Raw genomic sequence first — 131,958 nt, forward strand, 5'->3', positions numbered from 1 at the left:
TCCTGAGTGTATTCTGTGGTTCCCCAGATGCTATCCACACAAAATCATGCATTCCAACATGACACAAAAGTAGATACTGTTTATGGCGACACGGGGTTGTGACGAGATGGGAGGGGTGAGGAAGGGGAGTGAGGTGAGTGTACAGTGTATGCTTGTAAGAAAGTTCACAAAGAATGCTGAAGTAGCAGGAGTGTGCTGGAATGGAGCAGACCCGGTCCTTGAGGTAAATCCACCATAAACACAGAAAGCAACTGAATTACACATCTGGCACTTTCTGAAATGAATCTTTTTAAGATAAACATCAAATCATAAATAGAAAATATTATGCAATTATAAAATAACAATTTATACAAAACTACAGTTATCCCAACGTGGTCTCCCTTTGTGTGTAAGTACATTACAACCCCTTTAGGTTTTCAAATGGATTCCTCCAGAAAATTCAAGTTACTATATTTTCTTTGGAAAGGGGGGAAATGAAATCCCAACACCCCCTTTGATCCCAGAACTCTCAAGGCAGGAGGAGGTGGATCTGCTCAAGGCCACCCTGGTCTGCGGCAAATTCTAGGCCAGTGAGGCCTACGCAGTGAGATCCTGCCTACAGACAACCACCAGCCCAGTTTGTGTTGTATTTAATCATTCACATAAATGGACACCATAATGAGTATGAAAAGGGTTAACACACAGTCTCCGTGTGGAACAAGAATCCTGGAGAGTCTGAAACATTTGAGAGAAAAATTCCACATGCAAGACAGACATCCAAAATGGCTCAACATAATTTATTTTTTTATGTTAAAATGTACAGAGTTCTTTTGAAAGTACTTGCTAGAAAGGGGGAAAAGATATTACATACAAGGAGAGGAGGAGAGGCTACCTGGCCAGGAGCGCATGACATGGAGAAGTACAAAGGCGTCTAGACACCCCTCCCCTCAGCTTACAAGTCACCAGGAACAAAGTACAAAGAGGTTACAAAACAGGAAAAGCAAATATAAACAGACAGGAATAGACTTAGTTTGTACATGCGGCTTTTAGAGGCATCTGGAGCTCTATTCGCACACTCTAGAGATCTCTTTAAAGAGAATTTTTATCTTTCTTAAAATAGTTTTTAATATTCTACAACAAAGATAAAAAATCTTAAAGATGGAATGAAATGAAAAAGCTCTTATTTTAAAAGGCATCAAAGTCACTAACAAGTGAGTTTTAAATTTCTTTTTTTAGAAGATTACCCAAGTTATCTTGCTAAAAATACATTTTTTTTAAAACAGAAGTGAAAAAATGACAGGTACCAATATTACCGTGTTGGATAATTTTCTTTTATAATATAGAAAAGAATGTATTTTTTTTCTACAATAGTTCTACAGTCACAAAGAGGCCTGCGGAAAGGGAGCTGCCTGACTGAATTTAAAAACATAACGAAACAAAGAAACCCAAACGCAACTGCAAACCAACAGAAAGTGAATTCACGGCCCTCATTTCAACAGCTTCTCCTTCTGCCTTGACCCACCCTCCACCCACATAGACCTCCCTTCCCTCCCTCCCATCCCTGCCCATCCCATCCAGGAAGCAATGACATAGCTGAAGATGTGGGAGAGGGCAGCCGGTGCATTCTACAGAGATGACGGGGAACCGGAACAGTATATACAGAGAAACTGGGTGCTACGCAGCCTTGCACATGCTCAGAGTTGACAGCGGTACAGTGTGAAGTTCTGCTTTTCTATCTAACACACTTAATTGAGAAAGCCAATTAAGGTCTATAAAAAAGCCCAACAAACCTGTGCATTTGAAAAAATGTAATGCCTAATTAGTACTTTAAAAATGTATCTATATAAAATGTACAAATAGAGGAGAGGCTCTGTGCTTACAGGTGTCTTTTAAGCACTGTGGCCTCCTTTTGGATATTTGACTGCACATACCGAGTGGTATAATAGTTTCCATCTTCTAATGATGGAAGATATAATATATATATAATTATAATTATATATATAGTTTTTTTTTCTTTTTACCTATCCCTGGAGCAAGTAGGAAGAGAACGGGCAAACTAGTGAGACAACATGTGAGCCTCCTGAAGCCCTACTGCCAGCTGTGCCCTACTATGCTGGTGGTGGTCTCTCCTTGCTCATCCTCACAGGAGAGGGGCTAGTGCACACTGGTTCTTGGGGATGAATTCAGGATCTCAAGACAACATGACAACGAGAGGTATGCGTCATTTATGCAGCTACGGAAGTCACACCATCGTCTCCCTTGGGACTCCTTCTGCACCAGGTGTTCTAAGTCGCTGGTACTACAGTCATTCATGGAAACTATGGGTAAGATACGACAGGCAAATCACAGGGGCTCGCTCTGAGGTTACCAGCACCAATGGTGCAAGCACAAGACCCTTAGTCCACATTTCCAAGTACATACTAAAGAGGTGAGTGGAGTGTGCATGTTATGGCTGATTCACCAGGTGGTAAAAACCAAGAGGTTCATTTCCCCTTTCTGATTGTTAGCTGACCATCTGTGTCCTCCAAAGGCTGGAGGAGGATTGCAAACAGCTTTCCTCTGAGATTCTGCTGTTAAGTGAGACTTACAGTATTTTTGTGTCTCTGAGTGCTGAGTGGAATATTAAAAAAAAAAAAACCAACAAAATTATATTACACTTGATTAAGAAAAAACAATTTTAATGAAGTCTACCTAGAAACACTCTTGGGGAAAGGTTTCCAGAGGGTGTGTGTGTGTGTGTGTGTGTGTGTGTGTGTGTGTGTGTGTGTGTGTGTGTGTGTGTGTGTAGGGAGGAGGGGAGGGAATTTTACAAGGAGAAGCTTTGCCTGCTTCACTTTATTAATAATAATAATAACAACATTAAGTTTAAGGAGCTTGGGTTGTTCTCCATGTTCCCATCCCAGTTCCCCTAAGTGCCTCCTGCTGGAATGAAGTGGGAAATGAAGGGTGGGTTTGGAGGAAAGGGTCTGGTTGACTCTTGAGATGTATATATAACATTTAAAAATGACAAAACTGGGAGCTGCAGACAGTGAGGGGAAACATACATAAAATAAAAATAAATTCACGTTTACATCAATTCTGTCCATGTGGTATATAAAGAAAGTAAGGCTCCTTTTAATTATGAAAAGATTTTGTGCATGTTTCCCCTACCCAAATCCATCTTTAGATGAGTTCTACTGTAAAATGTTCAAGATTGTGAAGAAAACAAAAACCGAAAACAAAGTCGAACCCCCAAAAAGAGATCAGGTTTTCTAAAAACAAAACAAAAACAGTAATAATAATAATAAACCAAAGAAAAACTGCTCTAACTCTACAGTAATATTTTAACTGGAAAAAAGGTCCATTTGTTTCTCTGGTTTGTCAGTATAAAAAGTTCCTTTATTTATATATATTTAAGCTTTTAACTGCAAGTTCACCTCGCTCATCTTCTCATGTAAGGTCCATTAAGTGACTGCTTGGGGACGCCGGCAGCATTCATGTAGCTGTGATGGGAGGGGCCAGTGTACATCATGTTTCCATGAGGGTTTGGCTGCATAGGCTGCTGGGTATAGGCCTGGCTCCCCATCATTCCCATCTGCATCTGCATAGGATACTGTGCTGTCTGGTTCATGTAGGCAGGGTTACTATGGTAACTGCTGTTCATCATGGGCTGTGTCATTCGATAGCTGTTCATGGCATTCAAGGTGTTCATATTCATGGAATTGACATTATAGGCTGGAGTGGGCATTAAGTTAACCCCCATGTTCATGCCACGCTGAACGGCCAGTGCACGAGGGCCAGCCTGCATGGCAACTGCTGGGGGGCTGCGGCCATAGAGCTGCTGTTGGTGTGCAGTTGCAGAGGGTAAAGGTGCAGACTTGGAACGGATAGAAATGTGCCCCTTGACTGGCATCTGCCCCTGCAACCTCTGCGTGTGAGGGATCCCAATGTTGGTGGCAGACATGTTGCACTGCAGCAGAGGTGACGTGAGGTTCATAGTAGTAGGTGCCAAGTTTGGGGGTGGCGTCATGGTGGCTTGTGCTTGAGGGGTCCCGGCTAAGGGATGAGATGGAGCTAGCTGAGCCAGTCCCGTATTAGACAGAGAAACACTGGTTGCATAGGAAGTCACGGCCGGAGAATGACTGTAAGGCATGGCATGAGGGTCCATAATGGTGTTAGTCAGCTGCTGCAACTTGGCGAGACTGAAGGTGGCTGACGGTTGAGAGTAGCTGCCAGCACCAAAATCCCCTGGAATCCTCTCGTAGATGCTGATGTTCCCAGTGCTCCCGGACTCTGGTATCTCCATTATCATTGGCGCGGCAGTGAAGCTGTTGTTCATGCTACACTGCGACAGAGGGGGCTGCTGCTGGGGTGGAGGTGGGGGCTGGGGCTGCTGCTGCGGTGGAGGAGGCTGCTGCTGCTGCTGCGGCTGTGGTGGGGGAGGCTGTGGGGCTGTCTGCTGCTGCTGCTGCTGCGGCTGCGGCTGCTGTGGTGGCGGCGGGGGTGGTGGTGGTGGTGGCGGCTGCTGGTTACTGGGAGGCCTTTCCACCACACAGGTCTGAGGCGACTTGATGTTGCAGTTGGTAGCTGGTTGGACGCTGTTTTGCTGCAGCATGCTACAGCTGTTGCCCATGTTTGCCATTTGCTGAGTAACAACACAACTGTTCTGGGTGAGGCTGCTTGAAGATGACAGGCCACCGTAGGAGCAGCTGCTCTGAGAGGAGTTATTCCCACAAATGCTGCTGCCCATGGTAGAGTCATAGCTGCTTGGGTTCTCATAGTTCTCTGTGGTGCTCTCGATGCTGCCCAGATCACTGAAGCCACTGTCTACCACCTGCTGAGAGTGGTCTGATACGGAAGGCACATCCATCATGGGGCTGGTCTCCATGTTCTGCATAGAGGGTGCGGACAGGGATCCTTGCTCTGGGCTGATCTGTGTGTAGCCACTCTCCAGGGCAGGCATGCTGGGGCTGCTGACGGAGCGGACTGACTGGCTAGGATGAGACGGAATGGAGGATATTGGGCTATTATGCTCTGAGGCATGGCAGTCTTCAACCATTGACATCTGAGGGTCCTCGTCAGTGTGGGTGTAACTCTGCAGAGTCTGGCAAGCTGCAAGAGTTTCTTCACAGTCCTGGTAGGCTCCTTCGTGCTCACTGCTTTCTTCTTGAGTCAAAGACTGCACTGCCTGTACAGTTTCCAGATCCAGTTCACTGTGTGGGATCTCTTCCTCCTCTTTTAGCTCAATTAATTCTTCCTTAGTGTTTGAGTCCTCCTCATGGTCCTCCTCAGAGCCTGGCATGGTCTCGGATCCCACAGAAGCCTCATGGGAAGGCTGTTCCTCTTCAGAATCCGGTTCAGTTTCATCCTTATCCTTCGCGTTCTCCCTACTGTCCTGCATGCTTGCATCTAAAAAAGACTCCTGGGTGCCGGGCTCCTCCGTGCCGTCTTCTCTAGCCGGCTGCCCCTCTGGCTCTTTTGTCTTCAGTGAGTCCAGGCGGCCGTCGTCCTCATCGTCGGCATCATGGTCTTCATTCTGGTTTGCCTCTGCAGTCGCCTCGTCCTCGTCCTCTTGCTCCTGTTCTTCCAGCTCTTGAGGCTCTTCCTCTGATTGCCTCGGATCGTCCAACGGCTTCTCCTCTTCCTCTTCTGCCTCGGGCTCTTTCGGGTCTGCATCAGGGCTGTTGCTGCTGTCCAATGGGGACATGGCTCTAATGTCACTGCTGGCTGCATCCTCCTCCTCCTCAGCCTCTTCGTCTGCTTCTGTATGCATTTCCTCCTTCCTTTCTTCCACCAGGCCCTCCTTCACCTCAACAAGCTCTTCACTCTCTTGAGTTCTGGGTTTACGTCCTGGTTTAATGGGGACTATGGGCTCAACTATGCATTCCTGTGTAGAAACAGCTATGATTTCCTGATTCAATTTAAATCCTGGTTTCCGCCCAGGCCTTTTCTTCCAGTGGATAGGTTTTCGGCTCTTGCCTTTGGGCCATCCCTTTTTCTTTTTCATAGGTGTAGAGGTATCTGGCTCAAGTGAAGCACTGTTCACATCACATTTTCTCAAGAGAGATACTGGCTTTAGGACAGGAGTGTCTGTACAGAAAAGAGATAGTAAGATAGGTTACAAGACCTAGTATTTCTTTGAAACCAACATGTACAGTAGAAGAATCTAAGAAATAAAACTAATTCATTAACGTTAAGTGACACAATGGACAGAAGAGCAATGAAATAATCCTGGGCAACCTGATCCTACCACCTCCTAGTTAAAGGTGGCTGAGACCAGCTCTAGGAAGATGCAAATAGTGAGTAGCAGGTGTGTCGGTTCTACGTTACATCAGCTGCTTCTGTCTGCTTTTCTATTACCTCTTTGGTTTGTTTTAGTATCCACAAAATCATTACTTGAAGTGGGATCATAAGGCAATTCCTGTAGACCACAATTGAGCCATCCCTGTGAATAACGATTAGTCACTGTGTTTATATGGGAACGACTGCAAAGCATCTAGTGTTAAACACGCACTGACATGTAGTCCCAAACAAATGAGAAAAGGTCAGCGGGCCAGTCATGTTTAGAAGAAATAAATTCAACAGTGGCATTACTTTTTCTAAATTGTGGCAAAACATAAAATTTAATCATTTTAAAGTAGAGTTCAGTGGCATTAAATATATTCTCAATTACTATTAATTTTAAAAGGCTATGAACATTAAGGAAGGGAGAATTAAGTGGTTTATCTGGTATGAGTAAAAACTGCCATGGTCATAGGAGTTCACAGGTGGGATACCACTGAATCACCTACAGTGAGTCTGAATTTCCTACACATGCAGCAATCATCATCTGTTATAATAAAGCAAGGACTTTAATGATCGCTACATTAAACACACAACATACAGTAAGACTGACAGCAAGGAAACTGCACAAGGTATGGTGTGAATTAGCACCTAAGAGACTACAGCAAGTGAGTCACAAACTTGAGTCCAGCATGTGTTTCACACTGTAACTGTGTCATGCACACTTACAATTCTTTAGTCTTCCACTGCCATGTGCATATTCACACTCGTGTACATGCACATACATATATATTCTCTCTCACACAAGTATACATACACATAAATTCACACATACTCACATGCACACACATGTACACATACACATGCACGGACACACACAGGCACATACACACGTTTTTGGTTGGGGATTTAGCTCAGTGGTAGAGTGCTTGCCTAGCAAGCACAAGGCCCTGGGTTCGGTCCCCAGCTCCGAAAAAAAAGAAAAAAGAAAAAAAAAAAAAAGATTTCATTTTTTGATTCTAGGGCCTGAACTCAGGGCCCATCACCATCAAGCTCCATGTGCTGTGAGAAAACTCCAAGTTCTATCTACTAGGTTTGAAGCCAAGACTTTAAGGTAATAAAATAGAAAGCTCTAGTAACAAGGCAAAGAGAAAACAAAATTAAACGTACAAAGCAACACTGAGCAACAAGATTTCTTCAACATCGCCTGTGAACATGCAGGGCTGGCTGAGGCACTCAGGGCGAACACAATGGAGTGTGGACAACACAGCTTCACCAAACCTATCTTCTCCTATCTCGGCTCACATGAGCCTCAGTCTCCTGCCGCACATCTGAATGTGATGTAAAGAGAGGTTTACTTTAAAAGTCAATGACTGGACGTTAGCCATGCCATCTACCTCAGCTTACTTTGTCATCAGTGCCACTTACTAGAAATGTACAACTGGTTACTGGGTTGTGTACACCTATAACCCCAGAACCAAACCGGCTGAGGCAGGCCAGACCTCTGTAAAGTGAGCCTTAAGTAACAAAACAAGACAAGCACAATCATCAGAAGGGACCGATTACTGACTGAGTGGGCTACGTCAGCGGCATGATTGAGAAAGGCCCTGCACGGAGCCCAGAGGTTCCCACAGGCGTTCAGATGGCCACTGCTCATGACTCAGTGAGCAGAGCTGGCTGACACCAGAGAGAACACAATCTAGAAATCAGTCATTCCAACATCCTTCAACTGAGGACTCAGATGAAAACTTAGAGGTAAAAAGGAAAAATTTCTAATAATTAAGATTTCCTGAAAAAGCATGAACAGATCAGGATAAAGATTTAAATGCAAAAACAAATATGGCTCTATTCCATGCAATCTGCAGAGGTTGCCAACCCTCGCCCGTCCCGTCTTAGTCGTGTTCATTTCCAACCCTTTGTGGAAGGGTTTGTAGCTACTGTATTTTCAAAGGCAGACAGAAACCACTACAACAAACAGCCCTGCGAACATACCATCTGCATCGTCTGACTCCTCCTCTTCCTCCTCCTCATCTTTAGACGTCGTCCTCTTGGAGGAAGCCTGACACCTAAGGATGTCCTGTGAGGACAGGCAATGAAAGTACCCTCTGGGGAAGAGCTCATTTTCATCCTCCTCCTCCTCCTCCTCCTCATCAATCTCGAATGTAGGTTCCAGTCTTGGCATTGGTCTCTCAGAGTCAGAGTCTTCAAAAGGCTCATCTAACACCTCAGTGGTCTCAGAGATCGTTTCTGTGACGACACTGCTATTGTGGTGTTTCCGCTTGCGGACTCTCCTTCTTCGGTGAAGAATTGGTTTCTATTTAGTAAAGAAAGCAAATATTTTATTTATAGTAATTAATTTTTACTTTCCTGCTATGACATAAACTTTAAAACTTTGCAGAATTGGCATATTTAAAATGGAGATGCAATCTGCCAAAAGAAATCTTGGTAAAGACAGAGATTAAGAACACAGAGCTGTAGGTCAGTAAGATGGCTCCACGGGTAAAGCTTGCTGTGCACGCTGGGTTACCTGACAACCCCCACGTAGACGTGAGGGAACTAAATCCTTAGGACTGCCCTCTGACCTCTACACACCTACCAAGCACAAGCCCACCAACACCTGCACACGCACACGCGCTCCTACACACACATGGGAAGGAAAGGGACAACACAGCCTCACAGATGTCCGTGCTCAGTCCAGCTTTATGATAGGAAAAGCAGATGCTGTTACTCATCTTCTCAGTTCAGCTACACTGTACACTTTAAAGAGCCACCTGCCTCAATGTTGTTCAACAGCAAAAGGAACAGAAACATTCCATCTTATCCATCACCATGCACTGAGATCAATAAATCCGCACGCCATTTGGGGAAACAGTTACAGCAGAGAACAGCAGTGCAGAGCTCAGATGCAATCACTTGACACAGAAGAACAGCAGCAGCAGCGCTGTCGGAACTTGGCGCACTCAGCACACGAGGCCGACCTGATAGCTTACACAACCCAGTGACGTCACCCAGTCACAGAGGCATCAGCCCAGCAACGAATGACGGAATCACATCCTTGTACAGAGGCTACACAGGTCAGTCCTTATGCAAGGTCATACATCTGGGCACAGCTATAAAATAACCCCAAGTCTCTTTTAAGTAAATTTCAAGAATGTCTAAGAACTTTGCAGACAACTTCACTAGCTGTTAACAATATTTTGTGTGTGGGGTTTTTTTTTTTTTTTTTTTGGAGCTGGGGACCGAACCCAGGGCCTTGCGCTTGCTAGGCAAGCACTCTACCGCTGAGCTAAATCCCCAACCCCCACAAATTTTCTTATTTATTTATAATTACTTTTTAAAATTTAAATATGTGTTTTATGTATATGGGTACTTTGCCTGTACATCTGCAAGCCAGAAAGTGGAATCAGACAGTTGTGAGCTGCCGTGTGGATGCTGGGGATGGTTTTCAGGACCTTCGGAAAAGCAGTGAGTACCCTTAACCACTGAGCCATCTCTCTAGCACCCAATACTCCTGTTTTATACACAAGAAAATAGCATATTTGTTTTACCACATAAATTGGAAAAATAAACCCTAGAATGGCAAAGTACATTCTGTATCATCATGTAATCAACAGGAGAGTTAATCAGTTTAGTTTTTCTCTACTTCAAAATCTACTGAGAATTTTCAAGTTAGATTAGAAATAGCACTGCTCCTTAGAGAAGGGCTGATTCTGCAGCAGAGGCAAGGAACAGCCAAGAGAAATGCGTAAGATCTTGTAGTACTAGAAAGCAGGGAAACAAAAGAAACTCCCCATTACAATGACACTGTGAATATAAGCAGGGGCAACACTAAGAAACCTCCAATTGGGCAGTGCTGGGCCGGAAGAGCTAAGCCACAAGTTTAAAACAGTGTTACACACTCAAGCACCAGGTCCCTACTGCGGGAGAAGGCAGAAGGAACACATCTGATCTATGCAGATGCTCTGCCCCTAGTGAGTAGCCACACATATCTTTAAGTATGATTTGCATGCAGTGCCTTCCTCTTCTACAATATGGAAAGGGAAACAAACAAACAGTGGCAGAGAAACCTAAGAGCGTCAAGGCCAACAACACAGTAGAGTATTTAACTGATTCACACGTACTATATAATACCACCCACTAGATGATGTGATAAGTGCTTCCCTGCCTTTGTCCTACTCTCAAATACATTACCTCATTCTAGCTAATGAGGGATACAAACTACTTGACCTCACAACCTTCAAGGTCAGACCAAAGACAATCAAAGTCTGCAGAAGAGAACAACTAACTGTAACGTGGAGAGCTGGATGGGATCCTGAGCAGACAAACGCCATTGAGGGAAACTAGAATCTGAATAAAGTATGGTCTCTACTAAGTAATGTTTATGTTGAGCTGTGTGACATGTGTGCCTAATACAGGCAATGAGTCTGGAGCTTACGGGAACTTTCTGTGTTGTCTTTAGCATAATGGTGTAAATCTAAAAACATTCTTAAAGGCTTCCTTCGAACGTCCCTGCACTTTTTAACAGCCCTGCTACAGAAAGGAATGACCTCATGACTCTGGGTAAGAAAGCTGCCTCTCATGGCTGGAGTGTGGCAGCCCGCATTCTGACTGGCCCGGACAATGCAGACCACAGCTTGGGACATGTCTGGCAAAGCGTGGTCAGTGCCACCATCCAGGAGCTTCCCTTCCTGAGGCTGTGGTTACCTGCTCTCATGCGTCTACAGTTTCAGGTTTGTTTATAAGACAGCACATAGCCATGGTGTTCTGCTGCAGACCTGCAGGACAGAACAAACCCACATAACAAGTTAGCTATGGGAAGACAGGACACAAAGATGCGTCACCTTTCTCTTCAGCGTGGGCTTTGTGAGCACTGGCGGTGAGTTTGACCGAGGACTTTCTGGCTCCTCCTCTTCCTCACTACTTTCGCTGAAGCCCCTAAAGACAGCCCTGTCACCATCGGTGTAGCAGCACGGAAGTCTGTCATTCCCTTCTGGCAATCGGCACTTCAGGGTCTCAGGGCTTTTCTTCAGCTGTCCTCGCCACAAATCAGCGCTCTCACTGAACCTGCCCTTGGGGATGTCTGGGTTTCCGTCTGCTTGTGCCTGAGGGGCTGCTGGCTGCTCTCCCACCTCAGTGTAGCGCTCTCGGGAGGCTGCTGACTTCTCCTCGCATTCTCCATATTGCTCCTGAGACGTGGATAACGTCTCACCCACAAGCATCTTAGAATCTTTATCACCAAAACGTTCCTGTGTCTTTCTGTTCTTCCTCCCACAGCGGCCCCTCCGAGGTGGCTGGCTATTTGCAGGAAGACTATCCCGGACAAGGGCCTGTTTGCTCAGACGTGAAGAGCTGGCTAGTTCCTTGACTTCTGGCTTCTTTTCACTTTCTATTAAAGAGGAAGAATCCTGATCTTTGTTCTCCCGAGACACAGACTTTCCCACCTAATTAAGGAAAACCAAGCAAACAAAAACAACACTGATTTTTCAGCCTGTTTGGTTAAGATAAGAAAACAGAACTTTAGAAAGAAAATTAAGTATTTAGTAGTTATCATGACTACTTTCTCCTTTTTGGCCACTTAAAAATATATTTATATGTGATATTAGTTTAATTCTCACAACAATACAATGAAATATTATGATGCTATTCTGTAAATGAGGTAACCAGAGCCCCAAATCCAGAACTGACTCTATCTTGTGCTCATAACCACTATGAAATGTAGCCTTTGATATCAAAGTAAGTGTCTGTGGTTTTATGGATGGCAGATGAGATTATAAATTGAAAAACAAGGAAGAACAGACTATAACAGTTCTCAACCTTCCTAATGCTGCAACCCTTAATACAGTTCCTCATGTTGTGGTGACCCCAACCATAAATTGTTTTGATTGCTACTTCATAATTGTGACTGCTACCGTTACGAACCATAATGTAAACATCTGTGTTTTCTGATGGCCTTAGAAGACCCCTCTGAAAGGGTCGTGACTACAGGTTGAAAACCGCTGGGCCATAGGAACATATGCCAGAAGAAGTAGGCATTCAAGAAATATGGGAAATTTTAAAATGTTTTTGAATATTTAAATTAAAATATAATAAAGTAGATGATTTTCCCCCTCTCAACTATCAGAGGAGGACATAAAGAATGAAAGTAGCACTTTAAAAAATGTCAAAGGAGAGCTCAAATAAGTTATGCATCACCTGAAGAAAAATAGTGGAAATCATGATACACTGTGGGACAGCCATCACTAACGACACTTTGAAGGCATCTAACTATGCATTCAGTAAGATTTCCAGTGTTCCAGTGCAAAGAGATGCATGTTATAGTAGCTCTTTAATGCTCTATATTAAGGAAAATGCACTTTAACATTCATTTTAACAGCTGTCATATAGAAACTCAATTCAGACTTTTTAATTACTATATACTTAACATGTAGCTCTTGCTGGTAAATATTAATTGCAATTAATACACTATCAGAAATCTAATAGTTTTCTAATGGTCGAAACCTTAAAGTACAAATGTAAATAAAAGCAACATTCCTGGAATTTCTATCATTAAAATAAACTCTGAAATTCTAGTGTGAATATGTATGTCTACATGTCTGTATATGTACAAGTCTGTACAAGTACACACACATACATGTGTGCATGTGCAAAAGGAGAGAAGACAACTGTGGGTATCCATCCTTCCTAAGGAACGCCATCTTCCTTTTTATGTAAATAAGTGGATGTGTGTGCACCACATGCTTGCAATGTCTGAAGAGTCCAGAAGAGGGTGCTGGAGCCCTTAGACTGAAGTACAGATAGCTGTGTGCTGTTATGAGTACCATGGGAATTGAACCTGGGTCCTCTACGAAAGCAGCAAGTGTTCTAGATCACTGAGACATCTCTCCTGCCCCTCTAACTTATTCTGACAGACAGGGTCTCTCTGTAATTTGAGACTCCCCGAGGCTGGCCAGTTAGCTTCAGGGTTTCCCTCATCTCCACATACCCAGCACTGGAATTACAAGTGTGGGACACTGTGTCCAGCTTCCTAAAATGAGCTCCAAGGATAAAACAAGGTATTCTAGTTTAAATATTTTCAACAACTAAGCCTGTATCTCCCTGTCCTCTAGTAAAGATATTTTGTTGGCAAGAGATCATAATATATTTACAAATATTCATAAAAGCCATAAAGACTAGCATACCCTTTCCCTGGTCTCTAACTCTCTTTCTTGGTCTTGGGGCTCTTCTTTCTCTCCGTCGTCAGCCTCCTCATCCTCCTCCTCTGAGACGACAGAGTTGGAGACTATGACTGGAGTCCAGCGTAAGCATTCTGGATCTACATCGACAGGTCGAAGATTCAGCTGGAGCTTCGCCATGTGATCCTGGATAAGTTTTTCCCGGCGGATAATCACAAATCTACAACCAGAGAAAAGTTTATAGCAATCAACGATGTACAAACAGGGAGACACAACCCAAAGAACTTGAAGAGGAGAGCTTCAAAAGTAGCTGATGAGAAAGACGGGCCAGGCAACTGTCCACACACGAGCTGGTTGACAAAGGTGAGTAGGCCACAGCCCACCATGAGGAGGCTGGCTGTCCTGTCCCTCACTGCCTCACACCCCAGCAATGCGCTCGCTCTCTCATCCCTGCTCACCTGAGCTCCTTTCCTAGTCTTTATTTACTCAGCTCCATTGTTTTCTTCCTTGTGACCTTTCCTGACCATTCTAAGCAAAAGTAGATTCTGTCCTTCCTTTTAACATGAATTTTACTTAGTGTCATACAGGGTTAGCTAAGTGAAATGAACATGGTTCACTTAATGACAATGGTTTCAGAGCTGTTACTTCACATTAGAAGGGAGGAAGCTTCGTGGAAAGTAAACTAGAAGATAAACAATTCGGTGGCTTAGGTGCAGACTTCATAATGTAGACAAACAAAGCCTGCGTGTGACAATCTGGCTGCACAGATCCTGCTTGAGAGCTCACCGCATGTATCTGGAGACTGACACCTAACTTCACCGTCACCTTTCCTGTGACCCCTCAGCCACCTTGTCCACACGATCACATGTGCACAGCACACAGAGGGTGTGACACTCACTGGTCACTTCGGAAGTCCAGCATCCGTAGGTGGTGGAGTGTGGAAGTAATGTCTTGAGGGCAGACTCCAGTCAGCTTGCTCAGCTTCTTAATGCTGATCTGTTTGTCATTCTGGTGATAAAGGCACTCCAAGATTACACTTTTCCAATAAGCCATGTAGGAAAGACGACCTAGATCTGATAGTGGTTTCTCAGGAGAGCCTGCTTGGCCTTCACGCTTTGATAACAAATAACCTAGGGAAACCCAAGTTACAAATGTATCAGAGATTTTAATAATAATAATATTTCTTTACACAACCAGTCAAAGTACTATCATCAATATTCCTTTCAAAGACAAATTCCTTCAAAGATGGAGACTGAACTTGTAAAACTACTTCGAAATAATTCATAGGGAAGATTATGCTTATTTATTGAATATTAAGCTAATAATGTCTTGTCTATAGTCAATATGTCACCTTGTTAAAATATTCAGGCTTCCAAAAACAAAATAAAGGTTTCAATCAACAAGCTGTATTAGTAAGATTAAAGTAATATATTTTTTTTTAATTTCCAGAGGGGACTGAGAAAAAAAAATCCTTTTATTTTTACCACTAGAGGGCGATGCCTATCTGTTACCCAAGTGTGCCTTGGCCATGTAGAATCCTACTAGGATTATGGACTGTGGCTCCTGCCGCCTCCAGCCTTGCTATGAGGGTTTGCGCTTAGTCTTTCTATAACCTTTTAGGCCATGTTTGGTGGATATCTCTGGGTCACCTGCTCTTTCTTTTTTTGAAGGCAAACAGAAAAAGGAAGTGGAGGAGGGAGGATAAGTAACAGAGAAGATTGTGGCTCCTCCTGGGAGGGGCTGGAGCTTACTTCTCGCTGCCCCCTATCTTGGGAAGCGAGAGTGTGCCATGAGGACCATGCTATGGTATTCTCCTCTAGTTTAGTGCAAAGTTTCAAGAACTGGAAATAAAGAGAAGGGACAAAAGTTTTTGAGAAAAATCATAGAAAATACAAACAGTAGAAAAGAAATAGCTTTTATCATTCAGGAATATTTAAAATCAGTCTAAGAATACTAATCTGGAAAAATACACTATACTAGAAAAGGTTAAGATACAGTTACCATACATGCCTCAAAAATATTAACACTAATATAATATTTCCTTAACTTTGTTCACTTTTGTGAGGTAAGGTCTTTCTTCTGCAGCTAGGTGTAGCCCCTGGGGGATCCGATCCGCCTAGGTGTTGTGATTAGAGGTCTGTAATACCTATGACCAGCCCCATATACACAAGTCACTCAACATGGTCAGAAGCAAGTTAAAGAAACGCAAATGGCTCAGATGAGAATTAAGTTTCTCGGGACTAGAATCAAAACTCTTATATTTGGCCAGACATAGTAGCACATGCCTTTAACTCCAGTATTAAGGAGCCAGAGGCAGGCATTTCTTTGTGAGTTCCAAGCCGCCTGGGATTCATAGTAGAAATAAAAAAAAAAAATAAATAAATAAAAGAAAGAAAGAAAGAAAGAAAGAAAGAAAGAAAGAAAGAAAGAAAGAAAGAAAGAAAGCATCTCTAGTGTGATCCATTATTTCTGCATGGGTCTTTTCAATGTTTCTTCAGACTATCACTGTGATGGTTTGTATATGCTAGGCCCAAGAAGTGGCACTTTTAGAGGGTGTGGTCCTGTCAGAGTAGGTGTGTCACTGTGGGTGTGGGCTTTGATAACAAACTAGAGAAACCCAAGTTACAAATGTATCAGAATCTTAATAATAACAACAATATTTTTTTACACAACCAATCAAAGTACTATCATCAATATTCCTTTCAAAGACAAAATCCTTCAAAGATGGAGACCCTAGCCAGTATCTGCTAGCAGCATTCAGATGAAGATGTAGAACTCTCAGTTCCTCCTAAGCCATGCCTGCCTGGATGCTGCTACCTAACTCGATGATAATGGACTGAACCTCCAGCCCCAATTAAATGTTTTTATAAGAGTTGCCTTGGTTATGATGTCTCTTCACAGCAGTAAAACCAAAACTAAGACAATCACTGTGGAATAGGATGCATGTTTCAGCATTTCCCTTCTAGAACTGTTAGCATTCACTTTCTAACTCGGATGAAGTCATTTCCTGTAATATCTATTTCCTAGGACATTGTAAAGCTGTGTTATATTTTTTTAAAATTAGGTAGAACTCAGATAATGGGACAATGCAAACAGGGTGTTCTTCTCTATGGACACCACTAAGTAGCTACCCAGCATTCCCAATGTGCGAGTACTCAGTGTCACTGCACATAACTAAGTAAGTTCTACTGGAAATCAGCAGTGCACATTAAAGACACTATCATAATGTGTGTGTGTGTGTGTGTGTGTACATGTGCGTGTGTGTGCGCATGCACGTGTGCACACACGCACATAGCATGCATGTGGAGGTCAGAAGACAACTTATAGAGGGGGTGGTTCTCTTCTCCCACCATGTGAGCTACAGGGATCAAGCTCAAGTCATCTGGCTTGGTAGCAAGTTCCTTGGCCCACTGAAACATCCTGCTGCCCCCATCAAACTATATTTGATATTAGTTATTAAAAGATATTTTGTGCTAAATCAAAAGAAAAAGGACCATGGCTATAAGTGTAAGAAGCTTACACAACAGTATGAAGATTTGGAGAGAGAGCTCAGTGGGTAAAGATGTTTGCTGCCAAGCTGATGACCTGAGTTCACTGTGCAGTATGCAGTTCCACATGCATACTGTGGGACATAATAAATTTAAAAGGGGGATGGGCAGGATACAAAGAAATACAAGAAATCTACAAATCTTTAAATATACACATCTAAAAATTCCACCCGAGGATATAATGAGAAAATATGTTAATCCAATCCTTACTGAAATCGATGAGAAACCTGCCGTAGCCCTTACGTTGGTATTGGGGAAGAATCATTATACAGGAGACATTGTATTTCTGTTGGCAGTGCTTTTCCTAGTGGAGAACACAGAAGCCAAGTTTTAGAACAACAGACTGGTTAAGCCAAATAGCAGTGCTAGTCATTAATAAACAAACACTATCAGCCAAAAGCAGTCATGGTCCTTTGGGAAGAGCAATGCACATAAAGAGAAGGCCACTTGGGAAGGCAGGACAATGCTCATCACTACCACAGATGCACAGCAACCACCCCAGGAGGATAATAACACAAACACAACAATTCCGTCTAACTACCTCTGCTAAAAACCAAGGGCTGCTGCCCAAGGTCAGCAAAGGAGCCTGAGCTCTCGGTGGTTGGCAGCCCTGTGCCGGTACAGCATTCTAGCCAGCTCCTGCACTGCTCCAGAGCAAGGGACCATGGATCTTTATTACCTGACTCTACACAAAATATCCCAAATGTGGGCACAAAAACATCTTCATAAAGTAGCTGATACGTTTTCAATCCTATTTAACTAGGAAAGTCATCTAAAGACCTCTTCCAAAGCTTAAGTCTTCCCAGCAATCTGTTTTGTAAACTTAAAAACTTTTACCACGGACTTGCTCTAAGTACCACTTTCATACATTCTGTCTGGAAACTACACTTCTGTGCCTAAAACTCCAGTTAGAGAGGGTTTCTGTTGATAAAGAACTCGGGAGGCAACGGCAGTGTTTATCTCACAAGCTCTCCCTGCGATCATCACGGGACTAGAGGTTGTTCTAAAGCTTTTCCTCTTGGGTATTACCACAGTTCTTCCTCCTAGGAGGATAGTCTGCTGAATGTTACTAGGCATCTTCTAACGGTTGCTAAGTGTCTGAATGTTGCTTCTATTTCCTTTCTGAAAAGGCCAAAAGGTATCTACAAGGGTTTACATGTTGTATCCCCTCCTGAGAACTAGTAGACTGTCCCAGACTTCTACAAGAATTCAAGCAACTTTAAACTGACACACTTACTTTAGAAAAGTAGCCAACAAGGTGGCAGCCCTTGACATCATTCTGTGTTAAAACATAGAAGAGAAATGGCTCCACGTCATAATAGAGTGTTTTGTGGTCAAGAAACAACTTTGCCAAGAGACACAGATTTTGACAATAAATGGTACTCACATTCCCATCAACCTGAAGGAAGAAAACAAACAAGACCAAACGGTGGTCAGGAAAATGTTCTTTGGTTCTAGAGTCACACATCAACTATACACATCACTAGGTACGTTAATCTAGCCTGGAGACTACCCTTTGAGATGACAGTCTGATGTGCTTGCTGTTCTAAGGTGACGGAATGCATTGTATAAGACTCTAAGCTTCATCGGGCCTGAACAGATAGAGGCAGGTGAGAACCTAGATCTGAAATGGCTATTTTGGTTTCCTAAAAGAACTAATTTCCAGGATACTGCAGTTGACAAGCTTCGTTGTAAAAAGTATTTCATTTAACAAAAGATCTAAGTGTAAGCTCTTCTGAAATTTACTTACTAGGTAAAATATGTTAAGACTGATATCCCAGAAGCAGCCTGCATACCATGATTAGGCACAGCCACAGGCAGAATTACAGAGTGTTAATGAGTGCCACTCAGGAGTGCAGGGCAGTGTCTTAGGTAAGCACCTGGCAAGGGAGACTCAAGGTGGCCAAGATCAGGAGCACTGTCATCTGTCCATCCTGACATCCCTTCGTCTTAGGCTGAAGTTTGCTCTTTTGTGAAAAGGCTTTTGGGTCTCCATAAGAGTTATCCCAAGACACAGCCACACAAAACTGCACTCCTAGATGATCCACCTCAATACGGCTTCTTATAGAACACATATCTACTAACACATGGAAAGGTCAAGGAGCACTGTGCTGCTGGGCACTCTTAACCAAAACTAGATATAATTCACCTGACACGTCCGACTCCCAAGTGAAGTGTTCCCTTCCATTGATGAATTAAACTGTCATCCAGGAAAGGAGACTGAGGAGACCCAGATCATCTGAAATCCTATCACTACATTAAATAACAGGACCCAACATACATGTACTCAATGTGGATCAAGAAGTTAAAGACAACTGTTAATGAGAACACGGAATCACACTCATGTAACACATGTCATCACTGTATCATCCTATTGTGACTCAGTAAACACACGTCTGTAATGTACTCTATGAATAATACAAACACTTTATCACTGTGGTTTTGGTTTTGGTTTCCCCTGAGATTGTAACTCAGGTTGGCCTGGAACTCACTGTGTAGCCCAGGCTGGCCTCAACTTCATGGCAATCTTCCTGCCTTGGCCTTCTGAGATTATCGGGCACAAGCCAATATCCCTGGTTTACAAATCCTTTCTAAAGGCTGTATCTCCCAGATTCTAAGATCTATTTTTATCACATCCTTGTATGATGTAAAAACTGACTGGCATTTTGTCAAGTGGGATCTTAAAATGTTTAATTAGCAGTATCTTTCCCTTGTGATATAAAACAGTTAGATACATTAGGACTGACGTTTTGAGTCAATGAAATCCGAGTATTTACTGTAAGCTCAGGCTTCTGGGCTCGGTCCCATCTGGACTGCCCTAACTCTGCTTCTCATAGCCATGAGTTCTCTGACTTGGTAGTGAGTGAACAACAGATGTAGCACAGAGAGCACTGGGTTTGAAATGGTCAGGAAGACAGGCACTGGACAGCTACCTTACCTCAAAGACAGAAATATTATTCTTTCGGTAAATCTCATTGGCGGGAGGATGGAACCAACCACATTTCTTCATGTGCTGCTGGAGAATAGTTCTACTTTTCATATATTTTAGACAGAACTCACAAAGATACAATTTAGGCAGCCTGCAAATGATAATTAAAATAGGGCTTTATATTTCAATCTTCAAATTCTCACGACTCTTAACTTTTCTGTGTCTTATTCCCACCCAGGTTAAAGAATAGGAAGAACAAGGGCTGGGAAGATAGTTCAGTGGTTAGAGGCAGCTGCTGCTAAGCTTGACCACTTGAGCTTGACTCCCCAGACAGACATGGTAAATGGGGAGAAATGACTCCCACAAGTTGTCCTCTGACTTCTATGTGTGCCACCCCTAAATTAAAAATAATTAACTTTAAAAAAGTGGTACGAGTGTAGCATTTTTTTCCTACGGAAGTAGGCAGGGGACAAACTCTAGGTAGCACCCACCAACTGAACAGCAGCAGCAGGACATTAGTGAGAAGCCAAGCTACTGGCTCAGTGGTTTTCAACAGACCTGAAAAATCTCACAGTATCACCCCCTGGAGAATCTCCTATAACAGAATAAAGCTATAGATTCATAATTTCTTCCTTATTTCCTCATCCATGTCTTGATTTCAGGAAATAGCTCTTGAATACTTACCAGGTGTCAGACTCTGTGGCAGAGACCTATACATGTTATGTAATGCTAGGCAAAATGGACATGAAGTGTACATTGGAAAGTCATACTTTGTGATTGCTTTTAAGTGTGAAATTGTAACACTGAGTATGTTTGGGGAAGTTAGGCTATCCTGTATATCACCCTTTATGTTAAGCTATACTGTATACCACATCCTTTATGTTAGGCTATACTGTATACCACATCCTTTATGTTAGGCTATACTGTATACCACATCCTTTATGCCCTAAAGTTCTGTTTCCATCCTTCCCTGGTTTAAACAACAACAAAAACAAATAACACTGCATGAAGAAACCCTGTTAGTCAAAAGTTTATTGTGGGTAGGGCATGGTGGTGTTTGTTTAATCCAAGCGCTACAGAGATATAGTAGGCAGATCTCTATGAGTTCAAGGCCAGCAAGGGCTAAAATACAAAATTATCATGCTGGGCTAGTGAGACAGCTGTACAGTCTGGATGACTTGAGACAATCTTGGTGCTGTGGAGAATGATACTGGATAGTTAGCTCAGTGGTAAGCACCTACAAGTAACAAGTCACCCTGGGTTAGGTTCCTATCTTTAAAAATAAAAATAAAAGTACAAAAGCTAGGTGTGGTGGCGCACACCTTTACATCTAGCACTTGGGAGGCAGAGGCAGATAGATCTCTGAGTTCCAGGCCAGCCAAGTTTACATAGCAAGACCCTGTTTCATCAAACAAACCCACCAAAAACAAAGACTTAAAAAAAAAATTGCAAAAAGGACAGAAAACCAAACCAAAACAAAGAACGAATTAAAAAATCGGGATGTAGTAGTTTGTTTGCAATCAGTCATCCCAGTATTCCTATGGCAAGACAGAAGAACTGCCCAGAAACTTCTGGGTCAGCTAACCTGAAATACAGAGCCAGCAGCAGAACAAGGTAGAAGACAAGATCAAAAAGTTGTTTCTTGGTCTCCACACTTGTGCCATAGAGCACAAAGGTATACAAGGGTACATGGGCACACACGCTCACATGCACAGACACGCATGCACACACACTCTCCGAACCCTCTTAAATTTATCTAAAGAGGCCGAGCAGGAACGTCACAACTTAGCAACTTTGTTTGTAAAGTAAAAGGTGAAAAGAAAGGCCAGAGACATATCTGTCCTATCAGGTATCTCGTAAATGAAGCATAAGCCAAGTTACAGATGCTACTGTAGTGTGTAATATGGCTGTTCGCTCCAGACAGGAAGTGAGCCCGCATCCTACTTCAGGCGCCTACAAGCTAAACTATCCTTAACATACTTGATGGACAGGTCTGCAAATGGAGGTAGAAAATCTCAGCGTTAGTCCAGAGACACTTAGTCAGCTGTAAAGCGCCACGGGTGACAGCTACTCATGCTATAGTTTACAGTAGTAATTTTTACTTTCCTTTCTTCCGTTTTACCTCATCACTGAACAGCTAAGGCATTAAAAACTGTTTGGTTTCTTCTTCAATAACTGACATCATGAACATCTGGTTCTAGCAGTACTCTCAGTCTGTTCCAAACCAAGACAGGAAGAGAATTAAAGGAAAGAATTTCTTGAGCTACTTTATTACATGGGAATCAGCCTCACTGAGAGCTGGAAATGACCTCACAGCAAAGAGGGTGCTCTGAAGCTAATCTCTGAGTGCTCTGAGTGGGGGCCGCCCATGATGTTGATTTCTTTACTGGCCCCATCCATGTTCTATAGTATAGCTTCCCTGGTGTTGCTTTACTTTGGTTCATCTGTTTGTGTGAACCAGGGAAAGATTACTTAATACACTGGGCATAGATAAATACTTAGGTTTTATGCAGCACACCTTAAAGCCAATCCTATGACCCCCGCTAAACCTTTTCTTTCAGGATTGTACAAAGTTTTTGTATGCTATGAGACTTGGAATTTGTTTTAAAGGTGTTTAGCAAGAAATTAATCTAGAAGCAATCTAGTAAAAACACAGTAAGAAGAGACCACCAACTTTATTAAGAATGGAGGTTTATTATGTGAAGAAGATATGATTTCTAGACAGGGCTGGGAAGTGAGAGTGCTTGTCATGCAAGACCAGGATGGAAGCTCAGGTCCAGAACCTACAGAGCTATCTGGTGGGACCAGTAGTCCACCTGTTACTTCAGCTAGCAACAGGGGATCCATGAGCAAGATGGCTGGTGAAGCTAGCTGGGTAAGTGAGCTGTGTTTGACTGAGAAGTCCTGTCTCAAAAGGGTGAGGTGAATTCATCATACAGTAGATTCCCTACATCAACCTTGGGTCTCTACATACATGTGCACCCATGCACACACAAAGGCACATATACCACAAACACTTATTTTTTAAAAGCCTAAGATCTCTAGGCGTTTTACTCAAATTAAAAAGAACTCAGAAGTAAATCCACAGAACTCAATTGAGTAGATATATTTAGTTTTTAAAAATGTAACTGCAAGAATAAAAACTAGTACAGAAAACAGCACCCATTAAACTGCTGGAGACTATTAAACTGGATAATTCTAATGGAGAACCAAAGAAATTACAATGAGTAAGGAATGTATCAGAAATGTCTGAAATTTGCCCTAGGAAGGTAACTGACTATACAGTTCCTTCACTGTCTCTTTCTAACTTTTATTTTATTTTCGGGAGTATTTTCTGCTGGTAATATTTACTTCTTCATTGAACCAGTGCCCTCGCAAACAGTTCTAGCAACAATTTTATCAGAATACATGGCAAAAAATTCATGCATACTTTCAGTGTCTTCTAAGACAAAAGCCCCTAACTACATTCTCATCTGACCTTTTGCAAGTACAAAAGCTGGCTCTCTCCAGCCACTCCTCCCTTTTGTAGAAGAGTCATGGTGCATGTGGTTTCAATTTATCTGCACTACAATCACTGGACAGCTGACAGATTAATACGTATGATAAGAACTTGCTTTAAAGTGGTGGTAACAGGAACCAAAGAGATGGCTTATTAGCAGGTAAAATAATCTTGAGTTTAATGGCTAGGGCCCACATGGGGGAAGGAGAAAACTGATTCCCATGGTTTGTCCACTGACTCCTACAGATGTGGCGTGGCATACATATGCACATACAAATATTAATAAAAAACTTAAAAATAGTAACATTTATTTCTTTCTGACCATACAAGATCATAGCTATTCAAAACTCCAAAGTAATAAATTACCAAGTATCAGGGAACTGTAAAATTGCTGAATTTCCTGCCTTCCTTTTACATGCACACGTAACACACACAAATACACACAGACACACACACACACAAATGGATCATACCTGAATATAATTTAATCATTTCTTAATAAATTCAACCGAAGTATTTTTACTCATGATACTCCCTTAAAGATAATACCACAGAGCATTAGTCAGTCAATATAATATGGTCTATAGTTTTGCCAAGGTTTTTTTTTTGGTTTTGTTTTTTGTTTTTTTTTTTTTTTCCGGAGCTGGGGACTGAACCCAGGGCCTTTTCTGAGCTAAATCCCCAACCCCTGGTCTATAGTTTTAAAATTGCTTTGGATGAGTATCAGACAAGGACACCTAAAGATAGCTAGAGAAGCAGCTATTAAAGCACACTGCTCACATGGGCACTTGAAAGCTTCTTCCTGCAAAGATGAGCTAGATGAAACCTTCTACTCTACAGTCTGACAGGATCCAAACATACCTTGAGTATTCTTGAGGATATGGAGAGGAATACCAGGTGTGGATTTCATACTTCCCAAACTCAATGACGGAGGGACAGCGGACTTGTGGATCAGGGGGCCCAGTTACTCCGACTTTCTATATAGTCAAGAAAAACATTACACACGTTAGCTAACTAAAAAATACTGACCTAACAACAAAAGTAACAAAACATTAATTAATAACATTAATGCCCCGAATCTAAATGTTGTTCTTGTGGACCCGTAAGAGAGCAATGAGAAGTGCAAGCTAACCAATCTTCAAGTAAGCCGTACATTTAAACAGCTGCCTCACACAGTGCGAGCAAACCTCTTAGCCTATAGAGTTGTTATTACTGAGTTCTCTGTTTATAGACTGGACATTTCCCTCAAATAAGCTTACTCCTTTAATGACTTTTATGAAATAGACTGTTGAGTTAAAGAGCAGGGGTTGAATGCTCCTGCTGGCTAGCAATAACACAGATGCCCTGTACTGACCATATAAGCACCACAGGAAACAAAGGTTTTCTGACTTGGCAGTAACATAAAAGGAAGAGGACAAAGCAAGTACCAAAACGTCTTCTTCAATTTGTACCACGTGTGATTTTAGTCATTAGGAGCTGTGCAGTTTGATGGAACAAAATCACACTGTTTTTTTTACACAGGCCAATCTTTTCCTATTTATAAATGATCTTGATGTTCCTCTTACTCCCGTAATAATCTGAAGAGCACTATCAAGAAAAAATGGTGTCTGTAGCCTTGATGACTCGTTTTCTACCCTAGAGCTTCAAATCCAGGCTGCTCCTAAAAGTCGGGCTTAACACACTTAATTCAAAGGCCATCTCATTTACTCTGCATACAACCAAGCAACAAATTCATATATACATGTATGTGTTCATCACAGACATTTCATAAATACCAACTCACCTAAAAAAGATGACAGAACCACAATTTAGGCCGCCCAGATAGAAGTATTAATAATTCTTCATTTAAAAAAAATCAAAATTATCTTTCAACATTATGTTTTTAAAACCACTGAGAGATTAAAAGTCCCTTCTTTCGAGTCCATACATACACATACAACAAAACTAAAAAGATAAAGACTCATATTCTAAGGTTTGTTGAAACTCATTAATAAGAAATTAACCTCTCAGCACCTCTGATTGGCAATTCCCTCCTTCCCTTTCCTAATCATTCCCTTTCCTCAAAGGCCAAGGGGCTCATCTCAGATTTCACACTGGAATACAGCCAAGTGAGACCAAGCTCTTCCTGAGACACCTTAAAACAAAAGACGACTATTTCTGGATAAAACTCGCTGTATCACCAGCGAGTTCCAGGATTCCTCCGACCATTAAAAACAGTACAGAAACACACTGAAAATGATTAAAATGCAATTTTGTAAAAAGATTTAAAGGCTGATCTTTAAACTGCATTCTAGGTTGTAAGTACTCTAATCTATAAAGTAAGATCCTTTCATCTGCCTTTGCACCTCACAACAACAGTCGTCGTTTAGGAAAATAGATTAACCAAATACCAGAACTCAAAGCTACCTTCCTGAAGTCTGGATTAAATAGGAAGTAAAAAGCTAAAACGTGCACCTGTTGTGATGCAGCCTGCCATGGGAGAGTCCTCCCATTGGCCCCCCAGTGCTCCTCCAGTCGGATGCCCGATGAGAATGTGGAGACCCAGTTCCAGTATAACTGCTTACACATCCCCACAGGTAAGAGGCAGACAGACAGACCCTCTGCCCACACACCTTTACCTGCTGGCTGTGCAATGCTCTGGCACATGCGCGCATGCACACATACTCCACCCCCTCCTCACCTCAATTCCCCTGTGTAGCCTTCAGAGGAAGGATCTTCCACTCACAGGTTAAGTCAACAACTCTACATGAGGAAGCAAGCAACTACACATGCGCTCGCTCACTCGCTCGCTCACTCGCTCACGTACCTTGCCCTATCCATTACTGAATTACACAAAGTCATCTGATGCTCTGCCCACGTCCTGTGTGCTGGCATTACAGGTGTATACCACCACCATCTGATCTTGTGTGGGACCACCCTAGGGCTGTGTGCTGTCTAGGCAAGCAATGGGGGTAGACATCCAGTCTGAGGAAAACCAACCTCAATCAGAGTAAAATCTTGTAATTTCATTTGAGGGCTTCCCCAAACGGATTAATGATAAAAAACAAACCCAATCCCAACTTCTGGCCTGTTTCTCCAGTTTCACTATTCATCCCCTAGTCAGCAGTTCCTCAGTTTTATTCTCTCTGACCCTGACGTTTCCCAGGCCAGTCCGTGTCACTCTTCTTCAGTCTTGCTGACTCTTCTCACACTTGTAGAGCACTGCTTTGAAAACATCTTCCTTTTCTACTAGCTTCTGAACACAGCCATGCAATACAGCCCAGGAAGCCCTATTATAATCTCCCATTGCATTCTTCCTTCCTCTCTAGGACCGATTTGTATTCTGTGTTCTGTGTGAAGAGACTGAAAGCTCCGCGTCTGTATCTTTATCTGCTCAATACAAAGCCAGGCTCATACATTGTAAAGAAAATGATCTCCTGGAGAAAGATCTTTAAAGCAGAATTTCTGTCGTTTCCACTTCACATGTTAATGACTTAAACATACAATATCTAGCTGTTTGTGTCCTCCATGCAAGACAGACGCTTACTAAACTGCTGTGGGGTGTCCTTCTCTTGGGTCTCCACCGTCTTCAGAATCCCTCCTTAGGTTTGCTTACTGTGCTATGTGCTGCATAAACCAAACAGTGAAGAGCTGGGGGTAGCTCAGCCTTGATTACCAACCTGACGGGATCTGCAATCATCAGACACATGCCTACTGCACATTTCCAGACCAGTTTAACTGAAGAGGAAGACCCCCAAACTCAGACTGCACAAAACCTCCTGACAGGTGGTCGTAACATAAAGAAGCCAGAGGGAAAGCCGTGCTTGCCTTTGTTTCTTCCTACACTGAGGCTTGTCGAGGTGACGGTGCTGCGGTCCTCCCGACAGCAGCCTCTTCACGTTTCCAATGCAGGCTGCCTGTGAGGCAGCAGAAATCTTCTAGAGCTTTAATACTAGACCCACGGACACGGCTCATCCATCCAATCCCTACTGTGTAAGCTAATATACTAAATCCCTTTGTGGTGCACGCACACACACGCACCATAGACTACTGGACTGTTCTCTTGTGGAGCTTCACCTCATACCCTGGAGACCACACACACTACTGGCCGTATTACTAGGGTATGTTGTCTTGGAGCTCAGCAGTCCCTTTAACTCTCTAGTCATCTTTTCCTTCACATGCCTACTACACTTATTCTCATCCCAGCAGAAACTTTATCCAGTAAATAAAGCCTTGACTGCAGGCTAACCCCTCCATTTATAGCAGTAAATAAAGACAAACTGTCACTCCTAAGGCACTTAAATCCTAGACATGAATAAATTCAAACTGGATGCTAGTGCAAGTCTTTTATCCCAACACTTAGAAGACTGAGGCAGGCTTTGAAATCAAGACTAAGCTGGTCTACACAGTAAGCTCTGGGCTAGCCAAGGCTACATGGTAAGACCCTGTCTACATACATACATACATACATACAACTTGAGAGATGAGGAGCAGCATGGAGGAGAGACAGCAGAGAGGGGGTGGTGAGTGACAGAGTGGGCGGCTAACAGTGTTTTACCCGTGGTTTGAGTTGGGAGGGCCCCTCTGGAAAGCTGTGATCTAGAGAAAGTAAACAGTGAGTTAACTAGGCACGCGTGGACATGAGAACACAAGCGCTACGCTAAGACTGTATTTGGTGTTGCCTGAGGAAAGAAGGTGTCTGGGGCTGGGGAAGCCTAGGCAAGGGTGGAAGGACAGCAGCCAGAGAGGGAAGTGTGCACCACAGCACCTACATCTTGAGGGTATGGATACAGATGTGGTTTGTTAAAAATTCTACGTAGGGCTAAGAGACACTGGAGGTATTCCGAGCAGAAAAGTGGCACAATCCAACTTAGGTTACAAAATAAGTTACTCTGTGTAAAGAACAAGGCTAGAGACGGAGGCAAGGCTGCAAGGGAAGAGTGAAGGCCAGAGGCAGTCTGCAAACTATGGTAATACCCGAAAACCAAATGATGGTAGCTCTGAAGCAGGAAGCAGCAGTCACATCCTGGGTACATTCTGAATGTGCTAATGGCTCCAATGTATAGGTAATAATGTAAAGGAGCCAAAAACGCCACCTGTTTGTGCATGCAAATGTGTAGCCGCACTGTTACCGTGTGGCTCTTCATGTCTCCCAAAGCCAGCTTATGGCACTACTGGGAAACGAGAGAACCCTTAACGTGTGTGGCTCTGAAGAAGGGAGTTGGGTCACTGGGCACACCTTTGGAGGGATTACCAGGAGCCATGTTCCTGCCATTCGCTCATTACCATGATGTACTATCTTTTAACCTAAAGAGTTTTTACTCACACAACAAAAGATCATGAACAACTGGAGAGTTAGCTCGGCAGCAGAGGATCTGGGCTAGATTTGCAGCACCTACACGGCAGCTCACAATGATCTGTAACTCAGTCCCAGGAAATGCAAATGGTACACAGGTTTACATGCAGGCAAAGTACTCATACACATAACAAACAATAATAGTAAAATAACCAACTTTACTTAATGCAGGAAGAAAATATAGTATGCTTCCTTAATATTGGTAACCAAAGCAATGTTGTTCTTGGCAAAACCTCAGCAGCTGCAGTCTGAAAGGAATCCCAGAACGAGGCGAGCTGCGCACATCCTGCACGCACAGCTATTTCTTGTTCTACCCAGCAGCACTCAGGGCCGCTTGCTCTACGTTACAGGCCCTTGACTGTTTAGCCTGAATATACAATTTTACCTGCAGTGCTTGTTCTTGGATATCACGAAATAATTCCATATCTCTTTCCGTCATGATTTCTTGGCTCCCAAAAAGCCGCTCCTCACTTTCCTGTTTGCTTTCCCAGCCGTCCTGATTGTCTACACAGAAAGAAAGGACTCGCGTGTTATTTGTACTGTCTTCAATTTAATAAAGATTTCAGTATGGAGACTTTAACATGACTTATGTTCTACCCAAGAAAAGGACAGCATTAAAGTGACTCTCAGAAACATTACTCAAGTATTAACAATCTGTCCTTCTAGTAAAAAAAGACCCAAATTGTCTTAAATTTTCCTAAAAATGACATAACCAAACTTAAATTCATTAAAAGATTAATTTCAACAGACAAAACAAGGGTCTAAAGAGCAGAAATGTTATTTTGAAAGTGTGACTATTGACACTTTTAGCATGAATTTAATGCATCAACAATCACCACACAGACTTCAAAAGAGCTACGTTAACTGATACCAGGAAATACTAACTCCCTTCACATTCTGGGTGCCCTGTTAAAGCACAAACTCCACAAACCTGAGGACCACAGATGATAATCCTCTGGGTAAGTATGAAAAATTATGATAATCATCCACTAAATGATGGCTCTTCCTCAACTGGGCAAAATAATTAGTGAAGGGAGTATGGGGATTATGCAGATCATTATCCTTTGCTTTGAAGATGACACTCTGGTGACCTCCTCTTTGAGTATGGCTGAAAAGACCAATCAGTGACAGTTCTTTTCAAATTGACTGCATATACTGGCTCTGTGATTCATTTAGTACAAGAAGAAAAAGAAGACAAAAACTCAAGGATGACAACATTCTCAAACTGAAAAGACAGTACAATCTAACGTAACCGAGTAGTTTTAATGCCCCTAGTGCACAGCACAGATGGATACAGGCACAGACCGAGATTGCATTCCGTGACACTGTACAAGATGATGCACAAATTGGTTCTTAGTATTTACAATGCATAAATAAAATCATAGAGCCTACTGAAGTAAGATCCACCAATGACTGACGCTTCATGCTCGTTCTCTACATATTTTTTACATATTTGCTAAAACAACTTCTAGCTCTAAGCTTCCAGGAGATTCTTTTAATAATCCATTTCCAATGGATTCCATTCCAATGAAAATTCTAGAAGTCCTTCTGCACGTCTAACATAAATGGACTGTGCATCATTCTGGATGACCATGCTCCAACTGAAGTTCATCCAGAGTCTAGCATGGGAAGTCTTGATTCGAGCAGTAACTGACCAGCACTCTGATGAGAGTCAAGTCAGTCAGTTACAGAACAGAGGGTCAGAGAGGGATGAGGACTCCTCCCCTGGACCAACCAACCATTCACATATGCAGGAATGAAGAAGCAAATAACACAATCACTTGTTCATGGGACATTTGAGAAGAAAAACCAAAATTAAATTCTCTTGCAGTAGGTAAGACCTTAAAACTTAAAAACAAAACAAAACTTTATGGGGGGGGGCTGCGGTTGGGATATATTATGTGAGAGAAGAGTAATTTAAAAAATGTTAGAAATCTATATTCATAACTTCATGGTTTTAAACAACAAATTCAACTCTCATGAAATAAAAATAAATAAATAAAATAAGACAACAACAACAACAATGACAACAACCCTTTCTTGTAGTAAGACCCCGGACCTTTGGTCCCCGTGATCCAGTTTCTTCTTATTTTCCAAATTTTTCTCAGAGCTCTTTCAACTTCATGACCTGACGATTTTGTCTTAACTCAAGCCTCACAACAGAGACTGTTTAAGGCGTAAGTGTGTGACCTGAGTTATCTACCATGCTACTGAGCCCTTTCCACAGGTCGTTCCTCTTCTGAGAGGTTGGAAATCAGTCTAAACAGCCTGTCAGGCTGGAGCTCTATAGGAAGCCCCTTCTCTCACTGTTTAATATGTGAAAACTTACAAATACACTTCCAGGATCTAAAGTAGAAAATCAGACACATCATCCTGCATATATTTTAGTCTTTCCTGTATACCTCAGTGAACAGCAGTTTAACCATGCCTGCTCTTTCTAATTTCCTTGCAGAAATAAAGCAAAACCCACAGTGCTTCAAGTGTCACAATTTTGCAACTTTACCCCAGCTCTACTTCCTGACACAGTACCACATGAGTATGTACCTTTAATAAATTCTCTACACCATTTTTGTTTTGACACAGAGTCTCGCTACGTATTCCAGGCTGGTCTTGAACATGTGGTCCTCCTGCCTCAGACTCTCCAGTGCTACGATTACAGGTCTGTGCCATCAGGCTTGTCCATAATTTTTACAATGAAATGTAAACTATTCTAAATGACTATTGTTAATGCAAATAATAATACACTTTGGAATGTTTGTTTCTAAGCTTGGTTCAATCTTTTACCTGTGGGCCAATGTGAAGTACTTGATTTTCTGTTGCCCTTTTTCCTGATTCTGAGCTCAGAGTAGTCTACCGCCTCCCCTCGGGCTTTCCGCCCGTCAGGAGAAGGGGTGAAGAATTTGGTAAGGCCATCAATGAGCCCTTTGGTTTTCTTGTTGAACTTCAAGGGGGCACTGCTATCTCTGCAGAAGTCCAAGCCATCTATCCGCTCTAAATAGCCTTCTTCTGAGGATGACGCAGACTGGCTGGAGACAGTGATTTTACGTTTCCGACCCCTTCCAGGACCAGTTCGAACTTTGCTAAAGGGACCTTTTGATCTAAAGAATCAAACAGGAGAAAAAATATAACTATTAAAAAGAAATCATCATAAGCTTTGTGTTTAATATAAAATATAAACTTAGAAAATAATCTACAGCTTTATTTTTTAAATATACTTATATTAGACTTCTAGCACTCAGAAAGCAGAGACAGGTGGATTTCTGAGGTGAGTTCAGGCAAGCCTGGTCTACACAGCAGATTCCAGGCCAGCCAGAACTGCACACTGAGACCTGGATAAAAGAACAGAACAAAAGAGAGGAGGGAGGAAGGGAGGGAGGGAGGGAGGGAGGGAAATTATCAACTAATATTATCTTAGAACCATCTAATTCCGGGAAGCCTAGTGGGAAGAAACCTAAAGCAGAATTTCAAACACATGTTCACACCATTTGTTACAAATATACATATAGGACAAAATATCTCTCTGGCACATGAATTAGATCAGTGAACACGTAGCTTTCAGAATTATAAAGCCCTCTAATTCTGTGATCACTGTACCAAAGAGCTACACTTTCAACTCTTAAAACAAAGATAGGTTTACTTTCTGATACCAGAAATCAAAAGATCATTTTTAAAAGGCAAATTAGAGCTTCTTATGAGATGAAAAACACAGATTAGAATGTTGGTTCTAAAAATGTCAGGTTGCTAATGCTCATATATTTCTGTTATATCACCTTCACGATAGTATTAAGTGTAGGAAAGATACATAAATAATTTGATACTAAAAGAGGTTCACAGATTTAAAACATTTTATATGAACAAAAATGGACTACTATAAAGGTTTTCCTAATAGACAGAAAGCTACTGAAGCAATAGCCACCACCTCCAGCAATAGCCTTGTTTCGCAGTCTACAACGTGTGACTTTGATGACTGATGAAAACATGAAACTGAGACTTGTCACCTCAGTAAGACCTTACCCAGTCATCTGCTCGTGTCTACTATAAACAACCAAGGCTGCTGCTTCACACGAGCAGAGACTTAAGCATCAGAGTTGGGTGCCAGACTTAGGTTTTAACCCCAGCTCAGCACTTAATGTGTAACTGTATGCAAATTAATTTCTCTATGTCTTAACTTCCACTTTTGAAAAATAAAGCAACTTCATCAACACCCCACTAGGTTGCAGGGAGACCTGAACGACTCAACACAAAAGGCACTTAGCGCAGGGCCTGCAGGGCACTTCATTAAGAGCTGGCGAAATCAGCATGTCCTACAGAAGTGCCAGTTACAACACTGGGCTCCTCTGTCTTAAAAGAAACAAGCGACTCCTCCACTATAGAGAAGACCCTATCCTTTTCTCCCCTCACCTTGCCATAAGTACAACTTACACCGTGCTTTGTTTCTTTAACCTGTTTTTTGGACGTCCTATTGGATTAGCATAGCGCCGTTTTATCTGTGCTGCCTTCTTTTGTAGCAGTTTCCGTCCTTTTTTCCTGGGTCGGCATATCTGACATATCCACATGCCTGTAAAAGAATAAAATTCTATACAAAAGTGTAGCTCAAATATACTCAAAGGTCTCACAGATCCCAACCCCTCGAGGTTAGTTTAAGAACTATGTGAAAAACCTAATGAACTGCTCTTGGGGCAGGAAGAAAGCCACTGAAAACACAGACACATACCTATGGACAGCTCAAAGAAATTCACACACACCTCAAGGCAAATGGACAGGAACCACTGATTCTCCATCAAAAATATCTGCTGTAGCCAGGTGTGGGGGCACACACCTTTATTCTAGCAGAGGTAGGTAGAGCTCTGTGAGTTCTGGGACAGCAAGAGCTACACAATAGAGACACTGTGTATCAAAATGGGAGGGGGGGTGTGAGTCTATTCTAGTAGGTCCCAGATATTAGCATCTAATTATTAGGCTATAATAAAAGGCCTTTTTTTCCTAGAATAAGGTTGCTTCCAGGACAAGGAAGGGGGAACACATTAGTTTTGAAGATCATATAATGTCACAATGCCAGAAGTCACTCATGGAGGGATGTCAATTTCAAGGTATTCTAGTAGACAAACAACTAAAGCAATAACCACCACCCACAGGACAAAACAGTCACCTGCTGCTACTGATTTAAAAAGTTTAATAACTAAATGTTAAGAAAGTGACAGCAGTCATTTATTTATGTCAGGATTATACTTAGTCACTTTAGGAAGAATGGTGAACTAGACCATCACCACTGGGCAGCTATCACATAAGAGCTGCACAGGCAAGAAAGATTGACAGTTGCTTGTTAGTAGGCAAAGGGGAAAACCAGTCAGGTTTCTTTACAATGCAATGAAATCATCAAAGTAACATTACTAGTAATGAGGCATTCAGTACTATCTATCTGTTGTGATACAACGAGCAGCACACAACTCCACCTGCTCAGAGTGGAAGGTTCCTGTGAAGTAACAGACTAGTGCTCTCCACAGGCTGAGGACAATGGCTGCATAATGATGCTGAGTGCGAGACCCTAAATGGCTCCTGAGTACTCTAATGAGGCCTACAGATTGGGTCAGTCAGACGCACACTGGCTTCCTAAGTTCTAAGTGTCTTACGGCTTCTGTGAAATGATAACAATAGGGGCTGATAAGGAGGCTATGAACCACTGTTGTCCCAGCTTTCTGTAAGTAAAATGAAGTCTTCCTGCCTTACTATTATAACTTTTATAGAAGTTAAATGTACAGGAGAAACTCATTTGGAAACTTTGTCTTGAAAGATTCTCAAGACGGCCTCATGTGTCAACTTCAAATAGATCAAAGGAGAGAAAAAGAGGGTTACCCGTATTATTTAGGGTGTTTCAAGAGGTGGTAACAGGATGTCTGTCATAAGGGTAACAAAAGGAAGACATATAGGCAGCTGTAAACTATGGCTGCGTCCCTTCTACTCTAAGCAAACATTACCAAACACCCTACAGGTGTTACACTACAGGTGTCACACTAGAGCTCTTATCCCACAGGCGTGTTACTGAGGGACCATACAATCAAAAGCAAGAGTTGAAACAGCATCTATGGAGACGGAACATGGATAAACAGGTGTTCCAACTAAACTGAAACACTCTCGGCCACCACAACCCACGGGAGTTATTCCTCTCAATGTTTTTTCTTTCCAAATGTGAAATGGGGTCATGAAAAGTCAGGTAGACTGGTCTGGAATTCACGTTGTTCAAGGAAGCCTTTAATTTAGGATCACCATCTCTCAGAATCCCCGGAAGTGGGAATTAAAGGTCCATGCCACTAGACATGGCTTGACATTTTCTCTTATACAAAGTATAACGAGATAACAGTGCTCCATGGAGCACCCCAGTGACACCTTTCAAGGACCGGGTGTCCACAGAACCCGACAGCACTAAGCTGGCACCTACCTTAGGATTTGCAAACTTATTTGGTCACAAATTATTTGTTTAATTTCTTTTAAGTTTTGAATACATCAGGTTTGAGTCTAGGATCCTGAAAAGTACTAAGTAGTGCTACAACCAAAATAACCTAATACAGTTTTATCTCCTCCTTTAAAAGAGATTTCATGATACATGTCTAGCTAGAGACAAGCAAACATTCCAGCATAAACCATTTCATCCTTCACAGACACTGCAAGTTGACAACATATCCAAACATGTTAACTAGCCTTAACAAAAAGTACAGCCTACCTTTAAGATGTCAGCTGGCTTTCTATGAGAAATCAATTTCTATGAGAACCAATTACTTTTCATCTTAACAGAAGATAAAATGCGGCTCCACTAGCACCCTTTCTCAGTTTGAGTTCAGAAGGAACGTCTCACCTTTTGGCATCCGTGTGAGGGGTGGGTCACAACACTCCATGTGAAAACCTCGGTCACATGAATCACAAAAGAGCATGTTATCCTTTAAAAAAAGAAGAAGAAAGAAAGGAAGGAGAAGGAAAAGATATTTCTGCTTAACTTTAGGAGACAGAAAAATTTTTGGACTTATCAGACCCGGGAAACTTCAAAGACAATAAAGTATTAAACTTTAACTTAGTAGGCGTTCTAAATTAGCAGAAATCTTTGGTGAAGAACTACAGGTTCAATATTTTCTAGTACAATAATAGGCAGGTAAGAGCTAACCCTGGTCTGTTGTAATAAAAATGGAAAAGGATAACTCGTAATTAACAAAAAATTCATAAGTCAATGTCTCTGTACTGCCAAGTGAATTGGGAACTTTCTTGAGAATAGTTTCTTATCTGCAAATATATGATCAAGTTGCTTTATAAATTACCCAGTCTACGTCCCAGTGAACAATAATCCAATTACTGATGTCTGCCTGGAAAAGACTACTGAGTGGCACAGCCGTGGGAGAAGCCAAGACACTCACTGCGTTTTTGCCTTGATCTCGACAGGAGCTGCACGTTTTGCACTCGATGCACTGCCACCGCAGGGCCCTCACTCTCACTGTGAGTTCTGGGGAGAACTTTAAGCAGGATGGGTGACCTAGTAAGAGTCAAAAAATACTCCGTGATGAAAATCAAAAATTATTGTTAATTATACTAAATAAACGGTATAAAAAAGTAATTAAGCTAACTCTATCAGATAAAGCAAGATACTCCCGGAAGCTTGCCACACAGTGTGCCACCAAGACTTGGCACTCTTTCCTAAAACCAAGTTAACATATCTGCCCACACTATAAGTATAAAAATCATGTCCAAGCTTGTACTGAGCTGCACCGAAGTACTGTCTGTACACGTGCTGGTGTTTCTATGAACACAAACATGCCCCAGCCACAGATAAGCCGAGCACACAAAACCTATTTACACATATTTTGTATTTAATACCCTAGAATACACAACTACAAATGCTCTAAAGGATTGTAATTCACATTTATGCCCACTCTTGTGTCTTGTTCAAAAATATTAAAAATTGTTTGTCAGTGTAGACACGTATGTCACAGTGGGCAAGTAGCAGTTAGAGGACAATTTAGAGTTGATTCCCCTCCACCTCTGCAAGGATCTGAGGAGTCCCCAGGCTCCCATCTTTACCTGCTGAGCCGTCTTGCCAATCCAAATCATATTATTATAATATTTATTTATTCGCTGTGTGAGCACACACATGCACGCACAGAAGTTAAGGACACTTTGCAGGAGCTGGTCCTCCCCTTCTGCCATTGGAGTCTTAAGCATCATACGTGGCTTGCCTGGTTTGGTAATTGTCCCCCTACTCACTGACCCCTTTCACTGGTTGTGATCTCATTTTTTAATACGAACAGTTTAGTTTCATAATTTTAAAACATAGACTAAAAACACCAAAATGTAGGTAATTACATGCTCATGGTTTAGCAGTGTTTCTGCTGGGATCCGAATTTACAATAGCTGGAGGGACGGGGTGGAGGGAAGGGAGACTCCTCCCCCACAAGTTAGTATCACTTGGATTCTCCAGTTCTCAGACTCAATTAAGTCTTGTTCTTAAGATAACTCCTTTAGTTATCTTTCTTCTTTTGTGAGAGGAGAGCTAGTTCAATCTTGTCCCCCACTTTGGTTTTAAAGGTAGTTTTTAAAGGTGTCTTTTATGAGATAGGAAGTTCATCATCAAAACATGCACACTGAAGACAAGCAGGAGAGAAAGTGACCCCCAAACATCATCTTATAGCTAGTTTCATGTTCTATCCTCCCAAAACTAGCTGAAAGTCACCGCCGTAGATGATGCCGTCTGTTTGTTTTCATTATTTAATAACTCTAGTAACCTCCATATTCTTATTCTTCTGACTGATTCTGTGCTACTGATGTGATGAAAGAAAGATTACCTCCATGACCATTTCCCTATTGTTAATACCCACTGGTCAGTTTTTTCAACTTGAAACAATCCTAGATGTATCTTAGCAGAGATTCCTAACTGGGAAACTGCCTCTATCAGACTGGTTAGCAGGGATCCCTAACTGGGAAACTGCCTCTATCAGACTGGTTAGCAGGGATCCCTAACTGGGAAACTGCCTCTATCAGACTGGTTAGCAGGGATCCCTAACTGGGAAACTGCCTCTATCAGACTGGTTAGCAGGGATCCCTAACTGGGAAACTGCCTCTATCAGACTGGTTAGCAGGGATCCCTAACTGGGAAACTGCCTCTATCAGACTGGTTAGCAGGGATCCCTAACTGGGAAACTGCCTCTATCAGACTGGTTAGCAGTGATCCCTAACTGGGAAACTGCCTCTATCAGACTGGTTAGCAGGGATTCCTAACTGGGAAACTGCCTCTATCAGACTGGTTAGCAGAGATTCCTAACTGGGAAACTGCCTCTATCAGACTGGTTAGCAGGGATTCCTAACTGGGAAACTGCCTCTATCAGACTGGTTAGCAGGGATCCCTAACTGGGAAACTGCCTCTATCAGACTGGTTAGCAGGGATCCCTAACTGGGAAACTGCCTCTATCAGACTGGTTAGTAGGGATTCCTAGCTGGGAAACTGCCTCTATCAGACTGGTTAGGGATCCCTAACTGGGAAACTGCCTCTATCAGACTGGTTAGCAGGGATTCCTAACTGGGAAACTGCCTCTATCAGACTGGTTAGCAGGGATCCCTAACTGGGAAACTGCCTCTATCAGACTGGTTAGCAGGGATTCCTAACTGGGAAACTGCCTCTATCAGACTGGTTAGTAGGCAAGTATGAACTACACTGTCTGGATTAATGACTGATGTGAGCGATGCCACCGCTGGGCAGTTGGTTTCTAGGTGCCAGAAGAAAGCAGGCTGAGCAAGCCATAAGCAGTGCTCCTCCACGGCCTCTGCCTGAGCTCCTGCCCTGACTTCCCTTCTGATGGACTGTGATGTGAGTATAAGCTGAGTAAGATGAACCCTTCCCTCCCCAGCTTGTTTGTGCATAACACTTCATCCCAGCAAGAGAAACCCTAAGGAAGACATCCTGGTTATAGTGTTTTCTTATTTTAAATGAGCATCAGAGGAAAAAAAACACCTCCTGAAAGTAAGACTGGTAAAGTAGACATTTTCAGTCTGACTGGTTGAAATGTACAGGCAAACTCTTCTAAAAGCCCTGGCGTCTCTCACATCCAGAGCCACTAAGAAAGTGCACACACTCCCTTGTATTTCACTCATAGCGTGCATTTTCCGTCTCCCTACTGTTTAGCGTGCTTTCCTGTTGTTCTACAGCGGTGCTCTTTTTAGTCGTTCTTGCATAAGCTGCCTGTCCACAGACTTTTATGCTTAGAAGTGTAAAACTATTTCTTTTTACTCACAAGGAGTTTGGACCTTTCCCATATTTAATGTAATTATTTTCCGCAAACTATTCTTGCTCTTTTTATTTTAGGTTATACATGTGTTAAAATAGTTTAGAGAAAGTTAATTTACATATCTGCGGTGTCCATGATGTCTTCCCCTGCCCTCCAGGATAGTCAGTCTCCAAGCTCCCTTCCCCTATGTAGATTTGTTCTCATACTGAGTACGGTTGATCTGTGTAACCAATACAATGTTGACAATATGACTTCTAATTCAAGACTCTTGTTTTTTATATACTTAGATATATGCTTAGAGAACTGATAAGCATATGGTGTGGAAAGCCACACAGCCTTATCCACATGACAAAACCCTGAGGTTTCTTGTCACCAGGCATCAACTTTAATCTGCCAGTCAGGTGAAGAACCATCATGGAAGCCTTGGGTGTCTGAAGCACCAATTAAAATCTTAAGTATGTCCCCACAAGATATCGAGTCAAACTGCCCAGATAAGCTACTTCTGAATTCCCAAAGCACAGAAACAGTGTAAAACTGAAATGTCTGTCATCAATATAAGCTGCACGGTCTTAGATTAATTTATTTCTGTAGCAATAGACAAGCTGTTATTTTTAGAAACTTTTAAATTAAAATCCTAGCAAATTAAAAAAAAAAATACATCCTCAAACTGACCAAACCCAAAGTCTATACATCTCAATTAACATTTCTATACAGTTATAATAGGAACGTCAAACTGGATTTTACACTTTTACTATCAAATATTCTTATGTATTTATCTACTACCAAAAGTGAAAAAATCTTGACACTAAGTACTAGAAAAACAATTAACTTTATGCTCTCTTTCCTAATTCATAAAATTAATTTTTGAGAAGAGCTCCATTATAAAGCAGTGAGGGTCTCACTGCACTGTACAGCATGCTGCCATACTTATCTAGTCACTAGGAAACCTACCCAGAACTCGTTTTTGCATATTATATTGTACTACATGTGCTCTCTTAGCACTCGAGATGTATTCCCATCTCCTTCTAAGGCTTCCATGAACACAAAGGCATGAGCTGGGAATGTAGCTCACTTGGTTAGTAAGGTACCTGCCTGATATAGGTAAAGCCCTGGGTCCCACTGGCAGAGTGAGGAGCAGGGACTGCAAAGCTAAAAGTTCACTTAGACACCTTTCCACCTACACTCTAGAGTGAGATGCACTGGGCATGCTCTGGGATCTATGAGGCAGAAATGAGATGACAAAGGTCATCTTCCCCCTGCCTAGCACTGTTTCCTAACATGAGCGAAGTCATGAAGACGGCCGCGGCCTGCTGTGCACTAGGTAGTGAAGATGGTTGTGTTAGCATCTCAGGACCCAGAACCTGTAAGCTCCATGAAGTCCTCCCATCTCCAACTCCCTACTCTGTAACAGTGGAGAAAGGGAGGGCAGCCCCACAGTTTGGCTGTCACTTCTGCAGGAGCCTTCGGCTCCAAAGCCTAACTTACCAGCCCTTCCAGCTATCTCACAAATACTAATTCCAACATCACATTTGCCCTCTGTTTTCTGGCCCAAGTCCTGAATGTTACTCTTAAAAAGCACTAAAAATGAAGGCAATCATTAAAGATATCGATGTGCATGAGGGAAGCTGTCTCCCTTGGCTACAGTTCCTGAGGAACCATCCACCTTTTTCTGAGTCACGGTCTCACTGGCCTGGAGCCCCGGGGATCTCCCTGCCCCCACCCAGCAGTGCTAAGATTACAGATGCACATTAGCACCCTGGACTTCCTATGCTGTTCCAGAGGTTGAATCAGGTCTTTGAGTTTGCACATCAAAACTTTACTGACTAAGCTCTCTTACCAGCCTGAATTGTGTTTATTGAAAGATAAAATAAACTTTAAACGGACTGCTATGACTTAAATAAGTACTCAATAATGAACTTTAACCAACTAAGCAAAAGAAAAGAGTTGACAGACATTTACAGGACACTTGAAACACAACCAACAGTACATCCCAGCTACTCGAGCCCTCTGCAGGGTGAAGGCTCTGCAGGGTGAAGGCTCTGCAGGGTGAAGGCTCTGCAGGGTGAAGGCTCTGCAGGGTGAAGGCTCTGCAGGGTGAAGGCTCTGCAGGGTGAAGGCTCTGCAGTGTGAAGGCTCTGCAGGGTGAAGGCTCTGCAGGGTGAAGGCTCTGCAGTGTGAAGGCTCGACTCTGCTACTGAAAGCCGGACTGGGTTAGCACATGCTCGTGCTATCATGAATACCGCCTTATTTAAGCAGCCTTCTCCTTGGCTGGCAGATGTATAGGAGGAAAACAGGAAGCCACTTACCACTATTGCCACAGTCTGCACAGGAGATGAGGTCCTCAGGCTTCTTTTCCCGGTTTTGTTCTTTTGTACCAAGACAGAAACTACAGATGGGGATTGGTTCAGCAACCGGCTGCAGAGAAAACAAAATTGATTCCACTACTAGTACTTTTTTTAGTATGAGCATAAAATTAAAGTTAGCTTTACATTCTAGTCTAAATTTATATAACTATGAAACAATTATATCATTCTTTGTAAAATTCCTACTTAGTAAGTTTCCATAAAGCTTGCTTTTGCCCAAGTGTAAGCACAAAAAAAAAAAATGTATCTGGGATCTTACCATATCTGGGATGCATGTGCTCTGGGAAACATATGCACAAGCATAATGTAGGACGGAGCACTAAGCACACTAAGAAACAGACGATAAACTATTATTCTATGCAGTCCTGGCACTAAGAAAGAAACTCTCGTGGTGATCTGGAGGAGGACAAGATCAGCACTCCTTACACTCCTGTTATGGGCACTTAGTACACTTAGTCAGCTGGTCAAAGGACAAGGGCATATGAAGCAAATACAAGTGTCTAAGCTTCTCTCCAAAGTGCTTTCCCCCAGCCCCTACTCGTGATGGAGGGAAAGGCAACCCAGGGAGTATTGAGAGAAGGGCTCTATGAACAGGCTGCTACAGCCAGAGTTTAAGTGCATGGATTTTGTGTAAGGGAAAGAAAAACAAAACAAAACAGAAAAGGGGTGGATCATTCGTGAAAGCTGAAGAAATTGGTCTTTTAATGTCAACAGTATGTATATATTACTTTCCACTTGGAAGTTTTTTAAAGATTTTTTAGTGTATATGATTGTTTTACCTACATGTATGTGCATACGTACATGACCAGAAGAAGCTGTCGGGTCCTCTAGAACTGAAGTTACAAATGGCTGTGAGCCATGTGGTCCCTAAGCACTGAACCTGAGTCCTCTGCAAGAGCAGGATGCTTTCAACTAGGCCATCTCTCCAGTCTGAGATTTTCCATTGTTATTTATCAATTTTTTTTATCCTTAAAAGGGATAAAAGAAATGTATGGTTGAAGAGAATGAGCCTTTCGTTCAGTCGCTGTGTATGAGTTTGTGTGCGGAGTCAGGTGTGTGCCACTGCATGCCTGTAGGTGACAGAAAAGCATGAGGTATTTTTGGTCCTTGCCTTTTAACCTGCTCAGACAGGGTCTCGTCTGCTCCTGCACTCACCAGGCTACTTAGTCCACGAACTTATGGGTATTCTGTCTCCATTTCCTATCTCACTGTAGAAGCCTTTATGCAGGTGCTGAGAATGTGACTTACGTATTTATGCTTGCCTGGCAAGCATTTTACCTCTAAGCCACTTCCCAAACCTTTATTCTTCAGGCAAAAGAAAAGAATCAGTAAGAAGTACGGAGCCAGGTGGAGCTGGGCGTGTGGCTCAGTTAGTAGTTCCTCCCCTCTGACATCGTATCTTCATCCCTCAACTGTATCCCTTCTATCCACTCCATGTCACTGGATACCTTCTGCTGTCATCTGCTTGTTCGTGTCATTACAGCCATTCTCAGCCTATCCTCTCTCCTAAATCCCGAACACTAATATCCAGATGGCCACAAGTACTTCAGGAAATACAAGGCTACCACATTTCTAATCAATATTTATTCATTGATTTAAATTTAAATGTTAACTTTCCAATCAAAACATACTAGAAAAATACAGTGCACTAATTTTACTGGGAGGAAAAATACACTGTACATGTGCTTGAGTCAATGCCCATAGACCCGCCGTCCACGTCACAAGAACATTATACCCCAGCAGTCATTTCTAACGCACTTGTTTCCTTTCTTCCCAACAATAGCCATCCTGGCACAGTGCATAACAGCAACTGGAAAGATAAAACTGCACCTAAAGACCTCAACACAGTACTTGTCAGCGACACTGGAAAAACTACAGTCAGACACGAACACTGTTGTGAAAGGAACAGAAAGCGGAACGAAGCTGCTAAAAAATACCACATGGTTCCAATACATGCTAAGTACTTCAGGTATGAAACATAAACCTATTTAAATGTGGAAGAGTGAACAAAAACAGTCAAACACTCAGGAAGCAAGCAAGAACAGTAGCAAGTAGGAGCGCACTGTGGGGCAGGGCCTGGAGCTGCCCCCACTGTGCTTGGTAACTCTAAAGACACTTCACTTCAAGCCACCACAGCTCCTAGTACACAACAGCCAACAGTAATGAACAACGCCAACACAGAACAATTTCATACCAAAGGCTTAGAGAAAAGGGTGACTTTTAAAGCATGGATAAAGACTGGTTTTAGCCAGAATAGAACAGCGACACCCCCCACCCCCGGAGGAAGAGCAAAAATAGGGAAAAGTTGAGGACGCCATTTCTTATCACTTTATTTCTGGAAAATGAGAAATAGGATCACCTGCTAAAAGTGGGCCAAGGGTTGGCTAGATAAAATGTTCTACAACATAAGAAAGCAGTAAGTGATAGAAATGGTGCAGAAGTAAGACGGCTAGAGCCAAGAAGCACATAACAAAAACACTACCTATCAAACTGGAGAATGGAGTAGTTAACTTTACAACTACAAGAACCAGAGTTTGGCTCTGAGTACCCATATAAGTAATCTTCCAATGAATAAAATGTTTTAAAATTTAAGCAAATGTATTTTAAAATGATCTGCCTCACCTAGAATCCAGAGTGTAAAGTTTCAAGTGAAAATAAAAATGGTGCTGCGGTTCAAATCATACCTAACTCCCTGAAAAGTGTCTGGTGTGCCCTGTGTGTTCCTGGTAGTGGCACTGCTGTTAATAATCCTTTTAACAACTAGCACTGGGCTTTGTTCATCCCAAGCCATCTTTACAGAGGTCATCCAAATCTGCAGCCAAACTGGCTGCCTTGTTACTTGCTACATGAAAACCAATGACGTATACGTATGACTAGACCTACACTGGGTTCTTGAGAGGGAGGGAGGAACACATGAAACATGAGAACAGGAGACTAGAGAGAGGAAAGAGATCAGTAAGAGGAAGGCGTGGAATGGGGAGAAGGGTGAGGGAAGGGAGGAAGGAAGAATGTAATATGGGGCTAAAACTGGCTCAGTGGGTAAAAGCACTGGCTGCTCTGGACATGGTTCAATTCCCAGCCCTCATGCAGCAGCTCAAAACTGACTGTAACTCCAGTCCCAGAGATCTGATGCTTTCTACTGGCTTCTGTGGAGATCAGGGATGAATATGGTGTGCAGACATACATGGAATAAAACTGCATACACTTACAAAAGAAAAATGTGTTTCAAACTAATTACTTTGTATATTAACTTAAAATGTTTTTATTTTGAAAAAAATTAAAACCACATAAAATAAAATTTGATATGAGAAATGGGGGAGGTGCATGTGGATGTACAAAAGAACACAAACAAAAGAAAATAAGCAGTGTAATATACTCACGTATTGTTTCAGACCAAATAAAATATTTTAAAGAGGACAAGCAGAAGAAAGGTTTTCACCTTTCCAAGGAAGACTGTATAAGCAAGACTTTGGCTCTCTTTTATCAAGAGACTACTGAACACCACTAGTAATCCATAACGGCAACTTCTGAAGGTCTGTGGAGAACCAGACAATATGCTGTACTATCCATGTTCATAGACCTGTCCAAGTCTAATCCTTGTACCGACTGCTCCCGTGATCTAAATGAACGTAAACGGATTCCTACCATTATATTTACACCCCATCAGACACAGCAACCAGAGTGGAGCCTACAAGTTCAGGTGAAGCATGTGGTTTAGCTGCTTCGAACCATCTAGCACAAGGCTCCACTTCAGATTAAAATGCCATTTTAGAAATTATTGGAAATTCTGTCCTAAATCCAAGGCAAAATTCATACAACTTTTTATGAAATTTGTCAGCAACTTAAATTTAAATTTTTAAACATTTAAAGATAGTAAGTTGAAAAACCAACTACTCTAACACAGCACTACCCAAAGAAGGACCGTTCCTGTGTGAACAGCAGGGCAGCTGTAATAACCCAAAGCAGCACTGATGTCACGCTCACACGTGAAGCATCCTAGGTCACTGTTTTCTATAACCAAACCACTGTGTTTCTACAGCAGTAGAAACTTTTCAACTGTGGGATAAAACAGTACGGTTCATGCTACACAACGGCCCGGATCTGGGCTGAGGCCTCTGGGTAGCGTCCACTGGTACTGTACTGGAGTGGTAGCTCCCAGGCAGCACATGATGCCAGTGTTGCAGCTTCAGAGCCAAGGATGCAGTGGAAATGTACAATGCGATACAGGTGAGCATGCCACAAACACCTCGCTCACTGCACATCTGATCTTGTCTGTTGCACATTAAAAACTTTTTACTGTTTTTTCCTTCCTCCCTGTAAACCCTACTTTCAGTTGTATGACATTATGGGGCTGTAAACCAAGTTTAAGCCATGCTGAGACACCCTCAATGGTCACCAGATGGCAGTATTGAACAACTGTGAACTTTTAAAACCATCTTTGAAAAACACTCATAGTAAAAAGTTAGCCCAGTGACTTCAGCTATTTAAAATTTATATCATGAAATAACTTCTAGATACAAACTTTATTTTATCTTACATAAGGAACATTTTGAGATCTCCAAATCCATCACTTGTAAAGCCTAATGAAAATTAAGATAAAAATATCTGAATGAATACACAGCAAGATCTAGTTTCAAAACAAAAAAGTATATTCAAGAAGTGCCTAATTCATATAAACAAAGACCAATCACTCTGAACATGAGACAAGAGATGAGTGCATAGTTCTCCCAGGCGTGAATACAAAGTGTCTGTAAGACGTGCAAAAAAGAAAAAGAAAGAAAGAAAAGGAAAAAAAGAAAAAGAGAAAGGGAGGGGGGAAGAAAGAAAGAGAAAGAGAGAGAGAGAGAGAGAGAGAGAGAGAGAGAGAGAGAGAGAAGCTTAACTGATGCTACAACTCATCTCTCAATCAAACGGCGTATCGTAGGTACCTAAGGCAATTCAAAAAATCAGAAAGTCCTGAGCTTATGGACAGAGTGGTAGGATATAGGTTAATAGGTAAGGTCTAAGATGACAGACGATTCTAGGAATGGACAAGGGTGATATGGTTCACAACACTCTGACTGTACTAATGCTACTGTAGTGTACATAAAAATGACTAAACCTGGGGTTGGGGATTTAGCTCAGTGGTAGAGCGCTTGCCTAGGAAGCGCAAGGCCCTGGGTTCGGTCCCCAGCTCCAAAAAAAAAAAAAAAAAAAAAAAGACTAAACCTGGACATTTTTTTCTATGTAAATTTTAGCACAATAACAAAATAACCCCAGCTGTTTTACCTGTCGGTCTCACAAAGCAGATGATCTGAGCATTCTATGAACTGCGCTTACCTTGACCCCTCCATTGTTACCTGCTTCTATGAAACTCTCTCCCTGCGCTATCTAGTATGTGGACTACTGACTGAATTTAGAAAAGCAACTCAAGTGTTCCACAGAAATCAAAATTATTTAAATCAACTATTAACAATTAATTTTTAGTGAAATTAAAATTTCACTATTTCATACTTACTATGCTCACATTTTTAAAAAGTGAGGTTTTTTTTATCCAGTTTCATAAAAATAACTCACCTTAACAACTTTATTGCAAGACAAACTTAAAAATTAAAAATTGTGGGGTTGGGGATTTGGCTCAGTGGTAGAGCGCTTGCCTAGGAAGCGCAAGGTCCTGGGTTCAATCCCCAGCCCCAGAAAAAAAAATTAAAAAAAAAAATTTAAAAAAAAAAAAAAAATTGTGCACTGGGTACTGCTCATTTCATAGTAAAATCCACTTCTGACACTGCTTTTCTTACCCAGAGGACTCTGTGTGAACCACCATAAACCGCTCTCAAGTCTGCCCCTACAGCGACAACTTAGATCCTACCTCACTGAATCTTCCAGTGGTTTTTCAGGACACTGCTTGTCTGACCCTTCCTTCTCCAATAAACAAGTAAATATAACTCCAAATTAATTTTCCTACAGATGGTTGTAATTTAGCAGGTGCGATGCATGGATGAAAAGGCCTATTGCTAAAGCATTCTGTTCCATGTAAGTACTTAAAGGATAAAGGCTGGGTGGTCTCAGTATAGACGGCTGGGAAACTGGATTGTTCTCAGGCCTGATATCATGAGGGAAATGAAGTGATGTTTAAGAATTCGTACTAGAGGGCTAGAGCCATGGCGTGGTGGTTAGGAGAGCTGCTGCTGCTCTTCCAGAGGATCTGTGTTTGGTTCCCAGCACCCACACAAGCAGCTCAAACTCCTATGGCTCCAGCTCTAAGAGATCCAACACCCTCTCCTGGCCTCCATGGCCATCCACATACACACTGCGTGCAAACACACATGTACACATGTATAAAATAAAAATAAGTCTTTCTTAAAAAATGGGTCCAACACTAGGATACCAAGAATTGCTACATTCTGAAAGTGTCAAGGCCACTGCTTGGCAAGGGCTCTACTGCACCAACAATCTGAGAAGACAACAGGAAGCAGCTGTGCAGATAAAGACAAAGTACACAGGAAATAATCAGAAAGCAATTAAATACTATTCGTCCTATCAGTTACATAATCAAAGTCCAAAAGTAGATGAACTTTGGGGAGACTCTGCACCATTCACTGTTTCCAGCACTATGAGGAAAATGGACTGGCTCCTAGCCTTCACTTTAGAAAATGCACACCTATTTGAAAGGGTTACACTTTGTTGAGAAACTGAGCACTGGAAAACATGTTCTCCTGCGGCCAGGCTAGTCTCCAATCTCAGTCTGACCACTCAGTCCCCTTCCCTTACTAAACTGCCTCTCATAATTCAGCTCCTTTCAAATCCCTCTGACAGTTTATGGTTACACTTTTAATTCTTCCAATCACTCTAATGCCTTGTAAAATAGGCATTTCTTGAAATTAAAATACAGTGTTAGAGAACCATGTTTATTTCCAAACAGGATAATCAGTTACTTACTCAAAGCCTCTCCACCTAGATTCTATAATTTGGCAAACTGTGATCAGGGGTAACTAAATTGAACTATTTTTATCACTTATTTATTCAATAGTACCTACAATTAGGTACAATAGTAAAATTAATGGCAAAAGAAAGTTAATAATTAGGCTAATAAGGATCACTTTCAGTTTCCACTTCTACTATATATATGTGGATTAGGGTAGAATTAGGTAAGAAAGCAATCATTTAACGAGTAAACTAAACAATTTTCTATTTCTTTTTTTTCACTCATTTTTTCACTTTGTATCTCAATCATAGCCCTCTCCTCCCTTTTCTCTTCCCAGTCCCCCAACTTTCTATGTCTTAATTAGATGACATGAAAAAATAGAAATGTTGCTAAATTTAATTTCCTTAAAGTTTTATTATTTACTTACTATACATGTGCACGTGTGCCATCTTTTGCATGTGGAGGTCAGAGAGCAGCCTTTGAGAGTTGCTTCTGTCTCTCCTTGGGGCTGAACTCAGGCTACCAGGCTTGGCAGCAAGCTCCTTTAGCTGCTGAGCCATCTTGCTGGTTTGCAGAACTTACTTAATGCTAAGAAGCTGTAGAGTCTTATCTTCTTCCCACATGTTTGAGGATTATCTGCGAGCTGTTTAATGTCAGTGATACCAACAGGACTGTTCCACATGACTCCCTTGCTCTCCCTTTGTGATCACTCCTACTTTAGTTTCTTTTGTTTGTCTAACTCTTGATGTTTAAAAAATACCACATGCAATGTCTTACATGTACTGACACCCTTGTGTCTTTACGTCCTATAATTTTTTCGATTCTCATTTTTGCTGACATTTCTTAATTCTGGGCAAGTATTTGCTCTTATTTTAACTTTCCAACGGTGATTAAAGTTTCTATGTACTATCATATGTCTACGTATGGTATTTACTTACATACATGTATTGAAGTTTTCTAAGAGTTAGTATGAACACACCACATTGGATATTACCTACAAGAACAAACATCCTTGAATATAAGAAAAAGCATCTGTGCTAAGATACACATACAAGCACATAGATCCCTAATGGCTTAGGGGGAGCAAAATGCTCAACCAGACCATCCTGTTCATTGCCGTTTTTAAAAAACTATAACTCTATTTACTGAACCCAGAAGGATTGAGATATAAAATAACTCTTGAGCAAACCAGTGAGGAGCACCATCTTGCATGATTTACAAAGAGTAATTATTATCATGCCACAGGCCTGACTTCCTATGAACCAAAAAGTATACACATGTCTAAAATCTGAGGTACATACTGCCAAGCAGAATTTCTGAGAGGCTGCACTCACTCACCGTCAACAACAATGGAATCAGGTGTGAGTTCTGTCGCAGTTCCTGCTCACCCTCTCCATTCTCCTTTATCACACTGGGATCACACTCGGTATGTGCTCTTTCTCCTCTGCCAGACACCCTTCTATTAGTCACCATACACGCAGGAACACACACTCCTTCCTGTCTGTCTGTCTGTCTTAGGCTCTGACAAGTGTCATCCTACTCTTGGACCCTTTCTAGAACCACCATGTGTGGTCTCGGCTTCCCTCAGGACTAGAGTGATCATGTTTACAAATGCTGCCATCCACGGCAATACAGTCTCATACGGCAATAGTTCTCAACCTGGGGGTCACACCCTTTTGGGGGTCAAATGACCCTATCACCAGGGTCACCTAAAGCCATCAGAAAACACAGATATTTATATTACAACTCCTAACAGTAGTAAAATTAGTTATGAAGCAGTAATGAGATAATTTTATGGTGGGGGTCCCCACAACACGAGGACCTGCATTAAAGGGTTACAGCATTAGGACGGGTGAGAGCTGCTGTCATAAACAGTCTGAGTCCCAGCTTTGTGGGGTCCTTTGTCCAAGCCTTTGGAAGCAACCAGGCAGTGTGTTGTCTGTGCAGAGCTGAGACAGCCCTGTGTAGCTGCCTCTGCAACCATTGAAAAACTCAAACCTCTCATTCGGTTTCCTCAGCCAAAGAGATAATAAGTGCTTGAGTAAGTAAGCACTGTGTTATGAAGTGGTGATCTGATCTGCTACTGCTCTCTCCAATGAAATGTCCAGTGTGACAGGTGCTTCCCTGGCTAGGTCTGGACTGGCACAGTGCAGTATCTTAATGACTTGACATACATGATAGATTTTACCGTCGACTTAACTGGATGCAGGATCACCACAGAAAACACACCTCTGGGTGTGCCCTGAAGGTGCAGACGGAAAGGCTCCCCTGGGCACGGAGAGACCCATGAAGGAATACACGCGTGAATGTGGGCAGCCCCGTTGCTGTCGTCCAGGGTCTGAACTGAATCCAGAGGAGAAGGCTAGCAGAGCACCAGCACTCGCTGCCCTGTGCGTCCTGGCTGTGGCTGCTGTGCCATCAGCTGCCTCGGGCTCCTGCTGTTCATGCACTGCCTTCCACGCTGCACTGTGAGTCCAGATAACCCTGTCCTTCAAGCTGCTCTGTCAGGTATTTGGATACAGCACACAGAGGTAACTACAGCAGTGTATTTGCAGGTCGCAGGAGTGAACTAAATGGTGCCTTCTCTTTAAAATGCATGTGCTGAAGTCCTCACTCCCAGTCTCTCTGTATTTGGAAACAGGATCTTTAAGAAGCAGTTAATGTTAAGTGGAGTCAGAGGCTAGAACCCTGAGCCATCGGGACTGATACCTTTTTAAGAGGAAGAAGCACTACGAGGATCTAGGCATAGAAAACTGACGAGAGAAGACACAGCAACAAGATAGCCATCTGCAAGGCCAGAAGCCTCACCAAAAACTATCTTCATCGTCCTCTCTTTTGAACTTCTAACCTGCAGAACCATGGGAAAACAAAATGTCCTCTGTTTGAGCCACCTAATCCGTGGTACTTGGCAATGGCAGTGTTAGTCAACTAATAAAAATTAGTGAGTCACGTCACATCTTCAGAATGACCTCCACACACCATTTAGCCATTGTTTTGCAAGGATATTGAGTTGGGTGCTAAGAAACAAAACTATGGCAGAGTCAACTCCCTGTCGCTAGGCATACACTGCAGCTGATAGAAGAGGACGCACACTCATGTGGAGCAACGGCCCGAGACACAGAAGGAACAATCACTATTACACACAAGGGCGTCCCAACAGACCTACTCAAAATAAGACTGCCCCAACCTGACAGAAACACAAAGGACTAGGACCTGGGGGAAGGAGAGAACCTCACGTTATTTTCTAAAGAACTATGAAACTTTATTTATTACTTTCTGTGAGTGACTACTTGTCACACATGTATGCATGTGACTCTGTGTGTGTAAGCGTAATTGCCCATGGAGGATCCAGGAGGCACTGGATCTCCTCCAACTAGTTACAGAAGGCTGTGGGCTGCCATGGCAACGCTGAGAACAAGGCCCAGGTCCTCTGCGAGAGCAGGAAATGATCTTAACCACTGAGTCATCTCCCGCTCCATTAACTAGGAAGCTTTAATATGCTGTTTTTAAAAGCGACTTAAGCATTTAGCCCTGTCATTAAACTTCAGGAAAAAGTAACATTGGGCTTTTGCTTTCTTGAAAAAAGAAAAAAACAAAATAAACCCAAACACTTTTGGTTTTGCTTCTTCTTTAAAATCACTAGCAGCCTATGTTTTGCAGACTCAATCTTGAAAATAAGAATCATAAACTACAAGATCTCCCGCTATCTTCTGCCTTAACGCAGAGACAATAAACAATGAAGCAGCTTCTGTTCTAGAAAAGGCTGTGCACAATGCAGCCCTGCAGTGAAAATTCCATACTTCAGGACTAGGGTATGGCAGAGGACTCAAAACTCAGCACTTCCAGAAATAAAACAAAAATGGGCAGCGCGTCCACATAGGCAGCACGTCTACATATAAATAGATTGCACCGCAGCCCTCGGCTCCCTTCTCGGAGCACAGCACATCTGACATTTATCCATGGCCACAGCTCTATCCCAGGCTGCCCCTTTCTGCTGTCAGTAATATTCCCTACATCGACAGACCACAGTTCATTTAGCTATGACCAAGCCCAGGAACATCAGAGCTGTTTCCAATTTTGATTCTGATGAATACAGACATTTAAAATATTTACATTTAAAAAATCAGTACTTTCCTATCTTTAAAATTCTTTGAGAATTTTCTTCTTTAAAAAAAAAAGGGGATATTTTCGAGGTACCAATCTACTAATCTGAGGTAGTTATAAGCATAATCTCTGCCAACACTTCATCTAATCAGGATTCTTTCTGACTTACGTATGTCCCTCTTCAGTGCTCTGCCTGCACCACAACGCAAAGGTGTAAGGGATTAACAAGTTAATGCCTGATGGCAGTGGCTTCCAAAGAAAAGCCAGTGTGGTAAAGACGGAGTGTACAGTAGTGTGGTACTTAATAAGGGAAGCCTGACCAATGCAGGCTGCACACCTCAGAGGTCAGGGACGCGAGCTGGAGCAGCCCGCTTGGTCTCACACTGCCAATTTTTTTGCCAAATGTTAAATTCCTTCTGCTGTTTTTCTAACTAGAACATTTATGGATGTAAAGTCACCAGATCTAGACGCCGAAAGGAGAGACAAGAACAGAAAAGCTGTCTTACAGGAACCCCTCTGGGCATGCTGGTACTACACAAGGATGTCTAGAAAGATAATGTCCTGACTCCAATTCTGCAAGTGTATGTGTACACAGATGCACTGCTCCCCCGAAGGCAAAAGTGAAGGAAAGGGAACTGTCACTGGGAAAAGGAAAATTCTGTAATTAAAGTCTTGACTCCCAAATAGAGACCCAATACTAAAACTGCTCTCAGCTCCAGGAGAAAAGGGTAAGGAGACTGGCCTTATAGAGAAACTTGTTCTTCAAAAGTCCGACCTGCTCTGCCCTTCCATCTAAGGCATGGGCCACTACAGAAATAAATCACAAATGTTTCTGAGTAGAAGAGTATCGTATCAAATAACAATTATAAAAATACCAAGTGCATGCCTACCACTTTTTAAAGGACTGTGGTGAACAAGAAATGAATTTTAATAAATCGTTCAGATATTTAATAATACAGTCTTGTCTCTACCTAGGAAAGACTGCTGTTACAGCTCTCTGCTGTGTATCTGTAGCCTATGTACAAACCTGGGAGTGCACATAACAGCTATATTGAAGGCAAAACTGTAACAAGGCTATAAGATTAAAAGCTCAGAATTTGGAGCTCATTAAGTTTTATTAGTTTCTATAAATGAGCACTCTAAGGCCATATGTATCAGCTAGCACCAAATGTAATACATGAAAAAATACAAACCTGCAGCATTTCTTTAAGCTAAGAAACCAGGTAATTTACTTTTGAGAAAGGGTCTCATGATCTCAGCCTGGTCCACGGTCACCATATAGCCCTTGGACTTCTGAGCCTCTGGCCTTCATCTCCTGAGTACTGGGATTGTAAGAGTGAGGGTGCCATCAAACTAGTTTGCGTGATGACTGTGATGGGTATCACACCAAAGTTTTGGGCCTTCCCCACAAACATTCTACCAACTCATTTATTACCTCACACCTTTTTTGGGCTCGTCAGTTTAGTCTAGTCTACTCACTGTGGGATCATAATGCCATCATGTCTAAAACTACCAAATAATCTGGGGCAGTAGAGAGGCTCACTGGTTAAGAGCATGTACTGCTCTTCTAGAGGACATCAACTGGGTACCCAGAGGCAACTCACACCTGCCTGTAACTCCAGCTCCAAGGGATCTAACACCCCCTTCTGGCTTCTGTGGATGCTACACTCACATACACAGCCGCATACACATACACATGGTTAACAAAAGCAATCATTTTTTAATGGACGTGTTTTACCTGCTTGCATGTCTGTGCACCACTTTCATGTCTCGTGGCTACAAAGATTGGTAGAAGACGGCTCTGGATTCCCTGGAGCTGAAGTTATGGATAACTGAGAACTGTAATCTGGGAGCAAGGAATCAAACCCAGGTCTCCCGTGGAACAGCCTGTGCTGTTAACTGTTGAGCCATTTCTCCAGATTCCAAAAATAGAAATTTGTAAAAACATCACACAAATACCCTTAAAAATAGACTATGAAAACCAAATAGAAGATAGTGTTGGAATCAGGAATTATTTGTAAGTAACCTTTATTTATTTTTACACTGGCATAGTTCATATGCTCATAGTGGGTAGCCTCAAACCACAGTAATTTAGGTTGTCTCTCAGTATAATCCATCAATAGTTGAGAGGTAGATAGACTGACAGAAGGCAAGTTCTCTAGTTCTAATTCTCCAACTATAGAGATGCCAGGGCTGTTCATCTGCAAAATAGTAATATTTGAAATGATAATTTTAAACGTCTCTGAGTATTGTGAATATGCACTTAGGCTCCCTACTCTCAAAAGAATCCATAAATCCAGTTAAAGGTGGCCGTGATGGGTACAAAGCAGTCACCACAACGGGCAGTAGTGAGAGCCAGCTGCCAGTCTAGAGCGGGCACCTCCCAGGCATGGGACTAAGCTTGGCGGCTCTAAACAGCACTGTCAATCGCTAGCATTTAGAAATGGAAATGTGCAGCTGAGCCAGCTTACTTAAAACAACAAACATTTTGCCACATCAAGTAGGTTCATTACAACTTCTACTGTTAGCTTCATAATGTCAATCAATTTAAATTCCATAAAGTCAGTCTCTCATTATCCTTGTCTCATTACAAGGAACAATATATCTGGAATTAAATCTTTACATAAAATATGCATTTGCAAATTCTATTCTGCATAGCTCTAAATACCTCAGCCTAATACGACGAGTAAAAGACAAGGTGAGAGTAAAAACACACAAACTTGATGCACAGACCCCAATCATAAAGATCCCATCAGAATAACCTGAAGCTGACACTTTCAACTCCTAAACTCCTGAAGCCTAGGGGCTGGGTAACAGCTATGGCGCTCACAGTGCAAATAAGTATGAATAGAGTTTGGATCTCTAGAACCACTGTAAATACAGTGTTGTCATGGAGGTTGGCCTATAATTACAGCAAAAACAGTAAAGCAGTCTGGCTAGCCAGACGAGCAATATTCCCAAGTTCTGGACTCAACTGCAATAAGCAGCCTCAATGGATAAAGTGGACAGTGATCTAGGAAGATTGCTGATGTCAACCTCCAGCCTTCAAAGGAACACACATGCATACATGAACACACATCACACACTCATAAGCCCAATAAACATTCTGTCTTCTCATAATAGTCTATCACTGTCCAGAGTGTTCTAAGAACTTCTTAGGGTAATGAGAATGCTTTGTACCTGTGCTGTCCAACAAGGAGCACTAGCTACATGAGTTAGTGGCTATGGCCATTAATTTGTTTTTAATTAACTTAAAATTAAGTGGCTATCCATGGCTAATGACAACTATATTGACACAAGTCTACATAAATGGAAGACATCTTAAAACTGTAATCTTAAAGTTGAATAACACAATATAAAAGAGGAACAACAGTGTCTATTGATTTTTAATGGAAACCACAGCACACAAACCCTGAATGCACGGCACAATGTCCAAGGTGAGCTTCTAAACCAAGTGTGCTGTAGCACATGCCGTCATTCGGTCATTTCAAAGACACTGTTTGGGTTTTCTGTGTATAAATGTTTGCTTTTACGTATGAATGCAGCACATGTACAACTGGTGCCTGAAGAGCTCAGAAATACACATTTGATCCCTGGAAATGGAGTCATGGATGACTGTGAGCCACCATGTGGGCCCTGGGACCCAAATCCTGACCCTCTGCAAAACCAACAAGAGATCTTTGCTACTGCGTGATCTCTCGGGATTCTTTAATACGCAGCTGTCTGGTTTTAGTTATCAGTTACTAAAAATACATTTAGGAGAGCATTGTAAATATATACCCACAAAACTGAGAAAAATCAAGTCTAACTACAATAGGTGTCTTTCCTTGCATATACATTAACATAAGAATAATCAGATCTATTGATTTAAATGAAATAAAAGTGGGAATCATACAGCAATTCAAAGTGAGATGTGGAGTGGTCATTAGTTTCCATAAAAATAAAATTATTAACAAATATTTTTAATGTTTTTATTTTAGAACATCTCAGAGTAAGTGTATTTTGGATAAACAACTAAATACATAACTGTTACAGAGCATCAGCAAGAAAAGCCCTTAACAACAGTGTCTCGTGAACAAAGTAACTTATGGGCAAAGAAGAAAACCTAAGGTGACCCATACATAATGGGCTTGTATGATTTTTTACATCCTACTTACAAGTTTTGGTGTTTTCTATTTTGCTACAAATATTAGCGCATTCTTTGTCAAAGCAAAAGTTCTGAATTCACTTCATTCCTCAACTGCTTAAACTCAGATCCCACGTATGTAGTCTCTTTAGATGTCTAACAGCAGCAGCAACAAAACAACTCTGGAGTGACAGCCTCGTCTTTACAGACCCTTTTATAATTGTCACAGTTATTAATCTCAACTATATTATTCTTATTAATAATTCCAAAATTGGAACCTAAAACGCAAGCCAAAATTCCACAGTGTGTACCTGCTTATGATTTTCAATTTCTAAAAATCCTGAAGTCTATTAAGTGAAAATAAATTTCAAGATCCAAGTTCGCTTTACACAAGACTTAAATACAATCCTGAAACACTATTGTTTTCCACCCTTGATGGTAACTGGAAGAAGAACGTAAGCTTATCTGGGAAAATCCTTCAACACCAGAGCAAAAGCAATAAACAGATGAAAAGAGCAGCCGGGCAGTGGTGGTGATGCCTTTAATGCCAGCACTGAGTTCGAGACCAGCAAAGCTACACAGAGAAACCCTGTCTGGGGGCAGGAGGGTCATAAAACCGCTTAGCCTAAGTAATCAATGGATGAACATTATGTGAAAGGACAGTCCTAGTTTCCTATGAGAAAACAAAACACAGCAAAGTATGTACCTAAGAGTAGGCAATTAATTACTAACTCTGGTAACACCCACAAATCTTGGCTTATTCTGATGGGGTTAAAAAAAGCCCAAGACTTTGCCTGTCATTCTCTTACATATGCCTTTTATCAGAAATTATTTTGTTCAAACAAATATTGTGCCATGATTTATAACAGAATTAATCACTTTTATTAAAGGGGAAAAAAAACTAGAAATCACCACATACAGCTACCTTCATTCGAGCTCACTCGGAAGCCTACTGCAGTGACTCCTGTCTCTGTCTACACACTAAACTGTGTCAGAAGGGAGCTCATATCAGCTTGGGCCATTTTATTCTTGCACCTACTATATGTCCCATACTATTTGAGGACTACGGAACCAGACGTAAACAAGATACTGTCCATAACTCATGCAGTTTATACCCTAGCAAGAAAAAGACAGCAGTAGGAACAGTCATGCCGACTTGTGATAACCAGGTCAGTGAAACAAGCAAGGCAGAGACGTAAGGGGGTGAGGAAAGGCTAGCGCAGAGAACACAGCATGTGTAAGGACAGCAGGAAAGGTAACGTGTGTATAAAACAGTCAGCAGGGCAATGGCCTGGATACGGGAGAAAATGGCTACTTCATACAGGAACGCAGAAAGGAACCACAGTCAGAGCCCCTGACTTTGACAACAGGGCTATTTACTGACAAAGAACACTATGGGGAAACCTTGTTTTACTCGCCTTACACACCTTAAAAATGTACTGGGAAGCAGGCTCTCCCATGTCTCAGTGTGCGCAGAGGGCAGATCACAACTTGCATGAGTTGAGTCTTTCCTTCCACCATGTGTGTTTCAGGCCATGAAGCTTGGTGGAGAGTGTCTTTACCCACTGAGCCCTCTCAGCAGCCCATAATCACATTAATTTTAAGTAAAAAAAAACTCAAACAGGCCAGAATAAGGACTCTAGGGAATGCACATGTGACTCAATACTCAGCCAAAAACAGCTGCTGTACAAGTTTCCTGAGCTAGATTTGTATATAAAACACATTTTGCTCCACTCTAGGGTCATTAAGGCAGAAGGACACTTCCAATCCTGATCCTTATCATTTGGTGATGTCTGAGACAGGAAAGCAGTCAAGCATCCCAAGTGAGAGAATCGAGGCCAGGTTCCTGGGATTCAGTTACCCACAATCAGTTTTAGCCACAAAATACTACATGGAATTATTAATCCCTGTGTACCTAACTTGATGTGAACAATAATAAAAATATTAGTATATACAGCGTTACCCAACATTTAAGGCATTCCCTGGGAGTTTTGAAAGGAGATTATAGGGCATTCTGGAAGTTAATTCTCAGCTTAGTTGTCCCTGAGGCCAACTCTAGCCATACTACTCCTTCTGCGTTGGTCCTCTGCATCACAAACACTCTTCCCACTCAAGGCCTTTGTCACTGCAGCCTCAGAACTATCCAACACAGTTCATTAAATAAAGCTGACTCATTTCTCTTTCTGAGCAAATCTATCAGGAGTCAGAAAAGAACATCTCATTTTAGAAACTAAAAAAACAAACAAATTTTTAGCAATGAAACATGAAGCATCAAGAATTACAAAAATATAAACATTTTGCTAATTCCCTAGAGCCTAAAGGCTATTTGTGGGAGAATAAAGGTTTGAAAGAAAAATTAAAGACAAATAAATTAAAAAAGAAAAAATAACCCATTTTAAAAAACAAGCAAAAAATATGGACACTTTATCAAACGATTTAAATGAACACATGAAAAGCTGCTCTACACAACAACCATTAGAGAAATAAAAAACTTAAACGATAGTTAAAGATACATAATCCAAGTTAAATTCCTAGAGTTCATGTAAACATGTTAGGAGGAGAGAACCAACTCCCAAAAGGCCCTTGCACACACTCACACACACACACGCATGCACGCACGTGCGCGCGCACACACACACTTAAAAAGGAATGATGATGAAATACTTCTCTATACATTTTAGAATGGCTTTTTAAAAAGCCACTGCTGCCCTTAAAAAAAGCTGCGTTTGCGCTTGAGATCTAGTTCCAGAGGTTTTAGGACTTCAGTGTCTGCCTTCACATGGTCCTGTATCTTAAAGGTGAGATGAAACCCAAGCCTAAACACAGCGTTCATTTACATGTCATGCAAGTCTGCAATGAGCATTCCAGGACTTCAGTCAAGGTGCCAGTTGAAACGCACTCCCTTACAGACCTTTTCAGTTTTCTCATAGCTAGTGGCACTCCTTGGTTTGTGGCCAGTCTCGGTCTAATCCCTCTGAGTCTTTGTGTGTGTGTGGGAGGGGGTCAGGGGATGGAGATGTATATGTGGAGAGACAGACAGAGACAGGACACACAGAGATTCTTCCACTTCCCTAAGAACAGCCAAGATGACATTTAAAGCCTACCTGAACAATCCAGGACCTGTCTATGCATGTCTACAGCAGTCTTGTTTGCAGCTGCCAAGCACTGAAATGACCCTTTGATGGGACAGTAATAGTACATTCTTATGATGGATGACTATAGCTCAGGAATAAAAAGGAGTAATCAACTGATAGAAATAGTACTAATATATTAAATAGATTGTGTTACAGGAAAGAAACAAGATTCCAAAGGTTATACATGATGTTATTTACATCACAATCTACAAAACTTAAAGCTCTGGGAAGCATAACAACTCCAAGATGGTTTGCCAGAGCTGGGGTAAAGAGGTTTATGCAACAGCAGAACAACAACACGAGAGAAGTTTCTGGAACAGACAGAACTTTTCTGTACCTTGATTGTGGTGGTAGTGACCCAACCCTGTGCATATATTCAAAAAAGTATGTTATTTTACATAAGTGTATTAATAACTGAGCAGACAAATGAACAGGTCCTAACAAAGGAGTTCTGCGTTTCCCAGTTTTAAAGAGAGCTCGCACACAGAAAGCTGCCTCTCTTTAACAAACACACTAGATGTGTGCATCCTTGCTTTCATCTCACCAAGCTTATTACAATTTTCGTGGTTTTAACGTAAAATCGTCCATGATATCAATTTAATAACCCTATTTTATCTAACAGAGGGAGACGGGAGGAAAGGTGTTTGGGTAGTATAATGATTATTCTCAAACTTTTCCTTTTGTTGTTTTGGGGGTTTTTTGAGTCCTGCTATTCAGTCCTAGAAACTGCTTTATAGACGATGCTGGCCTTAGACTCACAGACTAAGAGAACGTGAATTAGCACCAAGCCACACATGATGACATTCTGAGCAATGTGCACTAAATAAAAATTTTAAAACTACAATGGCTTGTAATTAACACTGCATAAATCCATAAATAAGTCATTCCCTTCTCTCCCTTTTTGATTCTCTTCTATCACACTGCTCAAACTCAGTGACAAAGCAAGCACAGAATGAAATGACCAACAATATATCTTTTGCCTCATTCAGAAATGTACCCTCAATCTGAAGCCCAATTTTGTTCAAAAGTCTGTAAAGTTCACAACTGGTTAAAAAAAAGATTCTACTATAAAATACTCTACATGCCCCCCAAAGTAAAAAACTACAGTGTGAAGTCAATCAAAAAATATGCATAAAACAAGGGCTGGAGCTCATCTGGTTAAGTACTTATACTACAAGTATGAGAGCCAAAGTTCACTGCCCAGAACGCACTTCAAGACAGCCAGGCATGGTGTCAGTACATCTGCAATCTCAGTGTTGCAGAAGCACAGCGAGCAGATGCCTGGGGCTAGGGACCAGCTAGTCCAGCCTACTTGGCAACTTTCAGCCAGTGAAAACCCTGTCTCAAAAAGAAACTACGGATGGCCCTTGAAGACCTACACCAGAACTTATCCTCTGCCCTCTACACACACCCACACATTTTTGTGCACCTACACAGATACCGACAAACATGCACAAAATAAACACAAATTAGATCAATCAATCAATACCCAAAATCTACACATAAAAGTCCTTAAGAAGGTGGTGTATTAGGGCTGCAGAAAACCCATGTTCAATTCCCATTACGGACATTACCACCACATATAACAACCCCAATTCCATGAGATCCAACACCATTTTCTGACCTCTGAGGGCATACATGTATACATTCAGGCAAAATATTCAAACACATAAAATAGTAAATACATTAAAAAAAGAAGTTAATGTATCTTTCTAGGTCTTAATAAAATCTATAAAATCTATAACACAAGTGAACGGATAATATACCCAGCCCTGAGATTAATTATGAGGACCACAATAACAAAGTGTCCTTGCACCATGGAAGCAATCAGAAGTGTGTGTAGACAGCAGGGTTTCTCCCGGGGAGTGTTAGAAGTTTACATTTTGCAAATCACAAGATTTGATCACCCAGGCATAAAAATTACAATACATACAAAAATAAAAATACAATCTCACTAAAATAGATAAGTCAGTGAGGATTAAGGATGTCCTCAGTATATTCCCAGCCCTCACCTCCAAAGATACCAAACTCTAAAGGATGCTCAGAAAGTCTCCTATAACATGGCACAGTAGTCACATAACCTTTGTGCATCCTCCTAGACATCTCTTAAATCATCTCTGAATGACTTGGAACACCTAATACAATACAAATGCTATGTAAATACCTACACTGTATTGCTAAAGGAATGACAAGAATGAAGTCTGCACACTTAGTATGGACTCAGCAGTCTCCTTTTAATCCGCAGCTGACTAAATCTGCAGATGTAAACCTGGTAAGACAGAAGGCTGACAACCGACTGCAGTGGCTGTTTCCATCTGTATTGAAGTGGAGTGTCAGGGGGAGCGACAGTGACAGAGAGAGGCAGAGAATGTAACAGAGCAGATGTAATTACAGTGCACCTGTAATAGCTAAAAGGGGCTGGACTTAAGTGCTCTACACGAAGGATAAACTATTTCAGGACTCCCTTAGAACAAAGGTCTTTTTTGATTGCTCAATCCCCAGCACACACAATGGTCCTATGTGTGGGTTTTGTCACCATAGCTCACTGATGAAAGGAACCTATCTTGAAAGATAATTATGCAACCCGTGAAGGAAAAACTGAAGGCCTGACCCAACCAGGGAAATAAGAAAAGGGCAGGGGAGGCTTGACTAAACCCGATAAATGACTTGGTGTTTTTTGCTCATCGGCACTCAATGTCACCTTCCCTGCACTAAAGCAGCAGAGACTGCTGGGGCTCAGGATATACCACCCAAAAATATGACTGTAGGAGACCAGAATGTGCTACCCCAAAATAGACTTCTTTGGCATATTTTGAGTTTGTTATTTTGAGAAACTGCAGACGCTGGAGTGGCTCTGAAAAGCCATCCTTTTATGAAAAGGCATTCACATCTCTGAAAGAAACACACATTGTAGAGTACAAGCAGCAAGAAGGCCTCCCTGAGACGATGGCTGTGGAGACTTCTCAGCGGCAGAGCAGGAGCCTGAGCTCACCAGATAGCCTGGTCTCGCTTTCCTCTCCATCTACTAGTGACCCTGGCCCCTATCCCTTCTTCAGGGCAGGAGGGTAACTGTTTTGTTCTGCTTTGGTTTTGTGAGTGTGTTGTGTATCTATGTATTCATGTAGATGTGGGCGCATATATGCATGTGGAGACCAAAAGCCACTACTGAGCATCTGCCTTTATTGCTTTCCACATGAACATGCATGCAGACAGGCAGACAGGCAGACAGGCAGACACTTATTTGGTCTCAGAGATGGTCTTTCATTGAAGGGGAATTCAGCAAGGCAGGCTAGCAGTGAGCTCCACGGGTTGGTTCTCCTGCCTCTACCTCCCCACAGCCAATGCTGAGGACGTGTGTGAGGCCTGGTTTTTAAAGCATGGCTCTGTGCTTGTGCAGCAATCAATGGATTGTTAACATCGTTTTACTTGAACCCGGCAGTGACAGTGTGGAAACATTTCCTCAACATCTTAAAAGTTGTATACATGAATTAATAACACCTATGATTTCATAAATGGTTTAAGAGACAGGTGTAACAAATGCAGAAAGTGTGAACAGTCAAGATTTTTTTCAAAGTTTGTTAATTTCACGCACTATTAGTCTTTCTACAGAAGTAGTGTGGTGTAGCTGGAAAAGCACTAAGCTTAAAAAGTATAAATGAGTGAGAGGAAAATTCTTTATAATCTGAAATACTTAAAAACAGGACATTACCATTTACATGAAGTGTATGGGAAAGATGCTACTTTCCCTTTCCTCCTGCTCTAGCTCTGTTCTGCTTAGCTGGTGGCACCACAAACAGCTATTTGTAAAGTCTTCTTTCAAAGGTAAGAAATGAGAATCCACTGTGGGGGCATACAACTTGAATTCCAGTACTTGGATACAGAGGCAAAAGATCAGAGTTCGAGGTCACCTTAACTACACAGTTTGAGGTTGGATCTTAAACAAAACAGACGTAGAAATTTCAAAGTTATATTTTAACCTAAAAAAATGACAAAGCCAAATAAATTATGTAACAAAAAGGGAAGTCGCTCCTGAAAAATTACATAGAAAAAGTTCCCAACACCCAGAGCACAACTTTAACAGCAAATGACAGCAGGGACTCCCAGCACATTGACCAGTACACTGTCATGTGTTTCCCTTTTACCCACATACTTCTTCCCCGACGACCACAAAGCCACTACATAAAGCATTTCTTCTGCATTGCATAAAATGGATCATCTCATCTGTCTTGTCTGTGCTACCCTAAAACTAAGGTGTTTTTCCTAGTTTTATTACATAGATTTAAACTACACCATACTTTGACAACTATGCACACTGAAGTGGTTGACTGTGTATGCATGGTGTGTCTGTAAGAATATAAAATGTGACAGGCAAATGAGCCTGTTCTCCATTTCTTGGCTTACTTTATATCCAGTGTAACAACAGTACCTTAAATGCTGCTTTTCTCAGAAAAGCTCAGAGTTAACAGATGCCAGTACTAACCACAGTCCTTCTAACGTGTGTCAGATCTTCAGGCCTGTCTACTCTATGTAACTAGGATTTTGATGTTTGGCTTACATCTTACTTCCACAGCACTACTGCATAAACTGCTTTTTCTATCTCTGGGTATTCAATTCCTTCTGTTGTTTTTTAGAACGAACACACACACACACACACACACACACACACACACACACACACACACACACACACACACACACACTCGCTCGTACATACACACGACTGCTATATTTTATGTACTGCCTGGCCTTGTGACTTAATGTAATATACTACAACTATATCCACATTGTAGCAAATGGCATGAATTTTGGGGTTTTTTGGGGGGGTGTTTTTGGTTTGTTTTTTTTTTGTTTTTTTTTTTGCACTTTAAGGAATAATAATAAAATGCAAGTATATTTCAGTTTATCCACTGATCTATCAAAGACACATACATTATTCCCCTATTTGGTTATCGAGTCATACTTTAATGACTATGTGGGTACCGGTACCTTCAGAAGCTGCCAGTTTCATTTACTTTGGTTATATACCCAGAAAAAGATTGATACTTAAACATTTAATTTCTGGAGGTGTCTCCATATTGTTTTACATAGTGGCTGTCCTAATTCACCTATCTATCAACAATACACTACAATAGTCCTTGTCTACCTTTGAAATGGCTATTTTATTTGACCGTTGCAGACGTGTATGTACTTTTACTTGTTTTCACACACTGACCAACCCTCTCTGCCTTGTGCTGTCTCTCTTGCAGTACATCTGCCATGATGATGACAGCAACAGAAAAAGGAGTGGAGTCACCAGGGTCCCAGTTGTGGTGGGAATGTTTGCTGGCTTTGGTTTAAACGGTATGTTTTCTCCTGCTTTACAGGTGCTTATTTAAAATCTTGGTCTATTCTCAACAATGAGAACAAAGTGTTCACCTTTGCCTCATGACTGTCTGCCTCTGTTGAATCACTTTTCCAATAAGTCTAAACCTTTTTTTTCCCTTGCTTTTTTAAAATAAGTAACTGTGTTCTGTTTAGTTTGGAAGTTACCCTAACCTTGGGTCAAATAAAGCATAGTATTGCACATAAAGCTTCTTTAAGAGTTCAAAGCATGGGGCTGGAGAGACGGCACAGCAGTAAAATGCACTGATCTTCCTTCCAGAGGACTCAGGTTCTGTTCCCAGCACCCACATGCTGGCTGGCAACTCTCCGTAAGTTCTGGCTTCTGTGGGAACCATTTACACACAAGTAAAACGTTCATTCATACACATAGAATTAAACTAAAAGTTTAAAAATAAAGCACGCTGAGCCTAATGTGGTGCATGTTTTTAATTCCACCACTTGGGAGGCACGTAAAGGCAAAGCTCTGTGAGTTCAAGGTCAGCCAGGGCTACACAGTGACACTATCTCAAAATAAAATCAATCAATAAAAAGCATAGGAAACAGTTGGGGAGGGCAGTGAGACCTAGGAGGCCGGCAAGATGGTTCAGCTGTTTACGAGCACTTAATTCTCTCGCCAAGGTTCTGGGTTCTGTCCCAGCTCCCACCTGGTATACACCTGGGTACAATGGCATAACTCTCATACAGTAACTCATGTGGCAGGGTCACACGTTCTCTATGCTATGGGACAGAAAATGTTTAAGCAGAGAGGTAACTTGAATTTTCAACAGTGGTGACACTAGCAATCATACATAGCTCACCCTGTTACTATTCTGAGGGTTTTATACTCTGTAGAGTAACTCTGTGTACTATTTCAATGCAATTACAGCTAAATAAAATTAACACTTGCACTCCTCAGCCAATCAGTTGTTTTTTTTAAGAACTCATTGGCTCACTGTGGTCATGGCTACTAGGGAAGACCACAGCTCCACTGCTCCAGTTTCCATCAACACAACCCACCTAGCTTCACTGTAACACACACAGTCAATCTCCACTCTCTAGGAAAAACTGAGGGACAAAAGTACTAAGCAAATTACCTAAGATCTTAAAACGAGCAGGACCAGATGGTCTGGGATTTAAACCTAGGTTCTTAATCCCTTCAAATAGTCACTCTGGACAAGTGTACTGACTGGAAAGAGAGGATGATATTGGAGGCAAGAAAACCAATGAGGAAACGAAGTCAGGCATAAGAGAAGTGCTGAGGAACAGCAGGGTGGAGATGCGGTAACTTCAATAACATCAGCAGAATGGCGATGAGGCAAATTAACAGACATATTCAAGGGTACAAGGAGAGTGGGAACAGCTTAGAACTAAATCTAAGACAACAAATGAAGTGTGAAAACTAAAAGGGAAGTCCCCACTTTAAGCATTAGTCAATAGGAATGGCTCTTACTAGAGTAACAACTTAGGAGAGCAAGTTCAAAAAAAGTAACAAGTCCCATGTGGATCATTACCTGTGAGAAATAATTCAGATAAAAGTTGTCCAATGCGTGAGACAAGTCCAGAACCCAGAAGAGAGAAAATTTATCATCAGTACAAAGAGAGGTCTAGAGATAACTCAGCAAGTAAAAATAATAAAATAGAACCATAGGGAGAACAAGAAGTAAGATAAATGCACAAGAGACAATGCCAGAAACTGAAACATCACTACCAGACAGACGAAAGGGAAGAAAGATGCTTGCGAAGATTTATTCCAGAGGGGAGGAGAAAAGAACAGATACCAAGTACAAAAGGCCGCTGGGAGGTCAAGAAAAGAAGCCTGAAAACTGCTAACAAACAATTCAAAGCCAGGAGCGGTAGCACACAGCTGTAATCCTAGTACTCAGGAGACAGAATCAAGATCTAAAGTTCAAAGCTAGCCTAAGCTACATGACAAGACCCCATATCCGAAACAGTTAAAAAAAATTATGGGCTGGAGAGATGGCTCAGCGGTTAAGAGCATTGACTACTCTTCCAGAGGTCCTGAGTTCAATTCCCAGCAACCACACGGTGGCTCACAACCATCTATAATGGGATCTGATGCCCTCTTCTAGTGTGTGAAGACAGCTACAGTGTACTTATATATAACTGATAAATCTTTATAAACAAACTTTAAAAATACTGTAGGGGCAAAGCCAAACCGCAGCAGATCTGGAATGAAGACTGGTTCTGCTGTTGCTGTTTTGTTTTAAAAAAAAAAATTAAAAAAAAAATTTTAAAAAAAGCTTAAAGATGAAGAAAGTAATGAGAAGGGGCTGGAACAAATGGCTTAGCAGTTACACAACTGGCACTCTTCCAAAAGACTATAGCGTTTGATTCCAAGCACCAACATGGTGACTCACAATGGTCTGTAACTCTGGTTCCAGAGAATGAGCTTATGTGAATGGATAGATTCCGTGCCATCTACGAAAGGGAATCTGGAAGTATGTGTCAGAATAAGAAAGTCAAAGAGAATGACGGAAATACTGAATTATTATAGTGCAAACTGATCACACAGAGACAAAGCTCAGCAGAAGGCAAAGCTGAGACTGCCATCCGCCATTCTGTGAGCAGAATCCTGTCACATGGTTAAATGATCTCTACAATAAACATCAGTCCTGAACAAGAGCAGAAAAGAAAAATGTCTGATTAACTGTTGAAACTAAGGATTTTCAAACAGGATGCAAAAGTGCGGGGAGTAATGGAGGACAGTGCATAAACCCTGCTGCGGTCTGAGAAGAGCATTTAAAGCCAGCGAGATGAGGGCTGGGGTAAAGGTGCCTACAGCCAAGCATGACGACTCAGGACTTACACGGTACAAGGAGAGAGCCATGCTGATTCCCACAAGCTGGACTTTGCCTTTCACCCACACAATTTTTAAAGTTACATTTGGTTAGTATTAGACTAGCACCCCATAATCAGAATCATGAAAGTGATTTAAATAGCAAGTATGGTAGGAGGAAGGAGAAAGGCGACAATTAGGGAAATGATAGTCAAGGAATAAAAAAAAAAAGAACTGAGATTTCCAGAAATACAGTCTTATGTCTAAAGCATTTTCACAAGAGAGTGAAAAGTATGTTGTCTCACTTAACTAAATTTCAACTGTTACATTAAACTTACTTTTCTTATCCTCTGCATCCCTAAGTAGTAGCCATCCCAGAGACCCTGGCTCCAAGCACCAGGACAGTGGAACTTAACTTCCACCGCACCACAGACAGAGACTGACACACCCCGTCGAAACCTGGGCTCTCCCACCCTGCTCGGGTCTAATTTCTTTTCCTGATTATTTTTTAAAGCTCCTCAGGTATTTCTAAAGACAACTAATGTCATGACCTACTGCTTTAGAAAGAACAGGGACTTTGAAGGGCATGGTGGTACATGCCTTTGATCCCAGCACTTGTGAGGCCACCCTGATCTACATAGTGAGATCCAGGACAGCCAGGGCTACATAGAGAGACCCTGTCTCCAAAAAACCCCCCCCCCCCCCAAAAAAAAAAAAAAAAAGAAAGGAAAGAAAGGAAAGGAAAGGAAAGAACAGAGCTTTTCATCTAGGTAATTCTCTGTTTTAAGAGGCTTGGACTGAAGGACTATTGCAAGTTCTAAGCCAACCTGAGCCACAGTGAGATCTTGTCTCAAGAAAATAAGAAAAAAATATTCATAAACAAGGTAAGAAAAATGTTAAAAGAAAATATAGAGGTTGGGGATTTAGCTCAGTGGTAGAGTGCTTGCCCAGCAAGCGCAAGGCCCTGGGTTCGGTCCCCAGCTCCGAAAAAAAAAAAAAGAAAAAAAAATATAAACACTATTAATCAGATATTTAAAGATTCCCTAAATAATAAGACTTTGAAATACCAATATACATCATCACAGCATCTATAAAGTTCTGTAAGTTATTGTAAGTTATAGAAAATTCAGGAGTTAAGTGCTTCACTGTAGCCGAAGATTAAAACACAGAACCTGTCTACTAAATTAAAAGAATTGCAAACCCACAGTTCTCTGGGTCAATTCATGATTTACTGGAAAAAAGTTTAGCCATATAGGTCTGATAATACCTCTTTGTATCAATACAGAATCTAGCCTCTATATAAAATGTAAAGTCACAGGAATGAGTTATCTTCTTTTACATACAGCTAACCTTACACAAACACTTTTTTCCACTCCTCAATTTGTTATCTGCTGCCTTCCCTGTATAGGTTTACTGGTATACTATGAATTCCTCAAGCCTCTCCTGGATATTTAACACTAAATATACAGTGAGTGCTAAATGAGACAATTTTTTTTTTGAGACAGACTCTTGCTATATAACCCAAGCTAGCCTGGGTCTCAAGATTCTCTGCATGTGCACCTCCACACACCCCCACAGACACACAGACACAGACACACAGACACACACACACACACACACACAGACACACACACACAAATACATCTACAGAAAAAGCTAATTCCTAAATGCCTTTGCAACTAATCTACTGCTGACTTGTTAACAGTCACACAAAACAGTAAAATCAATGAAGAAAACATGTGATGTAAAATCACACCACATATATAAATACTGATTATTTTAAAAATTGAGACTAAACAGTTCCAATTTAATAACATGACAAAAATCTACTATTTTGGGCAGTTCTGGGGATCAAAACCAGGACTTTGTATATGCTAGGCGAGTGTTCTGCCAATGAGTTAAACCTAGTCCACAGAGGCCAGAGGAGTCAGATCCCACTGTGTGGGTGCTGGGACTTGAACCCATACTCTTCAGAGGGACAATAAATGCCTATGTCACCTATGTTACCATACCTCTTTTTTTTTTTTTTTTTTTTTTTTGCAGATCTTTTCATAACTAGAACTTTTGGTGAGGGTCTCTGGGGATTTTTTTTTTGGGGAGACAATAGCTCTATTAAGCAGGACAATTATTGGGGTTGGGGATTTAGCTCAGAGGTAGAGCGCTTGCCTAGGGAAGCGCCAAGGCCCTGGGTTCGGTCCCCAGCTCCGAAAAAAAGAACCAAAAAAAAAAAAAAAAAAGCAGGACAATTATTCACTGCATTCTTAATAAAGTATTTCAACAATAGCATAATTAATTACCAATTACAAAGTATTCTTACTAACATCATATTCTAATTAGATAAAATATGAAACAGTTTTACATTAGGGGCTATTTGCAAACAGCAAAAACTTCATCACTCTGCCTTCTCAGTAACCTCAACGCAGCCCATCTGAATGATTGACTGATCGATTGATCTGTGTTTTAACATAGCCTATCTTAGTATTTCTACCATAAAAATCTAAGCTGTGAGCTGGAGACATGGCTCAGTAATATAGAATACTTACTGTCCTTCTAAAGAGTCTGGGTTCAATTCCAGCACCCACATAGGGCTGCTCACAACAGAATCTGACCCCTCTGGCCTCTGTGGACATCTGTACACATATGTGCACATATATGTATACACACACACACACAAATTTTAAAAAAAGAAATACATCATGAAAAGAATTTAAGTTGTCAAAGCTTCATTCACTCTATGAACTTAGAATACAAACTCCAGTAGAATTAGATAATTTGTGCTGTCCTAATTAACTACTGTATGGAGAAACAACTGCAAGAAGCAGGAGATTTACCACCACATCTTTCTGGTCTAGGTTACTTTCATAGCTGAATAATAAATTCAAGCTTAATTAAAACTCTCTTTTTTCCATCAAAATGTTTCAGTAAATTATAATTCTGCTCAAAAAAAAAAAACCTTCAAAAAACTTCTAATGATTTGGACAATTATCACAAAAATTAGTTACACCAAGGCTAGAAAATGACTCAGTGGTTAAGAGCACTGGCTGCTCTTCCAGATTTCCAGAGGCCACACTACAACTAACAACCATGTGTAACTCCCGTTCCAGGAGATCTGACACCGTCCTCTAGCCTGTGGGAACTGCATTCAAAAAGCACACAAACACATGCAGGCAAAACATCCATACCACATAAAATAAAAATAAATACATCTTTTTAAAAACTGAGTAGTGGTGTGGAACATGAACTATACATAATACCCAACAGCTGACCAGGCCAACAGTACATGAGCAATGCAGGAGAGACAGCCCTTTCACTTCCGGTTCTGTGTGTGCCTACAGCAGGTGCTCAATACCTGTCTGAATTAAGTGGCAACTAAAAGTAGAATTACTTCTGGCCTCACCTTTCTTTCTCAGTCATGACAAATACCCTCTGGAGAGGTGCACATCTTTGTGTTTAGAATACAGAGATCATAACGGCAAGCCAAACCATTCTTCACAGAAACTAAGTTGTTCCAAAGAGAGGAAAGAAAGTGGTTGAGATACAGTGAAAGGGGGGAGGTACACGAACTGTTCAGAGGAGCAGTCATTTCTCACCTTTTGAGTTCACTGTATTGTAATTCTGAAAGTGGGCTCTTCAAATCTTTGGGGAAAGTCATTCAGAAAATAAACTATTGAAAATAGTGTATGAACTGAAAATCATTTAAAAATATAGAATGAACCTCATCAATTCTAATTTCATTGATATTATAGAAGCAGCTGAGAACAAATCAAAATTCAAAGTAAACTCTACTGATCAGTGCACATGGAATTCACTCAAAAGAAATACAATCATCCTAAATGCACACTTCCAAATCTAGTGATTTCAGTTAGTAACACAATATATTAGAGCTACAGAGTAATGGGCAGGTATTTCTAATCAAAGAAAACCAGTAAGTTTCTACTGAATAAAATGTCCTTAATGCAAGGCCTTAGGAAAGGTCTTCAGCTCAGCTGCAAACATTGTACAGTGATCCTCAGAGCTCTTTTCCAAAGTCCAGAATTCTAGAATTAGAATTTGTCCTGGACTGTATTGTTAACTGGCTGCTTTGTAAAGACTATGTATAACCAATACTTTATTTAAAGCTGATATTTTTAAAATTAAAATACACTATACATAGTTCAGTAACAACTCATGCTTATAGCTCCTGTATGAGACTCCTGCATTCAATTCCAGGCATGTAGACAGACAAATACATACACAAACACACATATTTCAAACAAGGGGAATTATTATAAATGAAGTGCCTAAGCATTGTACCAAGATACAACACACAAGACACCAACATACAAGAACTGATTCCCAGCAATACCACTAATTCATCCCTCTGGATCATCTGATGGTAGTTATAATAATCTCATCATATTTTACTTAGCTTCATGTGATCAAAAGAAAGAAGAAAACAGATTCTACAGATAGGTGTTCTTATGACATCACACTGCAAAACAGGGCTTTGTTGACTTGTCCACTTCAACATTTTCACATATGCTCTTCAAAATGCCCCGTGATAGAGAACATTTTATGAACAGGACTCTGCACCAAGTCATGATGACAGGTTATCAATAGAAAGGCAAGAGATCCCTTAACATTTTACACAGAGTTAGAATCTGAAATATCTATCTCAGATTCCAAACTTTCTTGATTCTTCGATATTTGCATAGACAGCAGCAGCTGAATATCCCTCGTCTAAATCCCATTTGGAGCCATTATGCTTAGAAGAGCAAGCAGAATTGGAGGAGTTTGGAGTGTCAAGATTAGAGACACTCATTAGACAATGGTGGCTCACGCCTTTAGTCCCAGCACTCAGGAGGCAGAAGCAGGTGTATCTATCTCTACGTTCAAGGCCAGCCTGGTCTACAGAGTGAGTTCCAGTTACAGTCAGGGTTATACAGAGAAATCCTGTCTCAAAAACAAAACAAAACAAAACAAAAAAGATTACAAACCTCAATGCATAAAAGTATGCTTCCAGCTCAAGGTTCACAGGGCAAACTGAACCCTAAAACAGATATATAAATATCCCACCAATGAAGGTAGGAATACAGCTCAATTTGTAGAGTGTGTGCCTAACATACATGAAACTCCTACAATGCACATGTCAAGTGCCATTGGTGGCACATGCCTGTAATTGAAGCACTTGGAAGGTGGAGGCAGGAACGCAAGAAGTTCAAGGTGAGCCTCAGCTACAGGACAGACTCACAGGCAGGCTGGTATCTAGAGATCTTGTCTCTAACACTAGAGAAATGACAATAACAGTGTAGGGGATGGAGAAGGCTTGGTGGTTAAAAGCTGCTCTGTCAGAAGAATGGAATGGTCCCAGTACACACGTCAGGCTGCTCACACGGGCCTGTAACTCCCACTCCAGAGAATCCAATGCCCTCTCCTGGCCTTCTCAGGTACATGCGCTATAAATGCACTATACTGGACCCTTGGCAAATGGATAAGATCATATTGAGGGAGGTAATCCAGACCTAGAAAGACAAATGTCACATCATAATTCTCTATATTTGTGGTTCCTACTTCCAAGTTTTCAGAGTAAAACCTGGAGTAAATGTGGAAACCAGGAAATTGTAAGAGACCATGGGGCAGGAAGAGCATCAGAGGGAAGAACAGCAAGGTACAGTAAGTGATCAGATGGAGGGGAGGACTGTCAGTGAGACGCTACCTACGGAGGGAGAGGGAAGTAAACAAAAAAAGGAACAAGGGGATAAAATAATAGTCATAAGCATATTATTATCTACCTAGCTAAGATTACATAAGAATACCTAAGTATGTACATACATATGCATATATAATTTAAATGAAATCGTCCCATATGGGCTGACAATACTTCCATGACCTTTAAGACAAAAACTCTAACATCTTACGTGAGAAGCCCGGATTTCAGTTGTTGATCCAGGCTGTCCAACACTCCCAAAACAGATAGCTCTTTCCCGATGTCCTGGGTTGCCTCCGAGAGCTGGAAGTGCGTCCTATTGTTTAAAAAACCATGATTTTCAGACACTGCACCCAGAAGATCTGAGCTGGATCAGAAGGAACCTTCTAAGGAAGGGAAGCAACTAAACGTTCTACCCCAGCTATACACCTATGTTCCTCAATGATGGCCAGCATGCTATGATAACCCTAAGGGTGCAGTAGCAAGATGCACACCTTGGCAGTAACCAAGCCCTCTAGGTAGACGTAAGACCAACAAGCGAGAAATAATTCCTAGTACTGGAAACCTAGCCAACACCTAAGGCTAGTGAAGTCGTGGATCTTGGAGGAGAAACACAGCCACCACTTTATTGCACCAGCATAACCTCGAATGATAGGCTAAATATTTCTCCTCATACCCATAGTAAGGGCAGTTCTAACTCCTCATCAAACAAACATTTGCAGCAGAAACTATTATGGAAAACAACTGGATCAAAATTCAGAGTTGTACAGGCCAGTCCCAAGCAGCACATGTGCATCATGCACCTGCACCTAGGGCTCAGGGCTTACTGCAGAAGGGCCAGAGCACAGGCTTGGAGAGCCAAGGGAACAGGAAGTTTTCTGTGAACCTGTCAGAGAGACTACACCCATGCGGTCTTATCAACATGTTTTCCTAAACAAGACCTGGACTATGAAAATACCAATGGACATACTAACATAGTAGAGGAGTCTGAGGGGTCTCAATCCTAAACAAAGAACTGCAGACAGCTAAAGAGGACTGGAGAAGGAGAATAGTCCCCCTGACCGGTTCTCCAAGACCATGACCGAGCAGGCTGCATTTATGTATTAAGAATATATATGTGTGTTTATATATGTTTATATATATATGCATGTTTATATGTATATGCACATATATATATGTAATAACTAAAGAAAAAGAGGGCATAAATTTGACAGACTAAGGGAGGTGCATGGGAGAGGTTTAAAGGAGAAAATGGAAGGGAGAAATTTGGGTAATTATAATTTTTAAAAATTATTATAGAAAATTAAATATTTCACCAGTGAAGTATTCCAGGCATAGTGGTACATGCCTCTAATGCCAGTATTGAGAGATGATGAGGCAGGAGGATTTCTTCAAGGCTGAGCCCAATCTGGGCTACCTAAAAAAGCAAGGTTTCAACACTCCTTCCAAGAAGACAAAAAGTACTGTTACTTTCTAATTGTTAAACAAAAACTGTAGTTTGATGGGATGATCATAAATAGAAAGAAAGATGGCAAGATGGCTCAGCTGTTCTTGCTGCTCTCCCACAGGACACAGGTTCAGTTCCCCATACCTATCTCACAGCCCAAGACCATCGACTATTCTAGCTCTGAAGGGTCAGACACCCTCTTCTGGGCTCTGTGGTCTTGGTGCCCCCCCACCTCATGAGGGTAAAACACAGGGGCTCTTTCCTTTTGGAAGCAAGGAGGAGGTGAATGCACAAGATGGGAGGGCAGAGCACTAGCAGGACACAGTGATCTGATAGGGAAATGAGGAGGAGTGTGCTCTTCAGGGATGAGGGGGAAAGGGAACACAGGAGGGAGAGCAAGGTGGGTAAAATAACTGTAAGGATATATGTGGAAGTCACAAGGAATCATACTATTAACTACACATAACCAAATAAAACCTTAGGATGCACATAACTCTGTGTATAAATATACACACTTTAATGAACTTTTCTATGGGGACTGATGGTACACCCTCTAACCACCTATCAGACCACCTAATAAAACCTCAATACCACACAAGAGAACCTCTTTTGTGTTGTTGGTCAGGCTGTACAAGAGACTCCCAAAACATAGTCCACTGCTGTTTCCCTTCGTTGCTTCCCAGAGGAAGAAGGTAAGGACCTGTTGCTGAAGATAGCATGTACTTCAGAAACAGAACCCAAAGGATCCTGAGCTGGCACTGACCTGAATGTCCCTTCCCTGAGGACTAGAAGGTACCATGCAAGCTTCCAGAGTGGGGAGGCAACTAACAGTCTCACCTCTCCATGATTCCTAGGAACCACATCAAGGACCAACACGGCATAGCCTTCAGGGTGCAGCAGTGGCGCACACACCTTAATGGTAGCCAACAGCTCTCTAATCGGCCTCGATACCTCCTGACTGCTCCAGTACCATGTCTGGTACTAGAGACCTAACTACTCAGTGCTAGTGAAGTCATGGTTACCAAAGAAGAGACTCTAACTGCTAAGTTACTAAATCCCTAACAACAATCTATTAGCATTTGTCACTATACCACAGGGAAGTACGATCTTCACTCTTCATTAAGGAGACTTCTCTTTGCAACAACCAGAGACCACAACATAAAACCATAGCCAATCACAATGCAGAGTTGTGGAGTCTAGTCCCAAGGAATCCATCTACAAAAGTAAACACAGATAAATGCAATGAGCATGCCCCACTAGACAGAAAAAGTCCTCAGGCCTCCAGCCCACCAAAGGACGACAGGAAACTGAAGAAAGGTAGGAACTGGAGAAGGCCTTCCTCAGGGAAGAGCATGACCGATGATCAGTGTCTAGTACCAAATGGTCAGCCCTGAATAGGCTATCTTTAGGGATATCTATATATATATGCATTATGTACCTATGTAGTGACGTATGTATGCATGCTTACAGTAACAACTGGTGAAAGAACTAAGTCATGAATCTGAAGGAGATTAGGGAGGGATCTATGGGAGGGTTTGGAGGGACAAAATAGCAAAAAAATTAAGTAAATAACAAAAATCTCTTCCCAGAAGTACCTTCCCTCCATGATATATACACTAGGTATACAATAAATTAACAGCTCACTGTCCAAATAATAATTCAGAGTACTTTGTACTGATATAAGACATTCTACTGTCATAAAAGAAGTCATACACACAATGTTCCGTCCCCAAGGATTCTCCTTTAAGGCCAAAATGTACAGCTGATATTCCTTCAAGTGCATACAATGACAACTATGGCACACAACAGAGTAAGGAACATCTATGTACAAAACACTCCAGATCTTTTTATAAAACAGGATACTATATCCTAGCCCATAGAACTACCGCTGTTGTCACAAATAATACTATTTAGGATTTCATTATGTACGAAGCCACACCAGGTATGGTGGCACACACCTATAATTCCAGCACTCCTCGGAGGCAGAGACAAGAAGATGATAGTAGGTTTGAGGCCAGCCTGGACTTTTTTATAGGAAGACCCTCTCTCTCAAAAAAATAAAAAATAAAAAACAAAAAACAAAAACAAACAAAAATACATATCAAAATATAACACATGATAGGAATTTATACAAAACACAGAAATAAGAATGACTGATTCACTAGCCCTACTATCAATCATAAGAATCTGTCTCGGGGGCTGGAGAGATGGCTCAGGGGTTAAAAGCACCGACTGCTCTTCCAGAAGACCTGAGTTCAATTCCCTGCAACCACATAGTGGCTCACAACCATGTGTAATGGGATCTGATGCCCTCCCTCTTCTGGTTTGTCTGAAGACAATGACAGTGTATGCATATACATAAAATAAATAAATTTTAAAAAAATCTGTCTCATTCCTGTCTAATGATAGCCTGAAACAAAATGGGAAAAAAGGAAAAGTTCCTCCGAGTAAGTCACTTCTTTCAAGTCAATTCTCCAGCATCTCTAAGTTTATCAAGATGCAACAGTAAGGTATTAGAAGAACCTTCAGTCAAAAGTTTTCAAGCTAAGCTAAATATGTTCTTGTCCTTGTCTACACTCTATGCTCTGAATGTAAGACTTCAAAGACTGTAAAGTACTAGAACAACTAAAATGTACTAAGTGTTCACAGCTCGAGCCCACGAAAGGCCCCCAAGCCTTGACCTTGTATGTAACTCCCGAGGACTGTGAATGTGAACACTGGTGCTAGCATTCCTTACCTTATCTTTCTCGTGTGGAAGCAGTGACACAGGAGGTAAACACGAGAGCGACTCGCAGCCCTCTTTCCCTTCAGCATTGGCTGCCTTCGTGTTGAGCCGGTAGAGAGGTCCATCTTTAAGGAGTCGGCCATGACCAACGGCACGCTTGATCGCCAACCGCAGCTGCTGGTGAAATCCAGAGGCAGCAGTGCCTCCACAGGCAGCAGACACATCCTTCTGGCTTTTCAAAAAGCGTTCAATACTTTTCAAAGTTGAGCCACCAGACTCTGCCAAGCCCTCAAATGCCCGCTTGAGTAATTTATTCCAATCCACACTTTGTTTATTATCCAACTTTCCATGGTTTCGAGGTTTAGGAAGTGCTATTCGCCCAGGATTATCAGGATCTTTATAGGAGTTGAGACCTTTGTTTGAGACTTTTAGGATCGTGCCATCTTTAACACTCAGCTCCAACTGTTCCAGGACAGTTTTCCGATCTAAGCCATGGGAGGACGACACTGCATTGCATATCCTTTCTTCTGAAGGTCGCTGTTTCTGCTTCTTGACTTTTTTGATGGCCTCCAAAATCCACTCCGTGTACAGCGGGTTAGCGAGTTTTACCATGGTGAAGGATTCTGTCTATCCATAGAGTCGTTATCCCTTATCCTGATGCTGAGTAAGTCTTACACCATGGAAAACATGATTCTCGGAGGATGGGAACCAGTTAACCATAGCATACAAGATTTCTGGCCTGAGTCTTCCCTCCGTTCACAAAACAGAATTACAACCGACTTTTACCTCAGAAATCAAACGGCTGCTTTTTCTGATGTATCTTCAAATGCCTCACTAGCACCACACCTTGGTGTCTACTCCATACACACTCTTGGGTTCCATACATCTCATTCCCAGCTTCAAGCAGAAAATGAGTATCTTAAGCCTGAAAAGAAATTAAAATAACGTCAGTTTTCTATCAAAGCCTGCTCTGAAAATAAGTTATCAACTGAAACATACAGTATTATCAATATTCTAAAATAATTGACTAGAAACCACTGGACAGAGGGAAAAGCTGAGGAGTTAAAGTAAAGTGAGGAAATAAAACTGTCTGTGACGGCCTTGGCTATAACTAACCGGGGAGTGCTAGTTTGTTCTCCGCAATCTGTGCTCACCAGTCTATGGGTTCAACGTGTCCTCCACATTTTTCCCCAAGAAACTATTCATCACTTCAACAAGTATCTGGATTAGTAGAAAGAATCCTGCAATGAAAGCAAAAGTGAATCATCTTTCAAAATTCCAGTGGACAGAAAACAGTCATTGCGCTCTGTGGAAACCCACTCACAACAATCTGAGCAGTTCCTGTACTGAAGGAAAGAACGTGCCTCACAGATTGCACTGAGGATAGTAATGCAAACGAAAAGAGCTTCAGTGGAAGTGCTTAAGGAATTTTAAAATAATCCTGGTTCATTCAAACTTTCACAAATACCCATACACTGAAAACAATAACAACTGTCAAAGTACTTATAAACAATGAACGGATAAGAAATAAGTAAGGTCTACAATCATTTGGACCAAATGCAGAAACATATGAAATGTACAATAAAGAAAACAAGTATTGCCTGGGATCTGATAAAAATGTAAATTTGAGATTGCTATCTCAGAGTGAACATTAGTAGGTAAAACAAAAACAAATAGTCTATTACTTCCAACTTTTCCCTCCAAAACGAGGTGTAACTTTGAACTTCTCGTGTTCTGGAGAGCATGTACGTATAAACACAGCTAAAAGGGGAGGGGCATTCCTCCTGCGAGTATTCCTAATAGTGTATAGGCAAAAGAAAAACTGACACATGTGGGAAGAAGTAGAACTATAACTCTAATAAGAAAACAAGAGGGGCCACAAAACATTAGCACCTGGGGCCAAAATGTATTTCAAAATTAGCTAACTAAAGGACCCCGGGGGGGGGGTCCTTCATTTTAGTGGAGGACAAGTATCAGAATTATTACTCGAGGGAAGTTTTTCATATACACATTAACTTTAAAGTACCGAGAACTGAGACCTAAGAAGCAGGGAACACCTTATGTGGCTGAGCTTCCAGGTGAGAGAATGAATGACAGTCCCTCATTGTTTTTCCGGCCGGAAGTTTCCCCAATCTCCAAGTCTGCAGAAACCAACGACGCTCTGAGGATCTGAACCCTAACTCTCAGAAAGTACACTAGCGGCTAGAAAGACCAACCGGCTCGGAAAGCCCTTCCCGCTCTGTCTCCCAACCCCAAACACATCTTCGCGCCCTCCATTTAAAGCCCAAGGAACTTTAAAAACTTGAAGCGGCAGAGCAGAGTCCCGCAGTTTGCCAACGGACCGCTTCGCCGTCCCCATTCTATGGAAACACAGCCCGAAGAGTAAGTTAACAATGAAATCACGTGGAGTTAGGAGCATCGTAAGCTCTATCCCCAGCTCCTCCAAGCTCTTAGCTCCAAGGGTTCGCCTCAGAAGAGCAGCGAGAGGACACCGGCTGTGACGGAGCCTGACAGGTCGGGCAGGTCCGGCCCAAAGTCTAGGAGCTCTTGACAGGCAAGCCCGCCGCCACCCGTCCCGGCTCCGGGGCTGACAGTCGGACAGACACAACACCACACGTGCTGCCTGCTCCACACCACAGCACTCACCAGGCTGTCACCCCGCACCGCTCAACCCCGCTCGGATCTCCGCGCACTCCACACAGCCCGGAGTGCGCGCCCGGCGCCGGGAGCGGCGGGCGGACGGCGGGCGCGCCCCCGAGGGAGAGCGGGCGAGCCCGCACAGCAGCCCCAGGCTCCGCGGCCTGGCTGCTCAGCGCCCGGGAGCCCCAGCTCCCAGAGTGGGCCGCCGGCAGAGCGAGGGCGGCGGCGGGCTGTGGGCGCGAGCCGGGAGGGCGGCACGGGCCGGGCCGCGGAGTCGGACGCGAGGGGCAGCCGCGGCGCCCAGCCCGAGGCCTGGCGCAGAGCAGCGGGAGGCGGCGCAGGCCGCGGCGGGGCCTGCAGCAGCCCGCCGACCCCGCGAGGCGCCGAAGCAGACTCCGGGGCGGCCTAGCCTCGGGCTCGGCAGCTGGGCATGACCGGGGGCTGCCCCTCGGCCTCTTACCTGGGGGGAAGACAGCCGGGATCCCGGGGGCCCGGGCCGGACCGCGGAGATGCCCCAAACTGACACGGCCGCCATCTTGGAGACAGTGAGCTCCGACTGGGGGGAGGGGAGGCCAGGCGGCGGAACAGCCACGGGGGGAGGGGAGCGTCGCGAGGGAACGGCTGCCTGGGGAGGGAGCGGGAACAGCCTGCGCGGGCGGGAGGGAGGGGAGGAGCAGGGGAGCACAGAAGGGGGGCAGCCGGTAGCTGGAAGAGCAGGCTCGTCGCCGGGAAGGGCCAGAGGGCGGGGCGACGGGGGTGTGGGGGGGGAGCCGCTGGGCGGGTCACGTGGGGTGGGTACAAAAGGCCGAAGCCCGGGTGGAAGCGGGAGTTGGCCGGGCTGGAGGCCAACAGCTGGGGGCGTCGCTCCTCCTTTCTCACGCGCTGAGATCTGGCGGATGGCGAGGCCACAAGCGGAAGGTGCACCCGGATTACACAGCCCGGGAAACTTGGGGCGGGCGCTTGGGTGGGGCGGCTTCAGCGCGACGCCGAAACCCGTAGCTAGTCAGCTGGGAGCGGAGCGCCGGGTGCGTGGCGTCGGTCCCCATTCCCAGGCGCTTGTTATCATCGCCCGGGCGTGCACCCGTGTCTGCCTCCGTGGTGCGGGGTCCCCACCGGTGCCTCCGGGAGCTCTGTGGCTGGGCGGGGGAACGCGGGTGGCACCCGTGGCTGGGCGGGGAAAAGCGGGTGACAGGAGTTCCTTCTTTTTGCCTTCGCCTTTCTGCTCACTCTGCACTCAAACCGCTCATCCCTGTGGTTCAAAGAATAGAGTCTAGCTAGAAAGGGGAGAGGGCATGAAGTTGGACACCCTGTCAGCTTGCAAGATGCCCACCCAGGCACATTCCCTGACCCCCCTGCCCGCAAGTTGCTAGACCTTGGAAACATGTTTATAAGAAACAGCACCCATCGAGCTCAGTTTCTAGGACTTGGACAAGGTCACATAGCTATTATGACACGGTTGATTGTGGAACCTGTGTCTTTCTCTTCCTTTCCTGCCCTGAGCAGATTGATGGCTGAATGGCAGAGACACTTGACTAGGGCAAGCCTCTCCGCTACTGGCTACCTGTTTCTTTGTCTTTGATCCACTAGAAACTCTTGAAATTGAGTCACACACACACACACACACACACACACACACACACACACACCTTCACTGGAAAGACATGTTAAAGCGCAACAGTTTGAGACTTGTATTGCTGCTACCCTTGGACTTGCTTTGTGTCCCCTTCCTAGACTGTTACCCCAAGACCTCATTTTATCACACCTTTGCCAGAGAGAGAGAGAGAGAGACCACCTGCTAGTCACTGACTTAACTTTGATATTACTTTCTCTTCTGAACTCCATGGAGGTTTTTTGCTTTATTCACTTTGCAATTAAGATGTAGTCCTAATGCTTTTAATCCATTCCCAGGTAAATGTTCTACCACAGTGCTACTTGGCATCTCCAGGGTCTAACCAACATGATGTCAAGGGCAAGGGCTCAAAAGAGCGCTTGTAGAGAATAAGCATTTGTAAGCTGCTGGGAAGTTTACACCTCACCTCACATCCCATCTCAAAACCTCATTCTGTGCTTTCAGATCTGTGTAGAACCTTCTCCACCCTAATTCTTGGCCAGACTTATGCACAGTAGACTGTTAAAACTATTCCATATTAGTAATAGCCTGGAATAGCCACGTGAAGGGCTTGCAGTGCCCTATACTGACATTGATAACAAGCAGTTGAGAGGTTTATTGACTCACCTGAAATCACTTCTTAAAAACCCCAGGTTACATCCCATCACTACTAGAATGTGATAGAGAATGATAGAGTAAGACAGCACATACCATCCTCTGGCCTCCGAGAATGGGCGTGTGTGCCCTCAGGCGAGCGCTCACACACAATCAATCAATCTCTCTCTCTCTCTCTCTCTCTCTCTCTCTCTCTCTCTCTCTCTCTCTCTCTCTCTCACGCACCAGTTTGTTTTAGATATATATTACTAACAGGCATACTCAGAGATCTTTACAAGTTTTGCAGCAAAGAGAAATTATTTTGCGTTAATTTGCAGAAATTAACCTGCAGTCCAAGAGGACAGAGTTTAGCATAACTCTCAGGTTCTGTTGGAGGTTTTGTTTTGTTTGTTGATCTTTGAGACAGTTCAGTCAGTTGAAGATTATTTCCTTTGTGAACCATAACAAAACAAAAACAAAAAACCACAGCCCTCATCTAAAGGGAATAAGAGTTTATTCTGGGTCCATTCTGAGTGACTATGGCCCGGGACATAATCTCTTCATTTGTCACTTCATTGAAACTAACAGTATTATTTTAACAGTATTAGAAATTCACCAGGTAGAATGTTAAATATCATAGACAGTTCTAAAAATCTAATTACAGAAGTATTTAAGAAACAACAAGTGAGAGAGATGTTCAGTTCCTGGGGTTATCCAGCACTTCCAAGTCCTCATGAATGTGCTCCCAGACAGTGTGAGAAAGTTGACGGCCTTGGGTCTCCTAACAGTAAGTTAGGATACAGTCCTGATCTTTTCATCAGAATGGTGTTTTTGATGTGATACCTTTTTTCCCTTTTAATTGATGAAACCATCTGGTTTCTTCTCCATAGATGAAGACTCTGATTCTAACTTTGGTATCATAGTTAAAATTCCTTTACAAGATTTGCTACTTGATTATCTAATAGACCAAATTGTGTGAACAGATTTAAATATTTGTCCACTAAAGCAACTTTCACAATCACTGTTTAATTTAGTAGGAATATTCTAAGTGGGTATAACAATCTGAAAAGAATTGATTTTGTATAGTTGATGTAATGACTATCTAAAAAGAAAAGGTTTGTAATTTGATCATAAAATTGTGGTATTTAATATCTCTACCTTGTTTCTATATTTGTGTGTTATGTACATATATGTGTATTTAAAAAAACACCTCTAGTATTTTTCTAGTACTTACTCTAGAGATACCCAAAGATTTGTGTCAACCCTTTCTGTCCAAATTATACAGAAGGCATCAATCTCTAATTACATTCTTGAAGTTTTATACCTTAAGTCCTGATGTTTCTTGTACTTAAAATGTCCTATAAAATAATTAGCCAGGATTTTAAAATTAATTGAACGGTATTTGCATTTTATTAGTTCTGAGGGGAGAATCAATACAATGGCTCCTTCCAAAGTTCAGCTTGCAAGTATTTAAATGTGAGTGAGATGGCTCATAGAGTACAAGTAACTACAAATAGAGGGAAACACAGGCAATCTAGTTTTAAATTATGCAAGTTTTGGGCATTTTAGATACATGTGTCTGTCATCCGCTGCCTTCACTCAGTTAGGCCACACCGTGTTCTCGATGACTTAAGTTTAGATCCAGTAGCGCTGCCACGTTATATCAGACCTTATGAGTGAGCCTTCCCAGCTAGGGGAGACCGCATACTATTCAATAAACAACATCGTCCACACGTGCACAAATGTGATCCTGGGTGAACAGAAAACTGACTGAGAACTGAAAAGAAGCCATGTCTGCATCGACTGGATGACTGAGTAGAGGTGCAGAACAATGGAGAGACCGGGATGCTCCAGGCCAGAGGCGAATTAGCTGAGCCGGAACTAGCTGTAGCCCTGAAGCAGCCATTCCTTGCCTACCTCTGTGTCAGAACTAATACCCTGCTAATAATAGGGGAAACCCTTTGTAACTTATTAACAGGGCTACTAACTTCCATCAGCCCCAAAGCTGGGAGTGTCATCAGAGAGCATCTCAGACCCATCGAAAGCTTTTCCCATCCTGCTGTGACTGCCTCTGATACACCCATCAACGTGTTTTAGACTTGCCTTGATATATGGCTTTCTGTGTTGTGTAAAACTGTAAAACTTCACCCAACTGCTTCCGTGTTGGAGGGAGAAATTTGAGGTGACCTGAATCTGTATTTCTAGACCATAGATCACTCAGAATGGCTCCAGAATTAACTCTCATTCCCTTTAAGTTGAAAGCTGTGGTTTTGGGCTGGAGAGATGGCTCAGCGGTTAAGAGCACTGACTGCTCTTCCAGAGGCCCTGAGTTCAAATCCTAGCAACTGCATGGTGGCTCACAACCATCTGTAATGAGATCAGATGGCCTCTTTCGGTGTATGTGAAGGCAGCTACAGTATACTTATATAAAACAAATAAATTAAACTTTAAAAAAATAAATATAAAATAAAAAAAGAAAGCTGTGGTTTTGCATTGGTGGTAGTATATCTCCATATATTCCCCCTCCTTTTTGGAAACCTTGTTGCGTGTGTGTGTGTGTGTGTGTGTGTGTGTGTGTGTGTGTGTGTGTGTGTGTGTGTGTGTGTCTGTGTGTCTGTGTGTCTGTGTATGTGTAGAATGTATGTATTCCTGAAATATTGCTTGTCTGTGCTAGTGAGGGGGAAATGTGTTTTGGTTGGTTCTGTATGATACTTTAGTGATTGGCTTTCTCAGCTCCGATCCTAAAATCACCATCTTCAACTACTGGGCCTCGGGGTTATCTTGTCTGTTTACATGTAAGTGTGTTCAAGATACCAGGTGACCAGTCAGTCTCTTACATGTCTCCCCCAGAGCCAATAAAGTTTCTTCTGACCTGGAGTTGGGTGTGTGTGTGTGTTCATGTCGTGGGGTGTTTCCCCTGACACTTTTTGGGTAGGAGGGAACAAGTACCTCTTTGGTGTCTTTATGATCAAGCACTCATAAAATTCCTAAGCTACAGGCTTGGCGTTGTCTCAGGAAAAGCATCAGGGAAAAAGCAGAATTGGGGAGGAGGGGTGGCAGGGAACAAAGGCCGAATGATAATAATTCAAAATATTTCAAAGACAAACAGAAACCAAAATGCCTTCAAAGTTTCAAAAGGCAAAAACCAAATTGCCTTTAGAGATCTGAAATCAAACAAAACTGAACTAAATGCCTAGTCCTTAAAATTCTTTCAAAGCAAACAAACCAGGTGCCTTAAATGAAACACTTGAAAGCTGACCAATTAGGTAGCTATCAAGTTAGAATCCTTAATCAGACATTGCAGAATAAACAAATGGACCAGCAACCAAACCGTGGGAGGTCAAGAGCCCAGGAAAGAAGTCCCCTCCAATCCTCCTCAGGAAGTAACAGGTGGCCTGGACTCGGTCTGTCCATGCAGGTACCTGACTGCCATTCAGGTGACTCATCCAGTGAAAACTGGATGGATCTCTGAGGCCCATTTTGTAGCTCCACAATTGTCAGTAAAAAGAGAACAGCTCTCATCTCAAAAGGAACGAGTTTATTCTAGAGCTCTTCTGAATGGCCAGAGCCTGGGAACACAGACTTAGGTCACCCCAAGTTCCATGTTCCAACAAGGAGGCACTTTGGCGGAAGTTTTATAGTGTTAGAGAACAAAGAAAGTCATAAATCAAGGCGGGTCTAAAAGACATTGGTGGGCACTTGAGAAAAGTCATTAGAGCAAGATAGGAGAAGCTTTTCCATAGGACTCACACTGTCCGATGACAGTCTTAGCTTTTAGGTTAATGGAGGCTAGTATTCTAAGTTAAGATTTCACAGGGCGCTCTAGGCAAGGAATGGCTGTCCCCAGCTGAAGCTAGCCCAAGACAAGGTAATTAGCCTTTGGCCAGCAGCAGTCCATTCTGCCCTTCTGTCCAAGGCACTCGGCTCTACCAAGTCATCCAGCCCCCCCCCCCCGGAGTTCTTTTGTACACTGTCAATAACTTGCTCTAGAAGTCCCTGCTTTTCAGCTACTCTTGGTGAGCGCACTGTATGCATTCCAGGTAATTGGACATTCCACTACCTGAGGACCAGCTATACCTCTCCTGGGCATACACCCAAAAGATGCTCCAACATACAACAAAGACACATGCTCCACTATGTTCATAGCAGCCTTATTTATAATAGCCAGAAGCTGGAAAGAACCCAAATGCCCTTCAACAGAGGAATGGATTCAAAAAATGTGGTACGTCTACACAATGGAGTACTATTCAGCTATCAAAAACAATGACTTCATGAAATTCACAGGCAAATGGAATGAACTAGAAAATATTATCCTGAGTGACGTTAATCAATCATAGAAAAACACACTTGGTATGCACTCATTGATAAATGGATATTAAAGATCGAATTACCCAAGATGCAATCCACAGACCACAGGAAGCTCAAGAAGAAGGATGACCAAAATGCGGATGCTCCCACTCCTTCTTTAAAGAGGGAAAAAATATCCATAGAAGGGGATATGGGAGCAAAGTTTAGAGCAGTGACTCAAGGAATGGCCATTCAGAGCCTGACCCATATGTGGCCCATATATATACAGCCACCAAAACTAGATAAGATTGATGAAGCTAGAAAATGCATGCTGAAAGGGACCAGATATAAATCTCTCCTGAGAGACACATCCAGAGCATGTCCAATACAGAGGTCAATGCTAGCAGTAAACCACCGAACTGAGAATAGGACCCCCTTGGGGGGAATTAGAGGAAATATTGAAAGAATTGAAGGAGCTTGCAACCCGACAAAAACAACAATGCCAACCAACCAGAGTTTCCAGGGACTAAATCACTACTGAAAGACTACACATGGACTGACCCAAGGCTCCAAGGCATATGTAGCAGAGAATAGTCTTGTTGGGACACCAGTGGAAGGGAAAGCCCTTGGTCCTCCCAAGGTTGGACCCCCAGTGCAGGGAAATGGGCGGGAGGGGCAATAAGGGGGATGTATAGGGGAATACCCATATGGAGGAGGGGGAGGGGAGGGAATGGAGGCTTATGGACAGGAAACTGGGAAGGGGAATAACGCTTGAAATGTAAGTAAAGAAATATATCTAATAAAATTTTTTTTAAAAAGGCAGAGAGACTAACTCTATCCTGTTTCCGTTGGAAATATTTCTAGTACATTTACATGTAACATAGTAACGGGTAAAATTTAGACTTATACTTGGTATATTTGTGTTTTGTTTTATTCTGATCCATCCCTCTTATATCTTCTATCTCAACTTCTTTTGAGTTCATTATAATATTTTACTTATGGGAACTGGAACGACGGCTCAGCCATTAAGATCACTCCTTGCTCCTCCCTAGGACTCGACTCCCAGTCTTTGTCAGTTCTCAGCCTTTGTCGTGTGGTAAGGTTCTCAGCCTTTGTCGATGGCTGCTGGTAACTCAAAGGCCAGGGGACCTAACGTCCTCTTCTGCACTCCGAATGCACTGAACACACATGACATACATTCACACACACACACACACACACACACACACACACACACACACACAAAATAAATATAAATAAATAAATAAATAAATAAATAAATAAATAAATAAATAAATAAATAAGACAACCCATTTGGGAGCTCTCCATAGAGAAAGCTATTTCTCGCTCTGTTGCATTCCTCAGTCTCTGCGGGGTTTTTTGCCTCGGCTTAGGACCCCATACGATTGATTTTGCCCTTCCATGTTAGCATGTCCACTCGTGTCAGCCTTGCTCAGGTCACATTTAAGCAGCCACGTTGATGAGACCTATGGCTGTAGCTTCTCAGACATTCCTAGAAGAGACAATCCCACATTTGCTACATTTGCATGTTAATATAGAAAGCAGGTCAAATTTGACGCACGACAAACTTCCTGTCTTCCTATCCTTTGACCCTTTCCACTTTTGAAACTTGAAAGCCCAATCCCAGGGACACTCAACCTCCAACAAAACTGTTACCTCCTAATCCTCCCAACACAGTTTCAGAACTGGGGATCAAACATTAAAATATACGAACCCCCGTAGGTTCTCCTTTAAGACCCATGGCTTCTCTAGCCCTTGATTTGTTGGCTAGGTTTCCACCACCAGGCACAGTAGCCCCTTGTTGAGTAGACCTTAAAAAGTTGTCGGTCACCACCAAGGTGAATGTCACTAGTTGCATCTGTATGTCTATAATGCCATGCAGGGTGTAGTTCACAGGCATAATAGCCCCATAGGACTACGGGTTACATCCCTCCCTTGGAAGTTTACATGGTACCTTCTGGTACCATGAAAGCTCGTCCTTGGGAAGAAGGCTTTGGGTCAGATCCTGCTCTGATCCTGCAGGCCCTATGTCCAAAGTGTGCAGTGTCTATAGAAATAAGGATTTATCTTCAACCTCTGGGAGGCAGGCAAGGGCAACAGCCATAGGCTCTATGTTTTAGGAACCTGGTCTACAGCCCTGACCAACAACTCGGAGGGGGGGGGCTTCTCATGCCTGGCATTAGATAGTGTATGGCCCTTGTCATAAAGCACTGCCAGCCCAGGTGAGAAATTTTAATTTAAACTATATTTATGTATATTTATAGTGTGTGTGTGTCATATGTATGCGCTGGCTGGTTTTATGTGTCAACTTGACACAAGCTAGAGTCATCAGAGAAGAAGAAGCCTCAGTTGAGGAAATGCCTCCATGAGATACAGCTGTAAGGCATTTTCTCCATTCATGACCAATGTGGGGAGGGCCCAGCCCATGCTGGGTGGTGCCGTCCCTGGGCTGGAGGTCCTGGATGCTTTAAGAAAGCAGGCTGAGCAAGCCATGGGAAGCAAGCCAGTAAGCAGTGCCCCTCCATAACCTCTGAGTCAGCTCCTGCCTTCAGGTTCCTGCCCTGCTTGAGTTCCTGTCCTGACTTCCTCCAGTGATGGATCTGGAAGTATAAGCCAAATAAACCCTTTCCTCCCAACTTGATTTTGGTCATGGTGTTCTGTCACAGTAATACAAACCCTGACTAGGATAATACAGTATGTGTACACACACACACACACACACACACACACACACACACACACACACAGAGCTATTATGTGCAATTGCAAGTGGATAATAACATGATTCCCCGTGACTTCTTCAGACAGCCTTACAGCTGTTTTCCCCTCCTCACTCTGTCTTCTGTAGGGAGCAGAGGAAACCACTGACACTAGCATAGTTTTGACAAGAACCCCACAGCCTCAGACCGATGGAGGAACAGCAAAGCCTTCCTCTGGTACAGATGTTGGTAGTGTATGCAGGAGTTGTCCACCGTAGCTTCCTCCCCACCGGGTATGCGTGGCCTGAAGACAGCTCCGTCCTGAGACTGTCCTTCATAGACTGCTTCTACCAAGATGAGCTAAACCTGTCTCCCTGATCCAGATCTACAGCGTAAACCCTGCCTCAGTCATCCATATGTAATAACCCCGCTCTACGAAACTCTGTAAACATACTGACCTCTGGAGCACTGAAGGTTCCCCAGCCACGGCCCAGACCACTTGACCCCAGGTTTTCTGTGTGTCCTGTGCCTTTCTTTGTTCCCCCTTATGCTCCTGTCACATCTGTCCCGGAGCCATGTCACATCTGACACAACACTCTTCCATATCCATCTCCCACTCCCTCCCTAATTAAAGCCTCCCTCACCATTTCCCACCACTGTGCTATTCCTTTCATCTGTTGCTCCCCACCCCCATTCCCCCACCCACACACTGATGGTCCCTTCTTATTTCTCTGGTGACCGTCTTAAGCCCTTCAATGGCCAAGTACCTTGAATTTTATATCTGGTCTAGTTCTATTGGGGAAATTCCTCAGATTGCACCAGTAAGTTTATAACATGCCTCTGCTCTCCCCCAACTGAAAAGCTAAATGCTATGACCTCTGAAACCCATAAAAGACTTTTCCCAAATTCTTTCAGCCAGTGCCCCCACCACATCAATGAATTGGAAATCTATATTAATTTATGGCGTCCTAGTGTCCTCTGATTAAAAAAAAAAAATGCATGTATCCTCTTCCACAGTAAAACATGTCATTCAAGGTAACATGACTCCATTTTCAGGCCCCGTGGTCATTCATATTTGACTCAGAGCAAACAATTTTCTGTACCTTTTTTTCTTTTCTTTTTTCTTTTTTTCCGGAGCTGGGGACCGAACCCAGGGCCTTGCACTTGCTAGGCAAGCAGCGCTCTACCACTGAGCTAAATCCCCAACCCCTTCTGTACCTTTTAAAACGGCCATTTTCTGTCAACAGCCGCCAACATCACAAATTTGAGTTTATTATTGTCATGAATATCAACTGCACACATACATTAATGTATAAGATCTCCAGTCCCTATCTTATTCTGTACAGTCCATACGCAACTACACTCACCAACATTTTAAGCTTTTCTGTTGTTCCTTCTTCCAGTGTGTATTTCTGTGTGTCTGTCTTGAACTTAATCGAAGTTGTGCTGGTGACAAATTCTCCTTTTGCTTGTTTGTTTCCTATGAACCTTATTATTATTCCTCATGTCGGTTCTAGGATCTCTTTGGCAAAGTTTGTCTCTGCTTTTATTCTTTGCCTTTTAAAAGTGCCTTCCGGTCATCTTCTGTTTTCCCACACTCCTTTGCACTTGGGCAGACACAGCCAGCTCTGAGGAAGCTATGGGTTCCGTGACTCCTGCCTCCAGAGACTCAACATGGGTCAAGAACACGGGGAAAACTGCTGCTACGTAAGCATTCACAGACTGCAGACATCATCCTTACTGCCTGAATGACACGATTCGGTAATTACATGCCATTATATCATAGTAACTTCTACAAAGAATCTGGAAGTGACGCCTCCAGGAGGCAGGAGAGGCAGGTAGCCTACCGCCAAAGCACTGTCATCTGAAGGCCTTGCACATCTGTGGGTCTGGCATCTCCGGGAAGTACTGGAGGCCTCTCTCAGTGGATACTCTGGGGGAGCTCAAATAATTCGGGTTCTGACTTTATGTTCTCTTGCCCTTTAATTTTTAAAAGTTTTACTCATGAGTTTTTCCTTGTATTCACCCCCGCATGAGTTCATAAGTTGTAATAACATCCAGGAAGTTCATCCAAATTTGTCCCACCTATATTTTATCCATTTTAGGAAGATTCAGTGATAATCTCATACGTCTATTTCTTTGAGAACGCATTTATATTTAGTCAGATTTTTTTTTAAATGCACATCTTTTTTTCTGTCACACTTTTCTCCTTCTTTACACTAACTTACCCGTGCGCTGACCAGTTTCAGGTCAGCTTGACACATACCACAGTCGTTTTGGAAGAGGGAACCACAATTGAGGAAATGCCCCCAATCTTGGCTGGGCAATAGTGGTACAGGCCTTTAATCCCAGCACGTGGGAAGCAGTGGCAGGAGATTCTCTGCAAGTTCAGTCAGCCTGGTGTCTACAGGCTGTCTCAAAGATCCAAAAGAGACAGAGACAGGGAATGCCCCCACCAGATTGGCCTGTAGGCAAACCTCATTTTCCTGAGTGATCTGATGAGGGAGGGGGCAGCTCACTGTGGTGGCGCTACCTCTGGGAGGAGAGGTCTGGGTTCTATAACAAAGCAGGGTAAGCAAGCCACAGAAAACAAGCCAGTAAACAGCACAGCACCCCTCCACGATCTCTGTGTCAGCTCAGACCTCCAGGCTCCTGCGCTATTCCGGGTCTACCCTGAACTCCCTCAGTGATAGACTGTTCCCCGGAGAAGAAGAAATAAAAAGCAAATCAGCGAAAATAAACTCTTTTTCTCCCCCAAGTTACTTTTGGTCATGGTGTTTTATCACGATAGAAAAGTAACTAAGACAACGTGTATTTGCTGGTGAGCTGTTAAGCCTTAATAATCCTGCTCATACCTAAAGCTGCCACACTGTCAGATGATTGCAAAAAACAAATCCAATTCATTTTGAGAAATTACCTTTCTGTGTGTTTTTCTCTACCTGCGCATCTATTTTCCTGAACACAGCAATCCCTATTATTTTAAAGCTTTTATTGATTCCTGTAATCGCTGGACCTTCAATGGGTACGGTGTTTGTAATCTTGTCTTCTTTTCCTTTCTACCATGTGCTCGGACTCCTGGCTTGCCTGGGAATTTCTTAATAGAGACCTACATGTTAAGTGTGTAGAGGCTCTGGCCAGCATCCCACACATCCAGAAAAGGCTCAGCTCGCCCTCTGCCAGGCAGTAAAGAGAAGGCCGCTCCTTATCAAACCACAGACTCAGTTAACTGAGGCTATATCTTATCGTGGGTTCATTCATTTCTTTGCCCGTGCTTCTGTAACATAACACTCCAGGGCTGCAGCTGGGAGACAAGTTTACTTCTTCACTTTGATCCAGCTTCCTTGTGTCCACAAGTCTGTGAGAAGGCCAGTCTGCTTCTCTGCCTGGCCTTTGAAGATTCGTCACTTTTACTGTGTGTGTGTGTGTGTGTGTGTGTGTGTGTGTGTGTGTGTGTGTATTCATGTGTGTGGGATGAGGAGCAGAAAAGGATGGATCCTCTGGAGCTGGGGTTCCGGTGGATATGAGCTGCATGACAGAGTTCTAGGAAATAAACCCCCACCCAGTCTTTATAAATCAAACAGCAACTTCTCAACCCCTAAGTCACCTCTCTAGCCCCTCCACTTACTTGACTTCTTAGCCTCTTTCTCGTGCAGCTCCGGAATTTGGCAGACGATTTGAGACAGAAAGTGGCGGTGTCTTGGGGTCAAGTCTCTCATTCTTTGGGAATTTGTGCCCCTGTCTCCTAAACTCCTGAACAGACACAATTCTTGTTGGGGGTCGTTGTAACCTAGAACCTCCTTCCGTATTCAGAACCAAGCTCCAGATGATGGAGTGATGTCTAGATTTTCTCCAAGAGACACGGGTACTGATTGGCCCCACCTGACCCCTACGCTTTGCACTTTTCATATTCTGTCTAAGCCACCCTAATTCTTCTCAGCTGAGTAACCGGCTATTCTCCTCAGTCTTGGAACAAGGAAACTTTCCTTTTTTTTTTTTTTTTAAAGAATGTAAGCATATGACCTTCCATTTAAATAGAAAATAAATGAGACCACCTAAAGTATCAAGATATAGTATCCAGTAATAGCTAAGTGTCACAGTCACTTGAGTACTTAGAAGGGTTGATAATTCCACGGCTGACCTCACTAATACTGAATTTCTGAGGGTGAGATGAATTAGGCTCAGTTTTTAAGAATTTTCTAGGTAAGAACAGTTGCTATTGCCGTGACAGAGTAGCAGGGGCTGGATTTCTTCTCCCTTCCCTGTGCAGAGGGAAAAACTGACAGAATAGGTGGGACAATCTTTAGACACTGAACAACAACAGACCAGCATAAGACGATGATCTGTAAGGTTAAGAAAAACAAATAAGCTGACACATTCAGTTGCCCTCCACCTCGTATACTGTCATAGTTTCCAGCTCAAGAAATACTGCCAACTTGGAAAGACAAAATACATCAGGATTTGATAGCCCATGGCAGCTCAGGGCAGAGAGCCAGAGAGGTAGAACTCCAGACATCAGCTGAGGGGTCTTCCTGACCGTTTGGAGAAGTACTGAATTGCACACTCTTGAGAAAAAAAAAAAAACTAACTGGAAACTAACTGCAGAAAAGAAACATCTGAAAGGGGAAGTGAAACTAAACTATTTCGAGCTTCCCCCAGCAGTGACAAGCGAGGATAGAAAGATCGTATTCCCCAGGAGTGCAGTCTCAAAACAGTGAGGATGAGTTAGTTCTCTCCATGCTACAGGGAGCTGGAGCATGAGTAGCTGAAAGAACTCCAAATAGAAGAAAAGCGTAGCACTGGCTGGTTCTGTGTGGCAGCTTGACACAGGCTGGAGTTATCACAGAGAAAGGAGCCTCCCTTGAGGAAATGCCTCTACGAGATCCAGCTGTAAGGCATTTTCTCAACTAGTGATCAAGGGGGTGGTGCCGTCCCTGAGCTGGTAGTCCTGGGTTCTATAAGAAAGCAAGCTGAGCAAGCCAGTAAGAAACATCCCTCCATGGCCTCTGCATCAGCTCCTGCTTCCTGACCTGCTTAAGTTTCAGTCCTGACTTCTTTGGTGATGAACAGCAATGTGGAAGTGTAAGCTGAATAAACCCTTTCCTCTCCAACTTGCTTCTTGGTCATGTTTTGTGCAGGAATAGAAACCCTGACTAAGACAAGTGTCAACCTACAATTCAAGTTCAATAATCGGGAAACTGTAACCATACTAAGGCTTGTTAGCATTCTCTCATACATCTTCAGAATTTGGCAATGGATTTAAGAATTACATTATAGGGGCTGGAGAGATGGCTCAGTGGTTAAGAGCACTGATTGTTCTTCCAGAGGTCCTGAGTTCAATTCCCAGCAACCACATGGTAGCTCACAACCATCTGTAATGAGACCCAATGCCCTCTTCTGGTGTGTTTGAAGAAGATATAGACAGTGTACTCACATACATAAAATAAATAGGGGTTGGGGATTTAGCTCAGTGGTAGAGCGCTTGCCTAGGAAGCGCAAGGCCCTGGGTTCGGTCCCCAGCTCCGAAAAAAAAATAAAAATAAAATAAAATAAATAAATCTTGAAAAAAAATTACATTATAGTAAAGTTGTTGAAATCCAGCAGAACACCTAGTATCCACCAGAGAAATGTACAAGTAAACAAAGATAGAAAATACATCAGGCTTTTCGTAAAACCATGAAGCTAAAAAGAAAGCACACATTAACACTCGAAAATGTTAACAGTAAACACAGAATTCTTTTACTTTGCTTTTGTTAGGTTGGTTGGTTGGTTGGTTTGCTTTGGTTTTGGTTTTTGGAGGTAGCAATTCTCTGTGTGGCCCTGACTGTCCTAGAACTCACTCTGTAATTCTGGGTGGCCTTAAACTTAGAGATCCCAACTGCCACTGCCTCCCAAATGCTGGGGATAAAGGCATGCACCACCATGCCTGGCTAAACCTAGAAATCTTAAATCCTTCAGAAATGAAAGTAAAATATTTTCAAACATATATAAACAATGACAATTTAGTATGAACAGAACTGCTAGAAATGTCGGAGAAAGCTCTTAAGAAAAACAAAAAATGCAATTATATTAACACTTAACCGGACAGGGTGGCACTCATCTCTGCTCACACTGCAATTCAGGAGCAGCAGAGTTCAACGTCATCTTGGCAGTATAGAGTTTGAAGTCAACACGAACTGCTTGAGACACTGCCGAGAGAGAGAGAGAGAGAGAGAGAGAGAGAGAGAGAGAGAGAGAGAGAGAGAGATAGGGGGAGGAAGGAAGAAAGATGTATGAAAGGAAGGGGAGGAAAGAAAGGAAGAAACAAACGAAGGAAGGAAAGAAGGAAGAAAGAAAGGAAAGAAGAAAGGTAGATGGAAGGAAGAAGGGAAGGAAGGAAGGAAAGAAGGAAGGAAAATGAAAATCCTAAGGATTTATAAAAAGATATTAGGGACAGTAAAATGTGAAATGTATGATTAAGTATAATTTAATGTAGCACCACCCCATTAAGCCACACCCACACTAAGCACCACCCACAGTGAGCACGACCCCTAGATCAATCATTAATCAAGAAACTGCCTACAAACTTGCCCCCAGGTAATCAGATGGCCTTTTCTCAATTGAGGTTCATTATTTCAGATAATTCTAGCTTGTCTCAATTGACAAAAATTTACCTAGCAAAAGTAATGCTATAGAGTACTTGAATAGCATTGTCAAAAATCTAATATAATTATCATGGAACTTTATACCCAACCAAAGAAAATGCCATGCTACCTGCCAATGCACAAAAACGTTCACCAAGGTGGATTTTATTGTATCTCATATGATATTTCAAAAAAATTTAAAGGTTGAGATTATATGAAACATCACTGTCCAAAATAGTTACTTTTTAATTACAAAAGATAATTTCTAGAACTTATCAAATATATTCAAACCAAACAATACACAAGTAAAAAAAAACGTTATAAAAGAAATATTTACCGAATGAAAAAGGAAAAGAAACACACACATTTATTGAATATGGCTAAATCTGTGCATAGGAGAAAATTTAGAACATTAAAGGGTTGTATTCGAACAGAGTGGTGGCTGAGGCTGTAGCTTTTTGGTTAGAATGTCCAGCATCCCGACCTCTACTCTAGAGAGCAAATGTCTTAAATTAATTAAAAATCCACTTTAAAATATTTTAAAAGGGAATATAATTCCCATGGGAAGCAGAATGAGGAAAATTATAGATAACAGCAATCAATTAGACAAAGAGCAGAAAAACAGGCAAAACCCAACGAAACCAAAAACTACAAAACTATTAATAAAATAGATAAGTTCCAAGATGATTGACGAGGCTAACAAAGTAAAAGAAGTAATCACCAATATGAAGAATAAAAGGGAGACATAGCTTTGAACCCCAGGCATGTTGAAAGAACAGTAAAGCTGCCTACCGTGGTGTGCTCTGAGGCCGGGGCAATCACCTGAGCCCACCAGTTCCAGGCCAACCTTGAGGACAGAGTGAGGAATCACCAATCAATAAGGAAAGCAAGTCAGGGACGCGGTTCAGCTGACTGAATGCGTGCCTACCACTGGCTAAGCATTTTATAAGCTTGCTACAGCTGTAGCCCTCACCTGTAACTCCAGCACTGAGGAGACCAACAGGAGAATCTGAAGTTTAAGGCTACATGAGACTGAAGGGGGCAGGGTTGATAAATGAGGGAAGGAGATGGGGGAAGGAGAGAATGAGAATAAGGAACATAATGAACAACTTCATGCTAATATATAACTCTAACCCTTACACAGAAAATTTTTCTCGAAAGACATAATTTGCTAATAACCAAATAAGGAAGCAGGTTATTTGGTTGTTGGTGGTTTGTTTGTTTTTGTTTTGTTTTTTTGCAGTAATGAGAATTGACCTCAGGGTCTGATGCAAACTAGGCAAGTGCCTGACCAATGATACACACATACACACACACACACACACACACACACACACACACACAGAGAGAGAGAGAGAGAGAGAGAGAGAGAGAGAAAGAGAAATCCCAGCATCTGTTTTAACTTTTTATTTTAACCAAGAGTCTTACTAAGTTACCCAAGCTGGTCTTGAACTTGCTCTGTCATCCAGACAGGTCATGAATTCTATGATCCTCCCTATTACCAGAGTCTTATGCTACCAATGTAATAAAATTTATAGTTAAAATCCTTCCACTTGCCAGGTGTGGTGGGATACAACTTTACACAAGTAATATCAATGTTTAGGAACTTGATGCAAAAGGATCTTGGGTTTGAAGCCATTTGGGGCTACGCAGTGAGACTATGTTGCCAAAGGGAGTGAGGGCAGGAATCTGACAAGCTGACACATGTTACAGCATGAGTAGTCTGGAGGACACTGTGTCAAATGAAACAGGACACTCAAAACAAAAGGGCAATGCCTGCTTTCCATTATGCGAGGTCCTGAGTGCAGTCTAGCTCAGAAGCAAAAGGTAGACGACACCAGTGGCAAGGGAACAAGAGGAGAAAGAAATAAGCAGTTGTTTAATAGTTAGAGAAATTTGGTTTTGCAAGATGAAAAGGTTCTGAAGACGATGGCGTTGGCTATACAATGTTATTGGTCAACTTTAAAACACTGAACTGTCTACCTAAAGCAGAATCAGGGACATATAGGTAATAGTTTAGCAACTTGGGACTCAAATGTGCTTGGGATATTCAGTCTCTGTGTCTCTGTTCTTTTGTCTGTCTGTCTCTGTCTGTCTCTGTCTCTGTCTGTCTCTGTCTCTCTCTCTCTCTCTCTCTCTCTCTGTCTCTCTCTCTCTCTCTCTCTCTCTCTCTCTCTCTCTCTCTCTCTCTACACACACACACACACACACACTTACTTCTCTAAACAAACCCAGAATCCTGCTAGCCACCTAACCACCGGCACCGAGCTGCATGAAGAACTCACTCTTCCCTATAACAAGTATCAAAATTAAGCGTCTACCCAGACATATTCCCAGTACACTTGGAGACTACTGGCGATGAGGCAATCCAGCCTGACTGGTTTTAGGTGTATGCACAGTAAGACAAAACTACGTTCCCAAGTGAACTTTTGGGAACAATCCTGATTTATGACCTTAGGCCTGTGCATAAGTGGTTTGTTTATATAAGCACGTGATTAAAAGCAGGTGCTTTATGGGAAGGGGCATTCATAGTGAGCAAAGGCTGGCAATCAAATGGAGAATCACCAAACTATGCCCCTAGATACCAAACTCCTTATTCTCTTGGAGCCCATAGAAGAAAGCCCTGAAATAATAACCGAAGCCCCTGGGTTCCACACTCACTGGCCACAGTCAATCTCCCTTTGAATCAAAAGTTTGCAATTTTTGCAAATCAGTGTGATGTCTTCTTTCGGTTCTTTGCATTAGAGGTCAAAGACCTAGAAACACCTGGTGTAGACTCTGGGCTGGTAACAAAAGTATCAACATAATACATTTTATGATTTTTATATTTCTTCACTAGAAGAGGGGTTTTTTGTTTTTTTGTTGTTGTTTTTTTTTTTGTAAATCAAGGATATCTATACAGCAAAAAGAAACATGTGGAGACACAAAATGTGTAAGACACTAATATTTACAATTACATCAAAATATGATGTAGGGAAATTTTTGACAAAAGATTTCCATGATCTGTTTATTGAATGCTACAAAACGTGAAAATCAAACAAAGAGACATTAATGAAAATCAAAGAAAATGGAAAGTTATACTGTTATGGTTTGTATATGCTCAGCCCAGGAAGTGGAATGTGATGGTTTGTATATGCTTGGCCCAAGGAGTGGCACTATTAGGAGGTGTGGTCCTGTTGAAGTAGGTGTGGCCTTGTTGGAGTGGGTGTGGCCTTGTTGGAGTGGGTGTGGCCTTGTTGGAGTGGGTGTGGCCTTGTTGGAGTAGGTGTGTCACTGTGGGCTTAAGCTTTAAACCCTCATCCTAGCCACTATTTTGCTAGCAGCCTTCAGATGAAGATGTAGAACTCTCAGCCCCTCCTGCACCATGCCTGCCTGGATGCTGCCATGCTCCCACCTTGATGATAATGGACTGAACCTCTGAACCTGTACGCCAGCTGCAATTAAATGTTGTCCTTTAAGAATTGCCTTGGTCATGGAATCTGTTCATAGCAGTAAGAGCCTAAGACATATTCATATTCTTCCTATGGGAATAGAAAACACAGTGGTGGTAAGGTCTTATCTCTACTGATCTGCAGTTTCAACGCAGCCACAGACACCAACCAGTAGGCTTCACTTGTTGAGAACAAACTCGTGGAAAAACCATTATGATCAAGAACACGAAACTTTCCATACCTTTGAAAAAGAACAGGGCGGACAGATTTATAGTGCTCAAATGCCTTCTGATTTGCATTTTGAAGTCAATTTTCTTTGCATAACAAAACAATGGACTTGGTTACGCCATTTTCAGGTGATGCACTTTGCCCTCTGCACCACCCCGTGATAAGACAACTCCTCATACAATGCCCATCTTTTTTTTTCTTTTCTTTTCTTTTTCGGGGCTGGGGACCGAACCCAGGACCTTGCACTTCCTAGGCAAGCGCTCTACCACTGAGCCAAATCCCCAACCCCATACAATGCCCATCTTAGTAGCTTTTCTGTTGCTGTGATAAAAAAAAAAAAATCTCTTGACAAAAGAAAAGTAATAAAGGGTCTAGTTTAACACACAATGCTAGGCTGCAGTCCATCACAACAGAGACAGAGTTCAGTGACAGAAACCCCAAAGAGCTGGTCACACTGCATCTGTAATCAATAGCAGAATGCAATAAATTCATGAGTTTAGCTTGATTGATTGACTGACTGACTGACTGACTGATTGATTGATTGATTGAGACAGACTGTCTCTACATAGGCCCAGCTATCCTGGAACTTACTATGCAATCTGCTATTTCTCAACTGTGGACACTTATAAAGGCTAAGACTCTCATCAGTGAGGACAAGGAGCCCGAAGTGACTACCTCCTGTAGCCAGGCGGGACCCCCAGCAGAGGGATGTCCTTACACCAACCCTCCCACAAAACTTCTGACCCAAAATTTGTCCTGTCTACTAGAAAAGCAGGGATGGGGGATGGAGCAGAGACCGAGGGAATGGCCAACCAATAACCTGCCCGACTTGAGACCCATCCCAGGGGCAAGCACCAATCCCTGACACTATTAGTGATGCTCTGTTACACTTGCAGACAAGAGCCTAGCACAACTGTCCTCTGAGAGCCTCTACCCAGCAGCTGACTGAAGCAGATGCAAAGAACAACAGGCAAACATTGGACAGAGCTCGAGAGTCTTATGGAAGAGTTGGGGGAGCTCTTCTACTGAGGACTCAAGAGGGAATAGGAATTCCACAGGAAAACTACCAGAGTCAACTAACCTGACCCTTAGAGGCTCTCAGAGTCTGAACCACCAAAGAGCACACAAAGGCTGGGCCTAGGCCTCTGTGCACATATGTAGTAAATGTGTAGTTCGGCCTTCATATGGGTCCCCCAACAACTGGAGCAGGGGCTGTTCCTAAAGCAGTTGCCTGTCTGTGGATCCCACCCCCCTAATTAGATCTGTCTTCAGTGGGAAAGGAAGCACCTAGCCCTGCAGAGCCAGCCAGGATCGGGGATATCCAGAGGTGGCCTCCACCCTTTCAGAGGGGAAGCTGGCGGGGAAACACTGTGGAGGGACAGGAGGGGGGGGCAGCAGTCGAGATGTAAAGGGAATAAAGAAATTAATGAAAGTATATAAATATAAATAATATAAACATAAAATACAAGTTAAGAGTTCAGAGCGCTTGCTATTCTTGCAGAGAACCTGAGTTCAGTTCCCAGCATCTATATGGTGGCTAAGAACCATTTGTCACAGTTCTTGGCAGTTTTGACACTCTTTTCTGGCCTCTTCAGGTACCACGTGGGCATGGAGCACAGACATACATGTGGGCGAAACACCCATGCATATAACATTAAAAAAATCAATCGTTTTAAAAAAATACATACTTCCGGGGTTGGGGATTTAGCTCAGTGGTAGAGCGCTTGCCTAGCAAGCACAAGGCCCTGGGTTCGGTCCCCAGCTCCAAAAAAAAGAAAAAAATATATATACTTCCACATATAACACCACAGAGTAAGCACTCCTATTCCAAAATTGAAGAATCAATATTGAAACCCAGTAGGGAAAATATCAACTCTTTCAAGCTCCTCATCCAGGATCTGGAGTTGTAAGGTAATGAACTGGCTGCAAAAGACTTGGCTCCCCTGACTCCTGCGGGTCTGCTGCCCTCAGCACACAAATTCCCTTCTGTTCAATACTAGCAGCAACCCTTGCCTGGGCTCCCTTGGTTCCGGCATCTCTCCATTGTAACTGAGGCTTCACTGCAGGGAGTCTGCCCTACCCCCACCCCCATCCTCCCACCCTCCCACCCCGCCCTCATTGCCTGACCTCAGGCATCTAAGTTTGAGTTTCTATTGCTGTGACAAAACACCATGACCAAAGAAAATGGAGAGGAAAGGGTTTGTTTCGCTTTCACTTCCTTATCACTGTTCACCATCAAAGGAAGTCAGAATCGGAACTCAAAGAGGGCAGAAACCCGGAAGCAGGAGCTGATGCGGAGGTCAGGGACCCAGTTCCGCCTACTGGCTTGTTCCTCAAGGCTTGCTCAACCTGTTCTCTTACAGAACCCAGCTCCATCAGCCTAAGGATGACGCCGCCCACGGTGGGCTGGACTCTCCCCAATCAATCACAAGGAAACGCTCTACAGGCTTGGCTCCAGCCGTATTTTATGGAGGCATTTTCTTAATTGAGCTTCCCTCCTCTCAGATGACTTTAGCTTGTCTCGAGTAGACACAATAATGTATCCAGCATACCAGGTGAGTTCCACGAGCCCCTCAACCTTGCATTCGCTATGACTTCAAAACCAAAAGAACATGGAAGGTACTCCCCAAGCTGTGCTCCCAGGTGGGAAACAGCTTGTCCCCATTCCCGTCTGTGAGTCACAGCTGCATTAGCTTCTGTGTGCTGGCCCGGGAGAAATGCTCTCCTAGCTGCTTCCTTCAGCTTAGGTTTTTCTCCTTTAAAAGAATTTGGAGCATCACAGCATGGAATCTCTGAAGAGAAGGATATTGCTCTCAGGTCTCCCAGTGCAGAGGTGTGTGTGTGTGTGTGGGGGGGGTTATCTGAGGGTCTCTACTATCCAGATCTCTTCATCAAATACAGTTTCTCCAGCACCAGCCTGAATATCAGCCTGCCTTGAAATTTCTTCTGCCAATTGAATTAGTCCATCATCGTTAAATTCACCTTCACTAAGGTTATCTGGCCACAGCATCAGGTGAAAGGTGAATAGCTCCTATCACAGTTCCTGCTAAAGTATTTGTTCCTGTTGGAAACCTCACAGGCCAGGCCCCCCAGAGTCCATATTTCTCTTAGTCGTTTTGATTTCTAAGCTCCCACCAGAATGGCTTATGAACCTCTGCTCCCAGCATCCAAGGGTATTTCTAATCCAAAGCGCCAAACTCTTCTACCCTCTTCCCACAAGCCAGTCCAAAAGCCCATACACCATGTGGTCCCTTTTATAATATCGACTTCACTTCCTAATACAGTTTGGTCTCTGTCATTGAGCAATGTTCATGCATTCCACATTATCCTGGAGCAACAGTTCTCAACCCATGGGTCGCTACCGCTTTGGGGGTCAAATAATATGAGATATTTACATTATGATTGGTAACAGCAGCGAAATGGCAGTTATGAAGTAGTAATGAAAGTAATCTTATGACTGGGGGGGTCGCCACAACGTAAGGGACTGTATTAAGGGGTTGCAGCATTAGGAAGGTTGAGAACCACTCATAGAGTGCATTTTACAAACCCTCAGTTAGTATAATAGCAGCATCTGAAACTGTTACACAGTAAATACTCTGCTAGCTCTTAAGTACTTTATTTGTTGTATTTATTAATTTACACATCCACAATTATAAGGTTACTTTATTTTTAAATGTATTAATTTAAATTAATTAATGGATGCCCATAGGCTTAGATTTTTCAAAACCTACTTTAATAAGGGTTCTCAAGTGCATTGACCCCCCCCCCCTTTCTAGTCCACCAATCAAAGGTAGGGGATAAAAGATGGTAAATAGGACAGGGGAATGTGGACCTGTTTAGAAGTAGTTCTTTGGGTTGGGGATTTAGCTCAGTGGTAGAGCGCTTGCCTGGCAAGCGCAAGGCCCTGGGTTCGGTCCCCAGCTCCGAAAACAAAAAAAAGAAGTAGTTCTTTGGGGGGCAATTACAATCTGTTGTTAGGATACCAGTAGTCCAGTTCAGTAGTGGCAGGATACCAACAGCCCAGTTCAAAGAGTGTCACCAAATATGAATCGGCAGCTGCAGAACAATCCAGTAGAAACAGCTAGGCCTCCGCTGAATCTGGCACAAATCAGCAGGAGCAACCAGAACCAGCTGGAAAGACAGAAGTTCTCTGACGTGCCTCTCTCAATGAAGTGAAGGTCCATGAAGATCACAGACCAATGAAGCGTTTGCATGACTAGCTAGGCAAGTGTACTGTCTCTGTCTGTTGGGTCCTACTTATACTCTCTCCAAACGTCACATATCCTCTCATGGGTCTTGCTTCAGCAAAACAACATATGAGTCTGCTTGAGAGAGAGAGAGAGAGAGAGAGAGAGAGAGAGAGAGAGAGAGAGAGAGAGAGAGAGAGAATTTTTCCTGGTCTTAAGCATTTCTTTTCACTTTTTTGTTTTTATTCATTTGTTTATTTGTGATTTTTAAATGGGGTTTCGTTATGTAGCCTATACTTGCTTAAAGACCCTTTTGATTTCCCGGGAGACTCCACCTCTTAGGGAGGACCCAGCTTATCTCTTCCCCAGGGACCCTCCCATCCTTCCCTCCCAGTTCATCTTCATTCCTTCCTGTCAGGTGCTGATGCCTAGATATAATCTCTGCCTGGGACACTGGGTGATCACGCCTGGCTGGAACTCAGCAGGTTTCCACTATCCTTCCTGTCCTCTAGTCAGACCTCATCCTTCCCACCCTCGGACTCAACAGCCTGTTTTCAGGTGCCCCTTCTCCCTCCTCAAACCCACTCACTGGCAACCCCAACTCTTGATTCAGACCCAGGGTCCCCCTTGCGTCCCTCTTTCATCCCTGTCTCTCTAGATACAGCCTTTGTCCTACTGCAACCCCTTGCAAGAGCCTCTTCTCCCATCACCCCACAACCCCCTGGGAATGTAGTCTACAGTGTGGACAGGATTCCCTAGCTCTTCCCACAGTCCCTCTCAGCATTCTCTCCTAGCCCATCTCTATTGCCACCCACCTGCAAAAGCATTCCCTAACAAGAAACCCACGGCCAGCACACTTTCCTAAGATACAGAAAGGGCAGCAGAAACCAAGGAACAGAACACACACCCAACAAAGGCAGCCTGAGAACAACACTTATAATCACCTCAGTCATCATCATTCCAAATGCCTAGACACCAGCACAAAAGCGAGCATGAGTAGCCAAGATGGTACGCCTTCATGGGGCAGATTAAATAGCAAATCTAAAAAAAAAAAAAAAAAAAATGAGTAACCCAGCTGTACACAGAAGGACCTGAAGCACAAGATAAAGACCTCAAAACGGCAGTTATGAATATGTTCAAGGACCATAAAGAGGAGATGAAAACATCCCTGTACCGGCTGGTGTTGTGTGTCAACTTGACACAAGCTGGGGTTATCACAGAGAAAGGAGCCTCCCTTGAGGAGATGCCTCCATGAGACCCAGCTGTAAGGCGTTTTCTCAATTAGTGGTCAAGGGAGGAGGACCCAGCCCATTGTGGGTGGTGCCATCCCTAGGCTGTGGTCCTGGGTTCTCTAAGAAAGCAAGCTGAGCAGCCATGAGGAGCAAGCCAGTAAGCAGCATCCCACCATGGCCTCCATGCATCATCAGCTCCTGCCGCCAAGTTCCTGCCCCATGTAAGTTCCCTTCCTGACTTCCTTTGGCGATGAACAGCCAAATGTACATTGGAAATGTAAGCTGAAGAAACCCTTTCCTCCCCAACTTGCTTCTTGGTTGTCATGTTCTGTGTAGGAATAGAAACCCTGACTAAGACAGTTCCTCAATGAAGTCTGAGAAAACAGAAACAGTGGAATGTGATAATAAAAAACAATTTAAGACCTGAAATTAGAAAAGGCATTAATAAAGAAAATCCAAACTGAAATAAAAGTGGATATAAAAAAAATTTAGGAAGTTAAGCAAAAGAAAAAAATCTCGGAGGTAAGCCTCACCAACAAATTATGAGACATGAAGAGTGAATCTCGCGTTAAAGACAAGGTAGGAGACATGGATAGCTCAAAGAAAACACTGAATCTAAAAGATAAAAATCTAGGCACAAAGCATCCGGTAAATCTGGGACACTTTGAAAAGATGAAACTTATAAATGATAAGAACAAGTGAAGGTGAAGAAACTCAGCTCAAAGGCACAGAAAACAATTTCAACAAAATCATAGGAGACTTCCCCAACATAGAGAAGGAGACTTCCCCACCATAGAGAAGGAGGCGCCTGTCAAGGTACATGAAGCATAAAGAACCCTAATTAGACCAGAAAGGGCCAGAAAGGAAATTCCGCACAGCACATAACTATAACTCTAACTGTATAGAACAAAGAATACTGAAAGCTTCAAGGGGAAAAGACTGTGGGTTTTTTTTTTTTAATGGCTCCCATAGGCTCACAGGGAGTGGCACTAATAGGGGGTGTGGCCTCTTGAAGTGGGTGTCTTGGTCACTTCCTCCTGCCTGCGGATCCAGATAAAGAACTCTCAGCCTCTCCAGCACTGTCTGCATGCCACCATGCTCACAGAGAAAGCCTTGGCAATAGTGGACCTAACCCCAACCTCTGAGACCGTAAGCCAGACCCAGTTAAGTATTTTCCTTTATAAGAGTTGCTTTGGTCATGGTGTCCGCTCACAGCAATAAAACCCTAACTAAGACACAACCCAAGTAACGTGTAAGAGCGGACCTACTAGAATAACACCTGACTTCTCAGGGGAGAGGAAGGACGTGGGTGGATGAGCTGCAAACTTGGAGTGATGGAATATGCCAGCCCAGACTACTATACTCAGCCAAGCTATCAGTCACAGTGCATGAGAAAGAAAAGCAACACACAAGAAAACCAAATTTTAGCAATACCTATCAATTCAGCTCTGAAGAAGGGACTAGGAGGAAAACTTTAGTCTGAAGAGATTAGCCACACCTAAGAAAACACAAGGAATAATAATTCAAGAATCACAAATCAAAGGTGGGGGAGGGGACCCACACCATAACAACAATAGTACTCAATAAACAGTACTCATTGATAACCTGAATATTAGTGGTCTTAATTCCCTAATAAAAAGGCACAAAGTAACAGATTAGAAAACAGCTTTGTGCTGCACCCAAGAAACAAAGCTCACCGTGAAGAATACACATCAACTTGGGATAAAACTGTGGGAAAAATTAGTCTAAGTAAATGGACCCAAGAAGAAAGTATAGTCATTTAATAACTGACAAACTCGAAATTAATTGGGGGAGAAAGGGAAGGACACCACATACTCAAAAAAGAAAAAATACACCAAGAGGAACATTTATGCACCAAATGCAAGAAAATCCAAGTTCATAAAAGAAGCTATTTATGAGAGCTAAAATTACATATCGACCCTTGCACAGTGATAGTGGGAGATCTCAATACCCCACTCTCACCAATGGACAGGTCATCCAGACCAAAACCAAACAGAGAAATGCTGGAGTTAAAGGACACCATTAACTAAATGGACCTAGCAGATATTTACAGAACATTTCACCCAAAAATATACGAATATACTTTCCTCTCAGCACCTTGTGGAATTTTCTCTAAAATCGAGTGTATAGTTGGACACAATGCAAGTCTCCACATGGATTTAAAATTTGCAGTAAGATTGTGCATCCTATCTGACCACCATGGATTTAAGTTGGGTATCAACTTAAAGGGCACAAACTCATGGAAACTGAAAACGCACTACATAATGAAAAATGAGTGGAGAGAGAAATCTAAACCTTTTTAGAATTGTGTGAAAACGAAAACAGAGCGTACCCAGAACTATGAGGCCCAATAAAGGCAGTTCCCAGAGGCGAGCTCACAGCACTGAGTGCCTACATGAAAACAATTGGAGAGGCCTCATAATTAGCAACTTAGCAGCACACCTGAAAGTTCTAGAACAAAAAGGCAGACAGCAAGAAATAATCAAACTGAGGGCTGAAATCAATAAAATAGATACAAAAATAATAAAACATAGAAACAATGAAGAGTTGGTTGTCTGATATCAATAATATTGATAAACCCTTAGCCAAGTTAACTAAAAGACTGAGAGAGAAGACCCAAATTTTAAAATTGGGGATGAAAAGGAACATCACAACAGACATTATGGGAATCCAGAGAATAATATGGACATACTTTAAAATCTGTTCCCTATCAAACTGAGAAACCTAAAAGAAACAGTTGAATTTCTTGATATATGTATAACCTACTAAAGTTGCTCACGATTAGATAAGCAATTTAAAACAGACCAATATTGTGAAATGTAAGCAGTAATTAAAAGTTTCTCACCCCCTTCCCAAAAAGGAAAACCTCAGGGCAGAATTCTACCAGATATTCGAAGATCTAACACCAATTCTACTCAAATTGGAACATTTCTTAATTCTTCTTTCTGAGGCCACAATTTCCCTGATACCTAAACTATGCAAAGGCCCAATAATTAAAGAAAATTACAAATATCCTTTATGAAATGTATATTCAAAGATTCTCAATAAATAACTTACAAAAAAGATAAAAAAAAAACCAACAACAACAAAAAAAACCAAAACAACAAAAGCCATCCACAATAATCAAGTAGCATTCACCCCAGAGATGCAAGGATGTTTCAACATACATAATCAATAAACATAATCCACACACAAGCAGACTGAAAGATTAAAAACCGCATGACCATTTCATTGATTCAGAAACGGCATTTGACAAAGTCTAGCGTCCCTTTATGATAAAAGTCCTGGAGAGACTAGGGGTACTTGAGACGTATGTCAAACATATTATAGGCATTTTACAGCAAGCCCCTAGGCAACCTCAACCTCAATGGAGAAGAAACTCAAAACGTCTCCAGTGAAATCAGAAATAAGACAAGGTTGTCCACTCTCTCCATACCTTTTCAATATAGTATGTGAAATCTTAGCAAGAACAATAAAACAACTTAAAGCTTGTTGGAACAGAGCCAAAAGAATGAATGCTGCCTGGCGACCAATGCCTTGGGGACCTGTAAGAGAGGCTCCTGGATGGAAGGCAGAGAGCCTTTACCTCAGGTACATTTTGTTCCCTGCACTGTTCTTGGATGCGATTCTGAGCCTGATGTGACCAACATTTACATTCAATTTATAAGACAGGTTTGTTATTGTTGGATGTCAGACCATAGCTGTGGAACCCAATCTGGTCAGTGTACCCTGAACCTGGATATGGCCTTCTGCCTTGCTTTTGTGACTTCCCAGATGCAATCTATAGTGTAGTGGTTTGATAGGTATGGCCCTCATAGACTCATGTGTTTGAATTCCCATAGGGAGTGGTACTATTAGGAGTTAGGAGGTATGTATGACCTTGTTGGAGGAAGTGTGTCACTGTGGAGGTGGGCTTTGAGGTCTTATATGCTCAAGCTAGGCCTGGTGTTTCATTTCCTGCTGCCCGTTGATCCAGATTTAGAACACCCCGCTCCTTCTCCAGCACCATGTCTACCTGCCTACTGCCATGATTCCTGCTAGGATGATAATGGACTGAACCTCTGAAACTGTAAGCCAGTCCCAAGTGTTTTCCTTTGTAGAGTTCTCACGGTCATTAGTGTCTCTTCACAGCATGAAGAAACCCCAACTAAGACAATACGTGCCAGGCAATTGTGCTTCCAATTGTTCTGTCTTAAGAACGTTCTGGGAGGGGTTGGGGATTTAGCTCAGTGGTAGAGCACTTGCCTAGGAAGCGCAAGGCCCTGGGTTCGGTCCCCAGCTCCAAAAAAAAGAACCAAAAAAAAAAAAAAAAAAAAAAAAAAAAGTTCTGGGAAAGTGCCACATTGTCAATCCTCAGTGTGTGCTTCCTGGCTTTCATTTTCATGTTTTTCTGAAGCCAAACAGCCTCCCTTGGATCATCGCTTTTGTGTTTGCATTTGTGTGTAAAAATACCCTGAAACTGGGGGCTGCCTACTGCACTAGACTCTAGTTTTCCCCCTTCTTTCAGGTCCTCAGATTCCGGGTCCAGCAAACAATATCTGTACTGGTCCGTGAAAGTGGGCAGAGATCCAGGGGCTATAAATAGGAAAGGAAGAAGTCAAAGGATCTTCATTTACAGATGATAAACTGATAAATTCTTTTTATCAGAGTAGCAGAATACAAGATCAACATGCGAAAATCAGTAACCTTCCTATATACGGATGCCAGGCTGGCTTCACGTCCATGCTAGACCCCTTTGGAGATGGGTAGAGGACAGCAGGCGGTTCTAATGCCATGGTTTTACAGGCAAAAGCTGAGTCTACTTAGGAGGCCATTTCAGTGCTTCTACCAATGCCAAGTCCTTATCAAGAGAATGTTTTATGCCATTGCCCCCAATATCTACTGATACCTACCTATTTATATCTGTGATTGTTCCGCTGGGTTCGCTCTTAGTTTTCTGTTTGAGTAAATACAGCTTCGTTTGTTCTTTCCCTCATTTCTTGGCTACGCGTCTCCCGCTCCTGAGTGGGAAGCATTGATTGTAGCATCTCTGTGGGACCGCTTTAGGGGACACGAATTCTTGTAGCCCATTTACACCATGGGAAAAGTTTCTTTCTCCTCCGACGATGACATATGGTTTTGGTGGGTTCAGTAACCTAAGTTGGTACCTGTGGTCTTTTGGAATTTGAAGAGCATGGCTCCGGGTTCTTCCGGCTTTATAAGCTTCCATTGGGGGGGAAAAGATCAGCTGTGATTCTAAGGTGTTTGTTTCTTTTATACATGCCTCGTGATTTTTTTCTCTTCAAATTTCAGTACGCTCTCTTGTGTATAGTTAATGTTTTAACAATAATGTGAATGGAGAGTGATTTTTTTCCCCCTGGTCCTTTGGTGTTCCGTGTGCTTATTGTATCTCTATAGGTGTGCCTTTAATTTGGGAAGATCTTCTATGATCCATTTGAAGAGCTGGACAATGCCATTGACTTGGGATTTTTCTCCTTCAGCAATGTCTAGAATTCAAGGATTTGGTATTTTTCCACATTCCCTGAAGTTCCTTCTGTGTGTTTTAATTTTCTCCTATTCTTTGCTTCGGCGATCCCTACCTTCAAGCTCTGATAGTTTGCCTCTCTTCCACTTTACTGGATTCATTCTACTTGGAAGGCTTTGCCTGCATTTTGTAACCAGGTGTCTGAGTTGTCGTGATAAACACTGACCAAACCAATTTGGGCAAGGAAGGCAATGACTTGGCTTACATTTCTGTATCAAATTCATCACTGAGGAAAGTCAAGCAGGAACCGAAGCAACAACCATGAGGAATGCTTCTAACTGGCTTGCTTAGCTTGCTTTTTTATATGATCTGCATAGGAGTGACACCGCCCATAGTGGGCTGGACCCTCCCACATCAATCATTAATCAAAAAATACTCCCCACACTAGCCTTTGGGCCAACTTTATGGGGACATTTTTCCTCAGTTGAGGTTCCCTTTTCCCAAATTTGACACTTCAGGAAGAATTCTCTTCAATATTTCTATATCTGTTCTGAATTCAAATTTCAAATTCCCTCTGTGTTTTAATTTTCTCATATTCTTTGCTTCCGTGATGCCTGTCATTGTTTCATTCAACCATATGTTTGTGTTTTCAACATTCATTTCCTTAGTTTGTCAAACTGTTTGTGCCTTCTTTAAACCGTTGGGATCCTTTGATGGTGACGTTTATGATCTTTTACAATTCTGCATCCTGCGGGGTTCATCTAGTTAATTCTCATTCTACAATGGGACCAATTAATGGGACTGATGGAGTTCGGAGAGAAGGGCTGTACTGCCTTGGCCTTTCGTACTGTTTTGTGGTTTTGTGATAAGACCCAGGCACTCATGTCACCTGAGTGGAAGTTTGGCTTTGTATTTTGCTGTCCACGTTTGATCAGTTTTGAAGCAAATATAAGGAGCTGTTAGGTCAGTCCTTCAGCTGCTCTGTGTTTATTCTGGATCGGAGGAACATGGTGGTTCCGATTCAGTGGTAACCAAGAAGGTATGAGAGCAGGACAACTGTCCCGGTCTGCTAGGGTTGGTGTGGCCATGCCACGTGGGTTACACCTGAGAGTGTGGGGATGGTGTGAGTGGGCCAGGCGGTCGGGCACTCGAAAGGCTAGGGCAGGATGCAGGCTGAGTGACTGAGGCTAAGCCTGAGGGTTGTGGATGTCTGGGGTGGGAGAGATTCCAGTGACTCTTCAGGCTATGCCAGTGCACAAATGGGAGCCCTGGGTTAGGCCTGGTTAGGTTGGATGTGGTGAGTGTAGGCTAGGATCTGGATGACTCACACAGGATGGCTTTTATTCTTTAGGGAAAACGAAACAAGAACTCAACTGAAAAGGTAGCTGTTTCCACTGAGTCTGCTGCTATTTGGAGAGTTCTGATTTATCTCAGGTCTGATTTATCTCAGGTCCGATAAATCTTTCGAGTTATTTAGGAGCACTGAAGCCCTCTACAAAGTCGTATTGTAATCTGCCTCTCCCTTTAGACTCACTGGTCGTTACATCTTAGCTCTATGTGTATTTATAGTTAGTACAACTTCATTTAATTGATTTCTTGTCATTGATTAAAGATCTATCTTTGCCTTTTCTGAATTAAAGAGGATTTCAGTTGTTACGATGTGGTGGTTTGAAAGAGAATGGCCCCCATAGGCTCATGTCTTTGAATATTTGATCATCAGTTGGTGTAACTGTTGAGGGAAGATTTGGGGGGGGGCAGCCTTATTGGAGAAGGTATGTCTCTGGGGGTTGGCATTGAGGTTTCAAAAGAGTCTGTCATTTCTATCGTGCCTGCTCTCTACTTCCTTCTTGTTGATCAAGATGTAAAGAGACACCATGGCCAAGGCAACTCTTATATTGACTTTTAATTGGGACTGGCTCACAGGTTCAGAAGTTCAGTCCATTATCATCAAGGTGGGAGCATGGCAACATCCAGGCAGGCATGGCCCTGAAGGAGCTAAGAGTTCTACATCTTGTTCCCAAGGCAAACAGGAGAACCCCAGCATCCTCAGGCAGATAGGAGGAAGCTCTCAAAGCCCACCCCAACAGTGACACATTTCCTCTAACAAGGCCACACCTCCAAGGCCAAACCACCACACCACGTAAATATTTTCTTTTATAAGTTGCCTTGGCTATGGTGTTTTGTCACGACAATAGAAAGGTAAGACTTGCAGTCCGTATGCTATCTGGTCTATTTCCTTTCTGTGGGATTTTTTTTTTAATTTTGGACAGATATTCACTATGTCCCCCTGGCTGGCCTGAAACTCATCTCCGTAGCTCAGGCTGTTGGTGATTTCTTTCCCCGCCACTCCCTCCCAAGCGCTGTGATTATAGGGTGTATTTCTGCACACCCAGTTGTATTGAATCTTTTTCTAACCCTTCCATTTCAGCTGTGGAAAACCTTACATGTAAAGTGGTATTTGGGCTGCATCAAGTTCTTAAACTACTTTTATTTTCAACGTGATTATTGGCAGGAGAAGGTAGTGTTGTTATTGACTCTTACTGATATTCTTTGTCTCTCTTGGTTTTCCTTTGTGGTCATGCTGTTATAGAGAGAGTGCTTGGCCCTTTGCTGTTTTCTTGCTTTATTTTCCAGTGACTCTATTACAGCCTTGGCTTGTGGTTACTATCAGGCTTGCAGAAAACATCTTATGGTTAAAACATACTGTTTTGGGGTTGGGGATTTAGCTCAGTGGTAGAGCGCTTGCCTAGGAAGCGGAAGGCCCTGGGTTCGGTCCCCAGCTCCGAAAAAAAAAGAACCAAAAAAAAAAAAAAACAAAAAAACAAAAAAACATACTGTTTTAAGCTGGTAAATGTTGTTGTTGGAAAAAAATCTATAACTTCATACATTTTTAACACTGGCTAACGCTTGATGTCACAATTTATTTATTTTTATACTTGGCTTCCTTTACAAAAAAAAAGTAGTATAGGTTCTGTTGAGTCAATATTCTTTTATTTATTTTTGTGATTTCTTTCGTTTTTAGAGTTTCTGTATTTCACCCCCTGGGTTGGTCAGTTTTTTGTCAACCTGACACAAGGTTAAGTCATGCAGAAAAGACAGAGCCTCAGTTGAGAAAAATGCCTCCCTACCTTTGTTCTGGGATAAGCCTGTGGGGGCATTTTCTTGATTAGTGATTGCTGTAGGGGAACCCAGACCATTGTGGTCCTGGGTTGTATAAAAAATCTAAGCTGAGTATGGGAGGGAGAGCGAGGGAGTAAGCTGTGTTCTCGGTGGCTTCTGCGTTGGTTGCTGACTCGAGCTTCTTGCCCTGACTGAGTTCCTGCCTCAGCCTCCCTCGGTGATAAACTATGACTGGGGTGTGTAATCCAGTGAACGCTTTCCTCACTAAGCTGCTTTGAGTTGTGCTATTTATCACAGCAGTGAGAACACACTAACAGAATATACCCTCTAGTTTACCAGGGGGTGTAGAATCTCAGGCAGAGGACGCATGCAAGGAGATGCCTTTGCAAGTCATGAAGTTGGGCTTTAAAGGGTTGAAAGCTAATCTCACATAGGCCTTGTAGTGTTGTTTGACTGACAAGGGCCCCCCTTACACTCCGTATGTTTAAATGCTTGGCTCCCAGTTGGTAGAACTTTGAAGTTTCCAAAGCCCACACCATTCCTGGTTAGCCTATTATTCTCTGCCTCAAGCTTGACTCAACTTGTAAGCTCTCAACTGCTGTTTCAGTGCTCTGCCTGCCTGTTGCTATGCTCCCTACCATGACAGTCATGGACTCCAAAGATCTGCAACCATGCTTAAACCCCAAATTAAATGTTTTATTCTATAAGTTGCCTTGGTCGCCATGTTTCATCATGGCAATAGAAAAGTAGCTAGGATAAACGTTGGTACCACGAGTTGTGTATTGCCGTGACAGACATGGCCATGCTGTTTTTATTGAGGAAATGTGGAAGAATGTCAGACTTTGGACTAGGGAAGCAGTTGAATGCTCTACACAGGGCTTAGCGGGCCACCCTAGTAGGAACATAAAAGAGTGGTGTTGAGGGTGACATGGATTGTGGAGGCCCAGCTCAAAAAGCTTCTGGGAGAAACACCATTAACACCAAAATCTAACCAGGTTAGAGGCCATTTTTGTGACACTTGGGCCAAGACTTTCGGTTTGACTTCTTTGGTTTGATGGGTTGGTTGAACATGGTTATCTGTTGTCCAAATCTCTTAGATTCTCCAACCCTCCCTCGGTTTTGTCTTCTCTGTCTGCATTCGCTGTGATTATCCCCAGTTTGCTCGGAATCATCTCTTCACTGTGGTAGTTTATTCCGATTCTCAATTCTCCCTCTTTTCATTACTGTAACAGTGATGATCTGAGCCTCCGTTGCTTCCTGGTTCTGCCTGCTAAGTTATCAGACTACCACTGAGCTACCCTCCCCATCCCCACCCCCCAGCCCCAACACTCTCCTTTTCTCATCTCTGAGCCTGTGTCTCTGTGTCCAAATAATAATAGTATTATCCTCTTGGCTTCTGAGATAGGATCTCACTGTGTAGAGCAGGCTAGCCTCAGGGGGCTGAGAAGCTCTGGAGAGGAAAGTCACCTTGGCTGGTCACACCTGATAAGGAGATCCGAATACCAAAGCTGCAGGTGTCTGCCACTTTGAGACTAAGGAGAACTGACCTACAGATTAACTCTTCCATTCTGAAATCCACCCCTATCCATCCTAAAAAAAAAATCCAAAGACCTCACGTCATGTGCGAGCCGTCTCACTTCCCGGAAGAGACTGCGCCCTACCGCTGTTCTGATTAAAGAGTAATTCTGCTTCTGGAGAGGGCCATTTTTATTTCCGCGTGGCCTGACTCAGGCTAGCCCTCCGACTCTGTGACCTAGAAAGGAGAGGAGGCAGCCCATTTCCTGCCCCATCCTGGAACTGGGCTGGTGACATTCTTTGGAAGTTGGTTCTTATGCAACTCTGTGATTCCAGTTACTACTGACTTCTTTTATGATGCTCAGCTTCCGTGAGCTGAGACCATGCAGTACCTTCACCTGGCTCTCTTTTGTCCTCCCTATTTTAAGCCTAGCTGCCAGAGGTACCGTCTCCTCCTATGTCTGCACTAACCTAAAGAAAAGGGTGGGACGCTCCCACACTTGATCTTCAAAATGAAGAATTCCACAGGGTCTGGTAATGCCCCATGGGGGACTGGCCGGCTTCCAAAGGGCTGAGTTCATCTTTAGTAGAAAACTGGGGGAACCTCGTCAGGATGGACACAACGATGTGATTTGGCAGCCTTTTTTGCTAATAATATATATATATATATATATATATATATAGCTAATGCCTCGCGATTTCACCACCATCTGAAGGTACCGTATGGCACAAGCAAAATGCTGGTACCCATAAAACTTTGGGGTCCCATTGAGTCCCCTGGGACCACCAATCCCTTTTACATTAGACTAAGGAAAACCTATCAGACCTCCAATGTGGGGGATTTTGGTTTTTGTAATTTTTAATGTTTTATTTTAATGTTGGCACGGTTTTTACAGTTGTTGGCTTCTAAGGAGAACCTGAAAGTCCTCCTGGCTCAGAAGTCATTGCCCATTTAAACTAAGGCTGTCAAACTTGGCCCGGCTTCATTTCGTACATAATAAAAGTAAAATTAAAAATAACGATAGCGATCATCTTGTCAGCACAGACAGAAAAAGTGGAACAACGCAGAGAAGATGAGCAATCTCCTCCATCCTCCACACAACGATGACATGGGATTCGGGAAGCCGGCCATATTTTCTTGAACTCGTGAGAACTTTACTCATGTGACCTTTCTTAGCCCTCGGAGTGTGAACTGCCCCAGTTCCTTATTGCTCCTTACACTTACATTTTGTAAGGTCCTTTAAATGTTTTACGTACCGGACTCACCTCCTCTAAATGTCCCATGTAAGCCCTCCTAGCGCCTCTCACCATACGACAGCTCCATCCGTTGGCACTGCCAGAAGACCCCTAGAGAAGCCCTGGCTGCAGGGGACTCTCATCCTTTCACGCCAGACTAGACACAGTTCTTTACATCCGTCCTCCATTTTCTCCCGATCCTGATGGGTGCCCCTGGTAAGTTTCTTTGGTGGGACCAGTCACTGTGAACTCACATCCCTCTCAAGTTCCATCTTTGTAGAACAACTGAGCCCTCCCCCTCCCTCCACCTCCCTGGGCGACCTCTCAGGCTCACTCTGTAACCCAATCATCTGTTTTCAGCCCTCTAACGCTTAATTTTTAAACGTGCCTCTTGTTCCTAGAGTCTAGGAAGCCCAGGGCGATGATTTCAGGATGCAGTGCGGCTGGGTTAAAACCCTCCTCCAAAGCATGCTCTGTCCCCTTGATCCTGGGGACAGAATCCAACCTTCTCTCCATCACCCGTCTTCCACAGGATGTAGGCAATCAAAGGACACCTCGCTCCTCCTTTCTTATCTGTCTCTGGTCTCTGGAATGAAGGGTTAGTGACTTAAAAGCCTCAGGTGACTGAGATGTTGTGAACAGGAAAGGTGACTTGACTGATAAGATCGGGGCAAGCTTCTGCGGGGAAGACCCACATTCCAACCCTGCTGGTGTTTCCAGACTGCAGGGGAACTGCCTTGCAGGCTGAATTTTCCATCCCCAAAGTTCCCCCTTTTCTATCCTCTAAAGTCCCATGCCCCTCCCCCCTCTCTCTCACACACACACACACACACACACACACACACACACACACACACACACACACACACGGTCTCACTTTAGGAGAGATCTGTGGCTTCTGTCATTCTGTCTGTCCAGACAATTCTGCGTCTGGAGATGCCTGACTTTATCTCATTTCCACTCTGCCTCTATCAATCCCTATCTAACAAAAATATCTTACTCATAAATACACATCTAAATCTGAAGCATAAACCCCTGAATCTGTAGAATCACATACAACATGCATTTTAAAAAAATATTCCTCGGAAACAAATCTCTCAAACACGTTGTTGAGTGTAAAGGAAAAGGAAATCAATTCTTTAAACATTCAGGAACGAACTTTTTTTGTTGTTTTAAAAAGAAGCCAGTATGACACTATGCCAAACTGAAACTTTAAATCGTGATCAATATTATAGCTGGGCAAGATCCTACTCACGGACAAAATCAACAGAAGGATGATCTTAAGCATAGGAAACTTCAGGACGTTTAAAACCAGTACGTTAACCCACAGGTCTTGAGGGAGGCTTTTCCAAAACAGGAGTTCTTATTAAGCCCTTACAGACGCTAACCAGAAAGGAATGTGGTCCTGGAACTGTTATCAGTGAGCTACAGGTTCCTTCATTCCACTGGAAGAGATGTTCACCAACAGAAAAAGTGCAGCCCCTCACAGTTAGTGCCCGCTAACTGTCCTCTCTGGCCTCCAGCAGCCGGAGAGAGCAGCTCTCAGCAGCTGTCCATTGCTACCTCTCTTGGACCAGTCGGAATAAAAAACCATCGATCAGCAAACAAAACCATCCAAAACAGGTCTGATGTACTAAGGCAGTAGTTCTCAACCTTCCTAATACTGGGACCTTTTAACACAGTTTCTCAGGTTGGAGAGACCCCCCCCCCAACCATAAAATTGTTTTGGTCGCTACTTTATAACTGTAATTTTGCTATTGTTATGAATCATGTAAATGTTTGTGTTTTCTGATCGTCTTAGGCCCCTGGGAAAGGGCCATTCACCTTCCCAAAGGGGTCTCGACCCACAAGTTGAGAACCACTACTAGACCAGGGGAGTGGAGTGCCACCTGGGTAAACAAAAGGTGACTTGTACACACAGTACCCTTGCCACTAACTGTGGACTTTCTGTGGATCACACCAGTTTTCGAAAGCTACTGAGTTCCCTTGTCCGGGTGTCATAGGGAGTAGGGTAGCATTGCTCCTGAATTCAAACTGACTTGAAGACGACAGGGCATCTAAAAAGACCATGGGGCATCTGGGGCTATCAGGATGTCAAGGAAAAGGAAGGAAAAATAAAGAGAGAGGAAGAAGGAAGGAGGAGGAAGGAAAAAGAAGGTGGAAGGAAGGAAGAGAGGGAAGGAGGGAGGAGGGATGGAAAGAGCAAGGAGGAGAAAGAGGGAGGGAGGAATGAGAAGGAAAGAAGGAGAAAGAGGGAGAAGGAAGAAAGGATGAAACGGAGGGGGAGGAAGGAGGAGAAGGAAGGAAGGAGAAAGGGGGTGGGGGAAGGAATCTATCTCTTTTAGACAGAGTGAGTTCTGCCTCAGGATGAGTTCCACGCCACCACCAAGGATGGAAAATAAAGGTTGCAGGTAACGGCCCCTGTATCTCGGCGCTTGTAATGCTGAGGCAGAAGGTTTGAGTGTTTAAACAAAATGTTGAGAAAGGTACACAACTCACAGGAACCCATGTGGTTACCCACAGCAGAGCGGGGAATGTTCGAGACAGGAACACAGGTCGGTCCTACCCCCGTCTGGGTTGGTTAGGGTTAATAGTCTGAAAAGTTCGCTCACACTCAGGAGTTGCAACTGGGCGTTCTTCTGTTTGCCCTGCTCTTTCTATGGCTCACGTGTGCAAGTCCCTAGCCCGGTGCTCCTGGGAGATGCTAGAACTTTCAGAAAGAAGGCAGGGCATAGGGGAAGGAAGTTAAGTAATTGGGGGCGGGGCGTGCCCTTGGAGGGGAGAGAGGCACTCCAGTCTCTCCCTGTTTCTCCCTGCATCCTTGCCATGGTGAGTAAAGGATAGAAATGCCCCGAGGCGGTAAAGAGCTCCCCTTCTCAAATACGTTGTCAGCTCCAGGAAGCTACCCCAGCCCCTGTCTGTTAACTGATAATCTCCTCTGCCTCCCGCTTCACTTCTGTTCTTTGACTATTGTGATTAACTTAGAACGGTTCAGAACATTTCTTTCCTCAATACTTTTCTTTTCTTTTTTTGGGGGGGGAATGAATCGCTGGCAGTCGGATCTAAAAACCCTCACTCAAGATTCCGTCACAGACACCGCAGAACCGCAGAAGCCAACGGTGAGCAGACTCTGGTGCGAAAAGTGGAAAAGTATAAAGAACGAAATGGGCACAGGAAGAGACTGAGACCCAGTGAGTTAGGCAGTAGCTCAGTTCCTAGAGTGTTTGCCAGACACGAAGGAGGTCCTGAGCTCAGGCCCCACCATCATAAAATTGGATGCTTGGGCGGCAGGGGTGGGCACACTTGTAGTCCCAGCTCTGAGCAATCCACAGCCGGAGTGGAGAGGATCTCAAAGTTATCCTCAGATGCACAGTGAGTTCAAGGGCAGCCCAGGTTACATGAGACCCTGTTTCAAGAGGAAAGAGGGAGGGAGGGAAGGAGGAGGAAGAAGGGGGGAAAGAAGAGGGGGAGGAGAGAGGGGGAAAGGAGGGGAGGGGAGGGGAGGAGAGGAGAGGGGAGGGGAGGGGAGGAGAGAGAGGAAGAGGAGAGAAAGAAAGGAAAAAGGAAAAGGAGAAAGGGGAGGGGGAAGGGGGAAAAAGGAAAGGAAGGAAGGAAAGAAAGAGCTAGTAATTTCTCCCATCTTCCAAGCAGAAAAACAATGGATGGTATTTAAAATTAAACTGTACAAATTTTTCACTAGCTCTCAATGTCCCCTCCCTTCTTCTCTGTGGATCACTCTTAACTCACTTTACTTTTCTGTTAATGGGAATCATGTATTTTATCGTGAAAAATGGAAATGTCTGAAAATTCACTCTGAAGTGCTTCATTTTCACTAAAAAAAAAATTGTGAGATGAGAATAAAATGATATACTGTTCATTTAAAGCGATATCTAGGTTGAGTGCTGTTAGGCGTGCCTGAAATGCCGGTCCGTCAGCAGGCTGACCTGGGTGGGTCACACCCAGTGCTAGCCTTGACTACATAACAAGACCCTGTCCAGAAAATAAAAGGCAACATCTATATTGGACCCTACTGTAAGAAAACCATTGTGCGTGTTCACGTGTGTGTGTGTGTGTGTGTGTGTGTGTGTGCGTGCGTGTAGTGTGTGGGGTGTGTGTGTGTGTGTGTGTGTGTGTGTGTGTGTGTGTGCCATATATGGATTTAATATTCCCCTAGGGATAATAAGTGGTGGAATTTGGGGTTTTTAATCTCTGAACTTTGTTGGATCTTTTTGTTTTGTTTTTGAGGGTGGCTCTCAGGTAGCCCAGAATGACCTAGAATTTCGCTTTGTAATGATCAAGGATGGCATTGAATTTTTGAACTCATAACTGCCTCCCGAGGGCTGGGACTACAGGTAGGAACCACCACAGCCAGCTTCACTCTCTTGACCGCTTTTGCACGATTTGCATCCCCAGCAAGCCCTGAGAAGCCAGCCAGTAAGCAGCATCCTCCCATATCCTCTGCATCAGCTCCAGGTGACCCTTTCCTCTACGCTGGCTTTGGTCACCGTCTTTGTCAGCACAATGGAGACCTGGTGGGCCACCTTTCCAGCCCCTGCTCTGTGTTTTTTGTTTGTTTATGATCACACTATTTCCATAGCACCACTTTCCGTTTTCGTGGGCAGTGTGAATGGGTTGCAGATCTCTCCACATCACCCCCAGCACTGTCTGCTTTATTTTTATTTAGTACTAGCCGTCATAGTAAGCATGACGTGACACTTCCATGTGCGTTTGATTTTTATTTTGCTCACAGGTTACACTGTCGACGTTTTTCCTTGTGCTTATTGGTCTTTTGTGTGTCTTCTTTAGAGAAAATATATACCAGTTCATTACCCACTTCTTTAGATGTATTGATTTTAATTTATACATACAGGTGTTTCCTTGCATGTATGTGTGTGTGTGTATGCATGTATGTATGTATGCATGCATGTATGTGCACCACCTGCATGCCTGGTACCCACAGTGATCATAAAAGAGGTCAGCATCCCTGGAACTAGAGTTGCTTGTGAACCACCATGTGATGCTGGGAACCAACCCTGACCCCCCAGAAAGAACAGCCTATTGCTCTTGACCCCAACACTGTCTCTCCAGCCTCTAGTCGCCCTCTTTCTAAGCACACTATTTGTTCTACTTTGGCCCATTTGTCAGGTGTGAGTATCTCTACACAGTCTGGATATTAACCCTTTATCAGATATATGTTATATATATATACATATATATACATATATATATATACATATATACACACATATATATATGTATATTTCCTCCTCTTCCACCAGTACCCCCACACAGTTGATTATGTTCTTCCATGCATGGAAATTCAGCTGACGGCTGTACAATTTAATTTCCATTTAGTTTAAGTCAAGCAACCTGTGCTTTCGGTGTCACGTGCAGGAAGTCCCTGCTAAACTCCCTATGTTTTCTTCTATAAATTTTACGGTTTGGGCGCCACATACTTTCAATACATTTAAAGTTTTTTTTTTTTCTGTTTTTCCCATCCAGATTATTTTTAGTTTTGCAATTCTAAAGACATAATTTTTAGGCGCAGTGTATCATTTTTGAAAACAAAATAATATTTTAAGTTAAAATACAGTTACATCATTTCCTAGCTTCTTCCCCCCACTCCTACCCTTCCCCATGTCCCCCTCTCCCTCTCAAACTCATGGCTTCATTTACTTATTATGGTTACATGCCTACATGCACAGTTTTGCATTTGATACACCAAGTTTTTCCAAGAGAAGTTAGATTTACTTATTTTCTCTTACAACACTAGGAATGGAACCCAGGGCCTTGCATTTGCTAGGTGTGATGGTAAATACTGCTTTCAACTTGACAGTATTCAGAATCTAGTAGAAGAAACTTGGTAAAGACAGCTCTAGGTATATTTATGATCTATATGGTATATATGTGTATGAATATATATCATATATATACCATATATGGAATATACATGTATGTTTATGCATACACTGAAGTGAGAAACCCCACCTGTAATGGGAACAGCACCGTGCCTTGAGCAGTCTGGACGAGTTGAAAAGATGACAAAGTGAGAAAGTAGCGAGCACCAGCGGTCTTCTCTGGCGCTCCTGACGGTGGATACACTGCGACCAGCTGCCTACGCTCCAACCCTGTGACTTTCCTACCATGACAACCCTAAGCCCAAACAAGTCGGTTCCTCCTTAAGTTGTCCTTGCTGGATATTTTGTAGCAGTGACTGGAGAAGTAACCAATATCCCACCCAGCTACAGCCCCCAGCTACTTGTATTTGTTGGCGGCTTTTGAAAATAAGGTCTCACTCTAGTGCAGGCTGATCTCTAGCCCTCAGTCCGCCCTCAGTCCTCCTGTCCGTGCTTCCAATTACTGGAGTCACTGCTGTGTCCTATCACACTAGTGTTGCTATTAACAGAAGCCATACAGTGTATGGCATTAAAGGATACAGACAGACAAGCAAGCAAACAACCAAAAAACAAAACCCAGCACAGTGGCCAGGCATAGTGACCTAGAAGCCCACCTACTTAGGAGGCTTAAGTAGGAGGACCTCAAACTCAAAGCAAGTCTGATCTACAGACAGGGTGAGCAAGGCTAGCCCGTTTAGTGAGACCCTTTCTCAAAACAAACAAAAATGGACTGGAGAGATGGCTCAGCGGTTAAGAGCACTGACTGCTTTTCCAGAGGTTCTGAGTTCAATTCCCAGCAATGGTGGCTTACAACCATCTGTAGTAGGATCCAATGCCTTCTTCTGGTGCGACCGTGTACTCATATATATAAAATAAATAAATCTTTTAAAAAATAAAACAAAAATGTGAGCAACAACAAAAAACCAGCAGGATGGCTGCTGTCCTTCAGGACACAGACCCACAGCATTTAAGACGTGGCGCGTGGGCACACTGTGTAGCAGAGACCCAAAGGCACTCACGTTTCCCCACCGGAAGTTATGCTTGGCCTGGGCACAGCAGTTCCACAATACAAGAAGAGCTGCACTGAGCTGCCTTATTTGTTTATAAGGGAGAGGAAGAGGGGAGGGAGGGGAAATGAGTCAATTGTGGGGAGCAGGAACTTCCTGAGGGGAGAAAGTGGGCAGTTCCACAGACGAGATCACCGGAAGCCATGATTTCTACTGGGCTAAATCTGACTAGTTCAGCAAACCTATCGGTTGTTTCCGATGTGGGGTGGAGGGAGAGAGAAAGCGAGCTCCAGAGCCACCTTACGCCTTTTGTTCCACAGAAATAAGCAATGCCTGATTCTCTAAGCCACCTCAGCCTCTGAGCCCCTCAGCCCAGGCAATCAACCACTTGTATGTTTATATGTCTTTTAGGATTTTATCTGTGATTATACATTTTCATTGCTCTGTGTGTGTGTGTGTGTGTGTGTGTGTGTGTGTGTGTGTGTGTGTGTGTTGGGGGATGGAATCAGGGCCTTGTACATGATAGTTGATTGATCTACCACTGAACTACAACCCCAACCATGTTATCCTGCCTTGACTCATCTTTTCTCCTCTGACTTGGTGGGTTTTTAGTGATGCAGAGCAAAGGTTGAACACGCTAGCCTTCCCAATCCTTCTCCCCGGTGTCTGTAGTACACGTTTGCATCCATCCCTCTGTTCACTGACTATCTAGTGGAGCACACCATTCCCAGGCATTATTGCCGGTGTTTGGAGAGACATGATTGTTAAGTTTATAGTGATTAGTTAAAACGTGGTAATGAGCCAGGTGGCATGCCGGTGACATTTCTTTCTTGTATGACACTATGCTTTTTCTGGTCCCCATCAGTTCCGATGTTTGCTCAGGTCTCCCTGTGCCCACATCCTTCTCCCCTCCAATAGGACTGTGCAACTTCTCTTTACTGTTTCCCCAAACCAGAGATCTGCTCAGCTCTTTCTTTTCATTCTCCTTTAAAAATCCTTGGAGCTCACCAGACATCAGGAGTCATAGGACAGAGACAGGCAGATCTGTCAGTTCAAGGCCAGCCTGGTCTATCTAGCCTGTTCTAGGCCAACAAATCTGAGGGTAGTGCCAGGTTCCTTTAATCCCAGCCCTTGGGAGGCAGAGGTACTTGGTAGCTCTTAGGAAGCCAACCCTGGTTGACACAGCAAGTTCTAGGTCAACCAAGGCTAAGTGAGACCCAGACTCAAGACAACAATAATAAAAACCCAACCATCAACCCCCCGAAATACCAAGCAACCCCCCCCAAAAAAAAACCTCAAGCAAACAAACAAACATCCATGATGGTTTTAGACAATTCCTTTTCTATGGCTACGTTTTCATTCTTTGACCTGGACACTCAGGGATTTCTCCCAATTTAGATGCTGATTTCTTTTCCTTCGCTATTTGAAAATGTCTGTCTGTCTGTCCATCTGTCTGTCTGTTTTTAGAGACAGTGTTTCTCTGGATAACCAACCAGCTGTCCTAGAACTGACTCCATAGAGCAGAATGCTCTAGAACTAAGAGATTCACCTGCTTCTGCCTCCCGGGTGCTGGGATTAAAGGTGCATGCCGTTACTAGACTTAAACAATACGGCTGCCTTCATTATCAGTAGCATCCCTGGGTGTAAAACAGTAGAGTTTGCACTGATCTGTGTTCTAGCCGGGTTTTATTGTTTCCTTCTGTTTTGTAAAGTTTTTCCTTTGCATTTCTACAAACACCCTAGACTTAACCTTGGAAACCTTTCTCATTCCTAGTTATCCTTTTCGTAGTAACTTGTTCTTGTTCCATAATATTGTGTCATATTTTAATGGCTATCTAACTATATTTCCAATTTCTTCTGTTACAATGGACCCATTCTGGCTTTCTTTTCTCTTTGGCAACTATTTGTAATTTATATTTTTCTCGGAAAAGAGCTTTAGATTTCTTTCCAAAGAATCTTAGGAAGAAAACTTTTATTTCTAAATACCTCACAGAGCTGTGATTGCACGATCTATATTCGTTTGCCTCAATTTCAACTCAGTTTCATTTTCTCTACTTTTTCTGTACTTTTCTTCTACTTTACCCCCCAATCTAGTGAATAAATACACACCCCCTTGTATCCTTACAGTTTTCATGAAGTGGGGCTTTGAGGTTAGGGGTCCTGCATCAGTAAATGAAAACATTACTAAGCTAAGAGTAGTCATTAAGACCAACCAGCTCAGTACAAGTGATCTCCAGTCGCTTCCCACTTTAAATGTTTACAGAAGTGCGTGCTGAAAAATGGGCAGGAGTGGGGTTACTTGAGGGGTCGGCAGCCATGGGTAGAGATGAAAATGTATTTGTCAAAAATTAAAGAACGAACGGACGCAGGTTGGGCACTGGTCTATGTGAGGTCCTCGTCTCTCTTCGGAACTTCTGCTAAATGCCAGTGTACAAAGATGGCTATGTGAGACCCAGGACGGACTGAGTGACGGACATTTAAAACCGGGTGGAGGGAGGCAACATCCCACGCTCGCAAGCAGTTAGCGTTGGAGCCGTTCGCTGACCACCCAACAATAACACTGGGAGCTATTTTATTAGAAAATGTCCAAATACTTCCCTCAAAGTGTCTTCAGGCTCCAAGAAAAGGCCACTGAAATGCCCACAGCTCCTGAAGCCTCACTGAAGTGGAAACTTCTAGTTTCCTGGGAAGTTAGTTACGTCAAATGATGGTTCCCTGGGGGCACACAGGTGAAACGATTTCTTGCTAGAGCAAACATGTGAAAGGATGTTTTCCTGAAGCAGACGCAGGTGAAAGGATGTTCTGATACAGCAAACACGCGGAAGGGCCCCTGATCGAGGCGTATAAATACGGCCCCACAGACAGTGGGAGATGAGCGCTGAGCATTGGTTTGGTTTGCCCCACCTCTCTATTCTTCCCTAAAGACACACATGGGTCACACACGCGTATTGGTTCATCTTACATAGCGTCGTTGAGCTCATCTTGGGATAACTCTGACACTGAGAGAAACTCGCCCAAGAGTTGCTCGTGAAGTTCCTGCAGCAGCTTCCGCTCCGCGGCCTCCCCTTAGGCCGGTGGGTGAGCCTGGCGGTTTCTTTAGGATGAAACTGCCGCTGCCTGGTGTCTGCCTGCCTAGAGGACTGGTCTGGAGCTGCTGAGTCCTATTTGGTGTTTGCTACGGGACTGAACTGCTGCAGAAGAAGATCGAGCTCACCCTCCAAGAACTATAGCTGAACAGGTCCACTTTCCCCATATCCTGAGAACTTTTCTCTTCTACTACCTCTGCTGGGTAGTGGGCTAGAGGAGAGGTTGAATTCTTATTAAAAGTAGGTTGCAAAAAATTAATGCCTACACCTTGCCTTGTATTTTTATCATTCATAGAGTCTCTGTGATCTTAATTGGGGTTTTTTTTGGCTGGGGTGACAAGTGTATAGGTTTTTTTTAAACAAAAAAATCTAATCGCTCTCTTAATGTCTATTTTTTCTCATATAAATTTCTCATGTAGAAAATAGGTTTCAGACCATAATCCAATTTCCCCCAACATCTGATTTTTAAAAAAAAACATTCAAACCTGTCAAAAGTGTGAAAGAAATGTAGATGCCCGTATACTGACCACCTGAATCCTGTCATCAGAATTTCACCCTTATCAGCCGGAAGCGACATTTTCCTAAGCTTACGAGTGACAAGGGATAGAGTTAATGTGCCACCGTAATCGCACAGAACTCTCTGTGCTTCATGAGAATGCTATACTATGACCAGTGCCATGTCCCTGGATGCTTTAAACAAGTCGGCACAAGCCAGCCATTAGCTGGGTGGAGGAGCTTCCAAAGAGTCCTTCCCTGCTTAAAGAAACAAAATTTCAAAGTCATCTGGCTTGCTGCCTAAGCACACCTACGGCTTCTTCCCCTTAGAAGCAGGTGATACCCACAGGCGTAGCTGACTGTTCTTGACTGTGCAGGAGAGCAGCCATCACTGTTCTGTCCCGGATAGAGGATCTAGACCGAGGGGGAGACGAGGTGGTAACTTGTACGCCTATCAACATCTGTTTTTCTACCCGGGGCTCACAGGCAATTGCCAGCCTGGATAACACAACTCTGTCCACAACCTTCCCTGCTTCCCAGAGGCTTCCTGTGTTGTAGAGGCTGACACAATTCCTTTACTTAAAACAATTTTTTTTTAAAATGAGTATGTGTGTGCTTGACTGCATGCATTGTGGCATACAGGAGCAAACAGAAGTCAGAAGAGGGTGACGGAGCCACTAGAACTGGAGTTACAGGCTGTTGTGAGCCACCGTGTGGGTGCTGGGGATCGCACTGAGGTCCTCTGCAAGACTTTGAAAAGTACTCTTAACTACTGAGCCGTCCCTCCAGCCCCAGTTGTTTGAAAGCTAAGCAAAACAGCCACAGTCACCTCTGCAAGCTCCCATGTGTGACGTGATGCCCGAGAGGCCTGACTATATAAAGTCTGGGTTTTCAGACATGAATTCAAACCCACACTGTAGCTGCCTTAGCTGTGTAAAATTGGGGCAATTAGTGCCTGTTTCCTCCCTTATAAAATAGGAAAGTTTTTCATACATGAAATAATCCCCATCACATTCTCAATGTGGTGCTCAGTGAGGCACACGTTAAGTGTTTCCAAATAGATGAAACACAAAATCACTACTCACTAAGTAATAGCTAATTTTAAGTTCTCTTGTATGTACTGTACACTGTGCCCCATCCTTTCCTCCCCGTGCCTGCCTCTTCTGCCTCCTATTGGTCACCTTTGTCACCCTGAGGAAATTCCTTTTGTCCATATAAAAAGGTCATCCGTGACATTGGAATTCCAAAGTTCCTTACTTCAGCCACCAAGGCGCTCACTGGGTAGAGGTGTTTGAGTGCAGCCCTGGGGACTGAGTCTCCCTCCCAGATCTGAGGAGGTGGCAGGAGTGAACAGAGTGTTGTCCCCAGACCACCACGTGTGCTGTGAATATGAGAGCACTCACACAAATAGTAAAGTAAATCGTCACTTTTATTATTTTTTCACTTTGACCGTATGCTGTCCCCTCCCCCAACTCTCCCAGATCTTCCCCATCTCCTTACCCACCCAACCTCAAGTTCTTTCTCTTTCCTAAATTCTTTAAAAGTTAATCGTTTCATTGACAATACGCCATTTGATAATGAAAAAAAATATTGCTCTGATGTCTGAATCTGCTTAATTTAGGGTCCCTGTGGTTACTTTGATCTTACCATAGAGGTGTCATAGTTTAGATCTGAGCATACACATCCCAAAAGGTTTGACCCCTTGCCTTTGATGCTGTTGAAAGATAGCTGAAGGACTCGAGCCCATTGGGGGTGTGTTTTTGAAGGGGGTTTTAGAACCCAGATCCCATCTGTCTTTGCTTCCACTGAGATGAAAATATCCAAAGTAGCGGTTCCTCCACCACACTCCCTGGCAGGTTTCGCCACAAGCCCCAAAACAAGAGGCCATGGACCCAAACGTTTGAGACAAACCTTCCCTGCTTATAAACCAGAGCTTTGGCGAAAGAACGCGGTTGCAGCTGAACTATGCGATGTGCTTCTCAAATGATCTACCACATCCTACAAGATGAGAAGAATGCCAGGTTTTGCTGTCCCGTTTGTCTGATATGCGGGCGAATGGTATTAGTATATGCCTGCAAGTTTTAAAACTTACTCGAGTATTAAATAAGGTTCAAATGCTCTCAAGTGTTCCAAATTCCATTGGGTAGACAGAGTATTCAAACACACGCACTTTAAAAGTTCCTTGTTTACGGGGTTGGGGATTTAGCTCAGTGGTAGAGCCCTTGCCTAGGAAGCACAAGGCCCTGGGTTCGATCCCCAGATCCAAAAAAAAAAAAAAAAAAAAAAGAACCAAAAGTTCCTTGTTTAAACTTTTGCTTTAAAGATAACTCATAGTACACACGGCAAAACTGAAAGCTACAGGCTGTTCCGAGAGAGTTTTCATTTCCCAACCGCTAGTCTCACAGCTGCCTAAGCAACCACTTCCTGAAATGCAAAAACACATGCGAGCGCTCACACTCACTACTCCATACCATACATGCTGATTATTAAGTACTCGGGAAATCTCTACAGCTTTAGCTCGCCCCAGGGACCAGCTCTTACAAGGAAGAGACACCAGTGCCGGCCACTTCTAGTCTCTGTAAGGTTTCTGATTTTCTTCCAACAAACTGATTATGTTTGGCTTCCCCGGAGCCTGCTCGCCCAGTCCTTAGCGGAGTCGATACTAGCAGAGAGGACAGGAAGCAGGTGTCCGGCGCCATCGGAGGGCAGGCCTGCGTGGGAGCCGATGGTCCCCGCAGCGCAACCCGAGTGACTCCGGCGAGACCCGCCTCCCCCTGCACCTTAGAAACCGCACCACCCGTCAGCTGGCTTCAAAACAAAGAGTCCTTTCAGCGGCTTCAGATGCTGGCTCGTCGCCATGGCTACCGTCCTCCGCCTCCTCCCCCTCCCCTCCGGGCTCCCCGCAGCTGCGTGGGTGGAGGCGCCGCTTTGTCCCCGGGGGCCGGCTTTATTTCCCGCCTTTGCGGTGGACTAGAAAGGAGTCACACCCGGGAATTCACAGCAGAAGCCGCAAGTTTCTTTTTAGCCAGGATGCTTGGGTCCGGAGAGCCTTGTCCCGGCAGGCTCAGCAGCGCCACCTTCCGTGGCCAAGAGCGCACTGCTCAGTCCGCCGCTGCGGAAAAGCTCGGTTGGAACTTCCCACAGTCGCTGTTCTAGTGGCGTTCACATTTGAACGGCTAGAGCTTTCTTGGCTGAAAAGACAAAATGGTTATGTAAACAGTCAAGATGATTCGTTTGGTTTTTCAGACGCCTCTTATTTTCAATGATTACGCACTCTCGAAAAATTTGTATTTTTGACGAATTTCTCAATATTTACTTTGTGTTTTCTATGAAGGGACTACTTTAAAAATAAAAATAGCCAGGAAACAATCTTTGGCTGCCGCGTAAATTTGGGAATTGAGAGGTTCTTATAGGTCCACGGGCCTATAAGCTGTCTGAGGAATGCTAGAATGAGGACAGATGGGGCTTAAAAGATCTGTCTGGGGGCCTGGGGGTTGGGGGGAGGACAGCCTGAGAGAATAGATCAAGAGAGGGAAGGCAGAGCAGTGTGCAGAGAAATAGAGGCTGGTGTCGCTGTTCAGAGGACCACAGGATGAGTTATACGAAGTCACATTTCCGCGTCTGTGGGAGCCAGTGGTCACAGTATTCCTAACATTATATTTAATAAGTGCTGAAGGGGATTCTGGGGCAGCTGCGTCACATCTCGTTGAGTCAATTTTTAACAAAATTTGAAAAATCATTCCCAAATGATTAAAGGCTATGCTAAGTAAGCCATGCATAGAAAAGGCAGCCCAGCAGGTGATTGACAGAGGAAGTTTTTCTGGTCTTCATTTCCAGCTACAAAATAAACCACATTTGATGAACAGGAAGCAGCCGGGCCTGGCACACAGCAGACAAATGTTTGCAGAGCAGAGGTTTGCTTTGCTTTTTCCTTCTGAGAGCAATCTTTAGCTAAATAACTACTTAGAAAAGAAGTGTGTTATTTGAAGACCTGGGGGGGGGCAATCTCTTTTCTTCCTCCGGAAATGTTCTCATTTGATGACTATTTCTTCTGTGATTTCAAACGGGAGGTATGAGGCAATGTCACAAATCGCTTTTTTTTTTTTTTTTTTTTTTTAAAGCTCTGAACCGGGTGAATAGTGATCAGGTGAATAACACAAACCTTTAATCCCAGCAGCAGGAAACCATTCAATGCTGTCCTGGTCTACATAGTGACTTTCAGGCCAGCCAGAATCACCCAGCGAAACTGTCTCAAATAACAAAACGAAAGGGGGGAAAAGGGTTTTGCATGTATTAGGTACGTGTTCGCATTTGTGCACGGAAACACTTCAATATCACTCCTCACTTTCCACCTGATTTGAGATGGGGCCTCTTCCTTTTAGGTACTGCCAGAGACCCTCTGGAGACTCATCTAGGTTGGCCTGGCCGTCATCACCGCACTCTGTCATTTTATTTTACAATGTGTTCAGCATTTTTTTTTCTTTTTTTCGGAGCTGGGGACCGAACCCAGGGCCTTACGCTTGCTAGGCAAGCGCTCTACCACTGAGCTAAATCCCCAACCCCGTGTTCAGCATTTTTGCAGCCCCCTTTCACTCTTCATCTTACCGAACGCCCCATTTTAATCTAACTGAAGATAAAATTTCTCTCTGATCTCTGCTTCACACTTTTCCGAGTGTGTTCCAAAGTTAAGGTAGTTTTAAAGACCTGCTCAACACCTTCGTTGTCGGATCTGGGAACTGAGATTCTGAAAGGAGAAGTCAGTCTTGCCTGCTGCCTGCCTGTCACTCCGTGGTCTCGATCTCTCTCCCTTTCTCCTCCCCCACTCAGTCCTCTTCTCCCCTCCCCTCTATTCCTCTATTCTCCCCATTCTTTCCCCGCTGGTTTGGAACTCCCAGTGTAGACAAGGCTGGCCTCGAACTCACTGAGATACACCTGCTTGT

At 42.9% G+C, this 131,958-nt stretch overlaps 1 protein-coding gene across 1 annotated transcript; it reads right to left on the reverse strand.

The window, feature by feature from the left end:
* Positions 1–3,073: 3,073 nt before the first annotated feature.
* On the reverse strand, positions 3,074–80,847 carry Kat6a (lysine acetyltransferase 6A). The gene is made up of 18 exons (XM_032919337.1): positions 80,730–80,847; positions 78,784–78,870; positions 77,642–78,554; positions 41,289–41,397; positions 36,124–36,239; positions 35,574–35,655; positions 33,146–33,281; positions 31,508–31,821; positions 29,109–29,227; positions 24,250–24,365; positions 19,899–20,040; positions 18,198–18,359; positions 17,171–17,264; positions 14,311–14,542; positions 13,419–13,632; positions 11,082–11,681; positions 8,233–8,554; positions 3,074–6,048 (listed from the first exon to the last, which is right to left on the reverse strand). Exons 3-18 carry the CDS (start codon positions 78,239–78,241, stop codon positions 3,401–3,403), a joined length of 6,006 nt encoding a protein of 2,001 aa, XP_032775228.1. The 5' UTR covers positions 78,242–78,554; positions 78,784–78,870; positions 80,730–80,847; the 3' UTR covers positions 3,074–3,400.
* Between the last annotated feature and the right edge of the window lie 51,111 nt (positions 80,848–131,958).

Source organism: Rattus rattus, chromosome 13 (assembly GCF_011064425.1).
Source record: "Rattus rattus isolate New Zealand chromosome 13, Rrattus_CSIRO_v1, whole genome shotgun sequence".
Taxonomy (NCBI): domain Eukaryota; kingdom Metazoa; phylum Chordata; class Mammalia; order Rodentia; family Muridae; genus Rattus; species Rattus rattus.

Bases quoted from the DNA above. Each gene is read 5' to 3' on its own strand.
- Kat6a (XM_032919337.1), bottom strand. From the start codon at position 78,241: ATGGTAAAACTCGCTAACCCGCTGTACACGGAGTGGATTTTGGAGGCC. The intron at 41,398-77,641 runs GTAAGGAATGCT...TTTTCTCTGCAG, and splicing joins TTCCACACGAGAAAGATAAG to CCGGTTGCTGAACCAATCCC. The intron at 20,041-24,249 runs GTATGTTTGGAT...TATCATTTGCAG, and splicing joins TATCCTCAAGAATACTCAAG to GCTGCCTAAATTGTATCTTT.